The following is a 144,179-nucleotide window of genomic DNA, read 5'->3' on the forward strand; positions in this document are numbered from 1 at the left end:
AAGCTAAACAAACAAGAGAGCAATCCCAGTGACAAGCCATGCTAAACGAACGAGGTAGCCATCCCAGTAACAACCCGTATCAAAAATTTTACTGACATGAATTCTGACCTTTCAAACATAACATGTGTATATGAATACTATCTACATTAGGGCGATGGGCAACTTTAAACAATGGCTACGCCAACATCAGAACTACGTGGATGAGAAAAGAGTGGCATCAAATGCTTTGGCAGAGCATGCAGCAATGACTAAACACAATAGTGACTGGATAGTGTCTAGCATAATCGGCCAGGGAAGAAATTGGAAGCCATGCCTGTACCCGGATTCCCCGGAGATGCAATCAACAGGACACACGTTTATCTGAAACCAAGGAGCCCACGCCCATCTTATGCTAAAACTTACTTAAATAAATATGCACTTCCACTTTTTTTAGCCTTATTGTGAACAAGGCTTCCATATGGAAGCCAAAATGTATTGCTTTTAATGTTGTATTTGGTTGGTCTATGTCTTTCTTTGTCATGTTTCATACCGACCACACAGGCTTCTATGAAACTCTTGACGATACAACTTTTGTGCGATAGCATTGCTTAAGGCACTTTTGCCTAAACCATGCCTTTAGGCGGTACAACGCATTTTTCTAGACACGAAACCTCAATTCATGGTTCTTAAAAAGGCATTTTGGCTAGATTAATATAGTCTATATGGAGTATATAACGCATAATTACTGAAGTGTCCAATTATATTTAACTCAGAGGAGGCTACTTTAGGTAAATTCATTAAACTGAGGGCACTCCACCAAAACATAAAATTCGTGATCAGCCACTAGAAATCCTGAAAATGGCAATACAGTAAAATGATTGCATATTACACAAATGTATCCTACAACTCGAAAGGCAGCGCCAGTTTTGTACGCACCTTTGAGAAAGCACACAGATCACGTGCTTTATTGTCGTGCTGTCCAGCTTCCAGCAGTGCAGCAGGTTCCTGCTTGATGTAGGGATGCCTCCAGAATCCGCATAGCCTTCAAAAGTAAGAAATGTTTAATTTATTGTGTTGTGAACCTGGGAATTTGTGATTTACCAGTGTCATGTGGAATCGCAAAGAGAGCCTCACACAGCCAGCTGCATGAATTTGCGTCTGGTTGCACAAATGTCTCTTTGTTATATCTAAGGAGGTTACACTGATATTTTGTAACAAGCGAAGTTTCAGGAAGGAACGAAATCAGCAACAACAGGCTACCAGGACAATCAAAAACAAAACTCAAATCTGCAGTAAAACGTGGCGCATTGGATTAAACAAAAATATTAAGCACATGAAAAGCATTCTGAAAGCTAGATCGCGATTTTGTAGCGATGCTATTCCTTTTCGTTATTCGTTAGTGGTTTGACCGTCGCCCCGGTCCGTGCTACGTACTGGAACAGCCGGCCGTTTGCGGTAAGCGACAAGAGTGGTATAGAATCGAGGGGTAAGTATCGCTACAAAATCGCAGTCCTTACTTTATTACGCACTGCCGTATAACCTACGATTGCAAGAGCTGGCATCCCGTTCGTAAGAATTGGTTGGTCTATGTCTTTCTTAAATGCCGGTGTCTGAAATGTCTCGATTAAAAATAAACTTCGTTACTGTAATATCGGCCTATGTCGGGTCTGCAACATAGAAGACAAATACGCGAAGACACTCAAGAACATAAACAATACACAGGTTCTCGCGACGTGGTCATCCAAACCAAACTGTATACATAGAAAAATCTTCATACAAGCTTCTATCTGCTTAAGCGTCAAACATAGGAATCGTGTGCCAACGCGCGAAGCCCATGATACATCGACGGATACATTACACATGTACTGTACTTGCGGGAATGCATATATAACGAATAACTTCTTGCCAGAAAACTACCGAACGAACAGCAACTTTCAGTGTTTTCATAATTGTGTGCCCATTCAGGCATAGCAATCAAGGCGGGTAGCATATATTTTACAGCAGAATGCAAGTACGCTGTAACATCAGAGGAAGCCTTCGTGAAATTGTTTGCTAAATGTGCACAGCAAGACGGCCAACCTACGATCAGAAAGCGCGTTGCTCTAGCTAGTTACACAACATTCATTACGTAAATCATAAGTTCAAGAATGCGCGCAAGGGCCAAACTTGCTTACCTTTCAAAAAGACTTGGCCAACGCTCCTTCGTCTCAAAGGTACCGAGGCACCGACGTTTTTCTGGCGCAAGCACTGTAGAACTTCCGATGAACTCCAGCTCCACAAAAGCACAACCTTCAACAGTCTTCCATACACTACGATTCGAAGCTTCAGTACCAGACTTTTCACGAGAGCGCGGGCAGGCAGCTCGGCAGAACAAAGGCAGCTCGGACGGGCGCTGTAGTAGGACACTCTGTCGACACTGGTAGATCGCACGAAACACACGGCGAACTAACGGCGTTACACAAGTCCGGAGGGTTTGCGATGGTTACTGCACACGACAAGGAGCAGATTTTTTCTAGGCACTTCTAAAATATAACTCAAATACCGCCTTACTGCAAGGTGCATTCACTACAACCAACGTGGTGTGTCGACCCAATGCCTCCTTTACTAGATGCCAGCCGCGTTGCTCGCTTTCCCATTGCGGCGGCGGTTCCCTTAGTTCAGCCTAAATTCCGTGAGGCGGCGCTCGTTGCCTTTTCAACTTAAAGCCCCTGAAACTTCGTAAAGTAGTGCCACTCTCCTCCTCCGCGTTCACTCCTCCTCGTTTCTCCTCTCTTTCACGCTCCCTCCTCGACCATGGCGCCGCCTACGTTGCTCGAGCGCAGCAGACGACCTTTCGCAGAGTGAATGCACGCATAGCAAGGCAGTGCTCTTTAGGCGTTCACGTTGGCTTTCCAGCTCCGCGTAACTTCGTGTACAGCATAGAATTTCTAGTCGGATGCTTATACAAATTCGGTAACGGCAGCTTTTGTTTCATTTTTTGATAACTATTTCTTAAAAAAAGTATCTGAAGGAGTGTTAACGCTGTGCGTTGACGACTGCGAATGTATCGCGTGCCCTACAATTAGGTACGCAACATTTGTCAAGGGCGTGTCGCAAGATCTTGTTGCGAATGGTTGTAAATAACACGTTTACCATCGAATGACAACCTCTTGGCTTCCAGCAAGCCCTCAGCCTAAAGAATCCGCGCCGCCCTTACCATGTGAATTCGCGGCGCGTATCAGCTATGACGTACAAAGGCTGACGGAGATCACTGCTCTGGAGGTTCGAAAGTGTATTACAAGCTACAATGCCACCAACGTGCGTGCTTGCCAATCTAAGCGCGCGCAAAGCCTCAGAGGTGGGCGATGGTGCTATTATGTTTCTCGTGTCTCAACGCCGACAGAAATACCGCGGCCGATCATCGAGTCGGGACTGTGCGTAGCTAAGAAAATAAAATGAGTTTTTTAGCATTCGTGCGCGAAGCGGGAGCGCGATAGCAATGCTTGACTCAATCTCAAACAAGACCACTGTGGCCTTCAGTAATTTTTTCAGGTTAATGACTTATCACGAATAACACTTCATCGTGCGTTGGTTCGTCCGTTTACTAAGTGACGTACTTGTCGCGAACCGAGTTGCACTGAGGTGCATGCATTCAGGACGGTTGTACTCCCTTCGAAGTAACATTTGCGAGACATGACTTTATTAGTGAAGTCATGATCGCGCAAAGAATCCCCCCGCCATGACGCGGCCGAAATTGCGGCAAGTGAAACGATGTTTTATCCATAGGTTAAAATGATATGAAACGGCATTCGAGTTGCAAGTCAACAGTTTATTTTCACATAGATGCATTACAGATTTGCCTTTGCAGTCACAAGTCCGTGTGCACCATTTATTGTCTCATTGCGTAAATAAACGCACCAGCCTAAGAGTCCTACAGCAAGCGCGTCTCAATTAGGCATAGTGACTGTAGAAACTAATAGTGGCATAGACGAGCAAGCGAATGACTATATGAGCGCGCGAACTAAACGAGCGAGCAAACGACTAAGCACGAACGACGGCTAAACCAGCCAGGGAACGGGCGGGCGACCGCACGTTTTCTTTGCGAGTGCTCCACCGCCGCATCTTAAGCTTCGCACACTTTAAAGCGCACGCGAATTAGCACATACGTCTCAATTACATATGATGCGGTCGCTCGACGATGAACGCACCGCCTAACACGGTTTCGGGAGAGCACGCACGCTTTTCATCGGTGCCTCTGTATCACAAATCCACCGGGCGACCGCCAACGAGGAACACGAACAAATGTGGCAAACAAAGCTAGTCTATCTAAAGAAGGCTAGTAAGTAACCACAAAAGGCAGAGAGTTGCTCTCCTGAGGCGTTTTCATGATCGAGACTGAAATTTTATCAAAAGGACTGCGCTGAATCTTAAAAATTTCGTAATCACGTTATCGCACGCAACCACGCGTGCCGCGAACTCAAGCCGGTTGGCGTTCAAAACGATTAAGCGCACCAAATGTGACTAACACGACCACGTAGTGCGCATATAAGCAAAGCGGACGTTGCGTAATAATCATGTTAAAGCGTGCGTACAAATGACAACATGCACAGTGAACTGTGCAATATCTACTACGTTATTGCCCGCAGCACAAAACGCAAGCCTGGCACATACAATACTCTGAGAGAGCCACAACTTACATCACATAGTCGCGCGGAGGAAGTTGGTCGGAAGTTGTCCCAAACGCGCAGCAGGTCATGGTAACAGAAAATGACGTGAAGCGACGTCGCACTTGCCACAAAACATCCTTCAAGGCGTTCACAAGATCAAAACACAGAATAGGAACGGAAGGAATGCCGCCAACAAGCGCCGCTTCTCGAGCAAAGATGGCACTGAAGCGCGACTGTAAACAAACGAAGCCGGTGCAAGGGGCCACGTGATGCCATTAGGCCAATAGCGACGCGGCGTCGGCTTCGGGCAGAGCGCTCGAGGAGGGGGCGGCATTCTTCAAAGCGTGGCACTACTTTACGAAGTTTAAGGGGCTTTATTTCAACTTCCGGCGGCGGCGGCTGGCTGCTTCCGCCGGCGCATCGATAGCGCTGGTATGCGGGGTGTCTGCTAGCGAGCGTTCTCGTGGGCACCTTTTATATATATATATATATGTTCGTTCGTTAGTCATTTTGATTATCGCAACTGTTTGCCTGCTTCTTATATTATGCAGCACGGTGCTGGTAGATCATGCATTTTATACGTCTTATCAGCTTTGCGTTACTGTTCAAGACTTTTTTTCACTATGCAGCAAATGCATTTTTTCAAAGAACACTAAATAACTGGCTACCTTAACCTACGCTTTTCAGTGACATGCACGGTAACATGCATACAATCGACACACGCACTCTAAAATAAACTTGGGCCTTACGTTTTAGCTTGTGATGTCGGTGCCTTCGCCAATGGACCAGCCGTCAGGAGATCGTCGAGTTTCTACTAGTCCATCGCTTGTTGCTTCTGCTTGCTCGTCGTCCGCGCTTGAACGAAATAGCGCTTAATTGCAGTTTGTTTTGAAGTGCTGCTTGGTCGACCGAGCTCACTGATCGCACAGAACACAATTGTCCTGGTGTAACACGTGAAGTTAACTTATGCGCAGTTCACACTGTCAACAGTTCAAGGAAGAATTGCTATATTTCGCGTTCACCGACACTCTCTCTCGGAAGAGAACGCGTCAAACCATGTGCAGCGTTTGCGTTCGGCAGCACGTCTCTTGGAAGTCGCACGTAATCGCTCATGCGTGTTGAGGTAGCGATGCTTTCGATCGGGTCACGCGTGCTCATAGCAATGTAGCACAGGTCGCTTTCAGAGAGAATGCGTTGCGCGCATCAAGCAAAGTTTTTAAGGCGTAAGCCTTTAGTAGCTCATCAGTGTCGTGACGCAGTCCGTGGTGGACGCAGGAAAGCGGTGATCACCGGTGAGGGGAGCAAGGAGACGAGGCGTCATGCCAGTGGCGCTGTGCGAGTGGGCGCGTGGGAGAACGCGGACATGCGCGTGTGGACATCGGCGACAAACCTTGCAGGCATATGGCTGTGATTGCATTCCATGCTCGCGGCCACGGCGGCGTCCGTTCACAGAACAGTTCAGACAACAGTAACAGAGGCATTCATAGGTAGGCTTTCGCCTATCGCAGTTTAGCTCAGCAAAGTGCCCATAGATTTTTGATCCCAGCCCTAAAGAAGTTTGGCGACAAGGATGGCCAGGCTTGATCGCATTCATATTCTTCGTGGGAACTGAGCACGTCCACTTCTTCACGCTTAAATTGGATGGCCGTGAGTGTGTCGTTCAAATCTCCTGCGCGAGAATTATCACTGCAGCGGCAAAACGCTGCAGTGAGTCTACATTTTAATAACTTTTCGTGAAATAGGTTTTCGCTCCAGCAGCTTGACAGTGGCATGTCTGTCAGTTGTTCCAAGTGCATAGTTACTCAAAAGTGGCTTGATGAACTTCGTATAGTTATGAGGCGCAAAAGCCTTCTGCGGTGAACGGTATCTGTGTTGCCACATCGCAGAAGTGGTAGTCCCACGAGGAGTTCGACACTCCTTTCCACGCAAACCTTGAGTGGCTTTGAGAATGATTTTCTATGCGGGAGCACGCTGTCGACAAATTTCCTGAGGCATACTAGAAGTTTCACGAGTTCTTGGCTTGGATACATGAGCCCACCGCGATCTTGATGTGCGATAAGGCCAAGGAGGGGAGTGTTTGCTTTTGTTCCTTGCAGCATTGCAACGCATTCGGCGCAGGGGATGTTTTCGCTTGCCGCTCTCACAATGAAGCCTCCGACCATCGCCACGCTGGCGACATCTGGATTTGACGCACATGGCATGTCTGAGAGGCACTGTTCTTTTAGCTTAATCACCGCCGCGTCTAAAACCTTTTCTGCGGTACTCGTGGTCTTGGTGGGAGTCTGGCATACTGGCAGACGCTGTGTCGACGAAAACGATGTCGAGCTTCTCCCATTGCTTTGGGCGGAGGAGGCAACGATGCCGGTCTTGAGCATCTTTTCTATTCCGCACACTGCGCTTTTTACATCCAGGGCATCGTTGCAGCCGGAGCTACGCCGCAGAAATCCAAACATGGCCTCTATGGGGTCACTTGAAAACTTGCGCGTAAGCACAAACTTAAATTTCTTGTGAGAAAGAAGAAACCGAATAGATTCCACGTTTGACATGGTTGCAAAGACGAGCGCATGGTGCGTTTCCTTGCTCAGGAAGTTTTCCGCGCGGCTTTTAGTTTTCAGCTGGTCAATGTAAGAAAGGAACTCGTCCTCAAGCCAATGCAACCTTTGGTCATCAATTTCAGAAAACTGACGAGCATCTTCGTCATTGCGATGGATGTGCTGCTGAAGATTGCTCACATCCATGCATGTGAACCACTTGTGGAAGGCTTCCATAAACTCAACAGTCGGCCCCACAGATGCAAATTCAAAATCCCAGCTGTGACCTGCCTGATCCCGGAGGTGTTTGAGTGCTGCAGTTACTGCAGGAGAAAATAACTGCACGGCCGTCTTCACATTCATTTTTTCGATATTCGACGGGAAAACGTGCTTCCTTGTAAGGAACCTGATTGGCCGCACTGTTGATTGTCTCTGCATCTTGTAGAGCATTTTGATGTACTTTGATGAAATTTCCTTGTTTTCACCAAATTCCTTGGCCAAGAATTGGGACCTGATGTTCTTTATAACGTGGCTCTGATCGAATGCGAAAAATATATTCATTGATGGATCTGCCGGATGCGGTGCCCGTGTTTTTGCTTCTCCGCCACTCAAAATTTCCATAGCAGTTACGTTGATTTTGTGGTTGTCGGTTACAACTCTGATGATGTCAAAACCAATGCTGGCTGTTTTGATGACGACGTGGCGGATGACCTCGGCGAGCTGGTCTCCAGTGCAACCTTTGGTGAAGAAATAACCAACGGGAATCTTATATCTTGCTTGCAGGCCACAAAGGAGAAAACACAGCAGTGAATTCGCCAGATGTTCACCTTCAGCTGCAGGAGCAAGGTACTCGAGGTCAGGACCTAGGTCGACATCACCAATGAACGCGTCCCTTTGCCTGTGGTAGAGCAGCTTCTGTTTAATTCTCATCTCGTCAACAACGAGGCTACATACTTTTGACTGTGGTGTGTCCAGATTCTCAAGCTCCGCTTCCAGGCGGGAGCGAACCAACTCGCTGAAACCAACTTCGCCGGATGTAGTACCGAAGTATTTTTGTAGCGTTGTTCTGCAAGGTAGCTTAAGAAGCTCTTCGCTCCTCAAGTATTCGTAGGCTTTTGTCGAGAGGTGTCGCAATACGATGCCATGCCTGATTGTTACTTCCGACCAGCGTGGTGTTTTCTTTTTATAATTTTTTACTTGGTCGAGGAGCAGCACTGCTTTTGCCGTCCCCTCCTCGGCGTCAGCCACAACTTCCAGAAATGCAGAGACGTAGCACTCTTCTTTCAATTTTTGAAGTTCTTGTTTGTAGGCGTCTACAGTTCTGCGCAGTTTATCCTTTTCTGCTCGCAGTGCACGTTCTTTTCGTCGCCATCGCTCTCTTTCTACAAACATGCTTGACGTGTTTGAGCTCCATTTTGTTTGCGTCTTGAACGAGCGCAAAGCCTTTGTTGGTTGCCTTTTCTTCTTAGATGCGAACTTCACTGAATCTGTTGCAGCGCTTTGGTCTTCTGTTTGTGCGTCATTGTCCTCCCCTGCAGCAGGCTCTGCAAAATGCGCTCCATTGTTTTCTGAGTTAACTTGCAAGCCACCAGATGGCAAGGAACCAATCGGAATAGTACAGCCAGGACCCCGATCAGGCGCCGAGTCCTCGTTTAGTGTACCTTTACTGTCTGCCACGCCAAACAAAAAGTTGCTCATAGCGGGTCGTTCTTGGTTTCGCTGGACAAGTTCCAAACTGCAGCCGGGAACAGCTATTGGGCAAAATTCTGTGGCAGTTCCAGAAGGGCCCTCGTTGAAGTTTGTCTCAGCTGACTGTTCATCGTGTGGCTGCGAGCAAAGTACTTTGCTTTCAGAGAGCAGCATGCAGCCAAGCGCGCCTGTGGGCGACGAATCTCGCTTTCGTTTTTCCGCTATGGCACACCCGGCGTCTGGCTCTCGCGAAAAGCGCTCGCTAAACAAGCTGGGGACCGCTCCAGGCTTAAGTCGACGTCGCGTTTTGCAGCTTTCCCTGAAATCGCACTCCCGAAAGTGCAAACTGCAAACTACCGAACAGTTTGAAGTTAGTGTGGGCATCGAGTTCTCCCTAGGAATGGCCTCAAGCCATCTTTCACGCAAACTGCTGTCGACCGGTATTTCATGAAACGATACGCCGGGACGTCGGCATTGAGTGCTTGACTTACATTGCGGCACACAGCAATAAGGCATGACGACTGCAGTCTTTGTTGGACACCACGGGTAGAAGGATTCACATTTAGGAGGTCTTAAATTGATGGATTAATGACAGATAAAAGGCGCAGGAACTACGAGCGTACAGAGCCAGCATTCACCTAAACAAATCCTGCGACGAAGTACGTCTGTCAACTCGAAATACTTCACAAACAAACTGATATTGCAAAGCAACACGTCTGCTAACTCCAACTGTCGTCGCAATATTGGTAAAGCGCGTTTAACAACTGTGTAAACCACTCTCGAAAACTTAAAAACATGTTTCATGGCATTTCTTAACACACATCGAGATTTCATTTCTTTATTCAAACATTCAAACAAAAAATGTAGCATAGCCTGTCGTCTGCGCGGCTCCGCGCAACGCGCTTCCCGCAGCCGACGTCGTCTGCTCCGCAACTGTGCCGCCGCGCGCCGCGCCTGCGGCCTCCGAGATGGCAACAGACGCCATGGTAATCTCAGAGGCCGCAGCACGTGATCTAGGTTGCAGACGTCCGCCACAAGCGGCGCTCGTTGCCTTTTCGTGGAGGAGAGTAAAGGGAGAGGGCCAGCAACCGAGTTTACGGACAACGCGGCTGGCATCTAGTAAAGGAGGCATTGGTCGACCAAACAAATACTGCAGTGGCGCCACTCTACGGTTTTTAGAAAAATGTATCGTAAATGAGAAAATTACGTGTTTTTTCCTAACAACAATCGGTAGGGACACTTTAACAAATTTCTTGGGTCCAAAAGTGTTAACTTTGTATACATATGCACTTTTTTATTCGAAGTTTAAGAAAATGTACTGTATATATTAAAAAAAAAAAATGAAGCGGATGTCGCCTTCAAGATTCGCGACCGCTTCAGTGGCATGCAGTTTACAAAAGCACGGCCTTCGAAATCGGACTTTGTCGCTCAAACGAAGCCGTAGCTGGGAGGAGGGCAGGCATTTAGGCCCCAATTGTTGGGTTTACAGTGCCTAGGTAGGCTTCCTTATTTATAAAGAATATACAGGGACTTACGCCGAAGCATGAGCGAGCTTTAAGCAGGGGACACACGGTACGATTTGGCGTCCGATCCAACGTGCGTGTATCCGAACGGTCGAGCGGCGCGTAAGCTCCGCCCAGATCCAGCCCCCCCCCCGCGCTTGAGTACATATTCACGTCGAGAAACGCAATATAAACAACTCTGCACAACACTGCTTCGCTTTACGTGAACACTGTCAATAAAATTATGCCCCTGCAAATGACAGAACACTTCACGACGGCGCGTTGTCCACTGACGGCTCCGGTGACAGCCAGCGATACGGCCGGCAGGCATAGCTAGGCGGACGCTGCGGCCGACGGCGCTTGATTCAGCCCGAGCTTGATGAAGAGGGCTTATTTTTGCCAAAACAATTAACGCTGTGCACTTAGGTAGCCCGTAATTAAATACAATTGGTTTACTCGACGCAGTCGTTGCGAAGGGCAAACGTGCAAGCGAAGCGAGCAGCCTCGCTCAGACGATCGGTGTGTGCTGTTTGCCCGCGGAAAGGCCCTCGCGTCGCGGCTCCCGATTTCGACGGTAGCTTAGTGCTAGTGTACTAGGCGCTGTTTCGCATAATAAGCACACGTTCGAGATAAGTTTATTGAACTGGTAACTATTTCGTGTCGGCAACAAACTGCAGCAGGCAAGGAAAAAAAAAGACGGCGAGAAACCGGCCTGCCAGCGGCGCCTCCGTGGAGGGATCGTCAGAGAACGTCACTCCGGCCAAACGACGGTGCGGTCAGTGCGGTTGTCGGACACATCAGACGATGAAAATTTGCCCGGTTTGTCGCACGCCGGTCGTCCGATCCGGCGGTTCGGCACGGCAAAACACCTCGATTCCGGCTGCCGTTCAGGCGCGTCGGACGCCGGATCGGACACCGAATCGGACCGTGTGTCTCCCGCTTTAGCTGGCGAACACGAGCCCATCAGCGCGCCGTCCGTGCAGCTCCGTCTGCTTGCAATGGTGGATGGCCTACGGGCTTCTTTGACGCCTACTGAGCACAAATTCATGATCACCGCTCGTATACACGCTTCCTACAGCGCTGGCTGTCGTGTTTACGAGATTATATGCCCTCATCTTGAATTGATGAGACCGCTCGACATGATCGCATCTATTTCTAGTGCGTGAGGCTTTCCATTGACTGTCACTACAACTTACCAACGTTTTGTTTATTTTGTGCTACAGTGGGTCGTGACGATTCCGTTCACAGCTTCAAAGTGGACAAGAGACAGTCGTTTTCTAGCTCGTAGAAGCATGAAAAAGTGGGCTTGTGCTTGGCAATGAACTTTGACCGACACGCTTGCTTCCGGCCGGAGCAGCAGACGCGACAACTCGCCGTTTGTAGGCTGCCGGCCGATGGCGGTATCCCTCGCGAACGGCAAGATATTTACCTGCCGTAGAGAGGATCGGTCCAGGAACGATTCTTGAGGCGATTTTTGTCGCTGAATGCGAGCATGGCCACGCCGGTTCGCCGTGCAGAGCGGAATCCGAACATTATTTTTCGATGAGTTCGCACTGACGCAATGCAGTCGATTGGCTCGTCGGTCGTGCAACGGGCGGCGCGCCGGCAGGAAGCCGCGTCCACTTGAGGCACCTCTTACGCGACGTACATACGTTCCAAGTTTCCAACGTTCTGCCGTTCCGCTGGTGGATGCACCGCCACGGCATCGATCTTTGCTATTTCTGCCGCGGCCGTGCCTGTCGCCGAGCATAGGCTTAACTGGATTGGGGGGAGCTTGCAATGATCGAGACCTTGGGGAGTAAAGTGGTAGTATTTAATCACGTGATCTTCAGGTTGGTTCCAGATCACGTGGTTTTAAACTCTCAATAGATGGTTTTTGGTCACGTGATCTAAAACTCCGTACGTCGTAAAGCCGGCTCATGACATCCTTTTACTACGTTTCTCAGAGATGGTAGTAAAACGATGTAATGTAACGCATTTTACTGCCTCATGCCAGAGTAATTTTCTGGTGCAAGGTAGTCTTCAAAGCTCATGAGCCGCAAAAACCCCAATGTCGGCTAACTTTTGCTTACAGTGTAACGCATACGAATAAATAATGATTCAGCAACTCCGTAGGTATCCTGTGTTTCTGTCTTGCGAGAACCTGAGTTTTATTTGGCGACGGTTTGGACTTACATTCTTCTCAGTACCGGCACAGATTAGACGATGGCTGGCCTTTGAGAGAAGCTCTGTCGTCCATCAATCGTTTATTCAAACACCGTCCTGTATGGTCGATGTAACACCTCCCGGGAGACAGGAGAACGGGATACACCGAATGATGGACTACCGATTATTGGCTCACAGAGCATCGTTGAAAAGGCGGCCGTCGTCTAACTTCGCCTACATTGCAAAAAAATGTAAGCCCAAAAAGTTGTTAAATGAAGGCAAGGTACTGTCAAGACACAAAGATAGCATAGCGAGGGAGTTTGCTGAAGCCCTATTTGTTTATGTCTGGCGACATGCGCATTGCGAGGCCATCGGCGAGTCTGGACGAACTAGAAAGTTACCCACCAATCCTTAAGATGTCACGTGTGCTTGTGCCAGGGTATGTCTTTTTCGTGTTTTTCACAATAAACCATTGTTGCTAGTCTGCGCTCGTTCGTCTGTCTCTACCTCGAGCCTGTCCATCTGCGCGATTCTTCTTTGAGTACGAATTAACCACACGGCCAACAGTCAGTAATTCTAAAAGAAAAAGCACTTTTATAGTTTTTGTCGTTGTGCTAATCGTCTTGTATTCACGAAAGCAACGCACATTACATGAATCATAACCCAGAAGAAGACGCCCAAGCGTCAAACTTGCCTCCCTCCCGAGGCATGCTTGACAAGCTCTCCTTGGTGTCAGAGAAGCCGTGGCTGCTACGCCCCTTCCTATGTAAACGCTGTCGAACTGTGGAGGAACTCTAGCAAGTGATAGCACGACCTTCAACAAGTTCTGTTGTTCCATGCGAGGGCACCGCGCTTTTCATGAGCCAAGAGAAAGCAAAGTGCGAAGAGGCCAGAACTGCAGTGATCGGCGTACGCAAACCGCTCGAAAGGTGCGGCGATTTAACGGCGCTGCACGGTTGCAGAGATATTGCGGTATTAATGCGCATGAAAAGCAGCACATTTTTTATCCCCCCAACGTAGGTACGGCCCAATTAGCCCATCGGCCTCCCTCGCTGAAACGCGCAGCAACTAACAGCTACAAACAGGTAGACAATCCGCCTCCGTTTCCATTCCAGCTTGCGAAAGTGGATGCACAGCGATGCTGTTGCCCACGCTGGACAAGCGAAACGGACGTTAAACAAGAACTACCACCCCAACTGACATTATATGGCCTTAGACAGGCACTACCACCACAAACAACGTACGTCACGCGCGCACACACGCACGCGGAAGGGCAGCAATCACCCTCATTCTTCTAGGCCCTCCACCAAGTGGAAGTGCCTTTATTAAACTCATTGACTCATTGAAAGTAAATTGCGTCCAAAAATTCGTGAGATGCGACGTACACAAACACTGAATGCATGATAGTTTCGGATTGTAATTCGAATATACGAGAAAACATCATTCTGCTACGCAGAAACTCACACAAAGCCCTGTTTTAGCTACCGTTTGAGGTACATCTAAGTGGCCACTGCGGCCGTTAAGTGGCGGTACTGTTTTTGTGTGAGCACGAGCCCCCCAATAAATCCCGACCAGCTAGATGGTAGCAGCTTGGCTGTAAAACGTCATTCCCGGAAGTGAGTACCAGAACCGGATTGAAGTCGTGGCTACCATGTTGGTAATATCGTCTTCCCGTATTCGTGATCGCATGGATGGTGGCTGGCGGCTGAAGAATATCGTAAAATTTCTATAATATGCGAGTTATATGCTGCACGTCCAAGTAACGTTGCTTTGAACGTCAAGGATAGCAAACTCCGGTGCAGTCATATCTATCTGTCAGGGCTGTGAAATTGGTCTAAAGTTCGCCGCATATCGTCGTTTGGTTTGTAAATGTTGCAACGTGTATGCATTATTCTGCGGCGGTACTGTAAAATTAGTTTATTTTTGTGTGCCTAATCGACGACACATTTGGAGTCGAGTGGTGTCCTCAAGTAGTGCCGCACATGCATCGGACACTGCTGCGCTGCAACAGCGGCTCAATTTCTTGCTTTGGTGTGCCCATGTTGAAACTAACTTCCGTACCATCACCCGCGCTTTCAGACACTGGCTTACTGCTCGTGTGTGTGCGCGCGTGCGTGCTTCGGAGCGCTTACCGATACTGCTTGCGTTTTGTGTGCGCGTTTGTGTGCGTGCGTGCGCGCGCCTGTGACATGCATCGTTAGAGTATAAGCCATGTCAGCAATTTCCAAAATAGTACCTGCATTTTTTCACAGCGTGCGCGAACACAAAGATATGCTACATGTGAGTTATTTGAAAATTATACATTAACGCTGTAGGGGAAGCTAAATTTTAGTGCGTTCAGAGGAGGAGGAATTATTTTTTTTTAAATGAGCTGACAGTGCAGTCATCCGAGTTGGGCGGCGTCCCTAGTCCAGGATGCCGTGGCCTGAGCCGATAGCTTGGCCCTGCTCACCGATAATGCTGATCTTCAGGATTCGGAGTTGTCAGCTGGGCCTCCCACTGCTCGACGGTTAGTCCAGTTATGCGTGGTGTCGATTGGTTTTTGCCCCATCGACACCACGACTAGAGGGTATTGGACGCAGAGCAGAAGGCACACGTGTAAGCGTAAGTCGCAGGATACATTTCTTGCAGTAGGGTGCCGCGCGGGAATGTGCCATTCTGTAGTTTCCGTATGAGCCCCGCCTCTTTTCTAGTCAGCTAGGGATAGGGAGGTGGGTAGTGCCCTCTACCCAGTCTGTAGTGGCTGAGGATGTCGTCGTAAGTTTTTGGGACGCCATTGTGCAGGTCTACACGGGCTCGTGAACCGGGTTGGATAGCCCGGACGATGTGGTCTCGGCCAGCAGCGTGAGCCATTAGATTACCCGCCAGGGACTCGTGTCCCGGGGCCCAGACAACCTACATTTGTCAAAAATTCTGCATTTTCTCGAGGATGCTCAAGGCTCCTTTAGGAATGCCGCTCATTAGGTAATTTATGCACGCTGCGAGGCCGTGATGACAGTGATGTGATATTCCTCTTGCTTAACCGTGGTAGCCACCAGAGCTATCGCCATTTCTTCCACGAAGTCGGTATTTGGAGTGCTCACCGAGCCCGCTGCTACCTCTTATCCCTGGCTGTTGATCAAGCTGACAGCGTGGGCTGCTCTGTTCTTGTACATTGCCGCGTCAGTGTACCTGACTTGTCCACTTTTTGGTCCTCCGTAAGCTTTACGTAGAGCTTGCACTCTCGCTTGCCTTCTTTGTCCTTTCTATTCCGCTTGCATGTTTCTCGGGATTCTGGCGAGCATGCTCTTCTCTCTAAGTGGTAGGGAGACCCGCTGTTTCCTGGATTCTTATTCGGCAGGATAGCCCAGTCTTCTTAGCGTGTTCCTGGCCGTGCTGGTGAACTTGAGTCGCTCTATCTGACTCGTCTTGTGGGCCTCTGCTATTTGCTCCCAAGTATTGTGGATGCCCAGGCTGAGTAGCTTCTCGACCGAGGTTGTCGGGGGAAGCCCCGGTGCCAGTTTGTAGGTCTTTCGTATGAGAGTGTTCAGTTGGTCCCTCTCGCTTTTCTTGAGACCCAGATACGCGGTGCGGTAAGTGGCTTTTCTGATTTTTCAGGGCTTGTGCTAATATTAACATGCCCTGCTCCTTCAGGCAATGCTTTCTGTTAGTCGCTCTTCTCACCAGGTGCGCGACTTGGGTAACTGTCGCTTGCAGCTTTTTTCACGGCAGCGAGGCCGGCAACATCCTTCTGGAAAGTGAGGTCCAAGATACGCAGTACGTCCACCTTGGCTATGTTGACTATGTGCAGGGTAGTGTTGCGTCCGGTGTCCCTTGGGGAGGCCGCCCTCTCGTCCTCTTTTTGAGAATTATCAGCTCCGACATTGCCAAACATTATCTAGCACTGCACCACTATTGGCACAGGAACTGCTTGCTTTTTTCCGCTGCCATTTAGAGTTGAATTTTGCGCACTATGTACATAGATAATGGCTATACCCATTTGCAAAGCTAGTCAAACCGGAGTATGTCGTTGTTCTCACAATTGGGCACAAGAGGCGGCAAGCAATGAACAAAAAATGCAATTCTGCATTTATTGTTTAGGACTTTCCATGTGGCAGATCTTATACATTAAAATATAACAGCAAGTAAATAGGGTTCGGAATTTACTTCGTTCAGAAAATTCTGCAAATTCTGCAACCTTGCTAACGACCTTTATAGATACTGTGGATATTTCATTGTGCACTGCAATTCAACTTCGAAAAACATTTTGCATGCATAGACATTTTTACCGGCAAGGTAATTTAAATTACCATTCTATGCCACTCATGCATGTTGCTTGAATACTGCAATGATGTATACCCCAGTTCATACGACTCCATACATCTGTGTCTGTTACGCTTGTAAGACTCCATATGTGCTTCTCCACATTCATAGGCTACGTGTCTATGATACTTGCACGGATTCCGCATGGTCCACAGCTTAGTACACACCTTGGTCCACACCTTACGGCCATAGGCTTTCCATACACTCCTTAGAAAGATTTTCCAGCTGTGCTGCACAGCCACCAGGCGCTTCCATGACATGCAGTCCTTTGCAGAGAAAGTAGGCTTCCAAAGCACATGTTATATTATCAGTAAGAATATCAACTGCTTACTTGATATGTGTGGCACAGTACAATTCAGACCATTCGGCATCATTCAAGTAGTGGTAAAGACCCAGATAGTCGCCGTTTGGAAAAAGAAATGAGCGAACAGGCTCATTTCCGCGAGCTCTCTGTCGCAACACATGAATTGCCTCTAGAAGAAATGCGAATTCGAGCGGAACATGCCAATGGTCAACAGCCACAACCGCTAACAGCACCAGCAAAATCAGCGACGCAGACATTAGCGAGAATCAGATCGAAAACATTGCCAGCGGAATTTGGAACCCTGTTAAAGTGCGTTAATCCAAGAAATTCGGTAATGAAGAACAGCGCATCACAGCGAGGGGATGATGAAGCCACGGATCTCGCGCGAGAAGAATCCCAAACGATAGACGGAACAGTGAAATCGCCGACTACCAGGACATTATATTTTGCAACATCAATACCTTCAACTAAGTTATTCATATGCTAAGAAAAATGCACGTTACTCATGTTAGGAGGGAAGTAGGCTGCGCAGAGCAATAATTTCTAGCCGCTTTTAACAGGAATTTCAAGCCACCCATGCAGTCTCTGGTACAATCTCATGGTCCGCACGCCTTATAGCGCTAAGATTGTTCCGGACGGCAATAAGCACACTACCGCCGTATTTAACGTGCGCATCATACGCGCGATCACATCTGTGAACTGTATATTGCGGTGGAAAGTAATTCTTGTACATCTCTTGGACATGAAAACGACATCGGGCTACGCGTTTGTTATACACTGTGAGCACAAATATCCGCTATACATTTCCCATTAGGTTCCTATAGTATACAGGCAAAGAATTCCACACAACGGAAGCGAACACAAGGTGGGGCCGAATGATTACGCATAGAGGCTGTGAAAGCAGTCCACTATGCGAAATCTTTTTGGTAATCCCCGAACCATCCCAGATGAAAAAGACAGCAGTAATGTCTGTCGCAACTACGGAATTGTTTGTTGCGACTGCAGTAACTTCTGTCGTATGGCAGAAGTTCCTGACGTTTCTCTAGTTGCGACAGACATTTCTTACGTTACGACAGCAACATTCTGTCGCGATGACCCACAGTTAGGAAGTCGCAACAGAAACGGTCTTTAGCGACAACATGAGTTCTGAAGTGACAACAAGTTTCTATCGCGAAAGCGATTCTGACGTCGCAACAAGAACTCTCTGTCGCGACGACAGACACTTTCTGTCGTGGCGTTACAAATGCACCACTTTTTATCGCAACGACACAAGTTCTGACGTCACACATGAAGCGCTTTCCATCGCGACGCTTTAAAATTGTATGTCACTTTCACATTCGTGGTGTACAGTGTACTTTTCTTTGCGCGGTATTCAATGGTGCGTTCTCTCAATCTGGCAAGTTGATAGCGCGGACACTGGTGATAAAGTCGAGGTGGCCAATTGCCATAGTTTCGCCGTGAGGACGCGGCACCAGGAATCACCCTACCGGCTCCCTCACAGTCAGCCGTTGATCGAAATCATCGCATCTGCGGCAACGGCTGCGTATCCATATTTTTTTGTAAGATGCGACACAGAGGCTTGTCGACTTGCATGTACTGTAATGCTGCCACATTAATTGATTTCACAGAAATATTGCATAAACGTTTGCAAAACGGGGAAGAAGATTCGGGTTGTGCCACAAGGTTGCGTGAAAATGTGCTTCGTTCAGGTGCCAGTATTCTGGCGCAAGCGCAGCAGTGAGAAACCGGTACGCTGTCTAAATGAGCATTTATTCATGAATGTTTACGTAGCTATTTTGCGCTGAACACACGAATTATATGTGCGCTCAAGAGCGAGAGAAAGCTGTCGAAATTAGCAATAACAGCCCTAACAGTTTCCCGGTGACCGTTGTCTATATGTGAATTTCTTAATTTATATAGATATCGTATAAGTAAAATCAATGTTCTAGCACTTTACGGAGTACTTTTCGATGGTAACAACACTTTTGCTCTTCTAGAGAGGCGCCAGTTGACGTGGCGAAGTGAAAGGCTCTCAAATACCAATGTAAACATCGTCACAGGCAGAGATTCTTACTGTGGACATAGCCAATATGTAAAAGCACTAGTACGTTTTGCGTGGTGCAGTGGTAAGATACTGGGTGCAGAATCGTCAGGTGGAAAATTGTAAAACGCGGCTAGGAAGTTTTTCTATTTTCAATTTTTACTTTTTTTCCACTGACAATTTACGTAGCCCTAAAGAGGTATCTGTCAAATTTTAATTAAGTATTGATCAAGAACTAGAGAACGTCAGACTACAGGACGTCAGACAACGGACGTCAGACAACAGAACATCCCTAAGTACGACAGGCTGAAATTTCCTGTTGTGTTTTTCTGCTGGGATTTATAGCGATCACAGTGCAAAATTAAGATGCGCGATGCATTCATTCCAAAATCAAACTTGCGGTTATGTTGGCGACCAAGTTCCCCCATGTGACTTAACCTCTGTATTGCTCGACCAGTTAGACTATATTCTAGCGTTGTGCCGTGAGTCGTCCTTATAAAAGACACAACAGTATTTTTGTTTCAATTTGAAGCCTGTTTACTGAGCGCAGTTACACAACCAATGGCATGCCGTTCTGCAGGATATGACGGTCGTTTATACTTTCCACATTACGATACACTTTTGAATCCTCAGTAAACAATATTTCTCAATAGCAGATTTGTAGTGGTAAATTATTATCATATACCAAAAAGAACAATGGCCCAAGTATTGAGAGTTGAAGCACCAACGAAGATGACAGAAAATACTCAGAGACGTCGTAAGAGCCTGACTTGGTTCCAACGGTTTTTCAGGCAACCAGAAAACTACCAGCATTAAGATGAACATAAACCGTAGTTTTATAAGGTTTTGGCAGTAGCATCTCGTGTCAAACTTTGCCGTAAGCTTTAGTATATCCGAGTAGATTGCATCTACTTGATTGCGATTGGATATATAGAACCCGCTGTATCCTCGCTCAGGTTTGTTTCTACTGAGCTGCTTATTAGAAAACGTGGGTCTAAAATAAAATAAAATGCACTAATATATACACATTCCATAAGCTGTTCAAGATCCACACGAAACTTACCGTGGTTAAACAAGCGTACGGAGGCGTGCGCTGCATTTTATGTAAAGGCTAACAATGGCCCGCGCACATGTTTTACAGATCCCAGGGAATTCGCCACGGCTATGCGCAAAGCAACAGAAGTAATGTTTGCTTGCAAGGACATCATCATGAAGCTGAACCTCAGTCCCCAGATATTAAAGGTGCGTGTTCAGCTGGATACCTGCGGTTTGCTTTGGTCACAACTGTAACAACACAATAGCTGCTTACATATGCTCTAAGCATAGTTCTAGGGAACTCCTCAGCTGACGAATATCTGTATGGGCGCCACATTGCCCCCTATAAAACTCGCAGCGTTGCGCACCGTATCAGTACTCACTTCTGAATATTCGCTCTGCTACGTGAGCTACCGGTGCGCCAAACGCCACCAACTGTCTGATTTCTTAAGAGAATGTCTTCTTTAGCGATTTCACACGGGTTGAGCGTACGTGGGATCAAGGTATCCACCACGCTTTTCACTCAAAAAGCGGCCCTTTCGCGCTTCCAGAGGGTATAGCCAGTTCCAAAAGCTATTAAACGTAGGCCTCAACGAAACAAGAAGCGATAATTAGTCGCAGAGTAGCTAAACTTTGGGACTGGCGTGGTTTGAGATAATATAGTAAAAACTAACCGCATTCCAACATATTTGCACAATCGCCGCGCTCACCCCACCTAGCCTCTTGGATAATATTGAAAGGCGTGTCAACACAAATCGACCTGAAAGAAGACAATGTCGACATACATGTGCATAAAAATAGAACAATCGAATCAAACCGCTCGACAACAATAAACTAAATAGAAGGTCCATAAAAAATGTAAGGACTGACAATGAAACGGAGAAAATATTGCAAATAAAGCAAAAATAATAAATTGCCTCATCTTTAAAGCCCTGAATTCAGTACATGTGAATGCATATAAATACAGCTACCTTTACATCAACCTTGTCTTCTTTCACATCGACTTTGACTGACAGGTCTTTTTTTCCTTTAGAGTCCACGCATCTAATACGGCAGTATTTGCGTCCAGACATGTATGAAGCCCGAGACAAATGTTTTAACAAACACAAGTCATAATAGCCACATTGTCACCCACAAATTACAAATCTTCAATTGCAGGAACACCGCAGACTCTGTGTTGCACTTAGGATTTGCTACGCTTACTCCAGCTACAGCAACAAGGTGTGTGCATATTTATAACAATGCATGCCTTAAAGAGAATTAGGCTGATTCTTTGTTCTTTTTATCTTTTCAGACTATTCACGAGATGCGCCAGGCATTCTCGTTTTGCATGAGGACGGTGTTTGAAATGATTGATGCCGCAGCTCCGGTGAGGACCTTAACAGATATTTAAAGAAATTAGTCGTCACTTGCCGTCAAGGTACTAAAAAACACTACCATATTGCTCAGCCACGTTTGTCGCAGTTCTTGGTTCGAAGCCGCCACATTCGTTTCGCGCATCATACAGAAAGTGTACGTATTTATCACGCAAGGGGAGGAAACGCTTCCTTATTCGCAGTCTCTTACACAACGGCGTCACCAGCATATTTCTGTTTGAAGCGCGAGTACGGGGACTTAGGGGAGCAGAGCATGATTATCCGTTTTCGATCGGGATGTAGGTGGGAACTCTGTCACTGGGCACTTACTTTTCATGCTGATAGAAGGGCGATGGGAAGGGGGCGAGTGCGTCAGGAGATAATTGCAGGGCTGCAATTGTCTCTGCAAGCCCAAGCTCTGCATGACTTGGCCTTCCCAGGTATGAATGCACAACAGCAACACTAGCCGTCGGGCCATGACCATGCCATAAATGCGTACATTGTAGTCGACGCTTTAAGGTTGCACAAACAGGCATTTCGCCCGGCTTCCATCGCATGATCTTGCCTTCCTTCCTGTCGCTAGACCTCATTCAGCATTATTAGTCTTATGACCGACAACCGTGGATTGTCATCGAATTTGTTGCCTGCCACACGATCGTCTCAACCGCTGTGGTGGCTGCAACCGCTCGATGCTCTTCTTGTCATTCCCGGCATCAAAAACAAAACGGAGATGCGATATTCTGCCCTCAGGCAAAACGTATTTTTATTCCTGCTTGAGAAGCACAGTGAACGCCTGCACATTCATTGGTGTGAATGTGCCTCTAAAGTTCAGCTGGTGCACTCGTGATTTGACACGAGCTCTATCAACATCCAATTCAAGACGAATCACACTACGTGATCGACCGCTGCAGAACTCGGAGGTATCCGTGCTGCTTTGAAATATATTAGTCACGAATCATCACTGTCATGCTCCGTCTTTTGTGACTCAAAGCAGCTTTCCAGTGTCAACTGTCCCCCTTCAGTCACAGACTTAACGGGAGGTTGGTCGCAGACATGCGACTACTTCACACAAATGACACCTGGCACATCATGTGTCAGCGTACACCGTGCCACTGCGGACTTTCTAGTAACCATATCGCATATGACTCTGGCCAGTCAGCCCACGATGGCGTCCATTATGAAGCAATTCCACTGTCGAGAGCAGATCCAGCCACAAGGCTTCGAACCCTCGCACGCGAACATGCACTGTCTCTGCGAAACACGAGTGAATTTACCAAAACATACCTCCAAAGATTGTGTCCACGTGCGCAACTCCGTCTTTCACCATGGATACCGCGATAGGAAGCAGCATTCTGTGCTGCCTGTGGCCCGTAGCATTTACAAACGCATATTCCTTCCGCAACAGGATGGCCGAGAGCCCTTGTTTCGAAATCTGCGGCTGTAAGGACGCGATCAAGCACCTGCTCTCTGGCTGTCCGCGTTACAATATGGCAAGAAAAGCGCTGGAAAAACTCGGCAATCTCCCCTTGATGGAGGAAAGAATTCCTACGAGACTGGTCAAGAGGGGTTCTGGCACTCAGGGCCTTAAACGGTTCGGGTTCTCAAAGAAGTGTGAATTGTTCGGCCGACTTTGTAATTTCTAGTTGGTTGCATCGCCCTATTGCGTGTATTTTTTCTCTCCTTGTTTTTATTTCTTCTTCAACCTTTCTCCCTCTCCCTCTCTTTTGTCGCTCTCTCTTAACATCAAGAAGAAAGAAACAAGCATAAATGAACGCTTCCCACGGGAACGTGTCAGAAAAGCAAGGACATGAAATGCGAGCAACCTTGTGATGTTACGCTCACAGGACAGATACGCTTTTTAATAGCACAATATGCTCTGCGATCCGTAAACCGGTATTGACATTGCTACTGCGACAACAATTCAGATTGACTTAGTCAAAACATACGGAAAAATTACGGACTTGCTGGTGAAATTTAATCATTGCTATATACACAAATGTGTTCATTGCTTTAATGTCTCAATACAGCTTATCATTCCTACGGCTCTCTACGACCCCTTGAAGTAGGCTAGCTAACAGAGGATTGCGAATCAATGGTTTTTGGTGTCATAAAGACATTCAGTTTAAGTTCAAGTGATATCTGTTTATGAGAATAAGCAACGCGGCCCGCTGCGGCAGGGTCATACGCCTATGTCATCGTCTCAGCCGTTAATATCGAAGAACATGCGCAACATGCCGCCCGTGGAGTTTCTGTTTAAAAAACAACGCTAACACTTCATTCATGCGTGGTCTGAAAAAGCAGACAGTCGATCCTCTATTGAAGCTGTCTTTTCAGCAAAAGAGACGTTGAAATCCCTTAAGAGATTCTGTACAAGACGACGATGACCAAAACAAGAACAAGATGAAAGAAGGAAACCTTTCGAAAAATGGACTTGTCTTATTCAACTGCATTTGAAATTCACAAAATACAAGTTGCCTTACAAAAGACAAGTCCACTTGATGACACGTTGGCTCCTGGTTTCATCTTGTTCTCGTTTTGCTCATTGTCTTGAATTTCCACATCCCGCATTTCCCGTGTTTTCTCTACTACAAGAAAGTTTTCGCTCGGGAAGAAATTACATGGGTACAGAGAAATCATTTTTCTCGGCAATCAAGACACCAAATTTGATGAAATTTGTTGCATTTAAAAGCTATGTAGCAATCGCTATGTAGATATGTAGTAATCGTGGTTAAAATATTTTCAAATTGGTGTTTTCCTTAAATAATTTCCCGGGTTTTGAGTGGCTGCCTAGCGGTGGGCTGCTGTCGGCTCACCCGTTATCGTGGCAGATATACGTGTGAATATCATCATCATCATAATCATCAGCCTATTTTATGGCCACTGCAGGACGATGGCCTCTCCCTGCGATCTCCTATTACCGCTGTCCTGTGCCAACTGATTCCAACTAGCGCCTGCGAATTTCTTAACTTCATCACCGGACTTAGTTTTCTGCCGTCCTTGACTGCGTTTCCCTTGTCTTGGCGCCTAATCTGTAACCCTAATAGTCCGCCGGTTATCTGACCTAAGCATTACATGACCTGCCAAGCTCAATTTCTTTCCCTTAATGTCAATTGAAATATCGGCTATCCCCATTTGCTCTACGATCTACACCGCTCCTTTCCTGTCTCTTCACGTTACGCCTAACGTTAGTCATTCCATTTCTCTTTGCGCGGTCCTTTTTCTTTTCAAGCTTCTTTGTCAGTATCAAAGTTTCTGCCCCATATGTTAGCACTGGTACAATGCCTTGATTGTACACCTTCCTTTTCAATGATAAAGGTAAGCTTCCTGTCACGATCTGACAGCGTCTGCCGAATGCGCTCCAACCCATTTTTATTCTTCTGCAAATTTCCTTCTCATATTCAGGATCCCCTGTAAGTAATTGACCTAGGTAAACGTACTCCTTCACAGACTCTAGAGGTTGACTGATGATTCTGAACTCTTGCTCCCTTGCCCAGCTATTCATCACTATCTTTGTCTTCTGCATATCAATCTTATCAACCTCACTCTTACACTCTCTCTGTTAAGTTGCTCAATCATTTCTTGCAATTCGTCCACAGAGTTGCTGAACAAGACAATGTCATCTGGAAATCGAAGGTTTCTGGGATATTCGCGGTTCATCCTTACTCCTAAGCCTTCCCAGTTTTATAGCTTGAATACTTCTTCCAAGCCCGCAGTGAATAGGACTGAAAAGATTGTCTCCTTGTCTGATCCATTTCTCTATAGGTATCTTCCTACTTGTCGAGAATTAAGGTAGCTGTGGAATCTCTGTAGATAATTTCCAAGATATTTACGTAAGCGCACTGCACTCCTTAATTACGTAATGCATCAATGCCTGCTGGTATCTCTACTGAATCAAATGCCTTTTCGTAATCTATGAAAGCCATATAGAGAGGTTTATTGTGCTCTGTGGATTTCTCGATTACCTAATTGATGACATGGATGTGATCCATTGTAGAGTATCCCTTCCTGAAGCCAGCCTGTTCCCTTGCTTAACTGAAGTCCTATGTTGCCCTTATTCCACTGGAGGTTATCTTGGTGAATATTTCATATAATACTGGAAGTAAGCTAATGGGCCTATGAATTCTTTATTATTTAACGCTTCCCTTTTTGAGGATTAGTATAATGTTGGCATTCTTCCAGTTTTCTGGTACCCTTGAAATCAGTAGACACATCGTATAACGGGCCGCTAACTTTACAAGCATTATGTCTCCTGCATCTTTGAGCAAATCGACTGGTATTCCATCTTCTCCTGGCGCTTTTCCTCCGTTTCATGTCTTGCAAAGCTCTTCTAAGTTCATCGCTAGTTATAGAAGGAACCTCTGTAACCTGCTCATTACTACTTCGAATCGAGGTATCGTGGCTGCTTTGGCTACTGTACAGATCAGGTAGAGAATCATTCCGCTGCTTTTACTATATCTTCGAGATTGCTGATGATATAGCGCTGCTAATCTTTCGGTGCATACGACTTCGTTTGTCCTATGCCAGGCTTCCCTCTCACTGAATTTATGCTCTGCCCATGTTTTACTGCTTCCTCAGTCTTTCTCACCTTATAATTTCGAATATCTCTTATTTTCTCCTTGTTTATCACTTTTTACCGATCTGTGAATTCTATCTGACGTCTTCTGTTGGACACTTTCATTCTTTGTCGTTTCTTTGTTATGTCCTTTGTTACTTGGAAGAGCTTACCTACTGGTTGCCTTGGTGCCTTACCTCCCACTTCAATTGCCGCTTATGAAGCCAGTCTAGATAAGGTTTCATTCATTGCATCTATGTCATCTTCATATCTCTGTTCTAAGGCTGCATATTTGTTTGCAAGTGCGAACCTGAATTGGTCTGCTTTTACCCTTACTACGTCTATTGTGGTCTCTTTCTTCTTGGCCAATTTTACTCTTTTCTTTTCTTCAAATCGAGGCGAGTCCTTGCCTTCACTAAAATATCATCACTTCACTTTACCCTGCCTAATACTCCTACATCCTCCACTATTCGGATCGACAGAAAGTATGAAATCAATTTAGTTTCTTGTTTCACCATTAGGGCTTTTCAAGGTCCCCTTTTTATTCCAACGCTTCCTGAAGCAGGTGTTGATTACTCGCAGCCTATAGGTTTCCGCGAATAGTACCAACATCTCTCCTCGAGTGTTCCTTGAATCTCCGCCGTAGTTGCCAATTGCTTGTTCACCAGCCTCCATTTTCCCCACTTTTGCATTGAAACCGCCGATTACTAAAGCATACTGAGTTTGCACTTTTCGCATGGCTAATTCAACATCTTCACAAAACTGTTCTATTTCTTCATCGTCGTTACTGGAGCTTGCAGCATAGGTTTGTACCAACGTTATTAGACTAGCTTCCGTTTTCAAACTCGACCCCGTTGCGCGGAACCGCCATCCGCCCGCGCTTTCGTGGAGCTGCAGTCCCGGCCAGCTTCACTTCCTCACTAGCCGGCTACCCGGGCGGGCCGGACTAAGCACTCGGCGCAGCGTTGGTGTATTCTGTGGCGCATTGTTGATAGCGAATTTCAGTAAGCATGTCATCCGCGAAACTGTAGCCTTCGCAGAGTTTTGTTAAAAATACCAGCAGATGATGCCAACGTGCTGCGTACCTGGCTGCATAGGCGGCTATCGGAACGGTGTGGATATTTCGATGCGTCACTGTGCTCCCAGCAATACAATGCTTCGCTCGGCATGGAACAGAGCGATTCCTCGTGCCGACCGGGAACTCTCTGCGAAATCCACGGTATGCGCTCGTGCCACTGCTGCCGCGTTCGTCGTCGTCGTCGTCTCCACAGCTGGCTGCGTTGACGTTCATCATTCCAGCGTAGAATTTCACTTCTCTCGTCGTAATGGGGAGGCCGCGTTTAAGGGGGTATGAGCCATTGCTTAAGGGAGTATGAGCCACTCATTGTCTTACGTAACGGACAGATTTAATTTTGAAGAAGTTTAATTTCGAAGAATCACAAGCGGCAAATGGCGGGCGAACGCTGCTAACCAAGCCGCCGAGCAAACTCAAGGCATCGAACGCAAGCGCCAACGGCGGACTGTGGGCATACCGTGAGTGACGTCGTTCTCTCCGTCGCAGCCGATTGTGTTTAACCTCATAATTAAAAAATACTTTAATGAACACTCGGGATTAACCCAGTGATAAACACAGGTGCCGCACGTTTCAGCTTCGCTAGTTAACCATCTTCACAGAATGGAAGAACCGACGATTTCTTTTTTTTTTTTTTTTTTTTTTGTGGCTTGCATGTTCAAAGACGGACCTCATCTTTCTTTTTGTAGCGCTTCTTTGGCGTGGTGAGAAGCTTCGGTGGGGATGAAGATTATCCTACGAATCATTCACTTTGGCCAGATGTTCAGGCTCCTGAGCCTAAACTGCGCGAAACCTTAATATGACAGGAAGAAACACATGACATTTGGAAACGCAGCTTCTGCGGCTCGCTGTATGCGTTTCTTATTTCGTGCCGTTTACCCTTTTTTCAGTATGAACCAAATGGCCCGATCCATCTTATTGTTGTAGGTGGATACCGCTTTCTCGTGGTATCACTAATTCGGACAAGCGAAAACGCCAGCGAGCGTGAAACACGCGCAAACTGTCCGTCCGAATGAGCTCAAGGCTGCGGTGAGGCGTCTGCAGTGGAGCTCGATGGAACGGCGCTGCCATCTGGAGGCTGTCACAGAAGTGGCGACAGCGGCTGTAAGCGCGCGGGCGGAAAGTTTTACAACTGAAGCTAGTCTAGTAACGTTGGTTTGTAGTGCCTTTATTATATACCTCCTATTCAGCCTTATTGCTACTGCTACACTTTCATTAATCCTGTAGAATTCGTCAATGTAGCCCACTGTGTCCTTATGGATTAGGAATCCTACTCCGAGCTGCTTCTCATCTGGTAGTCCTCTACAGCAGTGGACGAGGCCATTTGTCAGCACTGTATAAGCTTTACCAGTTCTTCTAACCTCACTAAGGCCAATGATATCCCAAACAAGGACTGATACTTCCTCAAAGAGTCCTGTTAGGCTACCGTCTCTCGAGAGATTTCGGGTGCTAGACGCTGCAAGGGTCAGTATCCATTGGCGGCCTGTCAGGATCCAGAGATTCTTAGCAGCCTCTGCTGCGTCACAGGCCTGACCGCCGCGATGGTCAGGTGCTCCACAGCTGCTGAGGACCGAGGGCCACTGATTAATCGAATGAGTCGTTTGGGATGGAGGGGCCAAATACTGCACCAGGGGGGCCAATTCTTGTTCTGTTAGGGAGTGTCTGTTGTTGAAGCTTAGTGGGTCTTATTGATTTGGTTGTACCCAGACTAGTATAGCCCCACTTGCTCTCGGCGTTTTTGACGGTGTCAGGCGCCAATCCAAGCCTGGAGATGTAGTGTACTGGAGGGGGTGAATTCGAGCTTCCCATCTCCAGATAAAAAAAAACATCGCGAGCATTCGAACGTCTGACTACGGCGACCGAGCATCCAAGCTAGCTCAGTCAGGTAACCTTGCGAGCTGTCGGGCCACCTTATGTCGGATAATTCTAGTCCAGAAGATCCTAGATGCCTGAAAAAATGTTGAATTGTGGCCCATGCTTGAAAACATGCTTAAATAGGTGGCACAACATAGTATTTCTCAATGGTTCTAACATCATGGTTTCGGAATCTTCGGTACACATGCAGGCGAATTTGAACAGCACTTAAAGTGAGTGTGGAAAAAAAGTACAAGAAAAAAAATTAACTGTCAGCGTTTACCCGGAATTCACGCGTCGCGTGTCCTAGGAGTTGCACCCATCAGCTTGCGGCTGCATCTGCCTGCCTGTGGCATCGGAGAAGGCCTTTCAGAACGAACCGGAACTGATATTTCCCGTCTTTTGCGCCGCCGAAGGCCGAGAGGTCGGGTGTGATAAGGGCGTATTGGCAGAAACTTTTGCACCAAGGGCAAATCCTAAGAGTTGCGAGACCGGCCGTCTGAAAACTATGGTTCTGAGCCGCGCGTAAAATAGGCGACCGTCGAAGCGGCCTTGCTCTATGCTTGGAAAGCGCTTATACGATGCCTCAGTTCAGCTACAGCGAACGCGTCTCCGATCAGTTTGACATTGTTTGTACACTTCGCGTGGGAAAGAAATTTGCGTCCCTCTTGCCGCCGCACTTGCAATATATATATATATATATATATATATATATATATATATATATATATATATATTATAATACGAGACCGACCAAGTTGAACAGCACTGCTTATTCCAAAAAAGGCAACGCCCCAGCTCATGCGCGAAGAAGTAGAACAGGGAAGATGATGGCTACGTACAAATGAAAACGACGAATTACGTTAATAGTGCTTACAACAACTTCCCCCCGTCATGGAAGCGACCAGCTTGGCCGCAGATTAGAGATCATCTAAACGGAAAGAGAAGGGCCTCATCCACGAGACGTGAACAATTTCGGCATTCCGGCGGCGCCGGTCATTGACGGAGTGTACTGGGCGGACGAGATAGTTCACTGCAGATGTTTGCTGCACAACGGTGTATGGGCGAATGTAGCGTTGAAGAAACTTCTCACAGAGGCCTGGAGTGCGGACTGGAGTCCAAAGCAGGACTTGGTCTTCAGGGTGAAAACGTAGGTCACGGCGTTTGTTGTCGCAGTGACGTTTGCGCTCAGCTTGGGTAGCTTCTGTGCTTTGCCGGGCGATTTGACGGCAATGTGCAACTCGGGCAGCAAAATCTTCTGGAAGCGACGCGTTAGGCGAAGAAAGTGCGAAAAAGAATTCTCTGTCGAATATGATGGAAGTAGATCGTCCATACACAACAAAGAAATGGCTGTAGCCGGTAGTCCGTTGAATAGCAGTATTATATGCGAATGTCCCAAAAGGAAGAATGTTATCCCACTGAGTGTGGCCAGGATGGATGTAATGGAAATCATGTCAGACAGCGTACGGTGGAAGCGCTCAGTAAGGCCATTGGTTTGCGGATGATAGGTAGAAGTAGATTTGTGGACGGTATTAGCGGCCCGAAGAACTTCCTCGAGAACTTGTGAAATGAACGCCTTGCCTCGGTCACTGAGATAACGCGAGGAGCCCCGTGGGGCAAGACGATGGAGCGCAGTAAAAGCCGGCCACTTCGGAAGCGGTACCGGATCGCCGAAGGGCAGTCTCGGCATATCTTGTGAAATGGTCGACCGAAGTGACAATCCAACGGTGACCGGAGGGTGTCAACGGCAAGGGACCATATAAATCAATACCAACAAATTCAAAAGGTGCGTCCGGGCAAGGGAGAGGTTGTAGTAAACCGGCAGGAGGGGATGTCGACCGTTTGCGGCGCTGACATGACGCACAAGAGACAATGTATTTGGCCACAGTTGTGGATAGGCCAGGCCAGAAGCAGCGGGTCTTCATGCGGGTCTTTATGCGCTAAGTCTTGTGGAAGCCTTAATGGCCAGCCGATAAGTCGTCGTGAAGTGCCTCTAATACTCGCAGGCGAAGGCAGCGAGGTAGAACTGCGACCCACCGGTGACCTGTTTGGTGGTAAACGTAGCGGTGTAACACGCCACCTTGAAGGCGGAATTGTCCAAGTTGGCGTCGCAAGCGGCTGTTGGGTGGTTCAGCGAAGCCACTAAGGCAGTCCATGAGAGCTCGACAGTAGGAGTCGGCCTGCTGAAGCGAGACGATATCAGGGCGTGATAAAAGCAAAACTTGGTTCAAGGGCGTTATCGAGAGCTGGTGTGAGGTAGGCGTAGCATCGGAACGACGTGGTAGGGAACACGACAGCGCGTTACCGGGAGAGAGCGAGAGTGGGCAGCGAGACAATGTGTCTGCATCATGATGACATTTTCCAGACTTGTACGTTATAGTAAAGTCATATTCCTGCAAGCGGAGTATCCAGCGTCCTAAGCATCCTAACATGTTTTTCACTGATGACAGCCAACAAAGAGCATGATGGTCGGTGACCATGGTGAAGTGGCGGCCGTAAAGGTATGGGCGAAACTTCTGAATCGACCAAACGATAGCCAGGCACTCTTGCTCTGTAATGGTGTAGTTGTGCTCAGCTGGAGAAAGTGTTAAGCTGGCATATGCTATGACTTGCTCTTTAGAGTCTGCATTACGTTGCAGAAGTGCTGCGCCAATACCTTGTGCGCTTGCGTCAGCATGGAGTATGGTGGGGCCTCGATTATAGAAGCGGCGAAGCACTGGTCCGGAAGTAATATGTCGCTTAAGAACTTGAAAAGCCGACTCGCAGTCACTAGTCCATGTGAAAGAGGCACCGGTAACCAGTAGCTTGTGTAGAGGAGCTGCTATTGCAGCGAAGTTGCATATAAATCGACAATAATATGACGAGAAAAAGCCGAGAAAAACTACGTAGATCTTTCTGTTGCTGGGGGCGTGGAAACTGATGAACAGCACTAATCTTTTCGGGGTCTGGCTGGATGCCATCTTTTGAGACGACGTGGCCCAATACGTTTATTTTCTTGCTTGCAAATTTGCAATTTTCGTATTGATCTAGAGACCAGCATTTGCAAGGCACTTGAGAACTTCGTCTAATCGATGAAGATTTTGGCTGAAGTCAGACGAAAAGATGGCAATATCGTCCACATAACAGAGGCAGGTCTTCCATTTTAGAACACGAAGAACGTTGCCCATCATGCGTTCAAATGTGGCAGGAGCGTTACAAACTCCAAAAGGCATCACGTTAAATTCATAAAGTTCGTCTGGTGTAGCGAATGCGGTCTTTTCTTTGTCAGTCTCGTTCATCGGAATTTGCCAATATCCTGATCGAAGATCAAGGCTGGAGAAATAGTCCGCCCTTGTAGTGAGTCCAAAGCATCGTCGATTCGAGGTATTGGATATACGTCCTTGCGTGTGATCTTATTGAGCGCTGGATAATCGGCGCAAAAGCGAACGGAGCCATCTTTTTTCGTTACCAGGATCACGGGAGAAGCCCATGGGCTATATGAAGGCCACATTATCTTCCGCGCAAGCATGTCAGCAACCTGTTGTTCAATCACATTTCCTTCGGACGGAGATACACGATAGGGACGTCGTCGTATTATAGCGGAACCATCAGTTTCGATGCGGTGTGTAGCCGGAGGAGTTTGGCTCAACACAGGGGAACAGCTATCGAAACAGGCTTTGTGCTTTGCCAAGACCACCAGTAAGGTTTCGGACTGCGCGGCTGTTAGGTCAGAACCAAGAACGGCTGGAGGAGGGAAACAATCATCCAAACCTGACGTGGGTGCTGGCGATGAAGAAGGGCAAAGCACGACTATAGAGATATGTTCAGTGTCGGCGAGGGTTGCCACAGTCATCCCTTTGGGCAGCATCACAGAATCTGGGGTCATGTTGCAAGCAGACAGAAGGGCGCGACCACGTGAAAACCGGACGAAACAGGTGGCAATGAGAATTCCACAAGAAGTACAGCGGGAAGAAGGGGCGATTAGGGCGTCTCCGCCGGCGATCTGACTGGATGTTACGGCTACAACGTCTTCGTGACCACGACGCAGGGCGTAGTGTGCAGCGATGGCCAAGTTCACGCGTGAAAGTGAAGAGTCCGTAACAGGTGCAAGCACTGTATCCGTGATATGGACAACTTCCTCTCTACATGAAATGACGGCTGAAGCAGAATGTAGGAAGTCCCAACCTAGTATAAGTTCATGGATACACGTTGGAAGGATGATAAACTCAATGTGGTGGCGTATGCCGTCGATGAGAACAGGAGCAGTACACTGTCCGTCCGGGTGAATGAATGCATTATTAGCACCACGCAAAACAGGTCCAAGATAAGGCGTTTTTACTTTCCGGAGCCGGGAACACAGATCACTACGAAGAACAGAAACGGCGGCACCGGTATCGATGAGAGATGACGCGGGAAGACGTTCGACAGTTACAGAAAGCATGTTGGCCGGGCGAGCAGGAGGAATTTTTGAAGACCGATAAGAAGCAGTTCCCCTCCAAAAATTGCAACAGTTAGTATTCCGAGTGCTGGTCGATAAGGTGGGAAGTAGGGCGATGTGGTGATGTAGAGCGCCGGTAAGGCGAAGGAGAGCGACGTCTGGCCGAACGGGAACAATGAGGCAGATTCGGAGCAGCTGGAAGAGACGGAGAACGCTGCTGAGGGAGCGAGTACGATGCGGGAAGTAGGCGTCTGGTCGGCGAGTACGGTCTCTCTCGTGCTCAGCATAGCCTCGTCTTTTATCCTGCGGGTGACGGCGGCAGAAGCGAGATATATGGCCGCGTATACCACAGTAAAAACAGCCACTGAGGCTAGGATGGCGCAGCAAGTGCTTGGTTCCCATCGAAGCCAAATGGTCATAGGAAACGTCAGTAGGCATTGAGGTCACGGTAGGGGTTGGTAGCGAAGCAACATTCACGTAGGTAGGTGTAGGGCGCGCTACCGGAGCAAGATGCGTCGTGGGTGTAGTCATCGCTGTCAACTCTTGCTTTACGACCTCGCGCAAGTCGAAGGTGGGAGTTGGGGTGCAGGCAGCAGGTGGACACCTTAGGTCTTGTATTTGAAGCTCTTCGAGGATGATGGAGCGGATAAGAGCACGTAGATCTGGAGAATGGGGAACCTAAAAATCGGTGATGTCATGTTGAAGACGAATAGACTTCAGCTCGTCTAGGCGTTGACACATGCAAGTGATATCTTGAACAGAAGTAGCATTTTGCACGATTAAGGCGTTGGACGCGACAGACCCAATGCCTTTTAATAAGTGGCGAACGCGCTCGGCTTCCGTCATGCCAGGGTTCGCACGGCGGCACCGAGCCAAGACATCCTCTATGTATGAGGTGTAAGACTCTTGTGCAAGTTGGAGGCGCGTTCCCAGCTTCTGTTTGGCGACTTCTGCACGGCCAGACGAGGAAGCCAAGATTTGCCGCAGCTTGGAGATAAACGTGGACCAATCCGCGATGTCGGATTCGTGGTTGAAATACCACGTCTTTGCAACACCGGTCAAGTAGAATGCGACGTGCCTCAATTTCTGGGTGTCGTTCCACTTATTGCATGAACTCACGCGATCGTAGTGGTCGATCCAATCGTCGATGTCATCACTGCGGAGTCCCGCAAAGGCAGAGGGATCGCGCTTAGGGCTCGTCATAGTCCAAGAGGGCGCCGCAGGCTGGGACGCCTGTATGGTAGGGTTAAAGGCGCCGGAAGGGCCGGGGTTGGAAGTGTCCATCGTTGTAGGGGTAGCCGGGCGCAGGCGGCGACCAGTACGTAGCGACAGGGAGGACGGGAACGCGAGAGGACGTCGGGATCTTGACTTACCTCCACCACTTTATAATATCGAGACCGACCAGTTCAGTTGTCCAGCACTGTTTATTCCAAAAAAGGCAACGCCCCAGCTGATGCGCGAAGTAGAACAGAGAAGATTATGATGGCTATGTACGAATGAAAACGTCGAAGTGTGTTAATAGTGCTTACAATATATATATGCATATATATGCAGATTTATTGAGGTTCGTAACGACAGCCGGTTCTAGGATTCACCGAGCACAGTCCCCTAGCTCGAGCCTCTGCCGCGCGCTTGATGCTGCCGATGCTGCTGACTCTGCGCACATGACAAGAGCGGACGAAGTTTCGAACGAAATTGTACATTCCCCGTCAGTAATAGCGGCGTCGAAGTCTTTCGTAGGCCTTGAAGACTTCCACGTGGCCACACTGAGGGCCGACGTGGAACGAGAAGCAGAGCTCTGATTGCAAGATTCTCGGAATGACGAGCAATCAGGCGTGTCCTTATGGGGCATAGTTGCGTCGATACAGTAGCTGGTCTGCAATCGCGAAATGATTAACTTGGCGCTGAAGCGTTCGTGACGCTGGAACTTTCGACGTATCCGAGAGAAGGTCGCACAGAGATGCAGTCCAGGGATCATTACGCTGTGCAGCAGCGATAGTGTCAAAGTCCAGAAAGGTCAATGTGCACTCGCAGGAGGAGTCGTGACTGGCTTGCGGGGGAAGCGGTGATCGGGATAGCGCGTCAGCGTCGGAGTGCTTTCGCCCGGAACGGTAAGCCATGCGGATGTCATATTCTTGAATTCGTAATGCCCAGCAGGCAAGACGGCCCGATGGGTCTTTTAGCGTCGGCAGACAACATAGTGCGTGGTGGTCGACCACTACGTCAAAAATCAGCCGTATAAATATGGGAGAAACTTGCCAAGCGCCCACACAATGGCCAAACACTCCCTTTCTGTTACGCTGTAATTGGTCACCGGCTTGGTTAACGTGCAATTCGCGTTTGCGACGACATATTCAGTGTGGCCAGGTCGACGCTGTGGCAACACAGCGCCAAGGCCTACACCGCTTGTAATCGGTATGGATGCGAGGTTGTGAAGGCGGCGTCACACTCTGGAGACCATGATGAGAGCTCTCTAGCGCCACCAAGGAGCTGCGTGAGAGGCGATGTAATTGACACAAAGTTTCGAACGAATCGCCGGAAGTAAGAGCAGATGTCGATGAAACTGCGTAACCCTTTCATAGAGGTAGGTTTTGAGAACGCAGTAACAACACGTAGCTTCTCGGGATCCGGGCGTATGCCCCCTTTTGACACGACATGGCCTAAAATTGTGAGCTGACGAACAGCATATCGACACTACTTCAGGTTAAGTTGCAACCCGGCATTGGTGAAGCCAGTGAGTACGTGCTGGAGGTGGAGCAGGTGCGTTGCGAAATCAGGGGCGAATGCCACAATATTGCCATGATAGCAAAGCCAGATTTGCCATTTGCGGCCACGCATAACAGTATCCATCATTCTTTCCAACGTAGCTGGTGCGTTGGAAAGTGCGAAAGGCATGACGGTGAATTCATACGAGCCGTCAGGTGTGACAAAGGCAGTTTTCGGGAGATTGAATTCTGCCAGTAGCCTGACCGCAAATCCAGCGAAGAGAACTCGGCTCCCTGCAAACAGTGCAAAGCATCAACGATGTGTGGTAATGGGTAGACGTCCTTCAGCGTGATCTTGTTCAACCGTCGAAAATCAACACAGAAGCGTATGCGACCGTCTTTGTTTGTGACGAGTACTACGGTAGACGCCCATGGGCTCTATGAAAGTTGAATGATGCCTCGACGGATCATGTTATCGACCTGGTCTGCAATGACGCGTCGTTCCGTAGCGGACAGGCGATATGGTCTTTGTCGCAGCGGTGAGTGAGAGCCAGTGTGCATGTGATGCTCGACTGTCGATGCACGGACAAGAGCTGTGTGCGCAACGTCGAAAGAACGGCGGAAGTGCTGAAGGATTGCGAGGCGTCGAGATCGCTGCGAATGTGTCAGATCTTCGGCGATGAATGGCCTGAACACACCAGTCCATGTTGAGTCGGCGAAAGAGGGCACGCAGTTCATGAACGGCAGAAGAAGGCACTTCGTTGAAGACGAAGACAAGTCGTGTTGAATTGACCGACTCGACGTAACCAAGGCATTCGCGGTGGAGCAGTGATAGTGGCGATGAAAGATTATTGGAAATGGGCATTGAGCTGACACCGGCGGCAAGGTCAAGAGCTGCAAAGAGCAAAGGAAGTGCTTTCCGGGTAACAAAGTGATGAGAGGGCATAAAGAAGACGTTCCCGTCGAACATCGTACTACACAAGACTGGTGCGCATGCTGAACAGCACGGGGGAATGCAGGCGTCTTCTTTCACGACAATTTTAGCGGCATGATGAGCATCGACTGAGGCAAGGTCACCAAGGTGGGAAAGTTCAATTTCAGCCCGAGTGCAATTGATGAGAGCATTGTGGCGTCAGGGAAAATCCCATCCTAGAATAACAGCGTGGGAGCACGATGAAAGAACTATGAACTCAATCGTGTATAAAACGTCGTCTATGGTCACACTGGCTGTACAAGCAGAGGTAGGGCGAATGGGTTGAGCACTCGCCGTTCGAAGCGACGAACGAGACAGAGGCGTCGTCACGTTACGAAGAGAGCGGCGAAACCTGGCATCCATACCTGAAATAGCGGCACAGGTATCGACGAGGGAGACTGTAGCAACATCTTCGTTGAACACACCAATTGGAAGGTGAACGAAGAGGACCTCGGCATGTCGACACTTGCGCAGTTCTTGCCTCGGGAACTACGTCGTCTAGTTTCCCTCTTGGTTAGAGACGGGTCGTCGACGCATAGGGGAAAGCGATCGGCGACGTGGGGAAGGTGACCGGAGGCGTTCGAAGCGAGGACGGCGATCAGTCTGGGAGCGAACAGGTGATGGGTCGAAGGGTGCGTAAGGCGCATTTGGATCAGGCGGCACATGGGGCCCTCGTCGATCGTCATCGAACACCTGCGATTGGTGGCGGCAGAACCTTGCGACATGACAGGGATACCTACATGCAAACCATATAGGGCGATTGTCTGGCGTATGCCACGGGTTAGCGACGGCAGTGGTGGTCCAGGAGAGGGTAGGGGGAGGGCGGTGCACAGGCTGCTGGAACCGACGTACGGGCACACTGCGAGGAGCCATTGCAGCAAGCGTAGCCTAAGTGACCGGTGTAGCCACGGAATCCTGCTGGTCAACAGCGGGCAGCCCTTCCGCGACCTCTTCATGAATCACGTTACGGAGATGAGAGGGCAAAGTGCTGGCAGACTCCTGAGCGACGGACACCAGAGATAGCGTTCGTGCGACTTCTTCGCGGACGAAATCCTTCATTTGGGTTATCAGGGAGGCTTCTTCTGAGCCGGTGGTCAGGCTGCAGAGTGACGCCGCATTTGGAGTGGGATGTCCCCTTGTCAGAGCCCGCTGCTTACGTAATTCATCATAGCTCTGGCACAAGCTGATGACGTCGCCAACAGTGCGCGGGTCCTTGGCCAGAAGCATCTGAAACGCGTCATCATCGATTGCCTTCCTGATGCGCTTGATCTTTTGCGCTTCCGTCATAGCAGCGTTCACGCGCCTGCACAAATAGAGGACGTCTTCTATATCGCTGGTGAATATCTCACCCGTGTCCTGTGCGCGCGTACCCAAACGCTGCTCGGCTCGGAATTTCCTGATGGCGGGTCGGTCAAATGCTTCTGCAATCGACGTCTTGAACGCCAACCACGTTCGGATATCCCTCTAATGATTTCTGAACCAGAGACTGGCCACGCCCGCGAGGTAGAATGATACGTAAGTCGGCTTGTCCGAGTCGCTCCACTTGTTCTGAACGCTCACCCGTTAGTAGGATGACAACCACTCTTCAACGTCGTTGGCGTCGGTTCCGCTGAAGATAGGAGGCTCCCGCTGGCGAACGGTGCCAGCGCAAGGGACCGGTGGCGATGAAAGAGTCTGCTGGTCGGCGTCCGGCATGGCAGAGGGTAGCGTCCGAGAACGGAATTCTAGGATGGTGGAGTGTGACGTTATCTCGCACGGCTCCACCACTTATAATGGAGATTTATTTGGTTCGTAACGACAGCCGGTTCTAGGATGCACCGAGCACAACCCCTAGCTCGACCCTCTGCCGCGCGCTGGATGCTGCCGATGCTGCTGACTCTGCGCGCGCGTTCGTTGTTCTCCTTAATATATATATATATATATATATATATATATATATATATATATATGTGTGTGTGCCTTATATAACGCTTGTACGCTGACCATGTATGGGCAGCTCTGTTATGTGGAACAAAAAAATGGCTTCCTGTAGGAAACTTGAGCGAAGTGCAATGACTCACAGGCATCTCTAAAGCACACCAATCTGCTTATGGAATGTTGAGTTTATATTCCAAAAGTTTTTTGATTTGCGTGTTTACTTTCTTTGACTTAGCCATTCGCTATGTGCAACTGGCGGGGTGCCCGTTCGTAGCTATTCCTTATGAATGGGCATGCGTCCCATGGGGCAGAAGAAGCACAGAATCCCTAAACGTTGCTCGACACGTGTCGTGCTTTTCTGTACCATAGACCTGCTATCACCTGTCTTCTCTCGAGAAGCGCCATTCATCGCCTTCGTCTTTGTGGCACCGCACACATCGGATACTATGTCACTGGCTACTCAGAGCTGCCGGGGAGAATCCATTGCCCTGCGTCCAACAAACATTTTTGCGTGGCAGTATAACGTTGTGGAGCTCTTTTGGCAGCTATACGGCATCGCTTTCCCCACTCATCCTCGCGAGGGGCCCACTTTAGTGGAATTTTAACGCCTACTTAACGCGACAGCGTTAAAGGCCCCGTGTCGCAGAAAATCTGGTGTCGGCGTCGGCGGCGTTGTCCGTCAGAAAATATAATCTTGAACCAAAAAAACGCAGGCCCTCCACGTGGCACACAGCCAACTAATTGAATTTGTCGAACTGAGTCAGAAAATTCCTAAAGTGCGACTTAAATACAACCAACAGACATGATAGCGTCTGATTGCAATTTGACTAAAGAAGAATATAAATTTCATATCCGAGACAACAGAATTTTGTTACGCGAAACCTCATCCGCTTTTTCTTAGCGTATGGGGGTATGAGCCATTGACGAGTCACTGTTTGTAGCCTCTGCCTTAAGAGGATATGAGCCATTGCTCTGCCCAGCATTGCTGCCGTGATCAGACTACGATTCTTTTCTCTCTGTCCCCGTGTCGCCGAATATCCGGTGTCGGCGTCGGTGGCGCTGTCCGTCAGAAAAGATTATGCCGAACTAAGACAACGCAGGCCCTCGACGTGGAACGGAGCCGTTGCTGAACTAACTGAATTTCTGTAACTAAAATGCGCCAGAAAATTCGTAAAGTGCGAGTTACATACAACCTACATACAGCGTCGGATCGTAATTTGAGTTAAGGACAATATATATTTAATATCCGAGAAAACACAATTTTGTTACGCGGAAACTTAAACGCAAACCCCTCTTTGCTTGCGTACGGGGGTAGGAGCCATTGAGAAGGCACTGTTTATAGCGTCTTCCTAAATGGTGTATGAGCCGTTGCTCTGCCCAGCACTGCCGCGGGGATCAGCCTACCAGTGTTTTCTATCGGTCATCGACTGAAAAATTATTGGCGCTAGGGTTGCACGATACCCTCAGCCAACTGACAGAAGCCCTTTACGTCTCGCAACAACAGAGACTTGCGCGGACTCACACGGGCCGGCAGTGCCTACAAACCTTGGGGTCCCAACTATAACAACACGAACCCAAGAAACCTGCTCGATACATCGTCACGTCCAGGACAGGTATCACGTTGCCCCGATACCACGCAACATGCACCCTAACCTACACTCAGGCAGGAGGAGAGCAAGGGCCCTGTACATGGAAAAAGCATTCAGGTTCAATTCCACGGCCCGTTTTACAGACGCCGCCATGTATGGGACTAACAAGGGCGCAGTGGCAGTGGTATGCGACCACCGAGGCCACGTTACCTCCGCTGCATCGACCCGCCCCTGCACGATTACGGAAGCCGAAGAGCTGGCGATCACGTTAGTAATCCGCGAAGGCCAACACGCAAACAAACAACTGATGATCCTCACGGATTCCCATCAGGCCTGCTGTAACGTCCTACAGGGAAGAATCGGAAGACCTGCTGCCTAAGTCCTAGCCCAAATACTCGAGGAGGACCCTGAGGACTTCAGCTCCCAAACCATAATGTGGGTACCGGGCCACACTGGCATCACGGGCAACCTACAGGCCGGCAGAGTAGCTCGAGGATTCGTACATAACCGAGCACTCATCCCGCCGGCTGCAGAACACCCGGACCCTGTCAATCTCGAGTATTCAGCCATCGTGAAGTACCACAGAGAGAGTCGCTTGCGATATCTACCACCCCATCGAAATCTAAAGACAGAGGATACCGCTGCCTAGCGTCCCTATTGGAAAAGCCAGCGTCTTCCAGTGGGAAACCAGCGCGTTTTTGACACTGGACTGGGACACCAGTGAGAACACTGGATAAGAGCTGGGTCACACTGGAAAAGACGCTGGTTTCACTACCATGACACTGGGGAGCACTCATTTGTGATGTACATGCGCTGGTTCTCGCTGCGGTTCACTGGTTCGCCCTGGAAACTGCGCTGGTTGTGTTTCATCACCATCATCATCATCATCATCCTGGTTACGCCCACTGCAGGGCAAAGGCCTCTCCCATACTTCTCCAACAACCCCGGTCATGCACTAATTAGGCCATGTCGTCCCTGCAAACTTCTTAATCTCATCCACCCACCTAACTTTCTGCCGCCCCCTGCTGCGCTTCCCTTCCCTTGGAATCTAGTCCGTAACCCTTAATGACCATCAGTTATCTTCCCTCCACATTACTTGTCCTGCCCATGCCCATTTCTTTTTCTTGATTTCAACTAAGATGTCATTAACTCGCGTTTGTTCCCTCACCCAATCTGCTCTTTTCTTATCCCTTAACGTTACACCCATCATTCTTCTTTCCATAGCTCGTTGCGTCGTCCTCAATTTGAGTAGAACACTTTTCGTAAGCCTCCAGGTTTCTGCCCCGTAGGTGAGTACTGGTAAGGCACAGCTATTATACACTTTTCTCTTGAGGGATAATGGCAACCTGCTGTTCATGATCTGAGAATGCCTGCCAAACGCACCCCAGCCCATTCTTATTCTTCTGATTATTTGCGTCTCATGATCCGGATCCGCCGTCACTACCTGACCTAAGTAGATGTATTCCCTACCGTTTCCAGTGCCTCGCTACCTATTGTAAATTGCTGTTCTCTTTCGAGACTGTTAAACATTACTTTAGTTTTCTGCAGATTAATTTTTAGACCCACTCTTCTGCTTTGCCTCTCCAGGTCAGTGAGCATGCATTGCAATTGGTCCCCTGAGTTACTAAGCAAGACAATATCAACAGTGAATCGCAAGTTACTAAGGTATTCTCCATTAACTTTTATCCCCAATTCTTCCCAATCCAGGTCTCTGAATACCTCCTGTAAACACGTTGTGAATAGCATTGGAGAGATCGTACCTCCCTGCCTGACGCCTTTCTTTATTGGAATTTTGTTGCTTTCTTTATGGAGGACTACGGTGGCTATGGAGCCGCTATAGATATCTTACAGTATTTTACATACGGCTCGGCTACACCCTGATTCCGTAATGCATCCATGACTGCTGAAGTTTCGATAGAATGAAACGCTTTCTCGTAATCAATGAAAGCTATATATAAGGGTTGGTAATATTCCGCACATTTCTCTATCACCTGATTGATAGTGTTTGAATACGGTCTATTGTTCAGTAGCCTTTACGGAATCCAGCCTGGTCCTTTGCTTGACAGAAGTCTACGGTGTTCCTGATTCTATTTGCGATTACCTTAGTAAATAGTTTGTAGGCAACTTACTGTAAACTGATCGGTCCATAATTTTTCAAGTCTTCGGCGTCCCCTTTCTTATGGATTAGGATTATGTTAGCGTTCTTCCAAGATTCTGGTACGCTCGAGGTAATGAGGCATTGCGTATACAGGGCGGCCAGTTTCTCTAGAACAATCTGCCCACCATCCTTCAACAAATCTGCTGTTACCTGATCCTCCCCAGCTGCCTTCCCCCTTTTCATAGCTCCCAAGGCTTTCTTTACTTCTTCCGGCGTTACCTGTGGGATTTCGAATTCCTCTAGACTATTTTCTCTTCCATTATCGTCGTGGGTGCCACTGGTACTGTATAAATCTCTATAGAACTCTTCAGCCACTTGAACTATCTCCTCCATATTAGTAATGATATTGCCGGCTTTGCCTCTTAACGCATACATCTGATTCTTGCCAATTCCTAGTTTCTTCTTCACTGCTTTTAAGCTTCCTCCGTTCCTGAGAGCATGTTCAATTCTATCCATATTATACTTCCTTATGTCAGCTATCTTGCGCTTGTTGATTAACTTCGAAAGTTCTGCCAGTTCTATTCTAGCTGTAGGATTAGAGGCTTTCATACATTGGCGTTTCTTGATAAGATCTTTCGTCTCCTGCGATAGTTTACTGGTATCCTGCCTAACGGAGTTACCACCGACTTCCATTGCACACTCCTTAATGATGCCCACAAGATTGTTGTTCATTGCTTCAACACTAAGGTCCTCTTCCTGAGTTAAAGGCGAATACCTGTTCTGTAGCTTGATCTGGAATTCCTCTATTTTCCCTCTTACCGTTAACTCATTGATCAGCTTCTTATGTACCAGTTTCTTCCGTTCCCTCCTCAGGTCTAGGCTAATTCGAGTTCTTACCATCCTATGGTCACTACAGCGCACCTTGCTGAGCACGTCCACATCTTGTATGATGCCAGGGTTAGCGCAGAGCATGAGGTCTATTTCATTTCTAGTCTCGCCGTTCGGGCTCCTCGACGTCCATTTTCGGCTATCCCGCTAGTGAAAGAAGGTATTCATTATCCGCATATTATTCTGTTCTGCAAACTCTACTAATAACTCTTCCCTGCTAATCCTAGTGCCTATGCCATATTCCCCCACTGCCTTGTCACCAGCCTGCTTCTTGCCTACCTTGGCATTAAAGTCGCCCAATAGTATAGTGTATTTTGTTCTTCTCTACCCATCGTGGATTCCACGTCTTCATCGAAGCTTTCGACTTCCTGGCCATCATGAGTGGATGTAGGGGCGTAGACCTGTACAACCTTCATCTTGTACCTGTTAAGTTTCACAACAAGACCTGCCACCCTCTCGTTAATGCTATTGAATTCCTGTATGTTACCAGCTATATTCTTATGAATCAGGAATCCGACTCCTAGTTCTCGTCTCTCCGCTAAGCCCCAGTAGCACAGGACGTGCCCGCTTTTTAGCACTGTTTATGCTTCTTTTGGCCTTCTAACTTCACTGAGCCCTATTATATCCCATTTACTGCCCTCTAATTCCTCCAATAGCCCTACTAGACTCGCCTCACTAGATAACGTTCTAGCGTTAAACGTTGCCAGGTTCATATTCCAATGGCGGCCTGTTCGAAGCCAGGGATTCTTAGCACCCTCTGCTGCGTCGCAGGCCTGACCGCCGCCGTGGTCAGTTGCTTCGCAGCTGCTAGGGACTGAGGGCCGGGGTTTGATTGTTTTGTTCATATAGGAGGTTGTGGCCAAGTACTGCACCAGGGTGGCCAATCCTGCTTTGGTGAGGGAGTGCGTTACCGGTTCTGGTCACCGGGATCAGGCCACACTCCAGGCCTGTTTATGCAATTTTATCAACACGCGGATTTCTTTTTTTTTATCCGGGGGAAAATTGCTGGCACCGGGATTCGAACCACGGACCTCTTGCACGCGAGGCGGGTGTTCTGCCTCTACGCCACCACTGGTTGTGTTTGTGCCGCGCTGGTTCCACTACCCAGGGACGAGCGCTGCTGAATATGAAATGCTTTATACAATTTCATCACTTGATACTAGTCTCTTGTCCTAAATAACGCTATATCTTGTGGGTCATAAAACCCTATTTCGTGTCGCAGCTTGGAATAAAGGTGCGTGAGCTGCCCTGTTTATTTATGGACATTTGACACTAAAGGTCACTTTCGTTTCTTTTTTTTTAGTTTTCCCTTTTGACTGGGCGGATAGCTAAATTTTTGAACGAAACCACGCGAATGCAGAGGACGCCGGGTTTTCTAGTAGTACGCACGTAACATATGACTGGGAGTTCTCGCGGTTGTCGCAGTGTTGTGGAGTGGACATGAAATGCAGAAGTCGTTCAGACGCGCGCGAATGGACCCCGAGTTCGAAGCCTATCGCTTACTGATGTTATCGCGCCGATAAAAAAGCTGAGGTGATTCGTGTGCTTCCACTTTCGCTATTGTACAAAAAAAGTTCTGAGGCTCAAATACGCACATTTTAGCTTTCGCCAGCTACCCGCGCCGAGATCGGTCCCCACTGAACCTTAGGCCTAGCGTATCCGCCGAGTCCGTCTTCACGCTATCTAGCGTCTAGGCTCAGGAATCAAGAGGACTAACAAGGATAAATCACTCTATATTTCAGCTTTCGTGTCGGTGTCTTTAAATAAACAATTTTTTCATGTCTACAGTGCGAGCACAAGAAGCGATGGCCGCCGATGTGACGCGTCCTAAACACCGGTATATGTGCTATCACCGAAGGCTTCCAGCACTAGCCTGCGCTTCTCTGACGAAGATATATGACTATACAGACGTGTTGACTGAAAGGCATCACTGAACTAAGAAAACGTTGCATATCCATCGCGTGAAGAACAAGAAAGGGCTATTGAAATCGGCAGTAACAGCCCATACAGCGTCCCGGGTCGGCGGTAAATTTAGGACTTTTATCCAAGCTAAAATACCAATAGCAAGGGAAAATCGATGTTGTGGCACTTCCGAGCATGCTACTGAATACGGACAGTAAATTTTCTTTGTAGTACAGGGGCGAGTTTTAGTTGCTGGGCGATAGCGCATCTACCATGTCTGTGCGAGACGTAGCTCTGCGAAACTGAAACTGCTTCTCGATTTTGAAATGGCAAATTATCCGTTTATGTTCGTCCGCTGGCGTAGCGTAGCGGTGAAGTTCCTGGCTTGAGTTCTGTAGGGTGGACGATCGAATCCTGATCCAAGCAGTTTTATTTTTAGGTTTTTCTTTTTTTTTTTATTGCACTAACACGCTCTTTGTTGCTTTCTGTATTCAAAAAATATATATACGGTGTCCAGGCACCGCATATTTAACGCGCTAGAGCTGTTTTTTCGCACGAGTAGCCAGCGCCTCCCAGTACGCCGCGCCTGCCCAGCGCCCCAGCATCCAGCGCGCGGCACTGGGCCCATAATCCGGCGCACTGGGTCCCGGTGGCACTGGGTTTTGCAATAGAGGTAGGCTCCAGACAGGCACTTACACGAACCTACACATATTACATCGCATACACCCCACAGCCTACAGGGACGAATGCCCGTGGTGCGGGGCCACACCAACGCTACACCACAATTACGTAGGAGGGCACACTACATAACATAGAACACCCCAACACGATCCCCTCGAGGAAGCAATGGCAGGCACTGCTGTCCAGCTCGGCCCTCGACGACCAGCTCAAGCTGATACAGAGAGCTGAGACGATAGCAAGAGCAAGCGGAGCCCTGGACTAGGAGTCCCGCCATTTAGCGATTCTTCTTATTATTCTTTTTCTTATTGTTTTAATTTTCAGGCCGTGCTCACTTCGCCTGTCTGTCTCGCGATGTCATAAAATCACGAGAACTGACAGCGTCAAAGTGGCGTGTACACGTTAAAGGCGCGTTGATATGCCGAATAAAACTGTTTTTTTTTTCTGAATAGCCGGGCAATGCCTCGTTCCAAAAGGAACAGAAGGTGACTGCTAGCGAATCGTTCTGGCACTGTAGCAAGTAGGAGCTGCAGGGGAGCACGGATTTATTTGCACATAATAATAATTTTCCTGTGACAGTATAAAGATTTCGAGCCATTTTGGTCCATAAACCGTATTGGTGTGCCAAGTATTCTTTGCTACGGATGCGTTGTAGCGGCATTTTTAACCTTCCCTTGTGCACTGCCGCGATTTTCGGCCAGCCACTGCGAGCTAAGAGGAAGAGGACCGTTCGCAGACGCCAACACCATCTTTCTCGTGCGATTAGCTCATTTCACTGGGCTTGGTCGGCCCTATCGAAACCCTCTCCACTTGAGCTTGCTCCTCGCCTCGTATCAGCCAATCAGATAAGAAAAGCTGCTCAACGTAGGTAATGCTATTCGCTTTCAAAGCAAAAATGTGTCTTCCTATAAATGATGACAGCGTTTGATTGGGCTTTTCCGACAACGCTGCGGGTTACGGTTTGATGCTTGCGTAGGTGGCTGCGTAAAGTTGACATTCAGAGATTTGAATAAAAAAAAACAGATTGGAATAGTTTTACGTTGTAGGGCCCCTGGTATGAACGATGCGCTATTAAATTGCACGATCTTCTAAGAAGCTGGTTTTTTTGCGTAAGGGTAGGCGGAAATGTAGCGGAAATGTGGCTTTTCGAAATAAAAAGAAATGGCAGCATGGAGTGAGGGCGCTAAGCAACAACGACCTCTTTTTTCAATGTCGGAACCGTGCTGTTATGGATGTTTCACATTTAAAGTAAACAATCACACCTCAAAAACTATACCGAGTCATGTTTAGAGCTTCAAGTCAGTGTTGGCAATTGTTAGGAAGATATAGAAACCTGTCGGCCTCTCTCGCGTGGGTGTTGCTCGATGAAAGTGCATTGCCGCCGGCGCCTTAGCGGTCTCCTTTCCTCGCCGGACAAGGAATAATGTGACTGATAGAGCACAAAGATAGCACGCTTGGCTTTGGTTCCAAGAAATAGCAAGGTTAATATAGACTCTTTTTTGTGGCACTGCCTGTGGGCAATTAAAGAACTGCGAGGGCGAATCAGAAAGTATTTGTCCCTATTTTTTAGCCAAATTACGGCTGTAAATTTGTAGTCAAAATATCCATTCTCGGTGGTGGATCTTTCTTGGACCGGCCCGGCCTTATCTGCCTATAGCTCCGCGGCGCGGCGCTGCTTTCAGTTGTTGAAGATGGCGGTTGTGCTTCACACGTCCATGGCGTACCAGCAACGAAGTCTGGTTCGTTTTCTGTTGAGGACAGGACGAATGCCCATCGAATTCCACAGGTAAATGCAGCCCACGTATGCGAAATAGTGTTTTGCTTTGAGATGTGCGAGGTGGTGGTGTTGTCAGTTCGCAATAGGCCGTGAAGACTTGCGTGGCAATGAGCGTTGGAGCAGGCCGCGTGCGCCGCTGACTGACGACAGGGGCATCTCAGATTCAGTGCTGCGATGGGAGAAATGTTCTGAATCGGTGTGGGAACTATGTGGAAATATGGTGCAAGATACGTGGAATACTACGCATATTTCCAGTTACCTGCGCGTACTTTATTTGGGCTAATACAAATTAGGGGCAAAGGCTTTCTGATTCGCACTGGTAGGAAAATAATGACAGTAATAGACAACAGACTACAACACAAGAACTGGCTATGCATTGCAATAATGAAAACTCATCCCTAAGAATTAGTCGTAAGAAAAATTTGGAAGTTCCTGTAGTTCTCCACAAAAAAAAGATCACATAAAAACTGTTTAAACATTCCCAGAATACTTTCACAACCCACAACTTTCTTCTGGCGCCTAAAAGAATACCCTACTAAATTTCCTTTCCTTTTCATGGAGAACTAGTTTTACGTGAGGCTTATTGAATTTGAAAAGCAAGTCTTCCTTACCTGATAATTTTCCATGCAGGATCTCCTCGCTCAATACCGCATCAACGTCACCCTGCTTGTAGAGGGCGCTTCGGTATGTTTACTTTTTCTTTAACTGCACGACAATACGAAGCTTGAACAAAGGCTTCGAATGATGTGAAAGAAAAGGAAAAGAACATTCGAATATACCTATGGTAATCATTTTGAACTAAGTACAGCGTAATGCATAGCTTAATTTCTTTAGCTTCATCAGTTTCATGGCTTGTGTGTTTCACACGCAGGAAATCATATCAGTATTGTCATCAGGAAAAACAGTGATAGCAGAGATAAAGAGTTCCTCATCTGACGTTTTCAACCTTCTGTTCACGTGACTTCGATAATTATTATCCATGTGCTGTTGAACGAAATCAACATTGCTTACTTTCGACGTAGGTAAAAAAGCTTCCCTCTCAATAAAGCGCTGCACAACTCGCGTGTTCATCACCGCAATTCAGAGAACTATGTGCATATATTAGTTCGTTCACGAGTACGTGAATATATGTTAGGCGCTTACTGAGCCTGCCCTCCCTTGCCGCATCTTTGTCGCCAGCCCCCCAGCGCTGATGAACTAACATCTATCAGAGTTTAAACAAAACATGCTTGGGAGCTAATGGGTCTCTCTTTATGAATGGCGGGTTAAAACAAGAGAATGAAATAAGGAAAACGTGACACACAGTACCGACTTTCATGATCCGACTTTACTCAGGCATCAGCTGTCTTTTTCAAACAGTGCCACATGAATGAAACGTGTCTTGTTTCGCACTTCCTTTTTTCTGTCACTTTGGTATGTTTAACTCGCCAGGTTCTATTGCTCTTATTTGCCTCGCTTTAGAATGATGACACAGGCTTCCTTCCTCCTTTAATACCGTACGGGAGGCAGGGCGGTGCAGGCCGAGGAACGTGGAACTTGGTGATCTCTCTAATCTACGTGATGAAGCGAGGATAGCGCACTGCAGTGCAGGGTTCGATCACAGACCTATGACACGGAGATTTCGGAGGAGGCAGCGACAAGATTAACGCGAATAGCGGCGCGAAGGTGCGAGACTTAAGGGGCCCCGCACGAGGTCCGGCCATCTTGAGCTGACAAGCGCAAAGCATAAATTGCGCGATAACGATGGTGTCTGCGAAGTATTACATCGCTATGAGTCACGGAAATACCTGAAATTTCAAACCGAATGCCGTTTTCCCTTCTCCTCGCGGCCGCCGCGCTCCACCCGGAGGATGACGTACACGTGCTAGTGCGCCTAGGTACACGTGTTTGCACTGTGACGTCACTCGTGGTGACACGTGACTTCGAGAATTATTCAAGACATCTGTTATTTGTGAAATATTTTGCTTCAGTAGACGAATTAAAGCTTAGATAAATAATAAAACGCACAAACCGAATCTTTGCATGTTTTTGTTTTACATCGCACCGCAGAAACAAGGATGTACTTCTGTTTCGTCTGCTTGTTCCCAGTTCTTACAGTCTTGCGCGCAGACACCAAAACTATTTGATTTTGTACCGTGTTCCAGCGCGGGATCACCCTCTGAGATCCCCTTGTGTCTGGCTCAGTATTCGTGTAGCACTGCCTTATACCGCTCGTCAGGTGTTCTCGTGCACCACGCTCAAAATCGTGCGCTGCGCGAACGAGACAATCAACAGCTCGCGCGCGACGCCGTCAAGAAAAAAGCGCCGCGCCGCAAAAAAAAAGCGAGGAGAAAAAAAATGAAGGCGGGGCCCTTGACGTACGGGTCACGCGATCCTCGAGGTCCGTTATGGGAGAACGCAGGGAAGTAATTTCGCTTGCGGAGGCTGGACGGGGCGAGTGAAGATAGTGTCTCGCTTGGCGGTGGAGCTCGCCTCCTGAAACCATGGGTTCGCGGCACTGAAACAGGGCATGCATTATTAGAAGGGCGTATAAGCAAGCCTTGGGACTTCCGGCAAATACATCAAACGAGAAATTCTTGGTGCTTAGCGTGCACAACACACTAGACGAACTTATTGAGACACAGAGAGTAGCGCAGTATGGAAGGCTTACACAGAGTTTAACGGGGAGCCACATCTTAGATGACAGTGGAATAAACCACGAAGCACAGCACCGAGTGCGGAGAGACATACCAAGGAAAATAAGGGAACATCTATCAATACCCCCAATCCCGAGAAACATGCACCCTGAGTTTCACCAAGATCGAAGAAACGCAATAGCGAGAGATCTCCACAAAAGATTCCGTAGTGCCAGGGACGTGGTCTATGTGGACGCGGTGGAGTACGCAAACAGATAGAGTATGGCGATAGTTGGTACGAGTCTAGAGGGTGACTGCAGAGTTAGTGGCCCGGTAAAAACAGGGACGGTGGAGGTGGCGGAGGAGGCTGCCTTAGCACTGGCGATAGCCTCCACGGAAGCTAACATCGTAGTAAGCGACTCCAAGGCAGCCGTCAAGAACTATGCAAAAGAAGAATCTTGCCGGAAGCGCTGAGAATTTTAAACAAATTTCGTGAAGATCACGACATTCACATTATATGGGCACCCGCACACTCCTCCCTTCCCGGGAACGAAATAGCGCACAACCTGGCTCAAGAACTGACTGGCCGAGCAGGTGACGCACAACAAATACTGGGAACGGAGAGAGACCGGATAACCAGCTTTACGAGATCTCCAAACACTATAAATTGGGAAGGGCCCATTTGCCCCAGGCACACTCCTCGCTGAGTAGACGGCAAGCGACGGCATGGCGCCTCTTACACACACATACATACCCGAACCCGGTGGCCTACCACCGCTACTACCCGGGCCTTTACACGAATAGATGTAGATTCTGTCAAGAAAGGGCGCAACTACAACATATGGTTTGGGCTTGTCCTCGGACACCCACACACAATAAAATAAACAAGGCCAGAGAGCAGTGCGAGACCGCGTTACTCAGCTGTGCACCGGAAAACCAACTCAAGGCAATCCAGCAGGCCGAAGATGCCGCCAGGGCTCAAGGGCTCGAGGCCATCATCTAAGTAGAGAGGCCTAGGTCTAAAATCCGCTGTGCACAAACCAAGTTTATTCCTCCGCCTCCACGGCTATTGCTGGGCCGATCTGAAAAAAAAAAAATTGAGGCAGAACGCTGCCAAGAGCACATGTAACAACTTCCACCGTATAACCGAAATTTGCTAAGGGGCTTGGTGAGGGGCCCTTTAAAAGGAAGCTTTACCTCGGGTGCTCCTATCTAAATACATGTAAAAGGATAATTCGTTTTTCTTGGCAACCGCTGCATCAAATCTCACGAGATTTGTTTCATTTGAAAGAAAAACTTAAAATCTAGCGACTGTTTACCTCGTATTTATGATTTATGTTGTGAATTTTTTCTTAGAAATTGGGAAAGGCGCAAATTTTCACAAAACAAAACAACTACCAAGTTTAATACTGTAACTGCGCAATAAAGAATGACATCACAATTCTGTAAATTACACCTGATAGTACATCTAAAGTGCACAAAATCGGTATGTTACGCAAGAATCTGAAAAAGATATTGTAAAATGTAAATACAACTTTTGCAGAACCCTTGTACCCTACGTAATGAACTCGCGTAAGATACAAATCCACAAGAAGAATAGGTGCGCTTTGAATGATCTAATGGATGCCGTTTACACAACCGCGATATCTTCTCTTGGTGAAGAGCTATTAATTTCTAAACTTCGTGCGTTTATTTTTTCTAACTTTCCAATTTTTTTAAATTCCTTTAACAAAGTTCACGGCCTCAATCCCAATTCCGCTTCCAGCAGTCGCTACAATTTAACTTTCTCTCTCAGATGCAGCAAATTTCATTCTAATTCGTCCAGGGGTTATCTCAGAAAAGTGCTTTTGCGTTTTACATGTATTTGAGTAGGCCGCATCGCAGTTGGGCCCGAGGTAAATCTTCCTCTTAAAAAAGAACAGTTGGATAAGAGCGCAGGTTCGAATGGCAACCTAGACTACATGGAAAACATCTTAAGATTGTAGTATTACGAAGAAAGCATCACTTCCATTTTAGTTTCGCAAGCAAGTTGCTGGACTGCTAAGCACGAGGTCCTGGGATCGCATCCCGGTCGCGGCGTCCGCATTTCAATGGAGCCGAAATGCGAAAGCACCCGTGTGCTTAGATTTAGTTGCAGGTTAGAGAACCCCAGGTGGTCCAAATTTGCGGAGTCCCTCCCCTACGGCGTGCCTCACAATCAGATCTTTGTTTTGGCACGTAAAACCCCTTATTTTACATATTTTATAAAGCAAGACATGCTTACGTAGGGTGCGTACTTATTAGTCGAGCCAATCGTCTAAAGCCTCTGGTGAGCCATACGTGACTCTGAGATGAGTACTCACTGAACTTGCATGAGTACTCACTCAAAGTTCATGAGCACTCACTCAAACTTCATGTGTTTGCGTTGGCTCACGTCATCTTGCATATCCAGGAATTAGGGACATTTCGTTCAGTTCCCTTTTTTTCGCCACCAAGGGGGGTATACTGTAAGAGTCCACCTAGTGGACTGTCCATTTCGACCACTGCTGATGGGATGCAGCTGTACGAGCGAGGAGGAGAGGAGCGGCCCTAGCCAATCAGCAGCGGCCGAAATGGACAGCCCACTAGGTGGACTTTTAGAGAATACCTCCCCAGGTGGAGTACCGACCTTAAAGAAATTGAAATTCCTGCTATAATGTATGCCACGACGCACAAGTAGAAAAAACAGAGCAAAAAGATGCCCACCGTGCGACTGTCGCTTCACCTCGGAACTTCAAAACGAGTGTGCTTATGCATCAGCGTTATCTCGAGCGCGGCCAGTTACTTGCTCGGCTGACAATGACACTCGTCGGCTTTCCGGAGAGATGTCTGGCCGAGATAACGGCTCCCGCGAAGCTCCCGTTTATATTTTTTTCTAAGCGTTTTTTTTTTTCACTTTGTACAGCACTGTGGCCACAGGATTGCGTATATTTCAGCGTTCTGTTTCATTGGTTTCCTGTAGAACAGGCGTGATGCATTAAGTGGGAGCTTAGGTCGGGCATATCTTCGATGACGGCTACTCAGATGCGTGTAAAATGTAGGAGTGTTTTTATGAGAAAACCGCTGAAACGATTTGAATTAAATTTGTCGCATATACAAGAGAAAGTTAAATTACTGTGACTGCAGCAAAAGGAATTTTGATTTAGACTATGCAATTTTTTTAGAATTACAGGAAATTGGTTTATTCGACAAAAATATAGAGAAGCATGAATTTTGCAAATCCACAACTCAGCCATCAAAAAACAAATAACACATTTACATAAACTCTGTCCGTTGTTGCATCAGAAGCGACAAATTTTATGCAAGCATTTACCGCTTATGTGAATCGGCTGCGACGTCTAGAAACGCTTTGCCAATGCAACATTCACAAATTAGCTGTATACATAAGGATGGCGTATGACATATCATTGCTGTCCACTTTAAATGTACTATTAGGGGCAGTTTACAGAAATTTGATATTGTTTTTACTTGAAGGTACAGAGTTCTATACGCCGTCTTGTTTTCTGAAATTTCGGGATACTTTAGAAGTGTACATAAAAAAAGTAGGCAGCCTAAATAAAATATCGCTTAGGAAAATCACCACATATTAACTTTTTCTTCTAAATTCAACATAACCCATTACATTTGATGCAGTGTTTACCTAAAAGACAACTGCCTATTTCCATTGTATTCAGACAGGAACCCCTGAGCGAGCTAAAAATTTCCCTTAAGGTCGACTTTGAGTAACATATTTGTTGGCACGATGCGTTCGTAAAGCAGCTTCGCACGAAAGAGGAGAAAAGAAAGGAAGAATGGAGGGATGGTAACCAGCAGAGCGTCTGGTTTGCTAAAAATTACTAAGTGCCAACTTATGAAATCCTGTAACAATAATTTTGAAGATGCTACCCGAGTGCGAACGGAAAATGTCGAAACGCTACACTGCAAGGTGAATTACAGACTTTCTGTTCTTTTCTAATTATTCCAAAAACGCGCCTGAAATATTATCAAGATATATCTTGCCAGCTTAAGAAAGGCGCAGCCAGAGTGCTGCCTTATAGAATCTAGCAAAATTTCCAGCGAAGCTGCTTTTGTCGAGCAGTTGCAGTAGGAACATTATTTGCCAGGAATATTAACACACGGCTTAAAACGTTGCCTTCATATAAATTAGCAAAGTGTGCACGCTCGAACCAAATCCCCCCCCCCCCCCCCCCTTGAAAGCCAGTGACGCGTCTCGTTCTCCCAAGAGGCCTATATGAATCTAACGCTCGTATAACGATTTAATTAACTGACACGAATGAAACTTTGCACGCGCGTGCACGCTTTGCACGCAACTTTGCACGCGCGTTGCGCAGCTCAGCTAACCGAGGGCAACGGGGACGCCCATACGTGCCTCGTATTACGTATGAAAATAACGAAAAAAAAATCAGTATTCACTAATTTCCTGCAAATCTCATAATTACCTCAGAGAATACTGAGTTGGTGCTGTGGGGAAGCAATTGCTAATTTCTTTCGCTATGCTGCTGACATCAGCTTCCACCAGTTGTACGGCTATCGATTCAGTAGATAATATAAACTTAAAATTACGCAGTATTTCAAGTATCTGTCAATAATTCCTTGTTTGACGAACAATGGAACATGGCTATAAGACGAGGAAAGGTGAAACGTGGTAAGTGCTAACCGCAAGTATGAATTCCGAATTCTTTAGAATTATTACGAATCCGTGTCGAATGATTCGTTCACCCGCGACTCAAGCAATTTAGGCTTTGACTTTTGTGAGGACGACACCATAGTGCGATAAAGTAAAATACTTCAGCAATCGTCTGTTCAGTGCTTATTGAGTTATTTTTAGGGAAATAAGATAACCTGAAAACATATCAAGAGAGCCTGCTCTAGCCTTGACCCCGTAGCTAATTGGTCTAACTAATGGCCCAGACAAATAAACTTTAAACAATGTAAATTTGTGTGGGTGTCATTGATTGCTCAAACTTTAATCTTCAGTCTTAATTCATTCATGGTCTACAGCGCCATTAAGGTATTTTTGCGGGTGGCGGTGAAATACATCATGATTCCTGCGGTATACACCATCTGAAGGTAGTGAACTCCAACTGACGATGGTTCTTGGAAAACAGAATATTTAAAAGCGTTACGGCAAAATTAAGCTCAATTTGACTGTCAAAATTAATGATATAACCATTCGATCGTGTAGCAACACCACTATATTTCTCAAGTCAAATTTGCTTAACATATATAGTTATCATTCTAAAGCTTAACGTTGGTTTGCGTATATGTGTCCTAATTGGGTATCTTCGCATGTTGGTATGCCATTGAATTTCCACAGTAACGCTTGAGCATGACGGTATGATGACGACTGTACGACCGTCGACGCCCTAACGACTATGGAATCAGAGAAGGAATGATGTCGATGAAATGACAAAGACAGTATGACGTCAACATGATGATTAGAATCATATGACCATTTTTAAATGACTTTGGTATAATGACGACAGTGTGACGACTCCAACTGAGGAGAATTGGATGACGATGAGTGTGTGAAGACGATGGCATGACGAGGACTGGATCGCGACAAAGGTATGACGACGTATGCACGATAGCGACTTTCTGAAAACAACGCCATGAAACGATGGCACGACAGCGGTGACATAATCACGATTGAATGACGACAGAATAATTGCGATATAATCAAGAAGACGGATACGTCGATGAAACGACGAAGGCAGTATGATGACGATGGTAGGACGGCAATGGGATGACGTTACTAAAGAGATGACAGTGGCAGCATGGCAGCATGACTACAACGGTGTAACGACGACTGTGTGACGACGATTACCTGACGACAGTGGCATGACGAGAGGCGGTTGACGAAGCTGGAAAGACGATGTTGCTACAACCACGACGGCATCACCACCACAGGCACATATGTAGTAGTCCAAGCTTTTAGACAACTTGGCCCACTTGGTCGGCGTAAAAGGCGTGACCACGACGGCATGACGATATTCGATAACAAAGCTTAAATAACAATGACTGAACGACGCTATAGCATCACGACCGTGACCTAGTGGCCCAAGCTGCTGGACAACTTGGGCTATTGTGTCTGCGAAAGAATCTAGACTGATAGACACGATAGATAGATAGATAGATAGATAGATAGATAGATAGATAGATAGATAGATAGATAGATAGATAGATAGATAGATAGATAGATAGATAGATAGATAGATAGATAGATAGATAGATCCATCCATCCATCCATCCATCTATGGATGGATGGATGGATGGATGGAAACGCCTGAAGCCAATAGCTTTATAAGATCAGTACCGCATCGGTACGTCCTAAGTTATAAGTTCATGTTCCTTATGCTAGGAAACAAATGCAGAGCTTCGGAATTTAGAACACTTGCCCGGGCCAGGGCCGCGAGACAGGATGGGCCAGGCAAGCAATTTCTGATTCTGGGCAGGGGCGGGTTCGGACCTAGAAGCTTGGGGCTCGGGTCGGCCCTGGAAGAGGCACGGACATGATATTTGCAACTCCACAAAACTGGAGACTATAACAAGTGCACACTTAGTGAATACTATAAAAGATTGAAGACAATACAAACTGTATGCTGCACAGATTAGTGCACATTAGCAGTGCTCTTCGGCCACAGAGAAGACGGTACCAGTGATTAACCGCGCCCACTGTACGCCCCATTTTTTATAGCAATCGGAACTCTGCCTACTTCAGGCACTTATCTATCTATCTATCTATCTATCTATCTATCTATCTATCTATCTATCTATCTATCTATCTATCTATCTATCTATCTATCTATCTATCTATCTATCTATCTATCTTAAGCCATGTGACCCATTTGTTTTCTACTAACTTGAGACACTAGGCATGTCCCTAGAGCCATGGTAATTCCATCGTCGTCATACAGTCACAAATGTCCCGTTTTAGTCTTGTAGTTCTCGTAACGCTGCCGTACCATCGTCATCATTTCTGAAACGTCACGAAATTGTCGTCACACCCTCATAGTGATACCACCTTCCCAGTTTCATCGACGTAATTTTATCGTAATCTTGCTGTCGCCATTCCATCGCGATTATCTCGCGGTTGTCATACCATCGTCGTCGTTGCATCGTCGACATACGGTGATCGTCATGCATTTGTCATACCGTGGTTGTGATACCGTCGTAGTTCCATCATCGTCATTTCAGCTTGGTCATCTCACTCTCGTCATACTGTCGGTGTCCCGCCATTTCGGTCCTAAAATCTTCGTCACACTATCATCATCGTACACTTGTCATTCCATTGTTGCCAGGCCAACGTCGTCACGCTGTTATGGCACCGTCGCCATTAATTCAGAAATGTCATCCAATTGTTTTCATGCCGTCGTCGTCATACCGCCTTCGTCTTTCCATCGACATAGTGTCTCCTTCATTTCGTTATAATTGTGCAATCCTCAATCAATCGTGATTCTGCCACTGTCGTCCTGGCATTGTAATTGCGTCGTGGCTGTTTATCGTCTCTACTTCAGGATCGCCCCATTGTAGTCATCCAATCGTCCTCATAGTGCCTTCGTCGTTTTACTGACGAAATTTCTTCTTGGTAATTCTATCGTCGTGACTGCATGCGCAGTCGGCGTGCGGTCCTCGTCTTATCGTCGTGAGATAACCTTGGCGAGCGGTCGTCATAAAAAGCGGGCCAATCAAGAATACGGTGTATATAGCCCAATCACTTGAAAACCCAGGAGGATCATACAGTTTTAAAAAAAAAGGTATCTTAGTCAATAGGGCGTGTCGCTATGGGGTCACAACATTGCGTGAATACTAATCGCATTAACTTAGACAATGATCATAGGATGGGTTCTGCCGAACTTCTTTTGCCTTCGCCACACTAAAAAGCTCTGTTCGACACTGTTTCCAGGTTATTAAGACCTGGAATTTCTAGAGGTGATCGTGCTCAGGCGTGAGACGGACGACCCGACGTTCGATGGGGATAGCGCCCACGCCTATCAGCAAAGGGAAGCGCACTGGGGTAGTTGGGAGTGGCGGTGAAATTCAAACTTCAAGAGTTGCTAGATATCACAGATTCGAATCAAAGTGACGAAGCGTTAGAAAGATATTTGCATTGCAATCGCGCTAAAAAGTGTGGAAACTAGTCGATTAGTGCGAGACTCGCTGGAAAAACATTCGCTACACTGTCTTCAGGTGTCCAAACTATCGTTCACATACCAACCAAAAGAGGAATCAATGAGAGGAGTTTCAGTGCAGCTGGCTGCATTTTTAAAAAGCGGAAGATGTGCTTAGAGGCAGAGTGGTCTGTAATATTTTGTTGCTGCACAAAAATATGTAAATTTTCGACAGCGGTCACTGGCCATCCATCCGCGAGGCAAAATCTTTTGCGTCTTGGATCTATCGCAAGCCTATCAACAAGTGCCGCTTGCTGAGGAAAGCAAAGCGCTGCTAACGGTGAACACTCATCTCGGATTATTTCAGTATCAGCGCCTTCCATTCGGTATCTCTAGCGCACCCGCTATCTTTCAGTCTTTAATGGACGAAGTCTTAAAAGGTATTCCAAAAGTGGGTTGCTATATCGACGACGTCATCGTCGTAGGCGACAACATAGACGACTGTCAAGAAACCGTGGAAAAGGTGCTTCAACGACTGTCACAGCACCATATTACCCTAAAGCAACAGAAGTGTGAATTTTTCAAACCATCCGTTGTTTATCTGGGACACAAAGTGACATCAGATGGCATTTTTCCAACCGCAACAAAGATAAAGGCAATCACGGAAGCACCTCAGCCAAGCAACGTAACTGAACTGAGAGCCTTCTTGGGCCTGCTGAATTTCTATGCAAAATTCATCAAAGATTTAGCTATAGTAGCTGCACCAATGTATGACTTGCTCAAAAAGGACATGACTTGGGTGTACGGCCCCAAGCCTACGGTCTTGGGGCCGTAATTTTTCACGTCATGCCCGATGGCTCAGAAAGACCCATCGCATTTGCCTCCAGAACATTAAGCGCAGCGGAGCGCAACTACGCGCAAGGCGAGAAGGAAGCCCTGGCCCTGATTTTTGGTCTAAGCAGGTTTCATAAGTACTTATACGGGCGCAAATTCACGCTGTATACAGACCACCAACCGCTGCTAGGGATCTTGGCATCGGATAAACCAATTCCTTCTTTGGCCGCCGCCAGGATTCAGCGTTGGGCTATCACCTTAGCAGCTTATCAGTACACTGCAGAAACGGCAAAAACATGGAAGTTGCCGACGCACTTTCAAGGCTTCCACTTTTGGTCAAGCATAAAGACGACACTGAAGAATGTCTTGCAGTGTTTGATGCAACGCCTCTCACTGCGAGCCGTTGCTGCTGCTGCGACTAAAAGGGACGGCCTTCTTTCCAAAGTCGTGCAGTTCACCTTATCTGGCTGGCCCGCGCACTACGATGATAAATTTCAGCCCTTTTACGTTCGTCGGAACGAACTATCGTACGAGCAAGGCTGTGTCACGTGGGGCCAGCGAGTAATCATTCCGGACGAACTTAAAGAAGCAGTATTAACATTGCTGCATGAAGAGCACCCTGGAATGCAAATAATGAAAATGCTTGCTAGGTCGTTTGTTTGGTGGCCATCGATTGACAAGAACATTGAAGACACTGTCCGTCGATGTACAGTGTGCCAAACGACCATGCCTGCGAAGGCACCAGGACCATTGCATCCATGGACTTATCCAACCCGCGTTTGGCAGAGAGTCCATGTCGATTGCGCCATGAAGGATGGTTCCAACTTGTTCCTTCTAGTAGACTCTTACTCAAAGTGGATAGAAGCAAAATGCCTCCGCACTACAACGACGTCAAAAACAATCGACTGTCTCAAGGAGATATTTGCAGCGTATGGCTACCCGGAGGAACTGATCAGCGACAACGGACCTCAGTTTACTGCGCAGGAGTTCGCCAATTTCACCTCTTCTCACGGGATTCGACACACACGTACGCCACCGTACCATGCTTCATCGAACGGGGCAGCAGAAAGGCTAGTCCAAACGACAAAAGCCACTCTACTCAAGCAAGTGCTTCACGATAACCTAACAGGTCAAAACAGAACTCTGCATCAACGACTTAACGACTTCTTGCTTGCTTACAGGAACACCCCGAATTCCGTAACGGGAAGAACGCCGGCTGAGCTGTTCCTGAAACGACAACCTCGAGTGAACCTTTCACTTTTAAAGCCAAGTTTTGTGCAGGATATGCGCAGCCGTCAAGACAGAGACACCACCCATCGCAACGAGGGCCGAGGAAGGGACCCGCAGATGGAAGCCGGTGACACAGTTCTCGTAAAGACTACGAGAGGGGAAACCCTGTCATGGGAGGAAGCTGTCGTAGTGCAACGCGTTAGCGACTCTACTTTTGTAGTCAAAGTCGGTGACCATTTTCGTTTTGTGCATATCGACCACTTGAGACCCAGCTGGATTACGGAACCAAAGACTTTATTCCATCCGGACGTCGCAAAAGAAGCGCATCCTGAGTCCACTCCAAGTGCCCGTATTCAACGAGATTTTCTACCAACACCCTCCGAAGAAAATCCCCCTGCTGACTCCATGATTGGTGGTCCTACTGCGGAACAGCTTGAGGATGTTCGCTTAGATGACTCCACTTCAACTGAGGAACCGGCATCGCAGCCCGAGGCAAGACACTCAGCAGCGCAGCCTGCAAGTATCACCCCATCAACCATGGCATCACCTGAAGAGGTCCATCTGCGAAGAAGTAATCGCACAAGGCGTCCTCCTGATCGCTATCAAGCCTCCAATTATGAGCGCGGAAAGAAACGCGTGTAGCTTTAATTAAGGAGGAAGGAATGTTCTGTATCGGCCAGGCGGTATGATAAGATTGTACCGTGAATGACGTGTGCCTGACCGGCATGCAGCGTTATCTATAAAAGTACGCTGCTGCCTTGAATAAAGGGCTTTGTGCGTTGCTGCCACCGAAGCGTGTGTCTGCTGCTTAAAATAGAACAATGAACAGCAGGTTGCCATTATCGCTCAAGAGAAAAGTGTACAACAGCTGTGTCTTACCAGTACTCACGTACGGGGCAGAAACCTGGAGGCTTACGAAAAGGGTTCTACTTAAATTGAGGATGACGCAACGAGCTATTGAAAGAATAATGATAGGCGTAACGTTAAGGGATAAGAAAAGAGCAGATTGGGTGAGAGAACAAACGGAAGGTAATGACATCTTAGTTGAAATCAAGAAAAAGAAATGGACATGGGCAGGACATGTAATGAGGAGGGAAGACAACCGATGGTCATTAAGCGTTACGGACTGGATTCCAAGGCAAGGGAAACGTATCAGGGGCCGGCAGAAAGTTAGGTGGGCGGATGAGATTAAGAAGTTTGCAGGGACAACATGGCCACAATTAGTACATGACCAGGGTAGTTGGAGAAGTATGGGAGAGGCCTTTGCCCTGCAGTGGGCGTAACCAGGCTGATGATGATGATGATGATGATAATGATGGTGAAATTATTGCCGTCAGTTTTTTAACCTACTAGCAATAGCTATTACTCGTCGCTAATTAGGCTCAACGTCTCTAAATCTAAGCTTTTTAGTAACCACAGCACCCGTTTCTGGGCATTGCATTTCTTGAATAACACTGCTGCTGTGCTAACCATTGTATACAAGTAGCTTCGCATCCACTCGCAGTTCCACCACACAGCCCAGATACCAGATACATAATATGGTACACTTAGGACATTCAGTACGTCCGTTAGATATCCAGATTTATCCAGAAAACGTTGCATGGGTGTACTATGGATCATCGCAAAGGCATCCAGAACATGTAAGTGGTACGTTGTGGGGATGTCAGGGCTGGATATATGTAACATCTAACAGACGTTCACAACACCCCGTAGATATATTTGTTACATCTAATAGATATCCACACCTAGTAGATAGTTACTACATCTAATAGACATTGATGTTAACCATACTTACGTCCAGATGACATCCATTGTACTACGTATGACTGTATCCGCAACATCTAATATATATCAACATTGAAATCCACTGGATGCGCCTTGTACTATTTTTGCCTGCCTCGTATATTCATCATGCATGCACTGGGCCTCTTGAATTTGTTATCGCGGACTGCCCCAAACTGCTTGAGATGCTATTACAGCCAGTGAGCGTCCGCGTACGCAGCTTCTCGGACAGCCCTGGGCTGTTTGAGACAACAAATCAAAGAAGTGCCAGTTACTAAGGCAAGAAAAACTCAAGTTGTCACCACCAGCATCTTTGCTTTGAAACCTCTTATTGGTATCAACCGTTTGACAAGTGTGTACTGATGTACGAAATGTATAGAGTGAAATACAATGGCAGACTACAGACGTTACAAGCAAACTAAATTGTTTCACCTAATGAAAAACTGCATCTGTCTCATGAAAATAAAGTGAACACTGCAAATACAACATAATTCTATCTCTTGGTTTCTGAAAAGCACAATAAGCACTTAAGGCACGAATCAATACAAAAATATCACATACGCATAACAGCTAATCATAAACATACTAAAGGATAAGTAGAATAAGACTGTAAAAACAACGCTTGAAAGGGTACAGTTCCCTCATCAAAAATGAGACAAGTTCTTTTTAGGTAAGCTACAGCGCAGTGTTAGCTTCAGTACCTGAAGGCAACAGACTTAAGTGCCCGACTATAGACATCCTATACCTAACGTAGTGCATGTGAAAATGCGGTATAGACTCAAAAATATCACATACGCATAACAGCTAATCATAAACGTACTAAAGGATATGTAGAATAAAACTGTAAAACAACGCTTGAAAGGACAAAGTTCTCACATAAAAACTGAGACAAGTTCTTTTTAGGTGAGCAACAGCGCAGTGTTAGCTTCAGTACCTGAAGGCAACTGACTTTAGGGCCTGACGCATCCTACACCTAATTTAGGGCATGTGAAAGTGCAATACAGACTCATGTTTTCTCTCTCTCTCTTTCACTCCCCATTCCCCTCCCCACATGTAGGGTAGCAAACTGGAGTCAGTCTGGTTAATTTCCCTGCCTTTCCTTCTTCCCATCTCTATCTCTCTCAAAACACAATGGGCAGGTTATGAGACCTCATTCTCATGACCAAAAACAAAGGCAGAATTCACATATGGAAACATTACAGCACGATTTGACTAGTTTTACATTCAGCAGAAAAAAAGAAACAATAGAAATAACGTAGTGAAACATAAAAGAGAGCAACAGCTGAAGTCCCAAAGCAGCCATATCAAGCTACTACATAAAAAAATTTACATATTCTCACTTTTGAGAAATGAAGACTTTTGAAAATGGCACGAAGCTGCTATAATTAGAAGGTATCTTAATTTCTGCCTCATTTTCCTTGAATAAGTAAGCATGCAGTCCAAGTAAACCATGATATGCTCTATAAATTATTCCAGTAGAATAACTATAGCGTATTTCCATGCGAGTGAGGCTATAGCCAATTTGTGTGTAGATTCATGGATCATAAGGAATGTCAATGTAATTGCAGTTAGTGGTTATCTGGTACCGCTGCACACTTGGGATGCACTAGCCAACGAAGTGCGGTGGCACCAGGCCAAACCATGCTGCTGGCAGTGCAGAGCCACTCGTAGAAGTATCAAAGCAGCCCTTTCTTTTTAAACTGTCTCAATGCTTTCCATGAATTAGCCCGATACTAGGTAACAGGTTTATATATTTGTGAAATTGTTGAAAACATACAGCCCTCATAATGCAATCAGGTGCCACGAAAGACCAAAGCGTTGATTCAGGTGATACTGGAGAAGAGCTGCTACATCTATATCTCCATAGCGTTATCTGGTTAGTGCTCATACACTGGGCTCAACATACCAGCAGTGGTTAATGGCTTCGGCCCCTGCAGCAGTACTGCCAAGGAAACATGTGGCAGTCAGTGCTCATCCTAAATTTGCCACTTCAAAGAAAAATTCTTTTTTGCACGCTGAAGTTAGTGATGTTTAGCCTTGTAGCAATTACTGTGATTAGAATTTAGACCGCCACCTGTTTAAAAAGAAAATAAAAATCTGTCAGCACTACCAAAGACACATGAGACGGTGCTATGTGGGCCTGGAGGGCAAATCACACTGGGCAGATGACTCTCTTGCTGGCTGGCTTGAGCATCCTAAACATGAAAAAGGGGACAGCATTTTTACAACTGCGCAAACACATCGCTCATTACTTACCCCGCATTCAAAAATACGCCCTTCCTTAAAGCACATGCTTGACTTTGTCGCTATAAACAGGCATGAACGTGCCAAAGGCACTCATTGCCTTTGCTTGGTTGGGTTCGCGCCGGGCTTTGTCTTTTCCAAATGAAGCATTGGCTTCAAGTTGAGGCACATTTTTGAATGCGGTCCTACGGCATACAAAGTAGCTTCAGACGCCTAAAGTAACCGGTTTTCACCTTCTCTAAATTCAATGAATAGGTTAAAATCCCAGAGTAGAAACCCACAGCGATAGCATCTCCTTTATCACCGAAGCAGATGTAAGGCATCTGCCTAAATACTAGCACTGACATTTAAATGTGTCTTCGCAAGCAGTAGATCAGAGCGAAGATTTATGTATTGTGCAAAAGGATTGACTGTTGAAAAACGCGTGAAAGTACATGGCTAGTTCCTAGAAATGATACAAGCGCGTAATACTGCAGGATACAACAGAGCAGCTAATAACAAAGCGCGAAAAAGGTCCCTTAGCTGTACAGACAACCCTTACTAGAAAAGACCTCCGCCGGCAGACAAAACAAGAGCAATGCAGGAATGGGGACTACCTCACATCGAGCGCCGCTATCAAGAACGTGTGCCAGAAGCACTGAAACCATTCTGCCGTTGTGCACAAAACCTGCCGGCCGCGAGAAGCACGCTACAAGACCAAGACGAGTATGACAAGTGCAACTGAAACACGGGACGAAGGGCGACAGTCACGAAGGTCGCTTGTATATCGCCATTTGTTTCGGGTTGCAGTTCAGCTGTTCAAGCCCGTCTTAGGCATGCACCAATTGGCACAGTTTAACACTATTCCCTCGAGAAACATCGCCGACATGCCTTGAAGGGTATTGCCGAAACCGTTGCGCGTTTACGTTGTGCATCAGCTCTTCCGGCCCATGCTAAACACATACAAGAGAAGTACAAAAACAAACCTCCGACATAAGTTGAAAACCATGTGCCGCCTGACGACCGGACACCAATGCAGACATGCTGAGAATAAAAAATTAAGTGTCACAACATCAGCACCGAAAGATAGAAGTGGTTCGTTCTGAGAAAGGAAAGGTTGGCGCTATCTTGCTATCTTCTGCAGCCCTTCCGGGAGCATGGCATGGGGCAGCACGGCTCATCGCCAGCACCGGTACACAAGCTCGCACACGCTAAGCACATGCCCGCGTGCGCTTTCTTGCTGCGCCATTGCAATGGCTGTGACTATGCCCAGATAGCCAGATACATCCATTAGATGTGCATAATATGGTACACCTTGGATATGTCCATTAGATATCCAGATTTATCCAGAAAGTGTTGCGTGGATGTACTATGGATCATCGCAAATGCATCCGGAACATGTAAGTAGTACGTTGTGGGGATGTCGGCGCTAAATATGTGTAACATCTAATAGACGTCCGCAGGATCCTGTAGATGTATTAGGTCTAATAGACATCCACAACATCCAATAGCTATTTACATCTAATGGATATCCATATTAACCACACTTACGTCCATAGGACATCCATTGTACTGTTTTTGGCTGCTTCTTTTATTCGTCATGCATGCATGCACTGGGCCTCTTCAATTTGTTGTCCCAGACTGCTTGAGAACCTACTACAACCAGGGATTATTGGTGGACGCAGCTTCTCAGAGAGCATGGACTGCTTAGTACTGCAAATCTTAGAGCCAGGGTTACTAAGCGATGAAAAACTCCGTTGTCACGACCAGCATTTTTATTGCGAAACTTCTTATTGGTATCAACCTTTTGACGAGTATGTAATGATGTACGCATTATTTGCAGTGAAATACAATGGCAGACTGCAGCTGTCTCATGAAAATAAAGTGAACAGTAAAAATACAACTTAATGCTATCTCTTGGTTTCTGAAAGCCACAATGAGCACTTAACGCACGAACCAATACAAAAATACCGCATATGCATAACAGCTAAGGATAAACATACTCAAGGATAAATAAAATGAGACATTAAACGCAACGCCTGCAAAGGAACACTTCTCACAGTGCAGTGTTAGCTGCATTCTCTCCAGTAAACTAAAACACAAATGGCACTTTATTAACCTAATTCGCATGAACAAAAACGAAATTCACATATGGAAACATCAAAGCACTATTTGACTAGCCTTGTATTCAGCAAAAGAAAAAATAGAAACAACGTAGTGAAACATAAAGGAGAGCAAGAGATGAAGGCCGAAAAGAGCAATATCTCCTATAGGAAAAACAATCTGAAAACTACCAATACGTTAGCACAATGATAAATTCTTTAAGAGAAACAGACAACCTCCTGCAGCAAAAAGGTGCCAAATTAGCTTCTCCATAAAGGAGAAAAATTCGGAACACAGCTGCTGCTTAAAAAAAATTGTAACATATTGGTCTCACTCGACGAGGAAGTCATTTTCCTCGAATAAGTAAGCATGCTGGTATAAGTACAAAAATAGTGTGCTCTATAAATTATTCGAGTAGAATGACTATGCCATATTTCCATGCGAGTGAGACTACAGCCAATTCGTGTGTAGATTTATGGTTCATAAGAAATTTAACTTAATTGCAGTTAGTGGTTACCTGGTACCACAGCACACTTGGCATGCACTACTCAACCAAATGCAGTGGTACCAGGCCACGCCATGCTGCTGAGAGTGCTGCGCCACTTGTAGCAGTATCAAATCAGCCCTTTCCTTTTAAACCGGCTCACTGCTTTCCTTACAATCAGCCTGACAACACATAACATGATTCTATATTTGTCACATTTTCTAAAACATACAGCACTACTTAAAATGCAGTCAGGTGCTACGAAAAGCCAAAGTATTGATTCAGCTGATGCTGGAGACGAGCTGCTACATCTACATCTATGTAGCGTTGTCTGGTTGCTGTTCATACACTGGGCTCAACATAGCAGCAGTGGTTAAGTGCACTGGACCGCGCAGCAGTACTACCAAGGAAACACGTTGAAGTGAATGCTCATCTGAAGGTTGCTACTTCAAAGGGAACATTATTTTTGGGCGCTGAAGATAGTGAGGCTTAGCCTTGCAGTCATTACTGTGACTACAAGTTAGACCGCTACCAGTTTCAAAAGAGGGAGAAAATTTGGCAGCACTCCTAAAGGCACACGGTACTATGCTATGTGGGGCTTGCGGGAGAACCTTACTTGGAAGATCACTCTCTTGCTGGTTGGCTTGAGCATCCTAAACCTGAAAAACAGGACACAATCTTTACAACTCTGCAAACACATCGCTTATTACTTACCCCGCATTCAGATATTCACCCTTACTTGAAGCCCATGCGTGACTGTAACTATAACGACAGGTGCAAACGTGCCCAAGACACTCACTGTCTATAGTTGAGCGCGTTCGCGTCGGGCTTTATCTTGACTAAATCAAGCATGGGCTTCAAGTTAGGGCCCATTTCTGAATGCATGGGTAACACATACACACGGTAGCTTAAGACGCCTAAGGTAACCGGTCTTCAGCTTCTCTAAATTCAGTTATTAGGTTAAAATCCCAGAGTATTAATTCACACCTATAGCATCTTTATCATGGAGGCAGATCTGAGGCATCTGCTTAAGTAGTACCACTGACAATAACATCTGTCCTTGCAAGCAGTTGAGCACAGCAAAGCTTTATGTAATGTGGAAAAAGATCGACTGTTCAAGAAGACGTGAAAGTACATGGCTTGTGCCTACAAATGATACGAGCACGTCATACTGCATGCTATACGCAGGAGCTGTGTAAACGTACAGAGGAGCAACAAAGCATGCAAAAGGACGTCTACGGCCATCCATTACATGATCACTGATGATACCGCGCCATCGTCGCACCAAACTACAGGCTCCAATTGCGCAGCATCGTCCACGTCAACATCATAGAAGCGCACGTAAACAATGCGAAACCTTTCGGGGGCATACAATGCACGTCTAAAGCACAAACTTTATGGATGTTCCATAGACATCCAAAATTTTCTCTGCTGTACGTTTGATGAACGAACTAAATGGATGTTCATTGGATCCCAAAACGTTGATTCCATTGTTCGTCCCTTAAATGTATGTGCATGCCAAGGATGTCCATATAGCACATCCCATTTTTTGCTGGATGTTTGGATCAATCAAGTACATCTATTGGATGTTCGTGGCTATCTGGGTGGTGACGAATGTCAGGCACGCGACTGTGAGACTAATTGAAAATTGGACAATAATGCTATGAAAAATCTGTTTAAATCATTTAACTTCTCTAAGGTTTTTAACATCATTTTTTATTTAGTGAGGCGTTGATGGCCTGCTTCCGGCTCCTTGTGTTACGTACACGGCCTCGGAGGCTGTCTCTAGTATCGGAGGCCACGTATTAACTTGCACAGTTGAGGTTTGTCACCGTTTTAAAGCGTTTGGTGATGCTTAACAAAAGTCCTTTGATATAATTTCCATGCGCTTTTTTCTGCTATATATCAGTTAATCGCTGAATGTTTTGTACCTTCTTTTTCGTTTACTTTTCCAAAGCTGGAAACAAAGAAATCTACAAAACTAAGAATCTGCAGCACAACAGCCTTGGGTGCAGGTACATTAATCTTTCGCTTCGCCCACTGCTTGTGCATTATGTTGTACTGAAAAAATGTACATTTCATGTGCAAACATCCATTTTATCAAGTAACAACAATCGAGCGATGTCCAGCAAAAAAAGGGGACGTCTTACGGACATCAATTACCGGTGAACTGATGATACATGGCGATATAGTCGCACCAAATAGAGGCATCAACTACGTAGCAGCGTCCACGCCAAAATCGTAGAAAGGCATACACAATGCGAAAGTTTTGGGGGGCCCTACAATGCACATGTAAATTACAAAATTTATTGAGGTTCCACGGACATCTAAAAGTTTGTGCAACGTACGTCTGAAGTACTGTTTTTAGAACATCCAAGAGTTTCGCTGCTCTACATTTGATGAACTAAATGGATGTTCAATGAACATCCAAAACTTTGATGTCATTGTGCGTCCATTAGATTTATATGCATGTCAAGGATGTCCATAGGCCATCCCATATTTTGCTGGATGTTCGAATCAATCTGGTGTATCTACTGGATGTTTGTGGCTATCTGGGAGGAAACCATCACATTAATATCCTCCTTGCCTCACCTAACGGCTACCTTGTTCTTCCCAAACACTCGCTTAAATATACCCTCTCCCACGTACGTAAACTGGCGTATTAGCCTCGTGCGCGAGCGATGCTGGCGGTGCGAATGGCAGTCCATTCACGCCAGTCGGGGAAACCGCCTTGGTCGTATGCGACGACACGGCTATGGATAAGATTAATTTTCATGCCTTTACTCGCGTTCTGACCGCGCCTCGCCTAACACGACGTTCTGCGATAGCTCTGCGTATTATTTGCTAGTTCTATAACTGACAGCGCAAGGAAGACAACAAACATTGTATACTTAATGTATCTGCTACATCACCACCCTATGTGGTAGCACAGAGCCTATGGCGTTGCGCTGCTAAGCTCGTTCGAGCCCGGCTGTACCGGCCGCATTTAGATTGGGGTGAAATGCTAGAACGCCCCCGTATAGTTAAATGTAGGTGCACGTTAAAGAACCACAGGTGGTAAAAATGAATCTGGAGTCATCTATTACGGCGTGCCTCATAATGATATCGTGGTTTTGGCACGTAAAATCTCAGAATGTCACTTTTTATATAAAAACATCTTCGTATAGCCACAGTCCTCGCGGGCAAGGTCAAGGTCTCGTGACTCTGTCGTAAGATATCGCACCGAGTGAGTAAATGAGTGTATTCGCTGCTTTTGAATAGATTTTGCTTTTCTTAGTGTGTTTAGAGCTCCAGCTACATATTCGCTCAAGTACCAGTCAGCCTGAACTTCTCCACTTTCCTGCTTTAATTTTAAATACCTGCAGGGTCGTCCACTCTTAGGATGAGCATTGTTCAGCGTGGCATCGCTCCGCGGGGCGCCAGTGCCTCTGGCGCGGCCGCGCATCGAAGCGAAGCGGCGCCGGCGCACTGGGTCCTCGGGGAGGTGCTTCGCGCCATCTTCTAGAGCGCTGGAGCTCGCCGCTCTAGCTCTGCTGCGAGCACACTTCACCAAACGCAGGCGACCGAGGTGGCTTCGCGGGAAAGCCGCGCTTCACTCACTGGAACATTTTCCGGCTGGTTTTCTCTGCAGCTTGCGAACAGCCAGCTTGGGCAATATGCATGAACACAAACAGCCTTCTCAGAGCATAGTAGAATTATTTTTCTTATTTTAAGTGATGAGGGTAACACAACGAACTTATTTTTTTCCGTGCTTTTTATTAGGCTAGGGCCATGTTATTTTACTGCCACAGACCTTCGTGCAATGCATCTGGAGAAAGCCATTAGGCTCGCTTATCGTGCTTGGGGTCATGGCGTGATGAGCCTAGCACGCGGTTTCGCGCATGTCTTGATGCTATTACGAAATTGGTTATTTGACTTAAGAAAATGGCCCACACCCTTCATGAATTTCACAGAAATTTAGAGAGGGATCGTTCGCTCGTGCATGTATACTTGATCACGTTTGTCATCGATTCCAGCATTAAGGAGGGCAATAAAAAGTACTTCGACAGTAACGAAAGAGTGACATCCGCTGCTCCGCCGCTCTCTGGTTGCCGTGTTAATGTCGCTCGTAACTGTGCGTGGATTGCTTTAAGTGATGTAGGAAACTGCTCTTTCAGGCATAGCAACTGATTTGGTAGTAATCTTACGTGCCATTTTCATCTTTCTAGATCCAATAAAAAGATACAACAAATTTTTTTGTCATACATTATGTAAAATCGCGATACCGGTGCCGGCCATTGACGCATACGTGCACGTTGCGAGAAGTCGCATTCTCATTCGATTCCTCTATATGAGAATGGGATGTCTTCTGGACGCGGCGCTATACCTGGTGGAACACAACGCATCTGCAACGAAAAGTGTGCACGCATCGACGCTAGGCGGTGCGCACCTCACATCACGTGTAGTGTTCCTGTATCGGGGCCGAGGACTTACGGATTCGCCATCTGTCGGAAGCGCCTCCTTTGCGTAGTATGAGGGATCACGCGGCGCGCTCCTCATAGGTTTGGCTTACAGGGCTTAATAGAAACACCACGCGGCAGCCTTCCTGTACATTTACTCGCAAAACGATGGAAGTTTATTACTGTCGAAATAATAATCTTTGGCAGACTGAAAGCACGGAATCGTTTACAGACGCTCTCTTTACCGAATACATACAGCGATAGCCACTGCGGGCGGTCGCCGCGATGGAGCCTCCGAACCGGCTTCTTGCCTGAAAGGTCGGCAATCGCTGACCGCAAACTATGTGAAATATTTTCTTATAGTGGGTGGTCTGTATAACCAAATGGCGCATAACAGAACGAAGCCTCAATGCATGCAGCGATCGCACGGGTTCGCGGCGACCGACTGCGCGTCTGCATGAATGTCCGCGCACAATGTTTCGCTTTCACTGAGAGTGTTTTCGCACCGTACTGTGAGCTTTAGGCTGCAGTATATGAGCAATTGACAGTCCATAAGCAACCATTGCTGCGTGGACGTTATCAGAGCTCTTCAAAGAAAATTTCGTTTTAACAAGGGACTTCGACGTGTGCGGCGACTGTGATGGGCCATCACGACGATTCGATATTTTCTTTCTTAGAAATTCTTCCATGGTTCAACATTACTTCTAAAGTTGCATCGCACTGTATGCAGTCAGAGGGCGATTTCGTGCTGCTTCTTTTTCGTAATTCAGTGCGTTAATTTATAACGCCAACATGACCATATGCCATGCCTTTCTTTATGTGCTTCTTGCAACTCACTTTCCGTTCCAGTGAACTTACCAGCCTCTAGCATCAACAAGTTCATAGACCAAACCGTCGTGAAATTAGCAGGGCAGGGAGCGCGGGTGAACGTCTCAGTGCGAGTTTTCTGCTACTCACCCAACATCGCAGTCCCGGCGCCATAGCAGAAATATTCCTCGCCTTTGTGCTTGCTGCATACCCGAGCTGTAGCCGATGACTGTTTGCCGGTTGTAAATTTCGCGAGTCAAGCTTCACGCAGCTTCTTGTCCTGCGGCTACGTGTGAATAAGGCTGACACCGGGCTCCGTTGCGTACGTCCGGCACTGCGGCACCGAGCAGCAACCTACCATGCTGCACGCCTCCAAAGGCAGCCACTACCTATTATAGTGATTTTAAATGTTGTCAAGCAGACACCCAAGGCGGGAAAGCCTCACCACTTAATCAGAACCGCAGCGCAGCTGCGACTTTAAACTTTCGTTTTCAGCTCGCTTCGGCGCTTCCGAAGCAGCCAACGCGGCCGCTGTGTCCACGTGATCTCTCATGTCACACGTCATGCCCACGGTCGCGCCAGCTTTTCCAGTGGTGGAGCTCGCCCCCAATAGGCTCCCGCAGGGAGCAAAGTTGAGCATAGGTCCGTTTTATGATCTAGCTCTGCAGTGGAGCCACTCCTCGCGCGAGCAGGAGGCAAATGCCGCGCGGTGTTCCATTTGCTTTTTTGTCTGCTGGTCGCGAGCTATATGCGGCAACTGTACGCAAGCGCTGAGCAAGATGACACTTTTTAATGCAGGCCAAGCTCGAACAATTGGCGTAGCCGGAGAGGTGTCAACCCTCCGAAATTTTTAGTTTGTGTGTACATATATACACGCACATATACAAACGCACCCACGAATGTACTTATAAAGAATAGGGCCCCCCTCGATCCCTCGAAATAAAATACTGACTACGCCCGTGGCTCGAACAGCCTTGCAACAAAAAGAGGTGCAATGTTTTTCAGCATGAATAAAGTTTTCTCGCGGAGGCGGAAGGCAAGAAATGTTTTAAAGGGTGTTTAAAAAAAACTTCACACACGTGTGGTAGACAATTATGTGAGCGCATTTTGGCTGCCTAAACGAGACGAAAAATGAATGTCGCCAAGAAAACGATCGTGCCTGCAATTATGTCAGTGACCATTGACCGTCATTCATCACTAAACGTCGTTCACAGCAGCTGCACGTTTTCGGTATATGCGGTGCAAACACGTAAATTTAAACGCATTTTAAATGTTCACATGTCCACATCTTATGCAAAGCTTATTTTTACGATTCATACCGCAAACTTAACAGCTGCTTCGTAGCAGCAAATCTGCAAGTGGAAAAAGATTCAAGATGCACGAGCTTCTACATCAAGTTTATTTCGTACAAGGGAATGGATGAGCAGTGGTTAGTGGCAGCACGGATGAGTGCTGGTTCTTGGAGTCTTGGGGGGCAATATTCAAAGCCACTGGAAAGGTAAAAAGTTATTAAGAAAAAAAATTAAATTATTGGGTTTTACGTGCCAAAACCACTTTCTGATTATGAGGCACGCCGTAGTGGAGGACTCCGGAAATTTCGACCACCTGGGGTTCTTTAACGTGCACCTAAATCTAAGTACATGGGTGTTTTAGCATTTCGCCCCCATAGAAATGCGGCCGCCATGGCCGGGATTCGATCCCGCGACCTCGTGCTCAGCAGCCCAACACCATAGGCACTGAGCAACCACGGCGGGTAAGTTATTAAGAGTAACAACTCGTTATTTTTATTGGACTAATGACATGAGATGACGAACTGGCAAAGTAATTATTCACACATTGCAGCTGTAATATGACAGCACATTTTTCTTTATCTTTTCATACTACTCAGGTTGATTTACTATAATACAGCGCTTATTAAACGTACAAACATAATTTCACATTCCACATGTCAACTAAGGTTGATCGAATAAGCAACATATTGCGGTTGGTAAATTCTGAAGCTATCACAGCTCTCTCATAAGCGGGAGCGCACGGTGTTTTCGCGTACTACAAAACAATGAACACCAGCACATCAAACGACTTTACATGAAAAATCAGAACGGTGACAAAAAATAAAAAGAAACATACGAAACAGAGAAAAGCCAGGGTGCAGCGGGCAAATTGTACCTGCTAGTATTTACTCTGTTCTGAACACACTTTTCTGTAGCCGCATAGTCAGAACAATCGTAGAAGCAACAAAGCGAATTGAGCGAGTTGGTAAGCTAACATTCTTGGCGTATATGTGCAGCGCGAGACAGACGTGTCGTCCTTTCTTTGTAGCGCGTGTGTGTCGCGCTGCACATATACGCCAATATTTGCACAAGTGAACAACCGCTCATGCCAGGCGTAGGCATTTCAGCGTGTACAGGAGTGTTACTCGAAATAAATGCCGCTGTAGTGTAAACAAGGCGAACGCACCTCGGATCTCCTGGCCCCTTTCGGAGCCGGCCGGTCTCGTTCGTCCGCACGGCACTGCGCAAAAAGCTTTGCCACCTTCCGTGCGATTTGCGTATTTTGGTGCTCTGCAATCCGTCATACTGGAATACAAGTGTCAAAATGATGTGCTTCGTAGCACTTCACAAAAGTCATTAACTTAATATCCTCGAATACCGTACCTGCAACCCGGAGCCGATCATTGCTACGCACGTTCGACGGTCCGCTGATTGCAATTTTGATGGCACTGATAGAAACGAATCGGCGCCGTTTCCGTAAAGTTGGCTTCGGAGCGCGCAGTCATTTTGCACCACGTGATCGCGCTCGGCGTATAGCGGTGCGAGCGGCGTCGGAAAAGTGATGCACAACTCTGCTCCATGGGGAGCATATACAGGAGCACTAATCGTGTGTAATTGCGTGATTCCTCGCGTGCCAGGAGCCCACGACGCCTCCGCAGAGCATGTTTCCGGCGCAGCTAGCAAGCGCTGGCGTGGCGTATAGTAGTAAAGTAGCTGACCCCCACGCAGAGGGCCCGGGTTCCTTGCTCGCTTAAAGTAGGTATTATTTTCACACCCCTGGTGACAGCTGCGACCGGCACCGGTGACGGCCGCGGGAAACAACATCGCCAACTAAAACGGCTATTGGATTAATCCCATGGCTGCTTGCGCTGTAAAAGGATTCTCAATCAGCTCACACACACACCTGTTCACTATCTTGGTTAACGAATGCGTTTCACAATGCATTATTACTTGGAACATTTCAAAGCGCAATTGGTGACGAAAGATGAGGCACTGCACTACTTTCTCTTCTTTCCTCAGCTACGAAGCTTTGGTTGATGATCTGCATTCTTTACAAGCATAAAATATCTGTAATGTGACTGTTTAGAGAGTGCACATTGTTATTTGGAAATGTCCAAAAATGAAGATATTGCACTTTCTTTCTGCCAGGTTCAACGCATAAAAATAATTATAACTGGTACTGGAAGCTGTCAGAACGATAAAGAACGCTCTGTGAAAATAAGAAACCAACTCTAAAGCAAAAGCTGCCAATACCGCCCGTGCATTGAAATCACAAAACAGAAATACGCCGCCAAATTTTCTACTCTGTGCAGCTGCGCAAGCGCAGACAACGAGATGCGATTAGGACGAGACGCGCAATCGAAGGGCTCCCGAACCTCCTTCCGCGGGGCAAAATTTATAAAATTTTGATATAAAATATACAGTGCTTGAAAGAATGCGTTTGGAAGCGCCTCCAAACGCATTCCTTGACGCACCGCAAATTTTGCATCAAGAGTTTATTAATGGCCATTGTGTCTTTCTGGAAAATATACGGAAATAACTTTACACGTTGTCCATACGTGCGGGCTACGCGTACATTCTTGTTATTCCATCGTATTTTCAATATCTTTAGCGTCACGAAAATGAGGGGTAGCCACATTTTTCGCCGAGATTATCCTCTAGAGTTAGTGTACTATCTGTAAGTCTATTTGAGAGGAATGGTTTGAGAGGAATGCGCAACAGATTCCATTTTCCAAATTTGTTTCTTTTTTTTTCAGCTATCTGGTTCGTCTCCTCTGCGAAAACACCCCGCAGGGGCGTCTGCGCAAGCAGGCGTTTGGTGCGTTGCGACACCACGTACCCGAGCACACGAGGGTTGGACCCTCCCGCGTGTAGCCGTGCGCGGCTTAGCCGTGTCCGGGGAAAGGGGGATCCTGGGGGTTGAGCCGATGCCGGGTGTTTGGACCTTTAAGGCCCCTAGGCGGAGGCAACACACTTCTTTGGCCTCTGCTTCACGTAGACGGCACCCCCGGACTGACCCACCCGGGGGAAATCGGTAGTCGCCTTTTCCTGTCTCTCTCTCCCTCCAGCCTTCGACTTTCTCTTACTTTCCACCCTTCCTGTCTCCTTCTCTCTTCTATTTACTTCCTTCTTCTTGGCGGCAAGGGTTAACCCTGTGTGGCTATCCAACCTTGGGTACACCATATTTGGTTATAGTGGCGGCGTACGACTGGCGTCGTGCAGACTTGCATGCAAGCTCTGCCGCGTCCCCTCGTTGGGCTCCGTGGTGGGCGGTCGGCGCTGCTGCCGAATTTTTATATATTTCATGGAAACTTCTTTCCCCAAACTTCCTGATCGCCCTCAGAAACGAGGGCGCACCGAAGATGTCTTTAAGTTTTTTGGCGATCGTACACAGAACTTTCCCCGCTTTCATGTCATCCACTCTGATAAGCCTGAGAAGACGGTGAGAATGATTTCACCTTTCGTTGTCTCGAAATCTCTGACGGAAGTTTTCGGTCCCGGATACAAAGCATCAAAAATGGCTAGCGGAGATCTTTTCCTAGAGCTCCGCGACCAGAAACAATACGAAAAACTGTCCAAGCTTGTATCTTTTGGGGGTGTTCCAGTCACAGTGACCCCACACCGTACCATGAATACTACCCGTGGCGTTGTACGGATGCTGATCTGCTCGAATTATCTGAAGCTGAACTTCTAGAGGGCTGGAATGATCAGAACGTGATGAATGTTAAGAGAATTAAAATAAGACGTGACGGAAAAGAAATCAATACAATGCACCTAATACTTACATTTGGCTCAAGCAACCTACCCGACACTATCGAGACAGGGTATGTGAAAATCCGAGTGAGACCGTACATTCCAAATCCCCTACGATGCTTTAAGTGCCAGCGATTCGGCCACAGCTCACAGAACTGCCGAGGCCGCCAGACCTGTGCGAAGTGCAGTGCCCACGAACACGTATCTGAAACATGTGAAAACTCTCTCCACTGTGTGAACTGTGATGGGGAGCACGCCGCGTACTCGCGGTCCTGCCCATCGTGGAAAAAAGATAAGGAAATTGTGACAATTAAAGTTAAGGAAAATATATCGTTCAAAGAGGCACGCAGGCGGGTAGCATACCTGCCCAAGAAAACCTTTGCCGATGTGGCGCGTCAGGGGGAAGCACCACAACGGTCTCCGGCGGCTGTCCGACCCACACCCAGTGAGGCGGCAGTGACGCCATCCGCCCCCTCGGCGGCTGCAGCTAACGCTGCTACGCCAACACAGCAGACGGGGCCATCGACCCCGAAGGTGGGCGCAGCCGAGGCTGCCCCAACCTCCCCGGCCCCTTCCAGCGCTGGCAACAGCCGGCGCAGCCAGATCCCTCAGGGAGCCCCATCGACCTCCGGGCTGGTGGGCGCAGGAGTCTTGCCCTCCAAGGCGGGACTCTCTCGGGAAACATCTCGCTCGCAAGAGCACGTGTCCGGCGCCTCACAAGAGGCAATGGACACTACACCTGTCCTCAAGGTGCACCAAGCGCCTAAGGAGCGGCGAGGCTCCCTTGAACACTCCAGAAAGAACAAAACCCCTATTACAGGGCCTCGAAAGGGCTCTGTAATCTAAGGCATCCCTTCCGTTTCCGTAAACACAGCACCAATTTATTTTAAATATGGATACACAAATCATTCAATGGAACATCAGAGGTCTCCTTAGAAACTTGATGATTTGCAAGAACTCATCCACAAACACAATCCAAAAGTGCTGTGTTTACAGGAAACACTTAAAACCAAAACACACAAACTTTCTTCGACAGCACGTTACTTTTCGCAAAGATCGCGATGATGCTATCGCATCATCGGGCGGTGTTGCCATTGTAATTCAAAAAAGCATAGCGTGTCAACGTTTACAGCTACGAACGGCCCTCGAAGCAGTGGCGGTTCGAGTTGTCCTGCAAAACAACTCATCACTATTTGTTCGATTTATATACCCCCACATTACAATTTAAACAAACCTGAATTTCAGTCCTTCATAGATGAACTGCCAGAACCCTATGCTGTTCTTGGCGATTTCAATGCACACAGCAGCTTGTGGGGAGACTCTCGCATCGATACGCGAGGTCGTCTCGTTGAACATTTCCATTTTCTTCTGGAGCGTGCCTTCTCAATAAGAAGGAACCTACATGTTACAATCTTGCAAACAGAACCTTTTCGTCAATAGATCTTAGTATAGTTTCCGCGTCTATACTGCCCGAACTGAAATGGGAAGTTACGAGCAATCCTTACGGGAGCGATCACTTCCCCGTACTGCTAAGAACACCTAAAGAAAATGAATTTCCCCCACAAGCTCCTAGGTGGAAGATAGATACAGCCGACTGGAAGAAATTTCGAACTCTATCTAGCATCTCATGGGCTGATATGTCTTCTTTGGAAATTGATGCAGCTGTGGAGTATTTTACAGCGTTCATACTAGATGCCGCATCTAAATGCATATCTGAAGGAAGTGGCTTGGCATGCAGACGGCGTGTCCTGTGGTGGAACGACGAATGTAGGATCGCTCGTAAGAAACAGAACAAAGCGTGGGGGCTGCTACGCGCTTCCCCCACTGCAGAGAATCTTATAAACTTTAAGAAAGTAAAATCTCAAGGCAGGAGAACCCGCAGGCAGGCCAGAAGAGAAAGTTGGCAGAACTTTTTATCGAGTATTAACTCGTTTACAGATGAGGCCAAAGTCTGGAACCGGGTAAATAGAATAAGAGGTCGACCAACGTACTCACTCCCTCTGGTAAATACACAGGGCGATACACTGCAAGATCGGGCAGACTCACTTGGGGAGCATTTTGAGAGCGTGTCAAGTCCAAGAAATTATTCAGAATCCTTTCTCAAATACAAACAAATAGAGGAATGTAAGCCACTCATAAGAAAATGTCGAAAGAATGAACCATACAACTGTCCTTTTAGTATTGCCGAGTTCAGAGCTGCCTTGAGATCATGCAGGAGCTCCGCACCGGGTTCTGACAGAATCATGTACGAAATGATCAAAAACCTACACAATGACACCCAAGTTACACTACTCACAATTTTCAACACTATTTGGGCTGCAGGATACTTTCCAACTGCATGGAAAGAAGCAATTGTGGTCCCTGTTTTGAAGCAGGGGAAAGACCCATCCATGGCGGCAAGCTATCGTCCGATAGCTCTTACAAGCTGCCTGTGTAAGGTTTTTGAAAAAACGATTAATCGCAGACTCACACATTTCCTTGAACTCAACAATATACTTGACCCCTATCAGTGTGGCTTCAGAGAAGGCCGGTCGACAACAGATCACCTTGTACGCATTGAAGGATATATTCGGGACGCATTTGTACATAAGCAGTTTTTCATGTCAATATTCCTTGACATGGAGAAGGCATATGACACAACATGGCGCTACGGCATCTTGCGAGACTTGTCGGAAATGGGCATCTGTGGCAATATGCTGAAAATAATTGAAAGCTATTTGCTGAATCGCATTTTCCGAGTGAAAATCGGCAACGTATTGTCGCGACCTTTCACACAAGAAACAGGTGTACCACAGGGAGGAGTGCTGAGCTGTACGCTCTTCATCGTGAAGATGACCACGCTTCGTGCTTCGCTACCACCTGCCATTCTTTATTCTGTCTACGTTGACGACATTCAAATCGGTTTCAAATATTGTAACCTCTCAGTATGCGAGAGACAGGTACAGCAGGGCTTGAACAAGATTTCCAAGTGGGCAGACAAAAACGGATTTAAAATCAACCCTCACAAAAGCTCTTGTGTTCTTTCTACAAGAAAGAGAGGCCTGTTTCCGGATGCTTCCTTAGAACTGTCTGGACACCAAATACCTGTCAACAAAGAGCACAAATTCCTGGGTATTATACTTGACAACAGACTTACTTTCATTCCACACATTAAATATCTGAAAGAAAAATGTCTAAAAACAATGAGCCTAATGAAACTTCTATCCCAGACTACATGGGGTAGTGACAGGAAGTGTTTAATGAACCTATACAAGAGCCTCATTCGGTCTCGATTGGATTATGGTGCTGTAGTATATACCTCTGCCGCCCCGAGCGCGCTAAAGATGCTAGACCCAGTCCACCATCTAGGAATCCGACTGGCCACTGGCGCTTTCAGAACGAGTCCCATACAAAGCCTATATGTAGAATAAAATGAGTGGTCACTTCATCTGCAGAGAACATACATCAGCCAAACATATTTTCTGAAAGTCCACTCAAATCCTCAACATCTGTGTTTTAATACCATTAATGATATGACATATGCTACACTCTTTCGCAATCGTCCCTCTGTAAGACAGCCTTTCTCGCTGCGTGTGAGGGAGCTTAGTGAAGAAATGCATGTTCCGCTCCTCGAGCTCCGCCTAATGCATCCAGCCAAGCTGCTACCTCCTTGGGAGTGGCAGCTGATACAATGCGACACATCTTTCACTCAAGTTACAAAGCACGCTTCAGACATTGAAATCCAAATGCATTTCCGGGAACTCCAGCACAAACACTCCTGCACGGAGTCCTACACAGACGCATCGAAGTCACACGACGGGGTGTCCTATGCAGCCGTCGGTTCATCCTTCTCGGAATCCGACGTACTGCATCCGGAAACTAGTATCTTTACGGCTGAGGCCTACGCAATATTGTCGACCATGAAGCATATAAGGAAATCAAAACTCAAAAAATCAGTTAATTTTACGGACTCCCTAAGTGTTGTGAAGGCTTTGATATCGTTCTGTAAGCACAAAAATCCTGTTATAATTGAACTCTATTCCGTGTTATGTAAAGCATATGTATCTAACCAGCATGGGATTATATGCTGGGTGCCTGGCCATAGGGGCATCCAGGGTAACGTTCTAGTGGACCAGATGGCCACATCAATTTCATTGCATACAGTTAATCCTACTGCTTCGGTCCCTGTCACAGACCTGAAGCCTTTCTTAAGAAGGAAACTGCGAAACCACTGGCAACGTATATGGGACGCAGAAGTAAATAACAAACTGCACGTGATAAAGCCACAGTTAGGTTCTTGGCCCTCCGTAACAAAATCACGGCGAACAGATGTCCTATTCTGTCGCCTCAGAATAGGACACACATTTGGCACGCATAACTTTTAACTCACTGAAAATTATCCTCCAACCTGTGGTAGATGCGGCGAGAGGCTGACCGTCCTCCACGTCCTCCTGGAGTGTCGGGCAGCCGAATCTGAGAGAAGGAAACATTTTTCTCTGGCATACCGGCAGCACATCCCCCTACATCCCGTAATGCTACTCGGCCCAGAACCTTTATTTGACACCAACGCAGTTCTAAGTTTTCTGAAAGATGTTCTTTTGCATGTTGTTAGCCCCACATGTTCGTAGCGGGTCCTCGCTTCAGAGGATGCCGCTGTGATAGCTCTTTCGTATAGCACATGCCTCCAGGCCCTTGTGTTTCAAGGGCTCTGGCGAGGCAGCAGTGCTCCAAGTAATTTTACTATCTTATATATTTTCTATTTCGCATCATTCTCCTACGATGGATTTTAATGTTCATAGTATTCGTCATTAATCATCGCCATAATTTTATTGCACGTAGATTTTACGCACTTTACAGCCACTATTTTTAGGCCACTTTACAGCCAAGTCACATCTCCATAATACATCGTCAACATCACCACTTGTCATGGCGCTCTTTGGCCAAACCTGGCCCTTGCGCCGTTAAACACCACATATCATCATCATCATCTGCGAAAACAAACTGGAGCCAAAAAAAAAGGGGGAAATATTTTCTTTTTATTTTGAAGGTTATTTAGAACATTTGCTGCGATAATGGGAGCGATCAATCGTTATAGGAAAAAAATCTGAGATGGTCGAGCTCAATGCTTGGTGGGCTTGGCGCGTGAATATTTTGGCAGCTGAAGACAAATGCGCCAGTGCCGTCTTTCTTACTACTGGTGAAAATAGCTAAATAAATAGGTTATCTTTCACGGTGATAATTTGCCTTATTTACGTGACCGTCCACAGGCCTTTACGTTCCCCTTCCACAATCATTCGGTTTTTCTGTAGTGCTTCATCCAATTCATCTTGTTTGCTTTTTCAAGGTGTCACGTAGCAGAACTTCATTAATATATACCAATTAGCCCAACTGAATGCACTTTCTTGGCACTTTAGATGCATATTGCTCTTAGAGTTGATGCTTTCTGTAGTGCCGCAGATGTCCTAACCAAGCCTCCTGTGAATTTTCTTTGATTCCCTTCCAGAAATGCGGACTTAAACATGTCCCCAGAGAAGATAAGTATGCCTTGGCCATCACGGGATATTTTGCCGACTTTATTTCTGGGTGAATTATGAGCTAAACCTATGTCCTCATTCAAAAGTTTTCATATGAGGTTAAGCGATAAGTGACATTATTGCAACATTGCAAGTGCGAATAAAATTTGTGATGTTAGTATCCTTCGGCATGACTTCAAATCTGGGGTGTAAAAAAACAGCTCTGCAAAATAGTTCCAAATAACATTTTACCAGCAAAAAGTTATTTCACGGAGAAAATACTCGACGCCATAGCAAGATAACGTTTACGTAACTTAGGATTGCTCGTTAAACACCTCACTAAAAGAGTACGTCAGAACCTATAGCTCACGATGAATTTGGACGGTAAGGTAATTAACAATAAAGCTACGTAGCGACACAGCGTACTCCTACAGGAAACAGAGAAAGTGGTAATTTAGCTGCCAACCACAATGCCAACTGATACGTGGTGGCGCCCTTCGGCAGAGGTAAGTGCAATGTGTGCAGAGCAACAACAGCGCTAACGTAAATTGGCTTTTACCCTGACAAGGGCTTGTATCATATGAGCCTCGCCTCTGTAGTGGTGGCCTGGAATGGCTGATGACAAAGCTTCCAACAAAGGAACCCTCCACCGGCCGTGGAAGCAACTGTTGGTCACCTTCCAACTTTGTTAAGCGGAGCATCCCAAAGTCTGGATCGTACCTGCTGCAGGATTATTCAGCCCGCACCGCGTCACCTCTCAACATGCTGGATTTCCACACGGAAGCAAATTGTGAGTATCGGAACTGATGCTATGTTTTCATTGAACAGGTACGACCATCGAAACAGTAAGGGCGCGACAAAAACACGAATAGAGGCGCATTTATTCGTCGTCCACCTTTTTGTAAATTAACATACTCACGCAATGACGTCCGCTTCGACACCGCAGGAAGGCACTCGAAAAGGTGGGTGTCATGAAAGACTATGAAGCGCGTTGGCTGAGCGCCCTTCCTCTTACAGAGACAGCGTCTATTTTGCAAGCCTCCGCCTTCAACCAACGTCGCATTTCTCTGGAGGAGTTGTGGGATGGTGCCGACCTGTAGTGCTGAACCTCTGTCAACGCCCGGGTACATGCCAAAATTGAGCTTCGTTTGCGTCATGCGGGATGCGACAACTGCGCCATCTGTTGGCGCGATACATACATGATCGAGAAATAGCTTCTTTCTGCTAGCACAAAGATAATAAGCTAAGGCGGGTCGGCCGTAGATTTCCACAGATGTTGCGATATTAATGTAACATGCTATCGTTACAAGCGGGTTTAGCGAGCGACCCCTCCTATGGTGACCTTAATTAAACAACTTTTATTTTGAAACAACTTTTTTATTTATTTTAACGTCGGGACTACTATATCATTAAAGACACCAATTCCAACAAAGGCAAAGCATAAATAAGAAGAAACGTTGCAATACAAGCTTACTTGATAAAAGAAAGTAGAAAAACACGGCTATTTCCAAAGTTCACCCATGAGAACCTACGCTTACGAGCATAGATATAATAAAGATATGAAACACAGGTCGTACGATTGACGAAAGCACAGTTAATAGCGCGTTTTACCGTTTTACCGTGTGATGTAGGAGCAATATTTGAGAGGTCTAGCTTGTCCGGTATTCCGGTAAAACGCAGGCGGACCAAGTGTATTTTACTTTGTTGCGGGTGTAAATTTTTGGCAGCAACGCGATTACGCCAGTGCCGAAAATTTACACCAGCAGCGAAGAAAAATACGCTCGGTTACTGCAATATTAGCCGTTTCTGTCTGTTTGAGCACTGCGCCACCAGGTGGCTGCACCATGCAGACCGCTCACTTTCACGCCTCCATCCCAACGCCCCGTCTGCCTGCGCTTTACCGGAATACCGGACAAGCTAAACCTCTCTATTCTCGAGCGATCATTTCGGGTAGTGCATCATGTTCAAGACATTTCACGCGTCTCTACATCGGACGCGTTAAAGTAGACGAAAAAAAGTCTTTCTGACGCAGTGCCAGAAACGAGCAAGAACCGCATGCTGCAATTGTCACGAAGGAGAACGCGACACGGCGGCCATGGTTTAGATGCGGCGACAAGCTGTGCAGGATATAATGCCGCCAGAGCGAAGTGAAGGAGGCTTAATCAGGTCGGCAGTCCTGCCTCTCAGGCCGTGAATTTACGCGCACTCAGCACCGAGCCCCTGTAGTCCGGCCATACCCAGCCTCGGCTACTGATCATCCTTTACTACAGATGCCGGTAGTGGTCTGGTCGGTCGACGAGGCCGGCGCTTCCAGCCTGCCAGGTAGCGGCCGGTGAAGTCGGATGCGTCATGCCGGAGACGCTAAGACTGCAGAAGTTTTCGCCACCGCTTTAAACGTGCCCCGCAGCAGCGTGGCGATCAGTTGTCGCAGTGCAAGCAGTGCAAGCGCACAAGTGGGCGGCGAGCGGGCGCTTCTTTGCTCGTGGAAGGCGCAAACGCAGCACGCTCAGTTCAGTGAGCCGAACTGTATACCGGGTGTGCCACATAACTTGAGCCAAGAATTTAAACATGAAAGGCGCGTCGGAAGCGAATTGAACGGAATGCACCCTATTCGCAATAGCCTATAGCAACCTAGAGAATTTTTTTCTCAAGTCTAAATATTTTAAGGCAGTTTGTCGTGTGCGTATCATGGCTACGCACGCTTATATCGCATTCCGTTTCTCTACCACGGGTGCACTTTAAAACCACGGCGCTGCAGTTTTTTGCTTTTCTTTTCTTTCTTCTTCTCCGCCCTTAAACTGGCTCCCTTAACTATACTACACGCAGAGACAAAGCAACAGCGCGCGCATGCGATCCCATAGATGAGATGAATATATATATATATATATATATATATAGAAAACTATCAGTCATAGCTCTCGCAGTATAGCCCTCTGGGCCGTTTCCTTTTTTTTCTTTCGAAAGTAGTCCTATTAGGGTTATTATAATTACACGAAGGTATTTCGCCCTCATCAGTAGCAGTCCTTGGAATAGTTATTCTCACGGCTAGCTTCCCACGCTATGCGTGCCGCCATCGCACCTGGTTAAGCTTTTCCTAGACGCTAGAGTTATGCTTTGTCCGCGCAACCTTGAGCGATCGGAAAGCGCGTTTTCCCCTCTTGGCCGGCGGAGAAGGGAGGCTTCGTTCCGGCCGCGAAGCTCTCCACATCTCTGTAAGGCGCCTTGTGGTGGTCTCGTGCTGACGATGCCCTCTCGGTGAGCGCATATTTCCCCCCTCATCTTTTAAGAGGTTTAATACATACAAGCATTTGTCTCGCAAACCAGATTTTTTTTTCAAGGGAATTTTCCACGTCTCAGTAATTTCTCTCGTCGTATTCGAGTGCTGATTGCCGTGTTATATTTTGTTAACGAAGCTTTCCCCTCAAGTCTAAATATTTTAAGGCAGTTTGTCGTGTGCGTATCATGGCCACGCACGCTTATATCGCCTTCCGTTTCTCTACCACGGTTGCGCTTTAAAACCACGGCGCTGTAATTTTGCTTCAGAGACTTTCCTTTCCTTCCCACTTCTAAGCCCTTAAACTGGCCCTCTCAACTACTACACGCAGAGACAAAGCAACAGCGCGCGCATTGGATCCCATAGATGAGATGAATATTTACAATCATTATTAGGGTTATAATTATATTCGAGTGCTGATTGCCGTGCTATCGTTTGCTAACGAAGCTTTCCCTCAAGTCTAAATATTTTAAGGCAGTTTGTCGTGTGCGTATCATGGCCACGCACGCTTATATCGCCTTCCGTTTCTCTACCACGGGATGCGCTTTAAAACCACGGCGCTGTAATTTTGCTTCAGAGACTTTCCTTCTCTTCCTTCTTCTCCGCCCTTAAACTGGCTCTCTTAACTACTACACACAGAACAAAGCAACAGCGCGCGCATTAGATCCCATAGATGAGATGAATATTTACAATTAGTATTAGGGTTATAATTATATTCGAGTGCTGATTGCTGTGCTATCGTTTGTTACCGAAGCTTTCCCTCAAGTCTAAATATTTTAAGGCAGTTTGTCGTGTGCGTATCATGGCTACGCACGCTTATATCGCATTCCGTTTCTCTACCACGGGTGCGCTTTAAAACCACGGCGCTGCAGTTTTTTGCTTTTCTTTTCTTTCTTCTTCTCCGCCCTTAAACTGGCTCTCTTAACTATACTACACGCAGAGACAAAGCAACAGCGCGCGCATGCGATCCCATAGATGAGATGAATATATATATATATATATATATATATATATATATATATATATATATATATATATATATATATATATATATATATATATATATATAGAAAACTATCAGTCATAGCTCTCGTAGTATAGCCCTCTGGGCCGTTTCCTTTTTTTTCTTTCGAAAGTAGTCCTATTAGGGTTATTATAATTACACGAAGGTATTTCGCCCTCATCAACAGCAGTCCTTGGTATAGTTATTCTGGCGGCTACCTTCCCACGCTATGCGTGCCGCCATCGCACCTGGTTAAGCTTTTCCTAGACGCTAGAGTTATGCTTTGTCCGCGCAACCTTGAGCGATCGGAAAACGCGTTTTCCCCTCTTGGCCGGCGGAGAAGGGAGGCTTCGTTCCGGCCGCGAAGCTCTCCACATCTCTGTAAGGCGCCTTGTGGTGGTCTCGTGCTGACGATGCCCTCTCGGTGAGCGCATATTTCCCCCCTCATCTTTTAAGAGGTTTAATACATACAAGCATTTGTCTCGCAAACCAGATTTTTTTTTCAAGGGAATTTTCCACGTCTCAGTAATTTCTCTCGTCGTATTCGAGTGCTGATTGCCGTGTTATATTTTGTTAACGAAGCTTTCCCCTCAAGTCTAAATATTTTAAGGCAGTTTTCCTAGCCTCTAAAGCCGCTCGAGTTCGCTCTTCTCCTCGAGCGGCCATTTTTCCAAGAAAGTATGCCTTCCAACCGACTATCGCGGACAACATGAGTCTCTTTCCACGTAAGTGTGAGGCTCGGAGCAGGAGCTGTGGCGCTTGAAAGTAGCCTGGGGCCTGACGAACCAACCGACTGAGCTATCTTTCCGGGCAACATCGAAGGGTCATGAGTTCAAATCACCTGTTATGTTCCTTTTTTTTTTCGCCCCTTTTTCTTTCTTTCTTTCCTTTCTTTTAATGTCTTTTCCTTTATTTTATCACTGTACGGGAACCCTCCTAAAAAAAAAAAAGAAAGATATATATCTTCAAATATGCATGGCCTCACACTCACATGTGCAGGTCATAAATACCAGGTTCTCTAGCTGAGTGCCATCCATGCGGTATAACCGAGCTCAGATTGGTCCACCTTGACTGACCAAATAGGGCACCACTGTAGGTTAAATGAGGCGTACAACTCCTGCGGGACCCGCCGTGGTTGCTCAGTGGTTATGGTGTTAGACTGCTGAGCACGAGGTCGCGGGATCGGACCCCGACCACGGCGGCCGCATTTCGATGGGGGCGAAATGCGAAAACACCCGTGTACTTAGAATTAGGTGCACGTTAAAGAACCCCAGGTGGTCGAAATTTTCGGAGTCCTCCACTACGGCGTGCATAATCAGAAAATGGTTTTGTCACGTAAAACCCCATAAATTAATTTTTAGTTTAACTCCTACGGGGACGGTAGAGTATCCGTCTCTAGTGCAAGAGGACCGTGATTCAAATCCCGGTGCCGCGCTATTCTCCACCGGAAAATACAAAAAAAAATCGTGTGTTGAGAAAATTGCACAAACAGGCCTGGAGTGCGGCCTGATCCCGGTGACCAGAACCGGTAACGCACTCTCTCACCAGAGCAGGATTGGCCACCCTGATGCAGTACTTGGCCACAAGCTCCTATATGAATACAACAATCGAACCCCGGCCCTCAGTCCCCAGCAGCCGCGAAGCAACTGACCACGGCGGCGGTCAGATCTGTGACGCTGCAGAGGGTGCTAAGAATACCTGGCTCCGGACAGGCCGCCATTGGAATCTGAACCTGGCAACGTTTAACGTTAGAACGCTATCTAGTGAGGCGAGTCTAGCAGTGTTATTGGAGGAATTAGAGGGTAGTAACTGGGATATAATAGGGCTCAGTGAGGTTAGGAGGACAAAAGAAGCATATACAGTGCTAAAAAGCGGGCATGTACTGTGTTACCGGGGCTTAGCGGAGAGACGAGAACTAGGAGTCGGATTCCTGATTAATAAGGAAATAGCTGGTAACATACAGGAATTCTATAGCATTAACGAGAGGGTGGCATGTCTTGTTGTGAAACTTAATAAGAGGTACAAAATGAAGGTTGTACAGGTCTACGCTCCTACATCTAGTCATGATGACCAGGAAGTCGAAAGCTTTTATGAAGACGTAGAATCGGCGATGGGTAAAGTCAAAACAAAATACACTATACTGATGGGCGACTTCAATGCCAGGGTAGGCAAGAAGCAGGCTGGAGACAAGTCAGTGGGGGAATATGGCATAGGCTCTAGGAATAGCAGAGGAGAATTAGTAGAGTTTGCAGAACAGAATAATATGCGGATAATGAATACCTTTTTCCGCAAGCGGGTTAGTCGAAAGTGGACGTGGAGGAGCCCGAATGGTGAGACTAGAAATGAAATCGACTTCATACTCTGCGCGAACCCTGGCATCATTCAAGATGTAGACGTGCTCGGCAAGGTACGCTGCAGTGACCACAGGATGGTAAGAACTCGAATTAGCCTAGACTTGAGGAGGGAACGAAAGAAACTGGTACACAAGAAGCCAATCAATGAGTTAGCGGTAAGAGGGGAAATAGAGGAATTCCGGATCAAACTACAGAACAGGTATTCGGCTTTAAATCAGGAAGAGGACCTTAGTGTTGAAGCAATGAACGACAATCTCATGGGCATCATTAAGGAGTGCGCAATAGAAGTCGGTGGTAACGCCGTTAGACAGGAAACCAGTAAGCTATCGCAGGAGACGAAAGATCTGATCAAGAAACGCCAATGTATGAAAGCCTCTAATCCTACAGCTAGAATAGAACTGGCAGAACTTTCTAAGTTAATCAACAAGCGTAAGACAGCGGACATCAGGAACTATAATATGGATAGAATTGAACAGGCTCTCAGGAACGGAGGAAGCCTAAAAACAGTGAAGAAGAAACTAGGAATAGGCAAGAATCAGATGTGTGCGTTAGGAGACAAAGCCGGCAATATCGTTACTAATATGGATGAGATAGTTCAAGTGGCTGAGGAGTTCTATAGAGATTTATACAGTACCAGTGGCACCCACGACGATAGTGGAAGAGAGAATAGCCTAGAGGAATTCGAAATCCCACAGGTAACGCCAGAAGAAGTAAAGAAAGCCTTAGGAGCTATGCAAAGGGGGAAGGCAGCTGGGGAGGATCAGGTAACAGCAGATTTGTTGAAGGATGGTGGTCAGATTGTTCTAGAGAAACTGGCAACCCTGTATATGCAATGCCTCATAACCTCGAGCGTACCGGAATCTTGGAAGAACGCTAATATAATCCGAATCCATAAGAAAGGGGACGCCAAAGACTTGAAAAATTATAGACCGATCAGCTTACTGTCCGTTGCCTACAAAGTATTTACTAAGGTAATCGCAAATAGAATCAGGAACACCTTAGACTTCTGTCAACCAAAGGACCAGGCAGGATTCCGTAAAGGCTACTCAACAATAGACCATATTCACACTATCAATCAAGTGATAGAGAAATGTGCAGAATATAACCAACCCTTATATATAGCTTTCATTGATTACGAGAAAGCGTTTGATTGAGTCGAAACCTCAGCAGTCATGGAGGCATTACGGAATCAGGGTGTAGAAGAGCCGTATGTAAAAATACTGGAAGATATCTATAGCGGCTCCACAGCCACCGTAGTCCTCCACAAAGAAAGCAACAAAATCCCTATAAAGAAAGGCGTCAGACAGGGAGATACGATATCTCCAATGCTATTCACGCCATGTTTACAGGAGGTATTCAGAGGCCTGGAGTGGGAAGAATTGGGGATAAAAGTTGATGGAGAATACCTCAGCAACTTGCGATTCGCTGATGATATTGCCTTGCTTAGTAACTCAGGAGACCAATTGCAATGCATGCTCACTGACCTGGAGAGGCAAAGCAGAAGGGTGGGTCTGAAAATTAATCTGCAGAAAACTAAAGTAATGTTTAACAGTCTCGGAAGAGAACAGCAGTTTACGATAGGTAGCGAAGCACTGGAAGTGGTAAGGGAATACATCTACTTAGGGCAGGTAGTGACCACGGATCCGATCATGAGACTGAAATAACCAGAAGAATAAGAATGGGTTGGGGTGCGTTTGGCAGGCATTCTCAAATCATGAACAGTAGGTTGCCACTATCCCTCAAAAGGAAAGTGTAAAACAGCTGTGTGTTACCAGTACTCACATATGGGGCAGAAACCTGGAGGCTTACGAAAAGGGTTCTGCTGAAATTGAGGACGACGCAACGAGCTATGGAAAGAAGAATGATGGGTGTAACGTTAAGGGATAAGAAAAGAGCAGATTGGGTGAGGCAACAAACGCGGGTAAACGACATCTTAGTTGAAATCAAGAAAAAGAAATGGGCATGGGCCGGAAATGTAATGAGGAGGGAAGATAACCGATGGTCACTAAGAGTTACGGACTGGATTCCAAGGGAAGGGAAGCGTAGCAGGGGGCGGCAGAAAGTTAGGTGGGCAGATGACATTAAGACGTTTGCAGGGACAACATGGCCACAATTAGTACATGACCGGGGTAGTTGGAGAAGTATGGGAGAGGCCTTTGCCCTGCAGTGGGCGTAACTAGGCTGATGATGATGATGATGAACTCAATAATAAAGGAAGTTTAATTATCCTACATTTTAATTATTGGCTGAAGACACGAAGTATGATACGGATATTTGTAGAGCATCTTCAGAAACCACTGATCGAGTTGTTTCCTGTACGATACGTCTCACGTAGTCCTTTCTTCCGGGTTGCGAAGAAAATCGCGAAATATGAAAAAAGCCACGGGGCGGAGCGCTTGCGCAATGGTTTTGCGCCGGTTTCAAGCATGCATTCGGTGAACAAGGTCAGGTCGGCTGCATCGTCACTGGCGAAGGGGAGGCGGCAGGGCGTTCTTTGTCTCATCGGCTGCTCTCGGGCAGCAGCATGCATTTTCGCCGTCATCCGACGGGAGCCGACTTTTTTCACCGAACTCACGCTTGAGAGCAGCACGATAGGACTGCGCAAGCGCTCAGCTGCGTGGCTTTTTTCATATTTTGCAGGCTTTCTTTGTAACCCGAAAAAAATGACTGCATGAGACGTATCGTAAAGGAAACCACTCGATCAGTGGTTTCTGCGGGTGCTCTACAAATCTCCGTGTCTTACTTGAGGTCCTCGGCCAATAATTAAAGAGTTGGTTAATTAAACTTAATGAATTAGCGAGTTATGGGGAAAACAAAACATGTCTCAGTTACTATAGGCTATTGCGAATAGTATGCGTTCGGTTCAATTCGCTTCCGGCGTTCCTTTCATTTTTAAATTCTTGGCTCAAGTTATGTAGGATGCCCTCTATATAGGCCAACATGCTGCTGCAGTTTCGGTATAAAAACATCGATTTTTGTGAGAGTGTTGTGAAGCGCCAACTCGCATTACAAGCGTAAAACTTTTCACACAGGCTACTGTATGTCTAAATTAATGAACGTGGGCTTTCTACGCGGTCCATAATTTCATTGCAGTTCGCCTTTAAGTACATATTTTCTGAAAAATTGTTTTCTAATGTCACACTGCCGTTATTAGCTACATTTGCCAATGCTTGGAAAGACCTCTCCGGTACACAGTCTTCATATTTAAGAGAAATAAAGGGCATTTTTACGTACAATATCTCCAAAATTTTCGACGCTACCATTGTAATTAGAATATTTAAAAATCATAAACCCTCCGACATTCACCCGCTGTCCTGGTAAGCTAAAGGGGGGTCCGTTATTTATGCTTGGTGAATAAAAGAGCCAGGTAATGCGTATATAATGTACAGGCAAAGTTGAAAGTGGGTTGGTTGATTTGAGCGTTTGCAATAAATTACATATGCTATCGCTCGGAAGCATTACGAGTGTTTTATGAGCGCGCTGAATTTAGCCCGTTTCTTTTTAACCAAAGTGAGCGGAACGCTATGACAAATCTGTGCGCGAAGGAAAATGCGTGTGAAGTAAGTGCTTTCTTTGCGAAAGATGTAAGCACGTGTTCGAAAGTGCCATCCTGCCGTTTTCGGCTATACTTCCGTATAACCCGAGAAAATTATTTTACACCATGTATTCATTTACTGGAATCGGGGAACATATTCTTTAAGATGTATGACGAACTAACTTTCGTGGCCATATTAGAAGAGTTGCCATTGATTAATGAACATTTTTAAGCTTATTTTTCCACTAAGAGGTTCCTAGTAGGCTTCTACAGTGTTCTGCAAGGTGCGAATTGTGTATATTTGTTTAAAATTAGCGGCAGTGTATAGGTAATATTTAAACGAAGGACAAAGTGTGCCGTCAAATCATCAGGCATGTGTAGTAAATTAGTTATTTACGTTGTACGGAGAGCTATAACTTTGTTTTAGGAAAAGCGCGCCATTTAACTTGCGGCCCTGGCGGGACTGTAAACTACAATATCACATGTGGCGAAAATGTGGCCGTTATGGCCACAATTATATATTATCTTTTGGCCATTATTCAAATATTCAAAATGGCCAAATAATATGGCCATTAGTCTCACAAAGTAAAATACCGGTAACCGCCATGGTGGCTTAGCGGCTTTGGTGTCGGGCTGCTAAGCACGACGCCACGGGATCAAATCCCGGCCGCAATGGCCACATTTCGATGGGGGCGAAATGCAAAAACCCCCGTACCATGGTTGCGCGTGAAATAATTTCACGAGGTCGAAATTTCCGGAGTATCCCACTATGAAGTGTCTCATAATCATGTCGTGGCTTCGGCACGTAAAACCCCTGAAACAAATCAAATGAAAATGTGTGGAGATAAATTACTGCCCTTATCACATTGCTTTACCAAGTGCACGAATGGCTTTACACGCTGAAAAGTTTCGAACGTACCAGTCATATTGGGGCAACGTTTGCGATTTTAAGTGTATGGTAGCTGAAATTTTTATCGGAACTGCTTGAATGAAATGGCTTCGCTTGAAATTGGGCTGTGATTTTGCAAGGTCGCACAAGTCCGCAGTATTTTTTATTATTCACGAGCGGAAACTAACATTTGTGAAGTCTTGCAATTTTACGAATATTGCTGTGAAAATAACAAGAAAACGCTGCGCATTTGTACTTTACTCTACGTTGAGCATTTAGCAATATGCGGGTGTTTCTTTTTATATTATACATTATTTTTGAAAATGGCGTTTGGGAAATAGCCTAATGGTAATCACTGAGCAGGATTAATCAAAGAGGCGGGCATTACTTACATGAGAAATCGGAATGCCTGTTCGACTAACTGACAAAAGTTCACTAACTCAATTTTTAGTAATTATTTCAAGGCACATATTGCAATTTACGAATAATAGCCGGTGAGTTCACAAGGCCCATCCACTTGGAATACATTTTCGGGATGACAACAGCCTCGAAAAAATCATTTCCAAAGTTGGCGAGGACATCCAATGGCATCCAATTTATGTCTGTGTTTCAGTGCATCAAACGATGTTTTCACCCGCCGCGGTGGCTTAGCGGCTATGGTATTACGCGGCTAAGCACGAGGTGTCGGGATCAAATGCCGGCCGCGGCGGCCGCATTTCGATGGGGCCGAAATGCAAAAACGACCGTGTGTCGTGCACGGGGGGCACGTTAAAAATCCCCTGGTGGTCTAAGTTATTACTACGGCCTGCCTCATAATCAAGCAGTGGCTTTCGCGCGTGAAACCACAGAATTCAATTTTGTAGACGGTTTCGCTCGCACGATAGCATCAGCGAGAGTGCCTCCCCAAGAAACTTCCGGTCACGGGCCTTACCACTCTGCGGCGCCGGAACACAAAGAGCGTTCTTAAGCTGTATTACAGTGCGAAAGGTCTGGTTTATCGTTTTGAGATAAAAGACATGCGCACTACGCCTCGACACGACTACATAAAATGTGTCATACAAATTATTGCAACACTGACTTGTAAAATTGTCGTTATATCAAGAAGAAAAGCGTCGAAAATCGGTGGGCTTAGATTTTCCCGCACTCCTGCTTCTCGATATCCTCGCCAATGCATTTCGTTCACGCTACATCTGGGGGGCTGCGTCAATGCGCAAAACCAAAACCGCGAAAGGCCTATTCAAGCTGCAGTCGCTCTTCGTATATTGTAATTCATGCGTGCCTCTACGAGGAAATTGATAGCGGTTGTTCTCCCAAGTTAAATGTTAATTCAAAATGAATGTACCGACGAGGTGCTATGAGCATGTGCCATATTTTGCGACCTTCGTGCTGTCACTGGAGGACTACGTAGAATTTTTTCAATTATTCTATTTTCTTTCTCTATGCACATCTATCGATAAAACGCATCTTTTTTTTTAAGTTTAAACGCGAATGTGTTTTAGCATAATCTTTTCAAATACAATATTTTTTCCCGGAAAGCTGCCTCGTGCACGGCCAATTGCTGCCAAGTACCAGGTCTTCGCCTACGTGTACTTCTACTTCCTGTACAGCTGATTTGCATTATCTTTACTATGGCTGCCGCTTGCGATACGGTCGTGCGTATTACTTGGCGTTTTGAAATCGCATTTATAAAGTTCAAACTTTAATTTTCTAAAACGCTCTAGTGTTAGGCAAAACAAAAGCTATGTTTTTATTCATCTTCCATAAATATAGAGGCGTCCCGGCTAGTCAGCCCAAGCGATGTTTTGTATAATTATGTAAAATATAGGGAAAACACGGGGAATGCGGGAGATGGAAATTCAGGACGATGAGCAAAACGTGAGCAAGATGAATGCAGGAGGAGGAGGAGGAGGAAAAACGTTTATTGAGCGCTAGAAAATTTTATGAATTTCGCGGAGTCAGATGGTGTCTTCCATCTTCTTGGCAATGGCCGTCTGCCCCTAGTCCAGGGCTCCGCTGGATGCCGCTGCCAGCTGGGCCCGTCGGATCAGCCCTAGTTGGACGTCCTGACGGTCGCTGGAGAGCATGGAGTCGGGTTTGGTATTATTGGTGCCGCATTTGTTTTCTGGCAGGCCCACGTTATATGGTAGAGCGTGGGTGTTTCCTGGCACCATGGGCATTTGTCAGTGTACTGTGTGGGTTGTATTTTACTGAGGGTGTTTAAGTTCGTTTATGCACCCGTCTGTAGCAGCCTCCAAGCTACGGAGTCCTCTCTAGTGAGAGAGAGTCAGCCAACGTTTCGACAAGTGGACTTGTCTTCTTCAAGGCAAAATATAGCAGTTCCGGAGGAAGACGGTGGCATTGATTGCGATATCAAATAATTAGACAGCTATACGAAGTGAGGTTGGCAGTTTTATCGGCGATTTATAGTGCTGTGAACATTCGCTTACTAATTAATTTAACAATCACAGTATCAAGTGCGCAGAGGCAAACGTGAACACATCTCACTCGATGACACCACACACATTGACTGTCACAACACCGGTGTGATGAAGAGCTGCATCAGCGGTGAGCGAATTCAAGTTTGCGTTGCGTCTCACTTGAAAGCGAGCTAGACGTGCGAGGACACAGCGCCCACAAAGCTATCTCGGGCGCCTACCTTTTGCCCCCACTGCAGATTACCTCCAGGTGTCGTGGCCGGAGTCGAAGAGGAGAACCAGGTGAAAGAAAATGAGGTGGAAAAGGAGCTCGTGCTGACAAACTCCAACTGGAAGAAAGCCGAAGAGAAAATTCTTCAGCGCACAACCACATGGCTAGACGAGGTTCCCGTTAGGCTGATTAATGAACTAGGACCAAAAAGTAAGGAAGCTCTGGTGAAAGCAGTAGAAAACACTTTAAAAGATAGACGAATACCAGACAGTTGGCGACAAAGTAGAATTAAATTAATTTAGAAAGGTAAGGGGGAGAAAGATAGAATTGTCTCGTATAGACCGTTGACCATTACATCGGTAATATACAGGCTAGCAATGCAGGCAATCAAATTAAAGCTTCAAGCATGGGCAGAGAATGATGGAATTTTGGGAGAACTTCAGACTGGCTTCAGAATAGGTAGGCGTTTAGATGATAACTTATTTGTTCTTATTCAGTGTATTGAAATATCGAGAGTAGAAAGCAGACTGTTATATGTGGCCTTTTTAGACATTACAGGAGCCTATGCAAACGTAGACCGCAACGTTTTGTGGGATATTCTGGAAGGGGAAGGCTTAGGTGACGATTGTCTACAGCTTTTGAGATAGATTTACCTAGAAAATACCGTTTGCTTTGAATTGGAAGGTATCAGGAGAGAGGAGAAAGTTGATATCAACAAGCGACTGTGGCAGGGGGCCCTTTATCCCCACTGCTGTTTATGATGTACACAATGAGGATGGAGAGGCCGCTAGAAGGAAGTAATATCGGTTTTGATCTCTCATACAAACAGGTGGGTACAGTAGTAGAGCAGCAGCCTCTAAGTTTATTTTATGCGGACGACATTGCTTTTGGTAGCTAGCAAGCAAAGTGATTTGCAATATCAAGCTAATATCTGTGGACAGGAAGGCAAGAATTTAGGTTTGAAATTTAGTGTTAACAAATCAGGTGTTACGGTGCGCAATGAAAACAGTGAACAGACATTGGCAATACAGGGCCAGGAAATATCTCGGATAAGAGAATATAAATACCTTGGTATATGGATCAACGAAGGCAATACATATATGTAAACACAGGAAAAAGCAATAACAGTAAAGGGGAAGGGAAATGCAGCCATAACGAAGCACACAGCGCTATGGGGATACAATAAGTACAAGGTGCTCCGGGGTATGTGGGAAGGTGTAATGGTTCCGGGACTTTTCGAAATACCGTTGTTTGCTTTAAACCAGGGGTACAATCAGGACTCGATGGGAACCAAAGGTCAGTGGGATGCCTCGCATTGGGCGCTCACGGGAAGACTACAAATGAAGCTGGGCAGGGTGATATTGACTGGACTAGTTTTGAAGTGAGGGAAGCTCGCAGTAAAATTCATTATAAAGAACGACTGAGGAATATGGAAGAAAGTGAATGGGCTGGGAGAGTGTTGACGTATCTGTACAGGAAAAACATTGATTCACAGTGGAGGAAAAGAACTAGGAAGCTTACCAGCAAGTATGCGGCCTCTAGGGTGGGCAACATAGCAACAAAGACCGTCAAGCGGAAAGTCAGAGAGGCTGAAATAATCTGATTGGTGGCGGCAATGGAAAAGTAACCTGCCATGAGTAACTAGCTAATACGAATAAAGGAAATCGGGAAAGAAACAATTTATGATAACTCAAAGGGAAGCTCATTACTTTTCGAAGAGAGATCGGGATGCCTTATAACACGCACCTATAAAGTGAGATATAGGAAGGAAGAAGAAGCATATGCTTGCTGCGGTAAAGCAAGGGAAACAATGGAGCATGTTTTATTAAAATCTAAAGACGTCTGTACAACGGTCGATTTAGGCACCACGGGCCTCTTTTTGAAGCCCTTGTGTTCAGCGAGGTGAGGGGGAAAGTAAATAAGTCCACAATAGAGAAAAGTAAGAGGCGATTGGACGATTGGTGGAAGAAAAGTAGGGAAGCGACAAAAAACGGAGACGTACAAAAGCAAAGTTCTCAATAGGGGGTAAGAAAATTTTGTTGTGGGAGTTCACAGTTTTTTTTTTTTTAACCTAGGTAGGACATTATGCAGTATAATATCAAAAGCTTGGTGGCGCAACCCACCGCCCGCTCCAAAGGGGACGCTTATAATATTCATCCATCCATCCATCCATCCATCCATCCATCCAGGAGATGTGCGCTAACCTGACCCACTTCTTCCTCCAAGTGCGCTCACATCAACCAGCCCCCCCCCCCCCCCCCGCGCCCCCTGCCCTCTCCCCCCTTCCGTATTGCGCACGCGATAAGAATGTCGTCGGCGCATCAAGCCACCATCCCTTTTGGCTCACCTTCGCACGCTTTCTATTGCATTTAAGGCATACGTCGCGCGGTCCTGAGCCTTGGACACTCCGATTTGCCGAATTGACATTAAATAATAAACTGAAACGCATTAACAAAATAATTACAATATGCACTTTCTTATCTTCGTGTAGGATGGCCGGACTTTTCTAAAAACGCGATGCATGATAACTCGGATCGCCTAAAAGAAATGCGTAAAACTGAACGAACGGTGCATAATAATAGAATCCCGCTGGAGTCATAGAGGCACTAAATACCATTCCGGAAAATAGACGCCATGCCTTTTGCGAAGTGGATCCCATGCAGTGACGATTGTATACGAGTCTGTCCGTACCTGTTGCCACCAAACTCTATGGTATGCAGCTTGCACTTCTGCGCATGAGACTCCATGTTCATGATACCCTATGAATTCACTGCACTTGCGTCAACAGGCAAGAGGCAGCGGCATTCACATTACCGCCTTTACGCTCTCTTAATTGACATTTATCTCTCGCTCTACTTTCGCCTACTCTAAATTTTGAGTTTTTGTAGTAGTTGTAAACGTCTGTCTCCAAATTTGAAGAGAAAAAGAACCGCGACTTCCGACGGGACGTGAGGAAAGAGTGGACAGGACGAGTGGTAGCTAGCAACTGAGGTTTATTACAGTGAAACACATAGCAGCAGAAGAGCGGTAACTAGCGACCCTCAGTTGCTAGTTACCGCTCGTCCTGCCCAATCGTTAGTCACATCCAGTCTGAAATCACGGTTCTTTTCCTCTTTAAACAGGTCGGACCAACTGGCCCAAAGTTCCCCCCTCTTGAGTCTGTCTCCAAATATGATGCGCTGAGAAAATACCGATTAAGCGAGCTGCAAGCCTAGCCAAGAAACATAGCATATAGCGCATCACTCAAGCCGTCAGATCTTATAGAGACCAAGGTTAGCTCCACTACAACAATGTGTAAGACAGCGAGGGAAAGGCCTGAGAACCGTTCTGATCGACCGATGGCAGGAGCCGAAGAAGCTGTTGTTCTTCTTCCATTTCCTTTTAATCTTGCAGCTCGCCGCACTAGGCCCGAGAAACACGCGCCGGAGCACCCCATATATATGAAAAAAAAAAAGATGACGGTAGCAGCTAGACGCCCCGCCCCCCACCCCCTACTCACTTTAGGAGAAGAGCAGGGGTGAAGCGCTGCCCAAGAAAGCGCCTTTGATGTCTGGCGATCGGGTAGATCCGTCGTTTCAGCGGTTGTAAAGTTGATTTGACCCTATTTATCGCCACGTCTTCTTCACGTCCGCTGAGGTCGATGGTAACAATTTTTTCTGTCTGTTCGACTACGTTGAAAGGGCCGTTATAGGGAGGCTTAAGAGATGGTCGGATATCTTCACGCCGTAAGAAAACGTGGCTCGCTGTGGACATGTTTTAGCTGACAAAAACATTACTTGAGGATGGAACCCTGCTATGGCAAGGACGCAGACATGCAAAAAGGAAGCGGAGCTGCTGGACATAGCTGTCTGGATCGGGTGTGTCAACAGTAGCTGGTGAAAAAAAGTCACCGGACAACAGCAACGTTGTTCCATAGACCAGCTCCTCAGCCGAGATCTTCCTTGAATGAGGAGCGCACGCTTAGCATGTCGAGAGGAAGGTCTTCAGCCCAGAAGAGCGAGCCTAGCGGGCCATAAAGGCGGCTTTAAGTTGACGGTGAAGGCGTGCAACCATTCCGTTTGCCGACGGATGATACGCGGTAGTATGGATGTGGTGGACGCTAAGCAGGCATGCGAGCTCGCGGAAGAGAACATATTCGTACTGTCGACCACGATCGGTCGTAACAACGCTGGGAGGAGGAGGAGGAGGAGGAGTGCATTTTAATAAAAATAAATGAGGAGAGGTCGACCTGGAGAGGGTGTCTCTAGCCTGCTACTCCTCACTGGGGTAAGGGGAAGCGGGAAATACAAGGAAAGGCAGGTGGCAGGTGATTATGTTATGGTACAATGAGGTACTATATACACGTTGTCAAATACGCGGATACGCGCTGTAGACACAATACACGCTAGAGTAATCCTATCCACACAAAAAGTTATCGCGCAAACACATTTTGCACTGTCTGTACTTATCACAGGTTCTAGAAGCGATCGCCTGTACCAGTGTCACGTAGAAAGTTCAAGAGTGACTTTCTGGCACGTTTGGCACGGTCAACTCTTCTGCACGCGCCTAAACTTTTTTTCTTCTGAAAAGGGGCGCGAGTCCAAGCAGTCAACACTAGACTTAAGTGTTCTTCGATCGGCTGCATATTGAGGTCACACGCAAAGTACGTGAGCTATTGTCTCGCGAGTCTGACAGACACTACAGTTAGTGCCCCGTTCTTGTCCAATCTTGTGAAGGTATAGTGGGCGCCTGACCGAGCCGTAATCGATGCATGAGTGTTTTCTGGCCTCTCCGCAACCGAAGCGGAAACCGGAATCGCAAACCCGCGTCAACTTTATGTGGGCATCCGACGCGGGAGATTCAGCCACCGACAAACACGGAAGCCACTGTAAGTGCCGTTATATGAGTGAGAGGAAATGCTTCAGGCCCTCTAGTATAACGGTCTACACAAGTAAGTACGTAGCGAGCACTTCAGGATGGTGTCAGCGGGCCAACGATATCAATGTGAATGTGATCGGACAGGGCGTCAGATGGGCGAACGGAGTAAATTGGCGACATTGTGCGTCGTGTCGTTCTGGAGCGTTGACAGTGAAGGCATTCGCGAGCCCAGCGGTTCACGTCAGAGTTCACACATGGCCGCTCAAGCGGGAAGTAATTAGACGCCGGGTGGTACGAATACCGCGATGATCTGCAGCGTGTCGCTTGTCAAATACTTGATGGCGGAGTCAAAAAGGAACGAATGGGCGTGTTCGACCGCTTTAGAAATCGCAATTGGTAGTGCCTGAAGAAACGGAAGGGGCCACTCGAATAGCGCTAATCACGTAGCAGAGGACCGGAGGTCCTGAAGCTCGACGTCTGAACGCTGCGCCGTGGCAATCTCTTCAAAGTCAAGTGGGGCGGTGGATAGCGCGTCGATACGGGAGAAAGCATGTGCAGCTGCGTTGAATGGGCCTTCAATATATGGTATGTCCCCGGTTCACTCGGAGATGAAATTAAGGTGCCGTATCTGACGTGCGCTATAAGTGTTGTGATTACCGCGAAAAGCGAACGTCACAGGCACGTGATCCGTGAGGACGTGAAAGCCTGTTCTTTCCAGTAGGTGTCAGAAATGCCGAACGCGCAAATGTACCGCATGCAGCTCGTTACTGAACGTGCTGTAGCGCGTTTCTGCAGGCTTCAGCTTCAAGGACAAAAATCCGAGTGGGCACCAGGAGTTGCGCTCAAACTGTAGTAAAACGGCGCCGAGAGCCGCACTAAGATGCATCGGTGATAAGACGCATTGTTGCAACATGTAGGGGATGCACCAGCACGGTGGCATCTGCCAATGCGTTTTTGGCATCTTGGAAGGTCTCTTCGATATCGGACGTCTAGGCAGTGGAGCGGACTGAGCTTTAGTGTTTTTGAGAAACTCGGTTAGTGGTACAATAATTCGACGATGTTGGGGAGAAAACGGCTGTGGAAGGTGAGCAACCCAAGGAACTCACGGAGCTTTCGCAGTAAAGTTGGGCCAGGGAACTTACGCAAGGCTTGAACTTTCTTTTCCAACGGTCTTATTCCTTCGTGAGTCATGCGATGACCAAGCAACTCAATGTCATGGACACCAAAGCCACACTTTGCGGGGTTGATGAGAAGGCCGTGTTCCGGAAGCCGAGAATATAGCAGGCGAAAATGGTTGATATGCTGCTCGGAGGATATACTAGCCACCAGGAGGTCATCGAGGTATGCAAAGACGAAGGGTGGTCCCCGGGTGACCTCGTTGATAAACCTCTGGCACGTCTGAGCAGCGTTTCTCAGCCGGAACGACATGCGGACGTACTCGAAAAGCCCGAATGGTGTCGCATTTTCTGCCTTTGAGATGTCCACTGGCTCGACAGCGATTTTTTGGTAGGCCTTCACCAAATCTATTTTGCTCAATATTACCGTTCCAGATAGGTTGGCTGGGAAGTCATGAATGTGATGGAGTAGATAGCGATCAGGGACGGATCAGGGACGGACGCACAGTACTCGCCGCACGGGCGCCAATTCCCTGGATCACGCTTTGGCACCATATGGAGAGCTGAAGACAAACTAATCGACGAAAGACTGATAATACCCAGTTGCAGCATGTGGTCGAATTCTCTTCTTGCGATGGCACTGCGATCACCAGCGAGGCGCCTCAGTAGGCAGAACAATGGGGGGGGGGGGGGGGGGGCTGTGGCGACAACGTGGTGCGTGGTGATGTCGTGCACCAGCAGCTAAAGATAGGAAAGTTTCGTGATGGCAGGGAAGTCTGACAGAACGTAGCCGAACGCAGATTGTGGTATCTGTGGTACTATTTTAGTGGTTGATGTCAGAAGCGCGGGGATGCCTTGTATAGACATCCTAGTCGCTGTGTTCACGAGGTGACGAAGGCGGAGGTCAACACTGAAGGCGAAGTAGGTAAGAAATCCGCGCCCAATTGTATACGCATGTCTGCAACAATGAGCACCCATCGGAAGGTGCATCGGAGACCCAAGCCTATGGTAAGAGAGCGCTGGCCATATGTGTTGACAGAAGAGCCGTTGGCTGCTTGAAGGGGCGCGGTATTGTTTGGTATGCTGCCATTCTAGTCACGCGGCAGGAACGACGCCGACCTCTGCACCTGTGTCCACGAAAAAATTGTTGTCCAGCAATCCTGTCAGAGACGTAGAACAAGCGGCTTGTCGTACAGCAAGAGTCACCGGCCACCGTCAGTGACTGTGCGACATGTTTTCCTGCCAAATGCAAGGGGCGCAGCAGTGACTTGCGCTGGTAACGAATTTGCTGTGATACCAACAGTATGCGCCACGACGATGACCAGAACTGGAGCTGGACTGAGAAGGGAACCTAGAACTGCAAACTTTGGCGCGCTGACGACGGTGGGGCGATGACCGTAGTGCAGTAATGGTCTGAGTAAATTCGTCCACCATTTGCTCAAGGCGAGACTGCAGATCTTCGAGGTCCGTCAGTGGAATGGCCGTTGGTGCCACAGTACGTCTTGCTGAATAGTCATCGATACGGTCGGCCAGCTCTGCAAGATTGTCGAGGTTTATGTCTTCCGGTATAGTAGCCAAGGCGACCAACAGATTCTGCGGCAGGCACTGAAGGAGCGGTTCACGCAGCAGCGGGCTGTTTGCGTCCAGCTCACAGTCACAGAGAAGCCGCCGGAAACGACGCAGAAGTTCCGGCGGTCGATGGTCGCCGAGCTCTGGTTCATTGAGAAGCTGCTGGAGGCGCCAGCGCAGACATGGATTTGGGTTGCAGCACCGCCGTTTTGAAGTGGTCAAAGGGGGTGGCGTACACAATACCGAGACGGCGTGGGGGAACATCGCGCGCTCCGAGGTGATGCGCCGAAGATCGAAGATGGCCTGCACCTGAGTAAACCAGGCTGCAGGATTTTATGGCCAAAAGGACGGCAGGTGAATCTGCATCGCGGCGAGGCCCTCTGCGCTGGTCGTCGGTCTCTCATTGGTGGCCTCGTACATGACGTCGTGCTCGCCGTACAGCGGCGTCCTGGCCAGCACGTGTTAGGGGCAGAGGTAAGGTCCGCTACAACAATGTGTGAGTCAGCGAGCGAAAGGCCTGAGAACCGTGCTGACCGACGGCAGGAGCCGAAGAAGCTTTTTTTTTTCATTCTTCCATTTCCTTTTAATCTCCCAGCACGAGTCACGAGACACGCGCGCCGCAGCATGCCATAGATGAAAAACGGCCGAGGAAGGCTACAATGGCTGCTAGAGTTCTTAAACACGAAGCATTAATCCGAAAAAGCTCAATATCGCAAATTGGCTTGCACTTCCTGTCGGGACGTCATTTTTTTAGCGCCTAACTTCTGCCTGCTTGGGACTACCTCATTATGTCCGAAATGAAAGTGACGCACCGACGTACATATGCTAGTATGTCCAAAGCTGCTGCGAGCAAACTTAGACGTACCGAAAGAACAGTATAACTCTTGCAATTCCAATTTTCACGATACCTTATAGATAGACTGTATTTGTACCTAAAGCATCATGAGGGAGCACTGCTTACACTGTCGCCTTGGTGTCCTCTAATCGTTTACCGCTCACTCAACTTGCCCTTCAGCTTTCAAGGTTATATAAGGCTTTTTACACTTGCTTCTCGAAAGCTGTAGAAAACAACGTTGTCTATAGATGAGCAGCAGTTGAACAAGGAGAGTCGCCTGAGCCAACGTTAAAATAAGGGTACTTGTTTTTGTCAAGGCAGCAACTTCGTCAGGACAACAGTTTCTAACATGACGAAGACAACTATTCTTGTAGAAACGTGGCTCCAGCAACATTCAATGTTCAAAGACAGCTCATCACTTAAAGCCTCCATCTTCCTGTAACTTTCTGTCTTGTCTACAGAGTGTCCTTTAGCGAAAAATGCATTCAGATCGTGTTTGTTAATGAGGCCACGAGGAACAATAAACTGAATCTTTGGTAGGAGAATACAATTTATAAAACTAATAATAACTCAGAACGAACAAGGGAATAAGGAAGAGTCGGACAATGGTGCATGGTTATTCCTAACTTACTGCTCACAATAATTATTCGGCTGCCGAAATCAACGCCTGTCAATGCACAAACCTGCCCAGCCCTATTGCATGCCACCAGGATTGTATTCTTTTCAAGAGGACAATAATGTGCGGTCTCCTTCAACAAATGCGAATCTTTGTTAGTTTTCCCATTTTTCTAGTGTACAATAACCACAAAAAAGTTTGGGAATCAGTGTGTCCGGAGTGACAGGACAGCAACATCATTTTGCATGATAACGACCACATTCCCATTCCAGACCATGACTGTCCAAACGCGTTCAATTCATTCTTTTCATGAGTATACACCACAGAAGACGACTCAAACGTGCCTGAGGTAGCTGATCTTGACTACCCTTTTTTACAGCCCATCGACATTGCGGTCGACGGCATCGCATCCCTTATAAATAATCTGAAAGTGTTCACATCAGCAGGCGTTGACGACATAAATTCAGATACTAAAAAACACGATATCAGTCTCAAGTAAAATATTATCTCATATATTCCGAGAATCGCTATCGACAGAAATGCTTCCCCAAGACTTGAAAATCGCGAAGGTCATTCCCATCTTTAAATCTGGCAATAGAAATTCACCACTAAACTACAGACCCATTTCACTTACTTCCATCTTCTGTAAGATGCTAGAGCATATAATCACCTCCCATATTTACAATCATTTAGAGAATAATAACTTTTTCTTCACAAACCAACATGGATTTAGGAAGGGTTTATCGTGCGACACGCAACTATTTGAGTTCACGACTGAAATACATTTTAATCTGGACAAAAACCTGCAAACTGACTGCATGTTTTTAGATTTTTCAAAAGCCTTTGATCGCGTAGCTCACTGCCGACTAATTTGTAAAGTATCTTCATTGTCCTTAGATTCACTAACGCTATCTTCAATTCGGAACTTCCTTACCGATCGGCAGCAGTTCACCCTGGTTAATAATTTTTCCTCCCCGCTCTCTTACATTTCCTCTGGTGTGCCACAGGGGAGTGTCCTCGGTCCACTACTTTTCCTGGTATATATTACCGACTTAGCGAATAACATTTCTTCTCATGTGCGGATCTTTGCTGACGATTGTATAGTTTACCGAGAAATTGCTAGTACTGATGACCACGTAAAAATTCAAAATGATCTTGACCTTATTAGCAGATGGTGTAGCACCTGTCTAATGTCGCTTAACCCAGATAAGTGTAATGTCTTTCACTAGCAAACATTTCCTTTCCGACTTGTCATACTATATTAATAACAATCCTGTGCCTGTAGTTATTTCTTTCAAATACCAAGGCGTAACCCTGACAGCAAACCTTTCCTGGACTACACATATCAACATCTGCGGAAATGCCTCCCGATCCTTGGGATGTTTACACCGGAACCTCTGTAAGACGCCGACAAATGTCCGGAAATTAGCCTATCTTACATTTGTTCGCCCTAAACTTGAATTTGCTTCTGCAATATGGTCCCCTCATTACATTTATTTAACCACTATGCTAGAATCAGTTCAGAAGAGAGCCGCTCGATTCATTTCACAAAATTACAACTGGAACGAAAGTATAACGCAAATTAAAAACAATATATCAATTCCTTCTTTGAACATTCGTCGTGATGTAGCACTTCTACTGCTGTTTCACAAGTATGTTCACGGACCGAGGCCATCACCAATAGCTTTGCAAGTTTCTCCATTCACCTCACGAAGATTGCCTTTCACGCGCATCTACGGCAAAACAGACGCTTTTAACTCATCTGCGCTTCCACGTGTCACCCGCTTTTGGAACGACCTTCCCGATACCCTGGTAGCTGAAGCTAACAAAGAAAAATTCCGTCACGACATAAACATTCATTTCTTCATTGAAAAAAAAAGAAAGTTCTTGTCTGCGTTGCTTCTTGTATGCTTTTTTTTTCTTTTTATATTAGAATTTTAGAGTTTGTGTAAACTTGATTCTTCGTTGTGTTATTAACAAAGCATTGTATAATTGTATAATTTAGTATAATTGTTTGCTCTTTATACTTTGTTTCCCCTTACCTAATGCACGTTCTTCGGGCCTGTAAGGTATTTTGAATAAATAAATAAATAAAGGATGTCGTGTAAAATATAACACAATTTTATCCACTTGTCGTGTTCATACAAGTTCACCAGAAAGTATACGGTATCTTTCTTCTTACTTCGAACACTTTCATAAAAAAAACTAAGGTATTTACTAAAATCACGTCACTACAGATGGAATATCGGCCTAATTACTTCTATTTAGTTACTAATTAAATATCTGATTAAGTTAGATTATCCTCCTCTTAGTTCAGACTTTACGGCACATGTTTATGTGGATACGAAAGTTGAAGGGAATGACCGTATAAATCTAGTCCCAGGTTCTTACATTCACCCGCCGTGGTTGCTCAGTGGCTGTGGTGTTGGGCCGCGGGGCACGAGAGCGCGGGATCGAATCCAGGCCACGGCGGCCGCATTTCGATGGCGGCGAAAGCAGCGTGTATTTAGATTTAGGTCCCGTTAAAAGAACCGCAGGTAGTCGAAATTTCCGGACTCCTCCGCTGCGGCGTGCCTGATAATCAGAAAGTGGATTTGGCATGTAAAACCCCATAATTAAATTTTATTAGGTTCTTGCATTTGAAAATAACCATTTAGATCAAAAGCACTGTCTTCAATTCACTCGCTCGATTTATCGGATTAAGCAAGCGCCACAGCGAAGCGCGACTTACAGTGCATCCCCCTCTGACGTGTTGGGGCAGCATAAAATAACACTTCGCCATAGCGCGCGATAAAGCGGTCAGTCTCGCCCCCTCTGCCGAAGTGAACATGCTCACAATCGCGTGCTGCGCCAACCGCCAATGAGAATCAGCCCAATGCAAGAGTAAGAAAGCATCTTCATTTTGCGTCGCATCTTTACGTACTTCTGTACGAATCGCGGCTACTCCTGGGAAGCAGGGGATAGGTTCGGGCATCTTGGTTATTCATCGCAAAGCAAGTAACATAGCGCTGTAAGGACGAGGGTCAAGTCGAGACCGGACAAGCGTCCTGTTCCGACTTGTCCCTCGTCCTTGCTGCGCTGTGTTGCTTTCACTCGTGGGTATCCCCTCTTCGCGGAGCCGCAAGTGTTATCAAGTAAATTGAACGAATAATTGCACACCAGTTATTTTGGCCTACAAGACGATTTTGAAAGGAGTAAACCTGTAACTAGACTTATATGACGATTATCTTCAACTTTCCAATAATAACATCCGCAGTGAAGTAACTGAGAAGTAAGTTATTGTAATTAGTTTAATTTGGACGCATTCCTTTCGTGTGTCTTGCAAGTGATCTCCACCTGGGCCATTAATCTATCTGTGCTGAAGTAACTAAGTTAAGTCCGTGTGCCTTTTTTTTAACAATTGTTTCTTCAAAAAAAAAAAGATTGAGCAGGTTGTATCACGGACGCAGCTGCAGTGTGGTGTATCGGCACTAGGGTACGGAAATGACGTAACCCGACGCACAAGTCACATTTATTCACGCATTAAAAAGCTTACATGCCTAACTTAATTTGTCTCACGGCAATGCTACATAGAACACGTTTTCGTTACATGTGGTTTTAGCAAGCGACCCTGTGACCAATTTTAATGACATTGCACGTCACAAACACACGCTGCGCAGTATAAAGCAGGAAAATGGCGGTCGACGTCTTGCTCATGTCGCCTGCTTCAGGAAGCAACGGATATGGCACGTGCCCCCCTCACGCTGTGTAGAGAGGACGAATAGCTAGGTTCTCCTCTCAGATGTGTCTACGTATAACGCAGATGCACTCTGCTCTGTTCGCTCTATAGCAGTGGTTGGGGACTCGAAAAGTACTGTACTGCTGCCGCATCCCTTGCTTATTGTATTTTATTTAGTACACATTGCAGACCACGTTGTGGTCCCTGCAGGACGGGCAGACATAGCTCACTGCAAGACTAGAGATATAAAAATACAAAGATGCATAGACACATCCATATATATACAGAAAAAATATACACGTTTCTATGATATATTGTTCACAAAACAGTTTGTGAAAAGACTAAAACACAAGGCCTTAATCAATCCGTTCATCCCGGTCGATTATGGAAAGCAGAAGAACGAGCAAACAGAGCGATGTTAACTAAGATAGAAGCACAAAATTAGTGACAGTAGGCAACTAAGCGTTCCGTACCAAAGGCAAGGGTGTTTGAGAGACGAGGACTTGCCGTGATCATTCAACAGCAAGGAGAACAAATTTATGCAGACACACTCCTTAGTGCAACAGAAATACTACGCTGAAAAAAATTTACATATTCAAAAAAGAGTTTCATGTCATACGGTGCGATCAGAGAATTCCATTAAAAATTATGTGGTTTTACGTGCCAAAATCAGCTTCTGATTTGCACGTGCACCTAAATCTAAGTACACGGCTGTTTTGGCCCCATCGAAATGCAGCCGCCGTGGCCGGTATTCGATCCCGCAACCTCGTGCTTAGCAGCCCAACACCATAGCCACAAAGCAACCACGGCGGGTGCAGTTCCATTCGTTAATAGTCGGTGGAAAGACGGAGAACTTATAGCTGTCTCTGCTAGCCTAGATAGGTGTTATTGTATCAGGACCACGGAGTCATGTATTCCTTGTGGAAAGAGGGCTTACATATATTAAAGGGTCCAGAGCCAATTTATGTTCAATTAGATTCTATAAAAGAAATCTAGCGGGTATTTCTGTCTTCTTTGTTCAAGCGAAGGAATGTCGTTGGCCAACATCAACTCTGACGGCAAGTCCGAAATTTAGACTTTTGAATAAATAGGACCAACAGACTTTCTCTGTATTGTGTCAATTTTGTTATATTGACTTTAGTGTATGCATCCCATGCAACGCAAGCATATCCAAGTTTTGGCCAGACATAGGTTAGGTAAGCAGGCAACTTAATGTTTGAGGGGGCATTTCTGAGTTTGTGTCGCAGAGAAGTTAGCTTGCGGAAGGCAGAAGAACATATGTTGTCAAAATGAAGGTTCCATGAAAAATAGTTAGTGAAAGTTACGCCAAAGTACTTGTACCTCTGAACTTGCTTTAATGGAATAGATCTCTTTTGATACACGTACTACAGGGGATTCTTTTTATGCAACATGCGAAGAGAGACACCTTTGTGTTTGCAGCCATATGCCCCATTCTTCGCACCACAAAAATATCTAAGTCAAGCTAGAGTTAAGTTCCCTCTGATCTTCCGCGGAGTTAATAGTACGAAATAGAACGCAGTCATCTGCAAACAGTCGCATTTGTGTCCCAGGTTTGACAACGGTAACAGTGTATTTATATAAAAGAAAGAGCAATGGACCCAGGACACTGCCCTGGGGAACACCTTACGTGGCTGGTAGATATCCCAAGTTGTGGTCATCAAGTGAAATATACTGTTAGCGGTATGCAGATACCCTGTAATCCAAGTAATTATGATCTCTGGAAGGTTAATGTTTCTTAATTTTAGAATTAGTTTTTCGTGAATTTTCCTATTGAACGCTTTACTGAAGTCAAAAAACAGAGCATCAATTTTACCGTTAGCATCCAAAGCATTGGCGATTGAAACGATTAGTGCTACTAATTGCGTGACACTGGACCCCCTTTTCTGAAGCCATGTTCAACACTTGTTAGTATCGAGTTTTCTTCTAAGAATTCGTTAGTGCGAGTTGCGATTATGTGCTCGAAAATTTCGCAGCAAGATGATGTCAGTGATATGGCGCGGTAATTCTCGAGCAATAATCTATTTCCTTTCTTCAAGACCAGAACGACTCGAGCCATCTTCCAATCTTTCGGCACTATCGCGCATAACAAAAATGCTCTGAACAATATCACTAAGAACTTGACAATTTGGCCGCATCTCTTGCTTACGAAGTGGCGGGCTCGCTAGCCACAGCTCGGTGATTGTGCCAACTACAAGCGGCCTTTGAAACCTCCTCGAACACCTACGATAACCTTGCGTAAAATATTCAGATTCTCCCATTATTGAAAGCACACTTTGCGCAGCATGTTTTTTGCTTTGTGATGTTATTTCCAAACAAGCGTTCCCAAAGCTGCTACTACAAAATCTCCGGCTTTAGAAGTTCGTAGTCACAAGTCGACAATCCGGGATACCATTCAATAAGTTATAGTGTTCTTATTCATACTCGCTTTGGGAAAGTGTTTTCCTTTTCTTACATCTGAACGCACCAGTCGTTTAGCTTACTTTTTCTTTCTTTTAGTAACGCAATTCACGGACGGTCCCCTCGGGCGCAACCGACAATGACGCTATACCAAAGTTTACGAGGTGACTCGATCGCGTGTGTTGTTTGGAATGTCCGGCAAACTCTGGTTGCATTGCCATTCATTATATCTCGCTCTCAATAAGGCAAAACTGCACTTATAGCGCATATGTCCATGGTGCAAAGCTTCTGCAGCGCGAAGCACTGAAGTGCAGAAAAAAAGCAAGTTTTACAACATGGACCTAAACCAATTCGCCCACATCGCTAATCATATTCAGTACATATATAACGCTACCACGTGTTAATTTCATAAAACGCACTAGTGCGAGGCAATTAAAAGCTGTGCTTTTTATGGATCCTACGTAAAACTACGACCAACGCGCAGTCAGAAAACATTCGGTCGAAAAACTCACATAGTGTAATAAAGTACATTGACGGCCGACGAGAGATCTCCGCATTATCTGCCTCCTTCTTCGCCTGCGACAAAAGTGAAACGCTCGAAATTTACCTTGCTGTGTCCATTTTTTTTTCTGTTTCGTCCAGGTCATAAAACTCTTTTCACCCTCAGCTTCAGCCGCCGTGGTGGTGTAGGGGCTATGCATGACGTTGCGCTGTTAAGCCCGAAGGCACGTGCTCGAATCCCGGCCGCGGCTGCCATATTTCGATGGGGGCGAAATTCAAACACGCCCGTGTACCATACATTGGGTTCTCGTTAGAGAACCCCAGGTAGTCAAAATTAATACGTAGTCCCCCACCACTGCGTGCCTCATAATCAAACAGTGGTTTTCGCAAACCCCAGAATTCAATTTTAATCAAGCTACAGTCGCTCTTCGTATTCTGTAATTGATGGGTGTCTGTACGATAAAATTCATATTTCGAGTTATTATTTATTCAAAATCAGTGTTCCCACAATACTCGAAATAAAACACATTGGATTCATCGAGTGCTAAACAAGAGCTCACCAGACTTTTTACTATTAGTATGGACCATACTGTGCAACCTTCGTACAGTCACTGGAGTACTACCTAGAATGTTTTCAATAATTCAGTTCTTTCTTTCCTAAGCTCTTTGATCGGTAAAGTACTTCGTTTGCTTAACTTTGAACTCGAAGATTTTTTTACATAACCTTTTCAAGTGCAACATTTTCTTCCCGGAAGGTTGCCTCGTGCGCGGCTAACTGCTTCCAAGCATACGGGTATTCGCATACGTGTACTTTTACGCGAACAGTAGACCTGCATTACCGTTACTCTGGCTGCCGCTTTCGATACGGTGGCACGTATTATTTGATGTTTTCGAATTGTATATAAAAACCTTAATATCTTAATTTCATTAGACTATTTATTATTTTTTTAGATCCTCAGCTTCATATTCGCCATATCGCGAAGAAAAACAGACGTTCGTTTACCATCAGTGCCACCTACCCGCCGTGGTTGCGCAGTGGCTATGGTGTTGGGCTGCTGAGCACGAAGTCGCGGGATCGAATCCCGGCCGCGGCGGCCGCATTTCGATGGGGGAGAAATACGAAAACACCCGTGTACTTAGATTTAGGTAAGCGTTAAAGAACCCCAGGTGGTCAAAATCTCCGGAGTCCTCCACTACGGCGTGCCTCAGAATCAGAAGGTGGTTTTGGCACGTTAAACCCCATATATAAATATCACCGCAGCCTGGAACTGATCTGTTGCTTCTGCGGCACTGTGCTGGCTATTGGGCGCCGATCATGCTAGCCACTGAGCGGCAGCACAGCACCTTGCGTTTGGTAAGTCGGAAGAGGTTTGCGCGCCACTCAGCCTGACAGATTGGGACGACGTGTATTTGTTACCTTCTTCTGCGTGTCCAGTTCCCTGGTGAGTAACGACCGTGTTTAAGGGCACGGAAACAGCAATGAGAGAAGTCCATCTACAGAATGATTGCGTCTTCATGATTCTGGCTGCTGCTCGCACGCAAAGAGAGTTCAGAGCTCTACAATTTCTCATTGACACCTTTCGACTAGTTATAATATTTGAGACGTCGTGTGATTAATAAAGGCTGACTATTTAAATAGGCGGAATACAAAAAAATAATCTGAGCATCTCCAAGCGACGGCAAACAAAATTACCTCGCTTGTGTCCAGCTACGTGGCATTTGCATACTTTTAGGTCTTGGTGTATGATTGTTGGGACACCGTCCGTATCAGCGATCTCGCTTCAGAAGTTTATCGCACGTATAATTGAGAAAACTTAGGGTCAAGCTATATAAGTGAGTTTCCGTTTCGAAGAGCTTACATGACATTAGTAAATCCATACCGAATATAATGTAATCGCGAATACGCATTCCCCTTGTATAATCCTTGGGCACTTATCAAGCTTACCAAAATAAATGTGATAAACGCAGATCTTCATGACTGAAATCGGGTTGGTAACACCGCCCAGGCGAAAAAGAAAGAAACGAAGAGGAAATAAAAACACGAGAGAAGGAGAATGAGTGCAGGCGCTGCCAGTTGGAAAATCGCCATGCATTGAAAAATAATCTTTGTTTTCAGCAATGAACAATGCTAATAACATGTTGTAATTGTTATTTACAAAAGTGCACGGTGTTAACGCATATAAATATTCCAACCCCGCTCATTCATGGATGCATCCTGCTTCACCAGAAGGTTTGGATAGTTTTCGGATATTGAAACGCGGGGAGGTGACCATCCCTCAACTTATCTTGTAATTGGAAAGCTGACGGACTCCAAGTTACCCGGCGTCACCCAATATATCGACTGGCCGATATTCAAATCAACTGTGGAAGAAGGCTGTCGTGATAGCTTATCCTCTAGCTTAGAGGACACTATAAAGGGTGTCCTAGAAGCTGCCGAGCATTCGCTGTCGAGAACGTCAACCCACACCGACTATTAGATTGAGCTGGAGAAGCTTCGGGCAATTCGTCACCGTGCTGAACGAAGTTATGGGTGTACAAAGTCCGTACCTGACTTGAGGTTGGCCAGACGAACTCAAAAGAAAATTCAGCGTCACATGGACAAACTAGCATCGCAAAAATGCATGCCATTTTGCGAGCCTTTGGATACAAGAAAACCTTTGTCTTACATGAGGAGAACTATTCGTGGTCTCGGTAGAATCCCACAGCATCACCACCCTTTCAAATCTTTGGCCCTTCACCAACAACGCAGAGAGATTGACGTCGCTGACAATTTATGCAGGTGGATTGCTGCAAAACTAGTTCCCTTGGAACATCGACGCTAGACCAATAACTGATCACATGCGACCAGCTAGCTTAGTTATAATATTTAGATGGACAGTCCTTTCACTACAGACAAACTCGAAGCTGCACTTGCCTCGTGCAAAGCGTTCATGATCACCTGGACCCGACGCTATAACTTACTGTGCCCTATGTAATCTTGGCGAAAAGGCTCGGAAAGTGCTCCTGCTCTTATTCAATAGCTCCTGGCACAAAGACATGGTTTCCCAGGAGTAGAAGACCAGTCACCAAATTCCAATGCTTAAGCCTGGCAAGTCGCCTGTAGACAGAGCCTCATACCGACCGACTGCGCTTGCCAGCTACATCAGAAAACTAATGTAGAGGATAGTTCTAGCTTGATTAGAATGGTGCTTTAGATTAGAAAGTCCTGCTAACGATTATCTGCTGCCCTGTTTGTGGATGTTAAAGGAGCATACGATAACGAAACACACAAAGCGATCTTGAGCGCATTAGAGGCAGTAGGACAAGGCGGCAAGATCTACTTCTAGATTCGCATGCGGGAGGCGGCGCCAAGAGGTAGCCGCCGTGGCCACACCATATTCAGGCCGGCTAGCCATAGTGCCGCGGGATCTCGGGAGCGGCAGCAGGGGCGTAGCCAGGGGGGGGGGGGGGGGGGGGGGGGGGGGGGGCTTATGGGGCTTCAGCCCCCCCCGAAATTTTTTCGTGCTGTCATGCGCCGCCGACCAAAATAACTCCCGGCGCCGGAAATCATGCTCGATTTTGTCTAGAATGTCCTTAATTCACGCTCGAAAATACATTTTAGCGCAAACATCGCGAAATCGGGCTGGATTTTGCGGAAACGCCCATGCATCGGGAGTCACATATCGTAACGCAAGGAGCTCCACCGAGCACAAAATTTCAAGGGCGTTTTGATGGCGAGCGGGCTCGTCTCGGCATCTCGCGGAGGCCGCGGAATCTACGGAGCGCTTGGATTTCAATTCTGAAACTTTGTGGGTATAAAGTTCTCATAACATTTTGATGGGAAAGGTGCATTGACATTTCCAAAGTCGTGCTTTAGATTTTCAATTCCGGAACTTTGTGGGTTTAATGCTGTTGTAAACATTTGACGCCAAAGGTGCATCGACTTTTCTAAAGTCGTACATCGGGCCATACAACGAGACAAGCCAAATCAACATACTATCAGACAAGTTGACAAAGCACGCAGCGAGGTGCAATGAGACAAAGCGTTGTGGTGGTTCATTTGTGCCGTCAGGTCATAGAAAAGGATATGAACATTTTTTTTTCACCTGCGCCAAAGCATCCATGTCAAGACACTAAAGCTACCATTGTAACTGAGTTCTCATTTATTTTTCTACCTAGAATTTTATTCGCGAGGATACATTGAGCCTCTTTATTTATTTATTCATTTATTTATTTTTTGTTTTCGCAACCCGCGGGCTGCCGATCCAGCCAGAGCGCATGCGTTTTTCTCGTGCTGCATCGACAACCGCGCGGCGCACTTGGATGCGCGTTCGTTTTTATCTGTCCGACTGCATTTTCGCCTGGCAGAGTTTTGGACGCTTTCTGGCTAGCAGACGAGAAAAAGAAACAATGCATAGTCGCTCGCCGCCAGCACTGCGGGGACTCGACGGATTGCAACGTGTTCGCTTGAGCGCAACCTCTCCGGAGAATTTTGTCTCGCCGGTGTAGGGTACCGAGCAGTATGCGTATGGCTTTCTGTGGACCAAGCGTCACACGTTTTCTTCGATATTCCTTCGGTAGCCACACTAGGTGCCCAAAGTAGGCATTCGATTGTAGCCAACATGCTTTCCTTTGCGTTATTCTATTTCGCCGCCCCCCGCCCCACAAAAGAAAGAAAGAAGACATTGTTGCGGCGCAGCGAATTGTCGCATGGTGAAAGTTCGATTTTGTTACTTCTTTTGCGGAAAGTAATGGGCCACGGGACGCTTCAGTTGCCGGATACTATTAAATTATTGCAATAGCAGCTATATGAAGACTCCAGGCACATTCCTGCCGTTGCCCTCATGTTCCGTATAAATAAAGGCCAAGGGCGATAACATCGTGACCGCGCGCCGCATGCTCTATGTGCGAGTGAAAGCGTGGGGGGGAAGGGGGAGGGGGTTAGCCGACGATGGTGGCTCAGTCTTGTGTGCGCAAGGGAGAAAAGCGGAGAGGAAGCGCGCCGCCTTCCGTCGCACGCGATACATTTTGGGAGTGGAGGGAGGGGGGGGGGGGGGGTGCTGTGATCTGTGAATCTGTGGTTGCCCAACCTGTTTACTTGCCTTGTTTGACGCATTATATATAGTGACTTTTTCTTAGGTACGTAGATTTATTGGAGACTTATACGTATATTTAAACATCTTGTTGCCAGGTTTTGTGTATATGCGCAGTGAACTTTGTTTCCAGTGACAATTATTTGCCCTGTATCAAGCTGTATCTTCACATTTGTATATTCCATTTTATCTTCGCATTTCTAATGTACGAAGGCGAGTCAAATGAAAGTGAGACAAACCGCCCCGCGCAATAATGGTTCGGTTCATTATTTTCGAGGCATGCGCGTAGCACATACGCATCTCATTTACAAGTGACATGCAGAGGTGAGGTTAAATGTTCTTTAATGCTCTCATACACTGGTTTGAACATGGTTGCGTGACATAATGGACACTCCAAAAGTTGAACAGCTTGGTGTCATGAGGTTTTTGACAAATCAAAATGTTTCCCAAAAAGAAATTATTCGCCGTATGGCTGCCGTATGCGTTGAACATTGCGTTTCATTGGCCACTGTGAAGCGTTATAGCAAACTGTTCAAAGAAGGACATGAAAGTTACAAAGACGATGCATGGTCGGGCCAAAGCGACCGTGCAATCACCCCCAACACAATTGAAAAGGCCGTGGTTGCTCAGTGGCTATGGTGTTGGGCTGCTGAGCACGAGGTCGCGGGATCGAATCCAGGTCACGGCGGCTGCATTTCGGTGGAGGCGAAATGCGAAAGCACCCGTGTACTTAGATTTAAGTGCACGTCAAAGAACCCCAGATGAGGGTGACGATTTTTTGTCTGCAATTCTGAGCGGGGATGACTCATGGTGCCGCTACTATTAGCCTGAAACATTACGGCAAAGCTTACAGCGGAAACATTTGAATTTACCACTCCCAAGGAAAACAAAGGCCGTCATTACTGCCGGAAAAGTGTTGACTTCTTTTTAGATCGTTAGGGGCCATTATTGATCGAATTTTCTAAACCTGGAGAGACTCTAAATCGTTTCAGATATTGTGAAAGGTCGGATAGGCTGCGTGTCGCAATCCAGAACAAACGACGTGGAAAATTGAGCATTGGGAACATCTTGCTTCACGACATTGCCCGTTCCCACGTCGCTGATGTGGTTAATACAAAACTGGCAAAGTTCAAGTGGGAAACGCTGCAAAATCCCTCATGCAGCCCAGACCTGTTGCCTTGCGTCTTCCACATTTGGTAAAATTTGAAAAATCTGCTCAAGGGAACCAGATTCGTGTCGGAAGATGACGTGTATTCATTTACAGATTTTTGAGGCAGCAACCCAAGGAGTTTTATGAGACGGGAATTACGCGACTCGTTAGTAGGACAAGTGTCTAAATACTCATGGTGACTACTTTTAAATAAAGTACCCCGTTTGTCATATATTCCCATTGGCTCACTTTCATTTGACTAGTCCTTGTATATTTTGCAGAACTCCTGCTTTTTACATGTGCTCTCTGTTGCGACTATAATTTCGGAGCAATTACTCGCAATACAAAGCCGGTGACAGCTGCTCCTGCGGAATACATTCTAACAAAGGGCAGCATCATTGAGATTTTCCCCTGGTCGTTGCATATGTACGAAAATACGAAAATGTAAACAAGGTTGTTGAATCACACACACACATATATATATATATATATATATATATATATATATATATATATATATATATATATATATATATATATATATATATATATATATATATATATATATATTGATCCCTCGACTAATTCTATAAGCAGGAGGCCGAGCTGCAAAGTGAGCCCCCCACGAACGAAATTTCTGGCTACGCCACTGAGCGGCAGCTACCGCGGCCGCACAGGTTGAGCGCGCTAACGTGTTGTAGATGTAGCTGCAGAGTCTATGGGCCTTAGTGGCAAATACGCACTCTGGGCGATTGGCCAATTAACGGGTAGTTCCATAAAACAATAAAGAAGGAAAATTAGAATCTACTGTAAACAAAATTTGTGAATAGGTACATGGAGAGTATTAGTGGAACATGTTGATGTATTTAGTTTACGAATAGCTAGAATTACAGCTAAAATCCTGCCAGTAAGATCGGTGTGAAGTCTGGGAGGCGAAGAGATAACCACTAATCGAGAATAGGACAAAATATTCCAATTGCACACTTTTCTTCATTTTAGGAAGCGTCAATGTGGCCATAAGTGTGTTGATCGGTATGTGAAAAAAGTAATCATTTGAGATAATGGATAGCATGCGGTAAGATAGTGCCTTTGCATTTTTAGGGGAAATGTCATTCAACTGAACTTTAGTGGAATTGGTTTTGCAACAAACAGGTGTCTCCTCACGAACTTGGACGTTTAATTGATCGAGAAGAGTTTATATAAAAAGAATTTGGGGTGTGTGGAATCGCGGCCAGTAGAAGCCAAAAAAAAAGAAAAATCCGGCTGGGAGATAAAACCTCTCAGCCTACATGCTCGTGGGCCGTCTTCTCCTTCGCCCGGCTCCGGAGGCGATAGTCGTGCAGCTCAAGTAGCTACACACAAACCAGATCCTTCTATTGTGATAGCAGTTATGTGGGCACTCCAAGCGCATTTCTGCCGTCGCCGTTACCGTCGCCGTGATGTTCCGCATAAAGTTCGAACACGACAACATCGTCAGGGGGGTGAATCTCCGTATGGCTACCATTGGCTGTTTTCGAGCAGACGCTCTTTCGACGCTAGCGCCAAGGTCCCCTTCAGTCCTAACCAATGGGCGACGCTGAAGCAAAATGGCGGCGCACCCGATTGTTTACGTTGTCATGGCAACAGAAATAGCAGCCGCGCGGCGCCTTCTCTCTCAAATGTTTTTCTTTTCGTTTTGTTTTTATTATGCCGACCCGCTCCGCTCACTTTCACCCTTTCCCCCATGCAGCGCGCGCCGCTTACGTTTGTTTTCGTTTTTACCTGCAGGCGGTGCGTTTTTTTTCGTTTTTTTCTTTCTTTTTTTTTTTTTATCGCGCGCGTGCTACGGCGCACCACACGCCAGCTCGCAAGCAACGCGCGCGCTACGCAGCGCATTGGCATTGCTTTGCGAGCTGGCGCGTGGTGCGCCGTGGGCGATACGTTGGCACGCACGCAGCCGTGCCCATACTTATATTATACCAACATGTGCCGGGAAGTGAAAAAAATTCCGCTTCCAACACAACAGATGTTTAATCTCGCTTTATTGACTTCGTTTCCGAAAACAAATTTTTCTTATAACGTGGTGTGATACACGCTCAAAAAATGAGCAGAAGTGAAAGGTGGATGACATATACAAGAGTACTAAACATAAAAGTTCACAGACAGTGAAATAACAAAAAAAGCACTAGAAAACGCGAAGGCCGTTTCATGTACACACACATAAAAAAACTAGATTTTTATATAACGCCCTCAAGACTGAAATATAGACGAGCTTCTGGTGTACGCACTAAGATATTGAACAAAATTGGACGACTTGTATGACAGTCATGAAAACTATAAAAAGGGATACTCGCTGGTAATGGCAAAAACAATGACACGCAAAATACCTAAAAATAGAATAAAATGCTAAAATTGTTTGATTGAGAGCCATACCAAAAAAAAGGAGCTTACTTATAAATCTGCACGAAAGTTTATCTGCACGAAAGTTGTCTTTATATCTTCAGTTACATTCGAAGCTATCGTGCGTTGTCTCATTTCTCGATTTAGTAGAGAAGGGATTGCTGATGCAATTCTGTCCAACAATTGACCACAAATGTTTCCACTGAGCTTGAAAACTTCCTGAAAGGAAGGGGGTTGAAGTATTTTCTGTCTTCCCTTTGCTACTAGCAGACAAATGGCCAGGTAGGAAGCTTCAACCATCTCCTCAAAGAATTCATACAGATTCCAATGTTGGAACAACGAGATCTGAGGTTTCCATTATTAGAATTGTTGGCAATTTACAGGTTTACTTCGCAAACATGCCTCCACTTCATCCTGAACTTGCTTCTCCTAAGTTGCCCTAAGAAGTGGAAAGACGAGTGCTACAAAAACAGGAAAATGGTTAAAGGTTGGTAGACCGTCGTGGCGCAACAAAATTGCCTCAGCTTCAACCAGGAGATCTTGTCTGTGTACGTAACTCGTGAAAGCCTGGTCCTAAATACGCTGCAAGAAAGCTGCTAATCCTGGCTGCAGCTATGACACACAAATACTGGTCATCTACTCACCTCCCGAGGTATAATCTTCACAGCCTTGATGCATCCGTAAAGGTACAAGTGCTATAAAAAGTTTCCCGCTCTGAGGCGACAGCGTTGTGCCGCCTCTGGCTCTGGGTGGCATTTACAAAGGCCAACTCGTTCCTAATTGGAATGGTTGATAGGCGCATGTGCGACTCTTGTGGAACTATACAAACGATTGATCACAACTTATGCCTCTGTACCCAGTAAGACGTCTAGCGTGAAGCCCTCCGGACAGCATTGAACCGGCATGACTCTCGACAATTTTCGGAAATGAAAATCCTTGGACAATGGCTGTGCGCGTCGATGGCACAAAACGCCACGAAAGCGTTGTTGCAGTACCTCAAGTGGAAAGGTCTTGGAGACCGTGTGTAGACTCGGTGCGAACCTTCGAATGTGCGCGAAACTGTGCTCTCTCTCTCCTCTCTCTTTCTTTTTATCCCTATACGCCTTCCTGCAGTGCAGCGTAGCAAACTGGACATGCTTCTGGTTAACCTGCCTACCTTTCCTCTCTTCTATTACTATCTCTTTCTGCTCACAGAGGAGCACCAGGGGCAGATGCCGTAGTTTCGCTGATACTGGTTGCACAGGAGGTCGTAGACGAACGTCACGGACAAAGCCATTAGCAAGTCGCAGTTGTCCTTAGAACAGATGACAGTATTCCTCTGAAACGTTGTGCGGAAGTGACGATTACTGGACACCTGGATCAGCCGAAAATTCTGACACTTGGTGAGAAGTGAGTGAAGATCCCTCTATATCGATGGCCAGGGCTCGGATGCCATGTGTACCCAAAAGAGAAGGGCCCTGGTCCGTGACGTGGAATGTAATTCTTGGAGATGTATTCAAATATTTGACTATGTGATGCAGGTTCCCTTCTATATTTGTTCCAGATGGTATTCTGAGGTGAAGCCTCGGAGAACCCAATTGAGAACAATGCCGTTTCTTCCAGAACGCACACAAAACTTCTAATGTAACTAGCGTAGAGAGAAACAAAATAAACACTCAACGAAACATTCACAACAAGAAATACCATACACTCAGAGCTATGAAATTACTGACAGCACTTGAGTTAGGGGCAGACTATGAGCGCGAGCGCAACAGTTCGACTTGGAGGGGCGGAGACGAGGCGGCGAAAGAGTGGCGTTGGTCTCACCACAATGTCGATGTAGTTGAGCGATGAGACAACGACCAGACCGTACCTCCTGCTTGCAGGAGGGACGCAGACGGCTTGGTAGCACGGGCAGATGTAGGCGGTGTCTCGGCCAGGCAGCTGGGTGCAAACTTGGGCCCGCAGACCGACTGTTCTGACTGCCTGCGGGCGCAGAAGTTCGCCGGCTTCGGGTGGAGTAGTCCGCAGGTCGTGTTGAGGAAGAGTAGCGACGCCTGGGGACTGGATGGCAGGAGACCCCGGTCAGGTGAAGGTCTATTGGCTCGGGTCCGGAACCCGACGGCCTGTCTCCAACTCCTGGACTGGTGGTCGATCTTCACCCTTACGTCCCTTCCTCGAACTCTTCTTCTCTTTCACCGGCGCGCCTCGTTTTTGTACCACTCCGGCCGATTTGTCTTTTCCTGATTAGCGCCTGGGAACGTCGTGCACTTTCCCAATTAGTTAATTTTCCTTTTTGTTTTATCTTTACAGCCGCGCGCTTGCGTGCTTGACGCTCCTCGACGTCGTTGACTATTCAACACTGAATTCGCCTCCGCCACGTACACTCTTTGTTGTTCTCGCCTTTTCTTCTTCTGCGACTCTATATTTGCGGACTTTACACGTCACGGACTGCCACGTAGAAGTGTTCTGAATGCAATGTGTCTTGCTTTGAGTAATTCTCAAATGAGGCTCGAAGCAGACATTCGAACAACCTTGAAGTGCTCCTGGTACATGCTGCTGCTCATCAGGGAAATGGTAGCTCCTGTATACATGAACAACTTAAGCGGAGTGTTTGCAACCATCACTAGTGTGTAACTTATTGTCGAACGGGGTCCGTGCATGTATTGTCAGCACGAAGGAAACTCTATTAGCTGACTGTGTTTCAGCAGACGAAGATGTGTGTTGTACTCTTGCAGGAGACGCTTGATCTGTTTGGTTCCGCGAACGGCAGATTGACGCGTAACGTCCCACTTTCTTACATGCGCGGCATCTGACAAGTTTGGGCAGGCAGCTCGGATCCAATTCTATGGTCTGAGTTGATTCACATCGGTAGTAATAGAGTGTAATAGAGTAGTAATAACTTGCCTTTTGAACTCCTTGCCCAGCACTATGTCGGCCGCGCCGAAACAACGAATGAGCTGGCATCCCGATGACCACCATGTTGCACAATCGGGGAAAGAATGAAGCAGTTGGAGATACCGTCTTGCCACTGCATAGGGACTTAATGTACGGGAGAACCTTTGAAAACTTGGAATTCTTTATGGACTTGCTGATGGTTTCATCCTATCTCTTCTACTTTTTTAAGCATGAACGAATGACTTCCCTCGTGGGGAAGTCATTCTCTAATTTCCGTTGATGCGAGGCCTTGAAGAATTTGGTCACGTAGCCACTCGTCGTGCCATGCTCCGAACGCGCAAGCCGGAACTAATTGATTCCACGCATTTACAAAGTCTTGGAAATTTTCTGCAGCTTTTTGTTTCCGGTCCCTGAAAATCATACAACGCATGAAGCAGTGGACCCCATATTCAAGGTGTTTGTCGAAGTCTCGAATGATGCCTTAGAACTGGGTGGTAGGGAGGTCCGCTTGTGACGTCACGACGTAGAATAGACGCTGACCCTCGAACCCCAAGTTCGCCAACAAATCTGATTTTTCCTCTCGTTGGGTAAAACCTCGAATCATAGCTGCCAGTAGAAATGCCTCGAACGCTCGCTTCCGCGTTTGCCAGGGTACTGCAGGTGCACCAGGGGAGGCAAGGAATGGCAGTGGCGCAAACTACATGACGGAATGAGCGGCGGGAGCCGCGGCGGGGAATACCGGTGTCGGAGCAGTAGTAGTGGATGGCGCAGTATCATCCAAGCATGAAGTAGAAACAGGAGTGGTGGCAATCAGTAACGAAAGTTTTACCTCGTCACCAAATGTAGTGTAGGGCGTCGGGATGGGGGGATGCCGGCCGAAGGGGTGGCCTACGGAGCTTGTTTAGGGACCAACCGACTGCATACTTCATTCAACCAGCAGAGAGAAGGGGCCAAAATTTGACCGAAATGTCATACAACATTAGGCGTGGAGTGGCGCTAGTGATCACTTTTAAAACACAACTGAGAACAGAAATCCGAGCTTAGTCAAGCTGTAGTAAATCAGCTTTCTCCCGCCACCCCATTTCTCTTCTTGAGATGAAGAAACCTTGATTGACTGATTCTTTTAGTCACCACTTTTGCTCAGAAGTCAGACGATTCAGCTCTGTTTTGGAGTAAACCCTTTGTATTTCCACATTTTAAGACAAAATCTAGTGAGCGAACTGCCTTGAAAAATCAGGTGCTTGAGCTATGATTCTAGGTATCATTCAAACGTTACTGAACATAAAAGAAGGCGCATAATGTTTTCATCTTCGTGCGAGATGGAGGGGAATCCTGATCTTGCATCGTCACGGCCTTGCCAATAGCACCAGAGCCATTGAAGCACATGTCAATCCTAAAAGAATTCTGGCCATAGGCATTTTTGAAACATTTGATAAATTTGTGCATCATTACTCCTCAATTACAGGCAAAATTTGACAGTGACCATTTCTTCCGTTTATTCGATCTCCATTTCGACAGGCTGAAAGGTAGTACGAAAAGCGCACGCACAAAATTGTGCCTTTTCGTATAGCAGTCCGGCTGATCGAAGATGTCAGCCGGGTCCTTTCGTAGGGAGACAGCGAGAGGCTGGCGCCGCTTCCTCTCCAACTCGATGACTCACTCCGTGGACGTATAGAAAGACCTCGTATATGATGTCGGATTGATATGGTCGTTGCAAGCATTTGATTGATGATATATTCTTAGCTTAGTTTTTTGTTTTGATTTACGTTTCATTTCATTTCATTTTATTACCTTAAAAGCCACATAGGGGCATTACATAAGGGGTGAGCATACATATATTTATTATACAGAGCATAGAATAACAGAGCATAAGTTACAACACACGTGAAAATTAAGTACATAATTCCATCTAGTACACACATAGATAGCATATCCCGTTTATTTTTTTATTCTAAAACATGGTCTGTCAGTCTTTGCATGAATGTAGGTGCAAAGGTTATGGCGGCAATTTGGTGGGGCAGGCTGTTCCAACCTGTTGCTGCGCGAAAGAAGAATGAGCCTGAATAAGTGGTAGTATGAGTGCGAGGACGGCCAACTTGGTACACGTGCCGAGTGCGATGTGATACACGGGCAGCGGGAATAATGTATGGTGGTTGATTAAGTGAAGTATGATAAAACTTATGAAAAAGAGAGAGAGTTGAGATGCGACGGCGATCAGCGAGTGTAACCAGTCCGGATTCTTTTTTCAGTGATGACACGCTGACATCATATGAATACGTTGAATGGATGAACCTTATGGCACGGTTTTGCACAGATTCAAGTGCGTTGATTAGATATGACACTGATTAGAAGACTGGCACAAAAGCTGTATTAAAAAGATTAGCACATTCAACATCATCTACCGTTTCACCGTTCTCGTTGACTAACGCAATACTGCTTATTTCCCGAGGATTGATCACCAGCCAGAACTTTCTTGGATTAGTGACCAGCATGTTCGGTAGATCTTCGTGAAAGAAAGACTGTTTTGCCTCCCGAATAGCTGATAAGTATGCACGTTTCGCTGCGTAGTATTTATCCCAGGCGCATGTGTTTGTCCTGCCGTTTGCTGCACGGTACAAACGTTTTTTTTTTTTATTATTATTATCAAGTCTATTTAAAGAATTGGTGAACCATAGCTTCTGAAGTTGCGTTTGAAACGTTATCGTTGGAATGAACCTGTCAGCTAGATCATTTTCTTTTAACCTTTGCCAGTTGGTATGGATATCGTGTTTGTTAAAGGATGCCTCGAATGAAATAAGGAAGTCGTACAGATTATCGCGTATAGCCTCGTAGTTGCCTTCGTTATAAAGATGCATTGTCTTTTGAAGTTTCTGGCGTGGAATTCGCGCAAAGTGAAAGGAAGCGTGAATACCCTTATGGTCGCTAATTTCCTTCAGATATGTAATTGACGATAAACTGTCTGGTCGACTTGTTAGTATTAGGTCTAATACGTTAGCTGTGTCTGGTGCGACGCGCATTGGTTCAGATACAAGTTGAGCGAGGTTAAAATTAAAACAAACATCAAGGAAATTTCTTGCTTCTGTCTGATTTACGAGAGACGGAGCTATATTGTCACGTGGTGGTGACGTTGAAGAAAGAACACAGTAGCAATACTGTGAACAAGAAAACTAACTTTTATTGGGCGAACCTGTGCCCACAAAACAGGCTACACTTATAGCGCAACGATAGCGGCGAACACGCTCGGCGATCGTCGAAAATCTGATCAGCGGGTCAAGCGCGTCGGCTTTCATAGAGTAGTCGTCGAATGTTCCAGACTAATCGTTCGGACCCGCGTGCCTTCCACAAAGTTCTACACCATTCGCGTCACGCGATGAAATCAGATAACATAAGGTTCGGCGATAACAGACAGCGGATAGAAGCTTCGATAACTTTCCAGAAACTTCGGATACATGCAGGCGCGTCCCACGCTGTGCGATTAAATTTGTTAGGCGGCGAAACGTGGTTGCCCGATACAGATAAGTACACGTGTCAATACCCCCCTCTTAAAAAGCATCGTCCCGATGCTACAAATATAAGAGAGCGAAACACAAAAAGACACTCATTAAACATAAGTAACAAAACAACGAAAAGAAATCAAGTCCAAAGGTCAGTTACGCGAAGTCCCAACGTTCGTCAACGCTCGTGGTACGGCTTGAGTCGCACAACGTGGACAATTTCAGGTCGTGAGCGGCGCCGCTGTGACAGCGAAATGCCGTCTGGCACGACCTCATAGTCCAGTGCGCCAATACGTCGGATGATCTTGTACGGTCCGAAATAGCGACGCAAGAGCTTCTCGCTCAGTCCTCGTCGGCGTATAGGGGTCCAAACCCAAACACGGTCACCGGGCTGGTACTCGACAAAGCGTCGTCGGAGGTTGTAGTGTCGGCTGTCGGTCCTCTGCTGGCTCTTGATTCGCAGGCGGGCGAGCTGTCGGGCTTCTTCGGCGCGCTGGAGGTAGCTAGCGACGTCAACATTCTCTTCGTCAGTTACGTGCGGCAGCATGGCGTCGAGCGTCGTCGTCGGGTTCCTGCCGTAAACCAGCTTAAACGGCGTGATCTGTGTTGTTTCTTGCACCGCCGTGTTGTAAGCGAATGTTACGTACGGCAGGACGGCATCCCAGGTCTTGTGTTCGACGTCGACGTACATCGCTAGCATGTCGGCGAGGGTCTTATTCAGCCGCTCCGTAAGACCATTCGTCTGCGGGTGGTAGGCCGTGGTTCTCCTGTGCCTTGTCTGACTGTATTTCAGAATGGCTTGGGTGAGCTCCGCTGTAAAGGCCGTTCCTCTGTCGGTGATGAGGACTTCTGGGGCGCCATGTCGAAGCAGGATGTTTTCGACAAAGAATTTCGCCACTTCGGCTGCGCTACCTTTCGGCAGTGCTTTAGTTTCAGCGAAGCGGGTGAGGTAGTCTGTCGCCACGACGATCCACTTATTTCCGGTTGTTGACGTCGGAAAGGGTCCCAGCAAGTCCATCCCGATCTGCTGGAATGGTCGGCAAGGAGGCTCGATTGGCTGTAGTAATCCGGCTGGCCTTGTCGGCGGTGTCTTGCGTCGCTGACAGTCTCGGCATGTTCTGACATAACGGGCGACGTCGGCGGTCAGGCGCGGCCAATAATACTTTTCTTGTATCCTCGATAGTGTCCGGGAAAAACCGAGGTGTCCAGCGGTCGGATCGTCATGTAGGGCGTGCAATACTTCTGGACGAAGTCCTGACGGGACAACAAGAAGGTAGTTGGCGCGGACTGGTGAAAAGTTCTTCTTCACGAGGAGATTGTTTTGAAGCGTGAAGGAAGATAATCCGCGCTTAAATGCCCTGGGGACAACGCCGGTGTGCCCTTCCAAATATTCCACCAGGCCTTTTAGCTCCGGGTCTGCCCGTTGCTGTTCAGCGAAGTCTTCCGCGCTTATCATGCCAAGGAAGGCGTCATCTTCGTCATCTTGCGGCGGCGGGTCAATGGGGGCGCGTGATAGGCAATCGGCATCGGAGTGTTTTCGTCCTGACTTGTAGGTTACAGTGATGTCGTATTCTTGTAGTCTGAGGCTCCACCGTGCCAGTCGTCCTGAAGGATCCTTTATACTCGCTAGCCAACACAACGCGTGATGGTCACTGACGACTTTGAATGGCCTGCCATAAAGATAAGGGCGAAATTTAGCTGTAGCCCAAACGATGGCGAGGCATTCCTTTTCGGTTGTAGAATAGTTGCCTTCCGCTTTTGACAGCGACCGGCTAGCGTAAGCTATCACCTGTTCGACTCCGTTTCTCCTCTGGACTAGAACGGCACCGAGGCCTAGGCTACTGGCGTCAGTATGGATTTCTGTATCGGCATACTCGTCGAAGTGCGCAAGTACCGGCGGCGACTGCATGCGTCGTTTGAGTTCTTCAAATGCGTCGGCCTGCGGCGTTTCCCACTTGAACTCAACATCACATTTAGTTAGACGTGTCAACGGCTCGGCGATGCGTGAAAAGTCCTTGACAAAGCGCCTGTAGTAGGCACACATGCCAAGGAATCTACGCACTGCCTTCTTGTCGGTGGGCTGCGGGAACTTTGCGATGGCAGCTGTTTTCTGGGGGTCGGGGCGTACTCCGGATTTACTGATGACGTGGCCTAGGAACAGAAGCTCGTCGTAAGCGAAGCGGCATTTTTCTGGCTTCAGAGTGAGCCCTGATGACTTGATGGCCTCTAGTACTGTGGCAAGCCGCCTAAGGTGATCGTCGAAATTTCCGGCGAATACAACGACGTCATCCAAGTAAACGAGACAGGTCTGCCATTTCAATCCCGCTAAAACCGTGTCCATCACGCGCTGGAACGTTGCAGGCGCCGAGCACAGTCCAAATGGCATAACCTTGAACTCGTAGAGGCCGTCTGGGGTGATGAAGGCGGTCTTTTCGCGATCTTTTTCGTCGACTTCTATTTGCCAATAGCCAGACTTGAGGTCCATCGAGGAGAAGTACTTAGCGTTGCAGAGCCGATCCAATGCGTCGTCTATCCGTGGAAGGGGGTATACGTCCTTCTTCGTGATCTTGTTCAGACGACGATAATCGACGCAGAAACGTAGGGTTCCGTCCTTTTTCTTCACCAGCACAACAGGGGATGCCCATGGGCTTTTCGACGGCTGGATGATGTCGTCGCGCAGCATTTCGTCGACTTGTTCTCTTATAGCTTCGCGTTCTCGCGGCGAAACGCGGTAAGGGCTTTGGCGGAGTGGTCGAGCGTACTCCTCGGTGATTATGCGATGCTTGGCGACTGGTGTTTGTCGAATCCTCGATGTCGTCGAAAAGCAGCTTTTGTATCGTCGGAGCAGACTTCTGAGCTGCTGTTGCTTAATCACTGGGAGACTTGGATTAATGTCGTAGTCTGGTTCGGGAACCATGGTCGTCGGGGTAGATGCGGCGGAATCCGAGAGGACAAACGCATTACTTGTTTCCAGAATTTCCTCGATGTACGCGATCGTCGTGCCCTTGTTGAGGTGCTTGAACTCCTGGCTGAAGTTTGTCAGCAACACTTCAGTTTTCCCTCCATGCAGTCGAGCGATCCCTCTTGCGACGCAAATTTCACGGTCTAGCAGTAGACGTTGGTCGCCTTCGATGACGCCTTCTACGTCAGCGGGTATTTCGGTGCCGACCGAAATAACAATGCTGGAGCGGGGCGGGATGCTCACTTGGTCTTCGAGCACATTCAAGGCGTGGTGACTACGAGGGCTCTCCGGCGGTATCGCTTTATCTTCCGACAGCGTTATTGACTTCGACTTCAGGTTGATGATTGCGCCGTGTTGGTCCAGGAAGTCCATACCGAGAATGACGTCTCGTGAACACTGTTGGAGGATAACGAAGGTGACAGGGTAAGTCCGGTCGTGAATGGTAATTCTTGCCGTGCACATTCCTGTCGGCGTAATCAGGTGTCCTCCAGCGGTCCGAATTTGAGGGCCTTCCCATGCAGTCTTAACCTTCTTCATCTGGACGGCGATGTGTCCACTCATGACTGAGTAATCGGCGCCTGTGTCGATTAAGGCGGTGACTGCGTGGCCGTCTAGAAGCACGTCGAGGTCGGTGGTTCTTTGTCTTGCGTTGCAGTTGGGTCTTGGCGTCGGATCACGGCTGCGTCGTGTTGAATTGAAGCTAGTACGTCGCGTCGTGAAGTCGTCTTTCGTCGGTGCGGTCTTGGCTTCCTGACTTCCTCGGGACGGCGGCGCGTCGTCATTATGTCGTCGAGATGGTTTCTTCGGCGCTTTCGTCGGCGGCGGAGGATCTTCGTCAGTTCGACGAACAGCAACCGCACCTCCATCGGTTGCTGCTTTTAGTTTTCCGGATATGGGCTCGCTGACCGGCCCCGGGCTGGGCCAGTGTATGGTCGACGCTGCGGCGACAGGTAGCGGCCTGGTGACGGCGAACGGGACGGTCGTCGAGAGTTCCACTGAGTGGCGGCGAGGTAATCGGCGATATCGCGAGGGCGTTCACCTTGCTGCGGGCGTGGAGCGTTCACGGCGAAACCTCGCAGTCCCATTTCCCGGTACGGACATCGTCGGTAGACGTGACCCGCTTCCCCACAGTGGTAGCAGAGCGGGCGGTGGTCAGGAGCGCGCCAAACGTCTGTCTTCCTCGGGTAGCTGCGCTGGCCGACGGGTGGGCGTGCTGGCGGCGGCGGTGGTGGTCGACGGAATTGCGGCGTTACAGGGCCCTGGCGCGGTCGTGGAGGGGGACCCTGACGGCGGGCGACGGCGGCGTAAGTCATCGCTTCTGGCTGGGGCTGCGGTACTTGTGGTTGCACCTCAGCAACACCAAGCGATCGGTGCACCTCTTCTTTTACGATGTCGGCGATCGAAGCCACTTGAGGCTGCGACGAAGGCAAGACCTTGCGCAGTTCTTCGCGCACAATGGCCCTGATGGTCTCGCGCAGATCGTCCGTGGCCAGTGATTGAATTCCTGCGTAGGGGGTAGAGCTTGTACGGCGGTTGAATTGCCGGTTCCGCATTTCGAGTGTCTTCTCGATGTTCGTCGCCTCACGAAGAAACTCTTCGACGGTCTTCGGTGGGCTTCTTACCATCCCGGCGAAAAGTTCCTCCTTCACACCACGCATGAGTAGGCGAACTTTCTTTTCCTCGGCCATATCCGGGTCGGCGTGGCGGAACAGACGGGTCATTTCTTCCGTAAAGATGGCAACGTTCTCGTTTGGTAGCTGCACTCGGGCGTCCAGCATAGCTTCGGCCCTTTCCTTGCGCACGACACTTGTAAAGGTGCACAGGAAGCCGCTACGGAACAGGTCCCACGTAGTCAAGGTCGACTCCCTGTTCTCAAACCACGTTCTGGCGGCGTCTTCTAAGGCGAAGTAGACATGCCGCAGCTTGTCGTCGGAGTCCCAGTTGTTGTATGTCGCGATTCGCTCGTAGGTCTCCAGCCAAGATTCCGGGTCTTCAGTCGCTGCTCCATGGAAGGTCGGTGGGTCCCGGGGTTGTTGTAGGATAACGGGGGACGCTGGGGCAGCCATTGAGGTTGTCTTGACCACGATCTTCTTTGTCGCCTCAGGTAGAAGTCCGTGCTCTGGGGGCAGGCCTTGCAGTCTGCGGCTAGCACGCTGGTCCTGGGCGGTGTCGGTTTTGTCCTCGGGCTTCGGGCTTGGATCGCGGCTTTGCGGGGGCGTTCGGTACATGAACGCACAAGCACCTCCACCAGATGTCACGTGGTGGTGACGTTGAAGAAAGAACACAGTAGCAATACTGTGAACAAGAAAACTAACTTTTATTGGGCGAACCTGTGCCCACAAAACAGGCTACACTTATAGCGCAACGATAGCGGCGAACACGCTCGGCGATCGTCGAAAATCTGATCAGCGGGTCAAGCGCGTCGGCTTTCATAGAGCAGTCGTCGAATGTTCCAGACTAATCGTTCGGACCCGCGTGCCTTCCACAAAGTTCTACACCATTCGCGTCACGCGATGAAATCAGATAACATAAGGTTCGGCGATAACAGACAGCGGATAGAAGCTTCGATAACTTTCCAGAAACTTCGGATACATGCAGGCGCGTCCCACGCTGTGCGATTAAATTTGTTAGGCGGCGAAACGTGGTTGCCCGATACAGATAAGTACACGTGTCAATATTATGCCAATCGATATCTGGAAAGTTAAAGTCGCCGAAGAGGAGGAGGTCAGCTTTGGGGTACTGAAAAGTTAGTTTGCAGAGTACATTGCTAAGTTGGCAGGCAAAATCTGGGCTACTGCGAGGGGGTCTATAGCAAACGCCCAAAAGAACTGATTGTGAAGCGGCGTGACAATGAATGAAAAGGATTTCTAAGTTGGATGTGACGCTAACAACAGAACACGGTAATTGTTGACTGACAGCTATAAGGACGCCTCCTCCTCGTGTTGTCGTGCGATCTTTCCGAAACACGTCAAAATTCGGTAAATCAGCCAGCACTTCCGAGTCTAGAATATGGTCACTAAGCCAGGTTTCCGTGAGTACCAGCACGTTGCTTTTAGACGTTAGTACAAGGTTAGACACGTGTTCGCGTTTTGCAATGAAGCTTCGTATGTTAGTAAATATTACTGAATAGAAGTGCGTGGTATATCTGCTATTCGGGGGCGTCGATTTATCTTTTGATTACGAAGTGGTTGCTATACTTCTTTAATCGTCTGCGAAGCTTCATCATATACGTAGCGCTTGGAACCAATGAATAGTGTTTTAAAACGTAGGGAAAACGGCACAGACTTAGCTTTTGCGAAGGCGACAAGGTGTTTACGAGCATTCCTAACAGCCGGCGAAAAATCTTCGGCAACGCTGAAGTCAGTGCCTTTAAGATTACGGCCATTAGAAAGGACAGCTTCCTTTGTTTTATAGAATACAAATTTAACTATAATTGGGCGCTTGCGATCAGGGGAATACCGACCAATTCGATGCGCTCGCTCTATTTCCTTAGGATCAAGCGGTACTTTCATATGATCCGAGCAGAGGCGTAAGATAATTTTTTCTGATTCTTTTGATGGCTCTGATGCCGATGGATCGGGAAGGCCATAAAAAATCAAATTATTTCGCCTTGACCGGTTCCCAGCATCATCTACATGGGCATCCAGTTTACGAACCAGCTGCGTCGTTCGTTCACTGTCTGCCCGTATGGATTGCATATCGGCTTGCATGGATAAAACACTTCGGTAATTGCCCTCCAGGTGCGTCAGCCTCTCGCTTAGAGCCTCTAGAGATGCAGTCGTAGCCATGTGTTTGTTTTTGAGATCTTGCATCTCAGCAATAATCGTATCTTGGCCAGCGGATACCTTCTTCATTTCGGCAAGTAATGCGGCGTAATCCGGACCGGGATTACTTTCAATGTCCCCAGAGCGTAATAAAAGGTATTTGATAACACATAAGCACTCAGAGACAACACACAAGCAGCACTGCGGGCTCGGTGGCTGCACAAGAGAATAATTATTGGTTTTCTTAGCGTAAAAAGAGTTTGGTTCACAGACCTGCATGAAGAACAGCAGTGGGTTAGTGGATCGCATCGTGGCAATGCCACCGAGCCCACAGTGCAGCACGGGTAGTCACTCCCCTTTTATAGGCAGCTGGATTGTTGTTGACGATGGTAGTAGGGCCAGCGGCTTTTCGTCGAGGATCCATTTTTTTCACTGGCGGCGTGGCCAGATGAGTTGAATCCACGTTGGTTCTGATGTCCCATGTTAATACGTCATCGGAGCACGGGTGCGATCGTCCCAAAGTGACGCTCCTTGATTTCACAAGAAGAAGCAGCAGCATTCGCATGATAACTGACGTCAAAACCTGCATGAAGAACAGCAGCGGGTTAGTGGATCGCAACGTGGCAATGCCACCGAGCCCGTAGGCTTTGCGCCTCGTAGTACATTAGCAGACCATACAGATCCAAGAGCATAACACTACTGCCTTTGATCCTCGCATGGTGATGCTTTAACATACCTGCGTAGCCGCTATAGGAACGAATAATCATAAGAACACATTATTTACTATAGAGGTAGACGTCTGTATTAGTTCCTCGGAAGGAGCTACCAAATTCGTGATCTCACATGGCAACGTGTGCTCTAGACGGTAAAATTGCGTGATGTTGACGCAATGCACGAAGGAGCACGCTCGGCCTTCAGAGGAAGCTTCAACTCACGGTGAGCTCTGCTTTCCCTATTCAAATGTATACAAACTGCAGGGATGATTTCTTGAGAAAACCAGTGGATCGACCTGAAGGAAGTTTGTTGCGTTTCAGAGACAAGGGAAATTCTAGCGACTGTGATCAAACAATTTTTCGGGCTTTGCAGGAATTTACCGAATATAGCAGTTTCGAACAAAATGCCCCATAAGTTTGCACATCCGTGCCTGCTCGAAAAACGGATATCACATTTCCATAAACTGCATACGTTACAGCATCTATAGGGGACAGGTTTGATATGCGAGTTTACAGCTTAAGCGAGCTTCTTCAACCCAAGTCCTACTCCTACTCCCACATTAGTTGTGCATTTCAGAGTGGTGTATAACACATGATATTTGTACACTTAAGACGTATTGTAGGTGCACTTTGCAAAACTGTGGTATCGTTCTTTATTACTAAGAAACTGGATAGAACCCTTGATACTTCAGCTTTTATTTATTGATACATTGATATTTTATAAGACCTTAGCAGGGTTATTATTTCTTGATTTTAGTAACTTAATAGCATTCACGCTCAAGGTGCGGCGTTCGCCGCCTGCACCAGTGCTCAAGAGGGTGATTGACAGTGCGGACAAAAACATATATCTTTGTGGCCATAATTCATGTCCACACTCACTAAATGGCAGCGATAATTGTGCAAGATGCTTCCATAGCGACTGAGAATTATTTAAAGTCTGAAACAAAAAAAATCAGAAACGCTGAAAGAAACCTTACCAGCATAATGTTTACAGACGCCTGAGCAAAAACGGCGAAACGAATGTGCGCTCAACTTCTTGTGGCCTAACCCTTCGTAACCGAATATTTCTGGTACGAGCATCCTGCCACTCGTCGGAGCACCCTTCCTTTTTACGCCGTGGTATTGACCTAATTCGAAAGGAATTACCCACCAGCTGCGCAGAGTTATCCCAGACAGTTGAATTAACGCCGTCATCGTAGCCGCGAAAACGATGGTTCATTTTAGCCAGAAATAGGACAACGTTTAGGGAACGGGTGTACGCCACAGCATTATTTTTTTGCCTCATTTTCATTGCAAGCAGCAGGATGTAAGCCACTCTCACAACTCTTGAATATGCTCTCTAGCCATAGGTTTAAACTTCTATAACGATCTGAACCCAGCAATAAATGAGAATCCTGGAGCTTTTGCTTTCTAACGAGCTTGTACAGCACAAATGAGAAATGGAATTTCTCGATTTTTACTATAGCACTCCGGTTCTCTGAACTTGAATGCCATCTGGTGAATTTTCGTCGTATTTATTAAGCCATCCTCACGAAGTCGTCGTCATCGTCGTATAGTCGTCGTTACAAACAACTTCGCATGCGACAAATCGGACATCTCAGTAGGACTACACCACAAGGCTTATTTATTTCTTGATTGAGAGAATCATCCCCCAATGGTTTCTTTCTTGCTCTTCTTGTTCTTTCTTTCATCTTCTGTAGCTCAGAGTTTGGCGAGATATGCGCGGGTGCACCAATTTATCGATTGTTCCGGCGCTTCTGGCGTTTGTATTCTAGTCGGCGTGTGGTGATCGTGTGGTTGCCGGGAAAAGTTTGCTATACTGCAATACACACGTTCTCGACATGAGAGCGCTGGCCTCATGAAGCTCTTCAACTAATTTAGTCAGGCTTTCAACCTACAGGCCACCACCCTCACCCTCACACCCTCACAAGCTCCCTGTGGAGTGTGCATTAGTGGACATAATGTGTGCCATCAGGGCCAAAAGAGGCGCGCAAGTGTCAAATGTTTCGAGTGCAGTCAGTTTGACTAGTGCATTCTTTACTACTTAGGAACAAATCAAATAGGAAAAGTTGGAAAGTGCCACCATGAATCCCTCGTGACCAGGACAACTGGCAGCAGGGTACCCGAACCCTCGTCCCCCCTTCTCGTTTTTAGCCCAATGGGTGAACCGAAGCGTTTCTCAATTGTTAGTCGAAGTTCAGTGAGCCTGTTTAAAGCATAGGCACTTTGATCCACAGATATGCTGGAAACATGTAACTACTGTCTTTTCCTAAAGGTCACATTGAGCGGACAAATGAGTGCTAACGTTGTCCGCCGCAGTTGAAATTTATCTGGCAGATAAAAATGCACAAAAAAGTGGTCCAAAAGGGCAGAAACACAAATGAATTCGAATGCTAGTAGGTTGCTTCGCACTTCAGCTAGCCTCAATAAAGCGAAATTCTGCACATCCTTACTGATGCAGATCTGTTATGAAAATCCGTCCACTTTACTTCTATTCCCAAATATTTTTACGCACCAAATTACAATGTTTCGGAAAAATATGACCCCGCTCTTCCGAACATTCTTCTTTAATCGAGTATTTCATCCAGTGCGATGTCTCCAACTTGAAAAGAAGCAGTGTTTGCTGCATATATTTGACGTCAACAATTTTTTGAAATGGCATGCATACTGCGCCTTCCTGTCTATGTCATTTATTTTATAGAGGTATGAAAAAAAAAATAAAGAGAATTTTTCACCCATGTTTTTCTATGTTTCACCGCCGGCTTGATATTATTACGATATGATTCCGCGAGAGACGAGCCGCCGCGAGAACGACGAAGAAGTTGGTCGGTGCCCTCGGCACGAGCGAGTGTCAGCCTGGCTGCCTGGCTCCAGTGTAAATAGCGTGTAAATAGCATCTCTCGTCTGTGTCTTTCCACACGTAACATTTCTGGTGGAGGTCAGCGATCCCCGTCCTCACCACGGAACTCCGAAGTGGTCGGCACACCGAGCTTGTCACCATGCCTCCCGGTGACGAACCCGCCTCCGCAACGGCTTCGGCTTGTCCGACTGCTCCAGTCGTCACGGTTGCCCCACATCGTGACCCAGGTGTGTTCTCTGGCCTGGAGGGACAGGATGTCGACGACTGGATCAAGCTTTACGAACATGCCAGCGCTAATAACAGGTGGGACCCAACGATTATGCTCGCCAATGTTATCTTTTATCTCGGCGGCACCCCATGCGTGTGGCACCAAACACATAATGACGAAATAACCAGTTGGGACAGTTTCAAAGAAAAACTGCGGGAACTGTTCGGCGACCCCATTGGGCGCAAAGCTGCCGCGAGAAAGGCTCTTGCGTCTCGTGTTCAGTCACCTACAGAGCCATACGTTTCCTACATCCTCGACGTCTTGGCTCTATGCCGTAAAGCTGACTATCATATGTCCGAAGGAGATAAAGTGGCACATGTGCTAAAAGGCATCGCCGACGACGCTTTCAATTTGCTTGTTTTCGGCAACGTGTCGACTATCGACGCCATTATAAAAGAATGCCGTCGCCTTGAACAGGCTAAGAGCCGCCGTATCTCAAACCACATTGCGCGCCTACCCAACACTGCTGCTACGTCGACATGTGAGGGTCGACCTCGTCAGACCACCACCTGTGACGACGTCACCCGCATTGTTCGCCGCGAACTCGAGGCCGCCTCTTTGCCAGCCTTCTCCTCGCCGCATCCCGATCCGCCAGCAACCACCATTGCGATGATTCAGGCTGTCGTAAGACAGGAATTTGAAAACATGGGTCTGAACACCGTGTGTTCCACGTCTCGACCCAGCGTTCCCCAGTTATCTAGCGGCCCTCCTCGTCCCCGGCAGTCCTTTTCTGCCACATCTCGCCGCAACCAATCCGAATGGCGTACACCTGATGACAGGCCGATCTGCTTCCACTGCTGTCGCATCGGCCACGTCGCCCGTCACTGCCGCAACCGATGGCCACCACCTCCTCGGACTTACGCCCCCGCTTGTTCGCGCACCTTTGGACCTTCTGTACCCTATGCCACCCGCCATGAACCTACTACTGCTGATGTCCCTGCTCCAAACCTTCGCTACAGCCGCTCGCCCTCACCTCGACGCCACCAGTCTCGTTCGCCCCAACCCCGCCGCTTTTCTTCGCCGCCTATCGCCTCCCGCACCCAGCCGGAAAACTAGGCACTGCAGCTTCTGGAGGTGAAGCTGCGTTGTCGACCCTGCCCTCAAATCCTCTGCTCACGTTACCTACTAACCGAAACCTTCTTGACGTTGACGTTGACGGCTATCCTGTCACGGCACTCATCGATACAGGAGCACATCTTTCTATTATGAGTGCTGCCTTCCGACGACGACTGAACAAGCTCCTCACCCCAGCGTCGGCACGCGTCGTCCGCGTTGCGGATGGCGGTACTGTGCCTATCATCGGCATGTGTACGGCACGTGTCAGCATCGCCGGCCGCCACACTCCTGTACTCTTCACCGTAATTGCTCATTGCCCCCACGACCTTATTCTCGGCCTCGATTTTCTCTCCGCCCATTCTGCCCTAATTGACTGCTCTTCCAGTACCCTTCGCCTCGAGTTGCCGATGCTTGCAGAACCTTCTGACGCACCCCACTGCCGCTTACGCTCCACCGGCTTTCTTCGCCTGCCGCCAAAGTCCATAGCCTACATTGAACGGTTGTCTTTCCCACCAGTTCCTGATGGCGAGTACCTCGTCACTCCTCTGCCCGACATCCGAATACAGTATGACGTCACCGTGCCTCACAGTATAGTTACTATTACTGCGAACCACACTCGCATGCCTGTCAGTAACTTTGGATTGGCAAAGCAAATTCTACCGCAAGGTATTTGCCTTGCCACCATTGATTGTCTCGGCGACCAATACCTGGCAGCGTTATCGACCGATGGTTCTCGCGACCTTAGCATGCCCATCGCGCCAGCCTCGGGCGTCGATCCCAACATAAAGAAAATGGTTGCGACGGACCTGTCCTCTACGCAGGCTAAAGACCTTTGCGAAGTATTATCGTCCTACCGCGATATTTTCGACTTTGACGATCGCCCTTTAGGCCAGACGCTCGCGCTCAAGCATCGCATTCTTACTGGCGATGCTGTGCCTATTCACCGACGACCGTATCGAGTTTCTGTGTCGGAACGCCGAGTAATTCACGATGAAGTGAACAAAATGCTCGATAAAAACATCATTGAGCCTTCATCGAGTCCCTGGGCGTCACCTGTGGTGTTGGTTAAGAAGAAGGACGGCACGTGGCGCTTCTGTGTTGATTACCGTCACCTGAACAGCATTGCAAAAAAGGACGTCTACCCGCTCCCACGTATAGACGACGCCCTTGATTGCCTGCACGGTTCCAGATATTTCTCGTCTATTGATCTTCGTTCGGGATATTGGCAGATTGCTCTTGACGATATGGACAAAGAAAAAACCGCGTTCATCACACCTGATGGCCTATACAATTTTAAAGTAATGCCATTTGGATTATGCAACGCCCCTGCCACCTTTGAGCGTATGATGCCTCTGCTACCTCGACGCGTATGATGCCTCTGCTACATGCCTCTGCTACCTCGATGACGTCATCGTCTTCTCGCCAACGTTCGACACTCACCTTGAGCGTCTCACAACTATACTTGATGTATATCGAAAGGCGAAGCTGCAACTTAACTCATCCAAATGTCGTTTTGGCCACAGACAAATTACTCGTCTGGGCCATCTAGTTGACGCTTCCGGAGTACAGCCTGACCCCGACAAAACTCGCGCTGTCCGAGAGTTTCCGGTTCCGAAGACAGCCGCAGACGTTCGAAGTTTTGTAGGGCTGTGCTCATACTTTCGTCGTTTTGTTTCAGATTTTGCGACAATTGCTAGGCCCCTAACTAATCTTTTGAAGAAAGGCGTACAATTCTCGTGGGGTACTGCAGAAGCCGCCGCCTTCTCTCGTCTCGTCACTCTTCTAACCTCACCACCCATTCTCCCCCACTTCGACCCTGATGCCCCTACAGAATTACGTACAGATGCCAGCGGTCATGGCGTAGGTGCCGTCTTAGCCCAGCGTCAGCGTGGCAAGGATCGCGTTATTGTTTATGCGAGCCGCCTCCTAGCACAATCGGAGCGCAACTATTCCATTACGGAACGCGAATGCCTTGCTGTTGTCTGGGCGGTTGCAAAGTTCCGTCCTTACCTTTACGGTCGCCCTTTTTCCGTAGTCACTGACCATCATGCTCTTTGCTGGCTCTCATCGCTAAAAGATCCTACAGGCCGGCTTGGTCGATGGGCTTTGAGGCTACAGGAATTTTCATATTCCGTGGTGTACAAGTCTGGCCGCCTGCACCAAGACGCTGACAGTTTGTCGCGTTGCCCTGTCGACGACTCTGACTCCTCCAATATTGCCAGCGCTTCTTGCGTATTCTCGGTACCAGCTGCTTCATTTCGCCGACGAGCAACGCCGTGACGCCTACATCAGAGCACTCATCGACCGTTTTGAACACTCTCCGGCCGATGCTACTCTACGCCTCTTCGTCCTCCGCGACGGTACTCTGTACCGTCGTAACCTTCATCCAGACGGCTCTGAGTTCCTGCTTGTAGTACCTAAACACCTCCGCTCCACCGTTCTAGAAGAGCTTCACGACGCACCAACGGCAGGACACCTCGGCGTAGCTCGAACCTATGACCGTGTACGTCGCCGTTTTTTCTGGCCGGGCCTTGCCCGTTCCGTACGACGTTACGTCGCCGCTTGTGAACTTTGCCAACGACGCAAGAAGCCTTCCCAGCTCCCCACTGGTTACCTGCAGCCGCTCGACATTCCTGCCGAGCCCTTCCATCGTGTCGGCTTGGACCTTCTAGGCCCATTTTCGGAATCTACATCAGGAAACAAGTGGGTTGCAGTCGCGGTGGACTACGCGACCCGCTACGCCGTAACCCGTGCTCTTCCGACCAGTTGTGCAACTGATGCTGCGGACTTCCTGCTACATGACATTATATTGATGCATGGTGCTCCGCGTCAATTGCTTACAGACCGCGGCCGCACCTTTTTGGCCAAAGTCATTGACGACATCATGCGTGCCTGCTCAATACAGCATAAATTTACCACCTCCTACCACCCCCAAACGAACGGCCTCACTGAGCGTTTGAACCGCACCCTTACAGACATGCTATCCAAATACGTTTCAGACGACCACCGTGACTGGGACCTGGCTCTACCTTACATTACCTTTGCATATAACTCTTCCCGTCTCGAAACTGCTGGCTTTTCCCCGTTTTACCTCTTGTATGGCCGCGAACCGACGCTACCACTGGACACTGTGCTTCCGTCCGCCACAGCTTCAACTAGCGATTATGCCCGTGATGCGATCGCCCATGCTGACCATGCTCGCCAACTTGCGCGCGCTCGTCTACAAGTGTCTCAAGACAAGCAGAAACAACGCTACGACCTCCGTCACCGTGATGTCCATTTTGTGCCCGGAGCCCTCGTGTTGCTTTGGTCACCATCGCGTAAAGTCGGCCTTTGTGAAAAACTGCTTTTCTGTTACACAGGCCCATATCGCGTGATACGCAAAGTGACCGATGTCACCTATGAAATCGTTCTAGCCACGCCCACGACGTCCTCCGCTGTGACAACCAGTGACATTGTCCACGTTGCCCGACTCAAGCCCTACAACTCTCCATGCACCTTGGATATTTAACAGCACCGTGACGGTGCTTTTGCCGCCGGGGGGTAATATTACGATATGATTCCGCGAGGGACGAGCCGCCGCGAGAACGACGAAGAAGTTGGTCGGTGCCCTCGGCACGAGCGAGTGTCAGTCTGGCTGCCTGGCTCCAGTGTAAATAGCGTGTAAATAGCATCTCTCGTCTGTGTCTTTCCACACGTAACAATATATTCAATTTCTGTAATGTCGCATTCTACTGCACGTGTGGTCCCTTCGCTGACGTTCGGCCTTTTGGAATCATTAAAATTTTTACCACAGGAGAAATGGTGCATCATTGAATATATTATAATTATGAAAAGGTGCCCGCCAATGCGGATCAGCTACTATGGTTTGTACTATTGCGAACAAGGCCATGGGTTCAATTTTCAGCCCTTGTGCTTGCCATACCGATGGATCGTGCATGCAACTCCTAACGTAAGTACGCGGGGTTGTTTGTGGATATTGTTTTTTTCTATTATTATTATTATTATTATTATTATTATTAATATTAATATTATTACGATATTTCCCCAACGATTTCATTAGTAGCAAATTGGCGGGCTGGTACCGGTTCATCTTGGAAAAGGAGCTTAGAACGAGGGACAAGGCGAACAAGGGAGACAGAACCTACTCTCCTCGTTGCCGAGTCATTCGTTCGAAGCGCCCTTTCCCAAGATCACGAGAGGTCATACGGATTCTTCAAAAATACCACAGAAACAAAAAATTCCAGTATTTTTTAAATAGCAAGTGATCATGGCAGGTAAAATTGTAATCCACCCGAATGTAGCCAGAAGCTACGAAGGAAACCCATATGGTTTTCTCAGATCCCGGACTAGGGCGAATTTTTCTTCAACTGTGAGGCATTATTCCTGAGAAACGCGTATGGGTTTCCTTCGCAGCGTCGTGCTACAGGGTGGATGACAATTTTACCTTTCATTAATACTACCTCCACCTTGTGGGATTCCGGAGAACTGATTTGCAATAGCAAGTGATATAGGAAAGCAGAATTCATGCTATCATGCGAATAACAGTAACATAACGAACATTAATTTTAACATTACCATAACATTAACATTATCATCCTTATCATTATTATCATTAACATTAACATAAGAACATTAATTTAAGCTGGTCGAACCATGTTGCAAAAATATGCCAAACTGCGGAAAAGAAGCTTTGGTTCTTGCGACGGAAATTGCAGTTAGCCTCACAGTCAGTAAAACTAACAGCTTATTTAAGTACGTTCGACCTACGTTAGAATATGCCAGCATAATCTGGGACCCTTATCAGGCAGGGTTAATTGAGAGCCTGGAAAGAGTTCAACGTCGAGCAGCAAGGTTTATTCTATCGCGTTATTCTCGCACAGATTCAGTTTCCGAAATGTTCGGTCTGCTGAACTTGCCTACGCTCGCTGAACGCAGGCGCATAGCTAGGTTAAAGTTATTTTTTCTTCTCACTAAAAACACATTCAACATCAATAGCGAACAGTATTTGATAGCATGACAAGGTAGAACACTACGGAAAAGCAAATATAATACTTTTCAAATGCATCAGATGCACATTAACGCTTACGCATTTTCATTCTTCCAAAGAACAATTAAAGAATGGAATGAATTATCGGTGT

At 47.0% G+C, this 144,179-nt stretch overlaps 1 protein-coding gene and 1 long non-coding RNA gene across 3 annotated transcripts in view; one reads left to right on the forward strand and one right to left on the reverse strand.

The window, feature by feature from the left end:
* LOC140215409 (uncharacterized) overlaps positions 1-2,317 on the reverse strand; it is a 7,580-nt gene extending 5,263 nt beyond the window's left edge. The window contains exons 1-2 of the long non-coding RNA XR_011892363.1: positions 2,154-2,317; positions 916-1,021 (exon numbers count right to left, since the gene is read on the reverse strand). This is a non-coding gene — a long non-coding RNA (uncharacterized lncRNA). The remainder of the gene's footprint in view (positions 1-915; positions 1,022-2,153) is intronic.
* Positions 2,318-20,286: 17,969 nt separating this feature from the next.
* Positions 20,287-83,294, forward strand: LOC126518505 (uncharacterized). Of its 2 annotated transcripts, XM_055064988.2 has the most exons (5): positions 20,287-20,381; positions 21,333-21,395; positions 21,469-21,543; positions 48,582-48,635; positions 83,104-83,294. In XM_055064988.2, the coding sequence occupies exons 1-5, from the start codon at positions 20,304-20,306 to the stop codon at positions 83,185-83,187; spliced, it is 354 nt and encodes a 117-aa protein (XP_054920963.2). In that variant the 5' UTR covers positions 20,287-20,303; the 3' UTR covers positions 83,188-83,294. The 2 variants fall into 2 exon arrangements, with proteins under 2 accessions (XP_054920963.2, XP_054920964.2); XM_055064989.2 differs by lacking the exon at positions 48,582-48,635.
* Positions 83,295-144,179: the final 60,885 nt, after the last annotated feature.

Source organism: Dermacentor andersoni, chromosome 1, assembly GCF_023375885.2.
Source record: "Dermacentor andersoni chromosome 1, qqDerAnde1_hic_scaffold, whole genome shotgun sequence".
NCBI lineage: Eukaryota > Metazoa > Arthropoda > Arachnida > Ixodida > Ixodidae > Dermacentor > Dermacentor andersoni.

Bases quoted from the DNA above. Each gene is read 5' to 3' on its own strand.
- LOC126518505 (XM_055064988.2), top strand. From the start codon at position 20,304: ATGCGCAAAGCAACAGAAGTAATGTTTGCTTGCAAGGACATCATCATG. The intron at 21,396-21,468 runs GTGTGTGCATAT...TTATCTTTTCAG, and splicing joins ACTCCAGCTACAGCAACAAG to ACTATTCACGAGATGCGCCA. The intron at 21,544-48,581 runs GTGAGGACCTTA...TTTTCCATGCAG, and splicing joins TGATTGATGCCGCAGCTCCG to GATCTCCTCGCTCAATACCG.